This window comes from Osmerus mordax, chromosome 3 (genome assembly GCF_038355195.1).
Source record: "Osmerus mordax isolate fOsmMor3 chromosome 3, fOsmMor3.pri, whole genome shotgun sequence".
In the NCBI taxonomy this organism is placed as follows: domain Eukaryota; kingdom Metazoa; phylum Chordata; class Actinopteri; order Osmeriformes; family Osmeridae; genus Osmerus; species Osmerus mordax.
The window spans coordinates 19,865,228-19,997,089 of record NC_090052.1 but is presented as its reverse complement, the minus strand read 5'-3'; the positions used below and the strand labels follow the sequence as shown (position 1 = coordinate 19,997,089).

The 131,862-nt window shown below is 49.6% G+C and overlaps 7 protein-coding genes across 9 annotated transcripts; 4 read left to right on the top strand and 3 right to left on the bottom strand.

The window, feature by feature from the left end:
* Positions 1 to 8,081: 8,081 nt before the first annotated feature.
* On the top strand, positions 8,082 to 34,840 carry plekhh3 (pleckstrin homology, MyTH4 and FERM domain containing H3). 2 transcript variants are annotated; one of them, XM_067233714.1, is made up of 13 exons: positions 8,082 to 8,688; positions 14,262 to 14,317; positions 21,224 to 21,318; positions 24,249 to 24,431; positions 25,763 to 25,920; positions 28,530 to 28,653; positions 28,762 to 29,059; positions 30,723 to 30,930; positions 31,130 to 31,257; positions 31,821 to 31,941; positions 32,462 to 32,950; positions 33,059 to 33,250; positions 34,574 to 34,840. In XM_067233714.1, the coding sequence occupies exons 1-13, from the start codon at positions 8,551 to 8,553 to the stop codon at positions 34,736 to 34,738; spliced, it is 2,355 nt and encodes a 784-aa protein (XP_067089815.1). In that variant the 5' UTR covers positions 8,082 to 8,550; the 3' UTR covers positions 34,739 to 34,840. The 2 variants fall into 2 exon arrangements, with proteins under 2 accessions (XP_067089815.1, XP_067089814.1); XM_067233713.1 differs by having other exon boundaries at positions 31,130 to 31,266.
* Positions 34,841 to 37,264: 2,424 nt separating this feature from the next.
* Positions 37,265 to 42,825, bottom strand: tubg1 (tubulin, gamma 1). Its single transcript, XM_067232659.1, has 11 exons — positions 42,691 to 42,825; positions 42,432 to 42,544; positions 41,809 to 41,976; positions 41,521 to 41,589; positions 40,854 to 40,933; positions 40,457 to 40,583; positions 39,426 to 39,512; positions 39,018 to 39,167; positions 38,748 to 38,900; positions 38,467 to 38,628; positions 37,265 to 38,225 (listed from the first exon to the last, which is right to left on the bottom strand). Exons 1-11 carry the CDS (start codon positions 42,737 to 42,739, stop codon positions 38,019 to 38,021), a joined length of 1,365 nt encoding a protein of 454 aa, XP_067088760.1. The 5' UTR covers positions 42,740 to 42,825; the 3' UTR covers positions 37,265 to 38,018.
* A 464-nt stretch (positions 42,826 to 43,289) lies between these two features.
* Positions 43,290 to 48,919, top strand: retreg3 (reticulophagy regulator family member 3). The gene is made up of 10 exons (XM_067233245.1): positions 43,290 to 43,361; positions 43,637 to 43,917; positions 45,495 to 45,601; positions 45,816 to 45,846; positions 45,932 to 46,058; positions 46,494 to 46,578; positions 47,249 to 47,386; positions 47,724 to 47,803; positions 48,047 to 48,179; positions 48,291 to 48,919. Exons 2-10 carry the CDS (start codon positions 43,667 to 43,669, stop codon positions 48,848 to 48,850), a joined length of 1,512 nt encoding a protein of 503 aa, XP_067089346.1. The 5' UTR covers positions 43,290 to 43,361; positions 43,637 to 43,666; the 3' UTR covers positions 48,851 to 48,919.
* A 1,801-nt stretch (positions 48,920 to 50,720) lies between these two features.
* psmc3ip (PSMC3 interacting protein) lies at positions 50,721 to 52,541 on the top strand. Of its 2 annotated transcripts, none has more exons than XM_067233396.1 (8): positions 50,721 to 50,819; positions 51,034 to 51,134; positions 51,222 to 51,311; positions 51,469 to 51,580; positions 51,690 to 51,835; positions 51,950 to 52,003; positions 52,183 to 52,242; positions 52,370 to 52,541. In XM_067233396.1, the coding sequence occupies exons 1-8, from the start codon at positions 50,798 to 50,800 to the stop codon at positions 52,424 to 52,426; spliced, it is 642 nt and encodes a 213-aa protein (XP_067089497.1). In that variant the 5' UTR covers positions 50,721 to 50,797; the 3' UTR covers positions 52,427 to 52,541. The 2 variants fall into 2 exon arrangements, with proteins under 2 accessions (XP_067089497.1, XP_067089499.1); XM_067233398.1 differs by having other exon boundaries at positions 52,183 to 52,246; positions 52,374 to 52,541.
* A 1,859-nt stretch (positions 52,542 to 54,400) lies between these two features.
* mlx (MAX dimerization protein MLX) lies at positions 54,401 to 57,042 on the bottom strand. The gene is made up of 8 exons (XM_067232981.1): positions 56,999 to 57,042; positions 56,395 to 56,431; positions 56,125 to 56,211; positions 55,777 to 55,886; positions 55,582 to 55,678; positions 55,208 to 55,307; positions 54,828 to 55,029; positions 54,401 to 54,629 (listed from the first exon to the last, which is right to left on the bottom strand). Exons 1-8 carry the CDS (start codon positions 57,035 to 57,037, stop codon positions 54,573 to 54,575), a joined length of 729 nt encoding a protein of 242 aa, XP_067089082.1. The 5' UTR covers positions 57,038 to 57,042; the 3' UTR covers positions 54,401 to 54,572.
* Positions 57,043 to 58,130: 1,088 nt separating this feature from the next.
* fmnl1a (formin-like 1a) lies at positions 58,131 to 68,849 on the top strand. Its single transcript, XM_067232399.1, is given in 26 exon segments — positions 58,131 to 58,685; positions 60,640 to 60,723; positions 61,118 to 61,204; positions 61,364 to 61,437; positions 61,806 to 61,889; positions 61,983 to 62,126; positions 62,385 to 62,496; positions 62,848 to 62,924; positions 63,049 to 63,142; positions 63,545 to 63,619; positions 63,728 to 63,838; positions 63,940 to 64,089; positions 64,177 to 64,278; positions 64,376 to 64,759; positions 64,761 to 64,947; positions 65,286 to 65,407; positions 65,605 to 65,807; positions 66,072 to 66,306; positions 66,441 to 66,509; positions 66,595 to 66,675; positions 66,791 to 66,920; positions 67,066 to 67,229; positions 67,375 to 67,476; positions 67,660 to 67,758; positions 67,850 to 67,958; positions 68,374 to 68,849. Coding segments are annotated over 26 exon segments (3,312 nt in total). The 5' UTR covers positions 58,131 to 58,517; the 3' UTR covers positions 68,439 to 68,849.
* Positions 68,850 to 73,581: 4,732 nt separating this feature from the next.
* srcin1a (SRC kinase signaling inhibitor 1a) lies at positions 73,582 to 103,844 on the bottom strand. The gene is made up of 22 exons (XM_067232739.1): positions 103,475 to 103,844; positions 99,176 to 99,183; positions 98,472 to 98,498; positions 93,163 to 93,358; positions 91,623 to 91,915; positions 89,228 to 90,060; positions 88,963 to 89,070; positions 88,355 to 88,482; positions 87,493 to 87,513; positions 86,854 to 87,005; positions 84,841 to 85,016; positions 83,452 to 83,582; positions 82,806 to 82,950; positions 82,344 to 82,662; positions 81,980 to 82,235; positions 81,737 to 81,876; positions 81,464 to 81,613; positions 80,837 to 80,926; positions 79,615 to 80,625; positions 77,884 to 78,024; positions 77,535 to 77,548; positions 73,582 to 74,119 (listed from the first exon to the last, which is right to left on the bottom strand). The coding sequence occupies exons 1-22, from the start codon at positions 103,827 to 103,829 to the stop codon at positions 73,582 to 73,584; spliced, it is 5,232 nt and encodes a 1,743-aa protein (XP_067088840.1). The 5' UTR covers positions 103,830 to 103,844.
* Between the last annotated feature and the right edge of the window lie 28,018 nt (positions 103,845 to 131,862).

The following is a 131,862-nucleotide window of genomic DNA, read 5'->3' as shown; positions in this document are numbered from 1 at the left end:
ATCAGCCACTTCAAGAGGTTCTGGGGGAAATGAGCATTTTCTGTTTTGGCCACTTCAGACTGAAGGCAGAAGGGTCCCACACACCAGCAGCCTAGTCCACCTGTGGGACCCCCAGGGGAGAGGACCCCTTAGTAGGATCCCACCTGTAGCCCTCTCCTGCCTCACTGTTAGCTCAACTGCTACCTCCTGGACAGCTGGTACAACAAGATGAGCCTGCGCAAACAAGGGCAGCTTAGAGAGGATACCCCCAGGAAAACAAGCTAGCAAACACAGTGTTGTCAGCTGTATTGTATACCTTTCACCAATAACCTACTCTCTGTTCAAATTGGTTTCAAATAGAGTTGTTTTTCTGTACACATTTCCTGTAAACGTTTCCTGTGCTAGTCTGTGACAGTAAAGATGACTGTCCATTGAATGTTGACATTGATGATTGTATTTTTCCAACACATTATTTCTATATACTATACTACATACATTACAGTATATATATATATACTATATACTGAATTGAGGAAGCCCATTGTTCATGTTACAGAGAACTAATTTGAATAGGGTTAGGGTTCAGTTCTTCGTGTGAGTTCCAAACTTCCACGAGTTGTGATATGACTTCCTCACCAAGTCCTATAGATCACCTGACTTACTGAGAAGGCCATTCTTGGTGATGGGTTCTCTAAAATGAAAAGTTCCTCCTTCCATTGAATGAAAAGCTAACTTCTCCGGGTCCTCATCTCGTTCTACTGGACTGTGTTAAACGGGCCTGCCCCGACAAAAGGGAATGACCAATGACGGAGGAGAGGGAACCCTGTGTAGGCCACATGTTCCTTCCTCTTCTTCTTGCTTCCTCCATGTCATCATCCTGGTCCACACAAATAAACATACTGTATTCACATTCATTCATTACATCTGTGTATACTACGCTCAAACACTTGTAGCCCGGCACCCAGATACATATAGATGCACTGTAAAAAAAAAATATATATATTTATAAAAGACATACACATAGCACACACACTTGTATGAGGGGAACATTGGAGGCATGGGCCGATAGCTTCACAAAAGAAAGGAGCACCTGCACTGAGTTTAAATACCAACAGCTGTGGCCTGCTGGAGCAGCAGGGTGGTGAGGCGCTTCTGTTCCTAGTGTTTGCAACACACATACACACACACACACACACACACACGCACACACACACACAGACACACAGCCCCTGCCTGATCCTGTTTCCCCTGTGCAGTAGGCAAGCCACACATGTTTAGTTTGTCTGCCATGGTTGTTTGCCCATGGTCTTCTCTCTTTTGTTTCCATGTCTTTGCTTCTGTTTGATGTTGAATACTGACTACAGCCGTTGACAAAAAGAGGAAAGCCCAGAGTAAATAAAAACATATCTTGTAGCTGTTAAGAACTGTGAAGAACATTTTCCATTTTTGTTTGAACACTGAGTAGAGCTTTAAATGGGAGATGATAACAGACAATAAGAAGAAAGTATGCTTGCTCTCTCCTTGCACGGTCTATCCAAAATTAGGAAGGAACCCAAACATTGGTACAACTGACCCCCCCCCCCCCTTCACGCCATGTAACACGCACACACACATTGCCTTCACACACACTTGGAATAGCTGACTCGACATACAAACTCACACGCACACACACACACACACCTCTACCCCCCTGGAGTTGAGCTGCAGTGAAGTGCTTCTAACTGCTCTGCCTGTCCTCCTGAGGGAGGGAGGGAGGGAGGGAGGGAGGGAGGGAGGGAGGGAGGGAGGGAGGGAGGGAGGGAGGGAGGGAGGGAGGGAGGGAGGGAGGGAGGGAGGGAGGGAGGGAGGGAGGGAGGGAGGGAGAAGAGGTTTTTCTGGAGTAGCTGCTTTTCTCAGTGCTAGCTTACCAGAAAATGCTAAATATCCCTTGGCAAACCATAACTAGTTGTGCTTCTTAGCCAACACGGGGCAGATCTTTTTGAATGTAATACAAATTGTATACAGTTATCTGCCAATGATAACTGAGGCAACTGCTACGGTCAACCAATGAAAAATGAGATAATCGCAGAACTGATTTATAGGGACTCAGAGTTGGAAGTTGTTCTTATCATTCATGCAATGTCAGAGAACAGAATGAGTCTAAAAGCAAACGAATGGTGTGGTGTTAATATAGAGATAGACTGTGTGTGTGTGTGTGTGTGTGTGTGTGTGTTTGCATGTTTTGAGAGGTCAGTAATAAAACACTACCCCAAGCAGGGTTCACCCTTTGTGGTCAAGACTGTTGCTTTTGGAGGTCACAGTGCCTAGCAACAGATTGGATCTAGGCCCCAGAAGAACCTGAGAAAACACACACACACATCACACACATGCTCTCCATTCCTCTCTCGCTCTCCCACACACACACGCACACACACTAATTCTCTATCCTTCTTTCTCTCACACACACACACTCTCTCTCTCTCTCTCTCTCTCTCTCTCTCTCTCTCTCTCTCTCTCTCTGTCTCTCTCTCTCTCTCTCTTACACACAAATTCACACATGTATACTGCAAACATCAGACACACAGTTGGTGTGATCTACACATGATGTGCTTGTGTAAAGTACATACTGCACAGTATAATACTGTAATAATGTCTAATGTTGTCCCCTTTGCTGCATCTGCTCACAAAACACAAACACACATTCAAAGGCCTAGAGACAAACGCTATCATAAACACAACCGACTCTCATCCACATAGGTCTACCAGACCTAAATATGTTCATATTACTGCTAAGAACCCCTCTCTAAACACAGGCAAGATTGTTTCCACTGGTTCTGCAAAGCTGCTTGACATGTCAACAAATAATTTTAAGGTTTTTTATGGTGACCGCCAATCAAGACATTACTCCACAGGATACGCAAACAGACTCAAGCACAGAGGTTTAGCTTTTGTTCCTGCATGCAAGCCTCTGTGCATGCTCACATGCACATGCACTCAGACACACACAATCACAATCAGGTTTGCACAACTTTCACACATGCACACAGGTTGAAATGTTGGCAATGTATCACCAATTCTGTATTCCAAGTACTTTCACACAGTCAGGAAGTTAAAAATAGTTAAAGGACCCTGGCCCTCTGCCCGGCCTGCCTGAACTGTCGATAAGTTATCCTCTCTCCCAAACACTGAGCCGGTTACCCTGCATAAACTCTGCAGAGCCCTGCACTCCTAACATCAAGTTTTACCGTTACCCCAAAACTTTTTTTGCTGATTGCTGAGGGTTATCTTTGCAAACTGCAAGCAAGTTTGGTTTGGTTGATCATGCACGGAAGAGTAACAATGCAGAAACGTAATCTCCCAAACTTTCTAGTGCTGTTTTTCGGTTTGTTGGGGCAAACCTATGGAGAGAGCAGGCAAAGCAACTGTTTTTACCAGCAGGGTATGTGCATTCCAAAACCCTTATCATTCCTGGATTTCCTCTTTAACGTGCAAATACCAGGCAATATGAGGGCGTCTGGGCTCTGTCAAACTGCAATGTTTGTTTGGCCAACCAGTTGTTTTGTCTTGTGCCTTTCCCAGCCTCTCATCTGTGCTGTCCGCTTATCCCTTCTCCACCATCTCCTATCTGGCTGGTTTAGGTTCTGCAGGCCCGGGACTATGAAGACCTTCCTGTTCGTTGTTTGGCTTCAGATTCAAAGCTCCGATAACAGATCCTCAGCTTGTGTTTTCTCCCAGTTAGCATATCTCACCTTCATCTCGTTGAGAATAAAAATAGAAAAACCATGCAAAACTGTGTTATGTAATTGCGAACAGTGAAGATACAGTTGACTGGTGTTCCCTTTTACTTATGTTGAAATGTCATATGCAATCTAGAATACACACAATTGTAATAACTCTGACAGCATCATTGCAGAGGGGGAATGTCATAGTTATTAGTATTGCAATTCCATGAACTGTCAGCACAGCCTCCACATCCTTGTACATAGCTTCGTCTCAGAGCTAGCAGATGAGGTCAGATAGTTTATGTTCCTTGACAATCACTTGTGAGGTCCCGACCTTCCTGTGTTTTAGTGTTTGGAGAGTGAGGTTTCAGAATAGCCGGTCAGTTAGTGTACAGTCTGCCAGCCGGGACCTCACCTTCTGGGGGCATTTAACAGCAGCCTGGCAAAACAGCCGAATATCTCATTTGCTTACATCTAGTCCTAATAGTCTTACTCAACAAAACAATGAAACACTTCAGCAACGTAACACACAAGCAAACACTCCCTTTATCCTTAGGGCTAGATAGAGTGTTGGAATAGGTTGGTGTGGCAAACGGGTTCAGAGCTTGGTGTAATGGTGTGGCAGAACAGAATAGTGTGCGTTATTAATATAATCATGGAGTCAGGGAGGGAGTGGAGGGTTAACTGGGGTGAGAGGGTCAGAAGTTGAAGCTGAGAATGTTTTCCCCTGCCTGCCCTGTCCCTGACACCAGCCTCTCTGCCACATGGTTCTGAGGAACAGATGTGACCACAACCATGGTTAAAAACACCACCAGTCAGTGTCACTGATACCGGTACACACAGTCCTTATGGAAGGGGAGAATACGAAGAATCATAGGACCTACACCTGAACCTTCACCTTTAGCCTGATATCAAGTTTTATTTGACTGTTCTAAATGGGCCAAAAAAACATTGTGAATATCTAACACAAAAAAAACATCATCTAAAATGGTATAATGGATTTAATGATCTGTCTCCTGTCGAAAAGGTTCCTACCATTGTGAGGGTAGTGCTCAGTCACTCTGTCAGATATTAGACACTCACGATGTAGCTGGATGTTTCTCGGAGCTTCAGGTTAAGCACTGTGGGTGAAGGGCTCTGAGACAGTCCTATCCCATTACATGGACCACTGGCTGCCTAACAACAGTCCTATGTTCGCTAACACATACCCTGAAGCTCCTTCATACTTACAGAGAGTGATGTGGAGGGTGGAGGTGGGGAACCCGGCGGGTGGAGGGAGAGAGGGTTATGCCCATTGCTTTACTTAGGGAGGATGTCCTGTCTGAGACTAGGCTGTAAGGTCCGCAGGGTAAGCAGCTGTCCTAAATACTTATTTCAGAGAATTCAGGGGAACTCTAATCTTTGACCTGGGACTAGACCCATGAAGGGATATCTGTAGCTATCTAGGAACAGATGTCCTGCCTTACAATGTAAACCCCCTTTTTATAGCATGTCAAATAGAAGACACTCTCTTTTATGTCTTTACATGCATAGGTTATATTATATCGATAAATTATGTATATAAGATATATATCTCTCTCTATATATAGGATACAGTATGTTAACATTGCTCGGAACAAGACCACAACCCAAACATCAGAATATCAACTTCCTTAGCTGACTTTTAGATCTATATATACACCAAAGTTGATAATCAATCCAGTTCCCCCATATAGGAAGGAGCCCTCTGGTAGTGCAGGCTGTAAGAGGATCCTGTTGAGGTGAGCTGGTGCGTAGACCGACTGTTAACACAGGCCCTGCTCTGTCTCCTGTCAGCCTGACATGTGCGACCTGCGTCTATTCTACGTCTCCCTTGGAAACTCCATAACGCCAATGTCAACAAACGGACCGGAGAGAAAGAGGTGGCAGACAGGAAGTGGGCATGGTCATTCCAAAAGAAAGGTTCAGGAGTTTTTTATTTTTTATTAATACCCCTCCAGAGAGTAAGCAGAGAGGAAGAGCCAGAGAGAATATTTCTGTCTACTTGCAAACCATCCAGAGCCTTTCTTCAGAGGATAGCAGACAAGTAAGTCCAGGTAACACAAGTAACAAGTAACCAGGTAGCACCACGAAGCAGCAGCACCCCAACATCCCATCAGAGGCCCTGGATCCTTTTGTCATCTCTCCCCTCTAGCCAGGATAGGGGGGGGGGAAGCCTGGCTGCTCTGTGTTTGCACTGAGAGGCCCTACCAACCCCACACCCCCACTCCACCCCCCATCCCCTCCCAACCACCACCTTGATCCGAAGCCTCAGCCTGACACGCTGTATCAAGTTAGCCAGTGTGTGTGTGTGTGTGTGTGTGTGTGTGCGTGTGTGTGCCTGTGCGCCTGTGCACTAATACAGAATCATGTGTCAACTCCTGGAAACTGAAAGGGGGGAGGAAAGGGGCCATGTGAAGGAGAGGGAAAGTGGGGAAGAGCAAGACAGAGGGGGAGCAGGCTGGAAGAGGATAGAAGACTTAAACCATCGAGCTTGTTTGGGGAGAGATTATCAGTCTTGTGAGTATTTGGATTCTCTGGACGTTGCTCTTTCGTCAAACAATAAAAATCAGACAATCTTTGAAGCCCAATGACGAACGAGTACCATGATGATAACCGTCTGCTTTTTTTTGTCAAACTTCTGTTCTCGGAAACCAAATATGGATCAAGGGCTTTTCTCTCGTTCTCAGTTTTAATGTACTGGCGTGGGCTGAGTGAGTGAGTTCTAAAAATAAAACACATGCTCCTGCAGGTCTATGAAAGAAGGGCCTCCAGTGTATTGTTTTGGGTGATGGGGGAGGATGGGGAGGATCTGGCTCATTGGTGGATCCAAACAGGAAGGGGCTGGGCTGGGCCTTCAAGACAAGAAGGGAACTACATTTTACATTTTGTCATTTAGCAGACGCTCTTATCCAGGGCGACTCACAGTAAGTAAAGGGGCATTCCCCCGAGGCAAGTAGGGTGAAGTGCCTTGAAGTGCCTTTCCCTTACCGGGAATCAAACCGGCAACCTTCTGATTGGTAGCCCGATTCCCTAACCGCTCAGCCATCTGCTGAACCCTACTACAGTCACAGGGCTGTGGACACTCCTTTACAGACATGAACCACGCATAAGGCGACCACGCTACTGTAAACGCGAACGCCCACATCTGCACACGTCATGATTAAGCAAACAACATCCATTGTGTGTCTGACTGTAGTGGTTCTAGTACAGTTGTAGTCCCTCGCGTCTCCTCCTGGGGCAGTCGGTCTGGGTTCGGCTCAAAATGACCTGGGGGGCTGTGGGGTTGCTGATGCAAATTCCAGCGAAACAAGGACATCCAGGGACTCTCTATTGAGCTGTAGACACTGAGAGTTTATCTTCCGGAGCTTGCAGGCCTATACGGTTGAGTATGTGTGAAATTATGAGTGTGCGTGAGTGTGTGACAGGCCCTACTGTAAGCCCAAGCATGCGTTTGTGTACAGATTGTGTGCTGCTTATTCTAGTAGAGACTTTTAACATCAGACGAGAAAGGTAGGGAATGAACTAAGGCAAACACATGAAGCTCAGAAAGGAATGGGTTAACAATACTGGCTGACTGTGAATGCGTGGGGGTAGTTTGTACAGAGCATAGCAGGGGAAATGAAGGCATATTAAGGAGAAATGAGCGCGAGTGCCGAGGGGTCCAGAGAGATATCACGTGTCTGGATTTAGCACCATCTCCCCTGTCCCCTACCCCCGCACCTTTACAGAGTGTTCAGCAAAGGGGAAGAGGGGAAGGTGGGGGAGGAGAAGAGCATGTGCACGTGGGGGTGAGGGAAAAGAAGTTTATGTGTTAGTGAGAACTGAGTACAGACAGAATGACAGTGCAAGAAATAACCTGCATATATGCTTGGTGGTTCAGGGTTATATAGGAAAGAGGTGTTTGTCAGCAAAGAAATACGGTCATTTAATACTTCTGTGAGTGTGTTAGTGTGACAGATAATTTACTGATAATTCGATATTGCTTTCCACTCACCGTTTCGGTTTTCAACCACAACAGTGTAAGGTCTGAAACAAAGTAACACATGATTTGCTTGTACTCATATGGCAAGACAGTTTATAACACCTCTAAACGATTTTTCTTTACGATATGTGATTTAAATGTGCTCTTCGGTTTATCGAGCATTCACTGCAACGACGGGATAAAGTACCGTGTTCTTGGTTGCTTTGTAAATATTCATAATCGAACAAATAATTTTCTATTCTGTCAGCGAATGGGGCGTTTAGCCTTGCGTGACGTTCTTGGGCGTGTGCGCTTTCAGCCGGTTAGATCTCGCATTTGACATGAGGGGGCGGCGTGCCCCGCCCATTCAACACAGTCTGCACGCTTGACGCTTTTGTTACAACTGTAGTAGTCAGTTGAATTCGCCTGTGGATATAGCCTACTTCGATATGCGAAAAGAGCGACTTCTAGACTAACTTGAACAAGAATATCTACAGTCTTTCTTATTTCATATTTGCAATTTACTCTGCTTTTGGGATCATGTGCCAGCGTATCTTACCAAGAGAAAGTTTTTCTTGGGCTACCTAGTGTGCACAACTGCGCTTGCCAGGTGTCGGGAACAGGAGTCATCATTTGGACCTGAAGTTCTGGATACTTGCACGAACTTTTGGATAGATTGTGATTCAAAGGGTAGTTTGCTATTGGCTCCGAGTGAGCTCCATCCCTCTCCTGTCTGGAAGCCTATGGAGAGGAGAGCGTCCTGCATGGTCTTATCCTCACGCGACTTCGGGTTTGAGTCGTTTTACCATCTTACCCCCTGTGCCAGACAGTGTGAATGTTGACTTCACAACCAGGATAATAGAAAACGACCAACTTTCCCCAATTTGAATGCCTTTGCAAGGGTTTTGCTGGTTTTTGTGCTGCAGGCAGGGCTTTAACTTGCTCGGACGGGACTATGGGGAGAAAGAAGAGGAAGAATCTTTTGAATTGCGCAACAAAGACGACTTGACTTCCACCAATGGACGGGTAATAAGCTATTTAACTTCCCAATTTCTTTAAGATATCATGATTTGCAGAAAACATAATTTTTGTCCATGTCGAAGCAATATTTAATAGAGTTGTTGATGATTCATTATTGCATAATATTTTTTATTTGTGTCATGGGCGGCATGGGTATCATTCCCACCAGACACTTTCCCATATGTCTATGCAAAGTATAACCGTAGAATGAGTTCCATGATAAAACTAGTGATGTTCATGGAGAAAACATAGTCAGTAGGAGTAAGGCCTGAGCCTTAATAAGAGGTTGAGTCAGGTTAACTATATTTTGAAGTCACACTGTCTTGCTGACTTAGCAATTTCCTCTTCTCCATCTGTCGATCTTGAATGTGTCAGGTCACTCGTATTATTACAGAAATGCAGCGAATAAAGATCAAAGAGGTGTTTGAGGCCATTTAGGTATTTACCTATTGTAGGACAGCCTGCTCTAAGTCAGGGAAACGTTTAGCAATCCCACGGTATGATGCAAGCCCAGTGTTGTATTGAATAGAATCGATCCTGTGTGTTTGGCCATCGTCCACTCAATCGCAAACAAGACTGTACTGGCCTTGTCTTCTCTGTAACGTTAGTCATCTGATCAGGCACAGAGGGTTCAGCATTGTCCACACACTTCTGAAGGGGTCATTGTTGTTGTGATTTGAGGTAACCTCTTTGTAGGACCCAATGTACGTGTACTCAATGTGAAATTAACCTTACACTTATCAAAGTAGTCCTCTTAGCACAAATGTACAGAGCCCATAACTGGGTGGTAATTTTATATTATGACAACTCAGTTTTTCCACTGTATGTCAGTTAGAATTGGGTATTTAGGGCATTATTTTTGACAAGTAACCTTAGCCACAAAATTAAGATAACCTAATCTAAAACGCCTTCAGATTACACTGACATTAGATTAGAGGACCATGGTAGGCTCTGTCACACACAAGATCATAACTACATAAAAACAATACATAGTAAGCCTTTTTTATATAGAATACGCCTAACCCTTCTTTTTTTGGGAGTGGAATTGTACCAGGTACATTTCACTAAACGTCTTGTATAGGGACAGGCAAGTCAGGGCCTACATGCATACTAGACTGGCGGTAGGAGGAACATCTGGTGTTCAGGGCGATCCTGGGATGTGTCGGTGAACAGTGAAGTTGTTATTGTTGGCAAACACCCTAGTCTTCATCATTAGAGCATCTGTGTGGCAGTGGTGGCTAAACCCTTCCTCCCTCCTCCCCAGCCAAGCCCTCTATCTTAGGGAGTCAGGTGGCTGAGCGGTGAGGGAATCGGGCTAGTAATCAGAAGGTTGCCAGTTCGATCCTCGGCTGTGCAAAATGATGTTGTGTCCTTGGGCAAGGCACTTCACCCTACTTGCCTTGGGGAGAATGTCCCTGTACTTACTGTAAGTCGCTCTGGATAAGAGCGTTTGCTAAATGACTAAATGTAAATGTAAATCAATATAAGATTTTAATAGAATGCCTTAGCGGAGAAGGCTGGAATAAGCCACACAGCAACAGCTCCAGAAGCTGTCATCTGACCTCTGCATCTTACCTCGGCTCATTTTTCTCTTTTACCTTCCACTAATTGTCCTTTTTCAAGTATAAGTGCCTTCTTATGTTTTACTGTGTGCTAATTCCTCCATTGTAAAAGTGGCCTACTTCCCCCAGAAGACTGATGTAATAGACTTGTAATTGAATAATTGAGTTATTGACATGCCAAAGGTCATCGTGTGGTCACACCTTCCTTTAAAGACCCACTGTGTCTGCCTCTCCTAACGACGGCACGGGATGCCTGTTCCTGAGGATATTGATTATTGATTTCCTGCCTGCCACGAATCGTGTTTTCCTCCTGAACCGTGCAATTGATGTGTGCTGGATATCCTACTCCAGTCAATACTCCCATGCTGATCCCAATAATTTTAGGCTTTAGCTGACCCAGAATAAGCTGACAGCCTGGCAGCATTAGGGAATGCTGTTTTCCTCGCCCTCTGGGATTGACACTACAGTGTGTAGGGCTAGCTGTCCACTGTCAGTTGTGGTTTGGGGTCGGATTCTGAGATTAGGGAAGAGGGGGTTAGGGTTCTCGGGTGAGTCCTAGGGAATGCCCCGCAGGGAACTTCCACTGTTTACCCAGAGTCCTCTATTACGTCCACTGTTTGACAAGCCACACTCTCAGACAGGAGGTCAGGGCTCCTAGACCTCCTGTGTGTGTGTGTTTTGGACCGTCTTTCCTGAAACGTCCATTAAGTGTGCCCTACTCTTGCCAGGTATGACCGCAGTAACCCTCAAGCTTGGTGGAGTCTCCCCCCCAGACAAGGCCCGTCTAAAATCCTCACCACGATCTCCAACGTCGCTTTCCTTCCCCCTGCCAGAGAGGAGCTGTGATGCGTAGCGGTTGTAATAACCGAAGCCCTTGGTTAGACACTGTGCCCAGCCTGAGCCGTCTCTGAGGTCGGAACCATGAGTCAGTTCTGACGCTTGTACAGGCTTGGCTGTGGAAGCGCAGGCTGCCAGAGCTAGTTCAGAACCTTTCCCCGCATGTTTACCATCCTGATTCAAAGAAACGTCTCACCAACAGCTGCCCAAACAGCCAGGCTGAGCTGAATGCCTCCAGTGTTAGGACAGTGGGGCACAAATTTTGGGAGAGGACATCAGTCATTCTCTCTTTTCCATGTTTCCAGTGAAACTGCCTGTTGCAATTGTCAACTTGCGCTTGCAATCGGGCAAAGCGCCCGCCCCAAAGCTGCCAGTGTAGAGTGCCGCAACGCATCCTGTTACCGGGAACACACAGACACAGTCTTGGCATGTAGAAAGGGTGTCCCATTAGCTGGCAACTCCTCCTGCACCTTCAGAGATGTCACGGTTCCCTGGTTTATATTTGGTTTCCGTTGCCTCCCCGCCTCCTAGGCCCGCACATCTGATGTTCATGCCAGAATTGGCAGAGCCCTAGCGTTTCCTGCCGGTTACTCAGCCTCCCAGGAGAGCAGAGCGGAGGGGGGCGGAAGTGAGCCGTGGTGCTAACACATCCCGGCCTCTCTCTCCTTGTCGCCCAGTTCCAGTCTGGGTGATTCATTCCGTGCCTGTCTAGCGGGAACATAGATGTGCCACGACTCTGAACTGCACGTTATTCTTATTCCTTCACCCCCCGTTCTCTTTACGTCTCAACATTGGGAGGACATAGTGTAAAGAGTTTTTTTTTGCTTTACAGGACAAGCTAGCTTGACAAGACTCTGATGTCATCTCCTGTTGATGTAGTCAGATTTGACTTTGAGAAGACTAGGCTGTAGGCTCCAAATGTTCATAGTTGGTGTAGCCAAATGCTCTGTTCTTTTCCCCCAGACATTACAGCCTGTTCTAGTCCTGTATGTCTATTGGGGTGGGGTCAGTCTGTGGAACGATGACTTGCAGAGGCAGAACCACACTGCCTGGACTCAATTCACAAATCGCTTTATGACATCATTTGGCCATTCCTGCCAGACAAGTAACATTCACAGTATAACTCTCCCTTGGTTAAACATTAGCCATATCTCCTTATCCACACCTATTTTAACCTCTCCGGTGGCCTCTATGTCTGCATTTAAACACCCAGAAAAGTCCTAGGTCCTATACTGTAAATGTATAGTTAAAGTTAAGGCTTACAGGGTTTTCTTTTTCTTATATTTAAACATTGATAAATGCATGCTGCCTCTGTGCTCAGCCGGTCCTATACTTAGCCAGCCTAGTAGTAAAGTGTGGTGTAGGAACTGACTGAGGGGCCCAGTTCTGACCTGGATAGTGTTTCAGTTGGACCAGAACCCCAGGCTGAGCTGTGCAGGGTAGGGTCAGCCGCAGGGCCCCTTGGCTCAAGGCTGTGGTTCCCAGAAGCAACAACACAGGCCACAGAGGAACCCGGCCCAGGTCCAAGTGGAACACAGGCCAGGTCTGATGTCTGATGAGGTTTTCCAAGGTCAGGTCAGGGATCCTGGGGGCCCCCCTCCGCACGCTGTAAAAGGAAACCTCCTCTCTCCATCTTCTGCTGTACAGGGACGTCCCGTAATGAAAAGTTCAGTGTTCCCACTGAGGGGGGGGGGGGGGGGGGGGGGGGGGGCTGTGTAGTAGTCTGTTGACGCACCCACCCCCGTATCCTTAAGGAGTGTCTGAGAGACTGGGAGTAGTGTTACTCGGCACATTAATTCAATTGAAATGATCCAGACAGACAGAAACTGTTTCTCAGACACTGATTAGTCCGTGTTTAAATGGTGAATCTCCATTTCAAGTCAATTCTAGTACATGGACAAACTTAATCCGTATCTGTGGAACTGGCCCTTGTACGTTTTGATCCATGCCAAGCTGTTCCTTTCTCACACAACCGTTTGATTTCTGTGTACAGTTACACAACCATGTCTCACACGCTGCACGCCAGGCAGACAAAAAAAGTTGAATGTAAAATGTTCAGACAGCTCTCCAAGAAGAAGAAGAATATGTATGTAATATATGTACAAAGCCTAACCGGCCCCTCCAGGAGGAATACCTCTACTCTAATCATCCCTCCTGTAAAACAGGTCCAAGATTTAAGGCCTAGTCTGTGTGCAGCACTTCTGTCATTCTTTGTTTTCTCTGTTTGAGGCCTACTGCAAACTCTCCGACTACGGGGTCAGCAGCTGTGGTCATAATGTCACAGCTTGAAAGAGACACAGCTGCTGGTGTTTGCAATGACAATTTTCGTGTTAATAATAATAATAATACTCAACCAAATTGTGATACAACACTCCCCAAATATGTTTTGCGTATGAGCTTTAACAGCACAAACAAAGCACACTACAGTATCCCATTGGTGTATCAGTTAGGAAAGAGCAGGGCTATTTTTATATCCTTTTCGCTGAAATTAGGCTGCTGGATGTGAAGAAAGGGGTTTTGGGGTTAGCTAGGAGCGGCATGGTGTGTGTGTGTGAGCTCGGGGGGGGGGGTGAGGAAAGGGGGGCCACAAAAGAATCCTCTGTTCCTGTTAAATGAGCCTGTTTTGCATGCGATATTTCTCCCCGCTAACCCACCCTTGCAAGTGACAGGCAGGCAGGAGCAGAGGTACCATGACTGCCAGCCTCTGCTGCTGCTCTCCGAACTGTGGGAGGGCGCTGAGGGCACACCTTTGTGTCACGCACCCTTCTCGCCCACTCTGGGGATGTGTTGGAGATGATTCTACTAATGTAGGCTAGTTGTCGTCTTCTGCCATGGTCCACAGTGTTTCCCCTAGGGTTACAGCTTGTAGACCAATGGTTGCCAGACCATGTAGAGACAGAAATGACATGCCGTCGTGGAAATAAGAGAAATAACAGAAGGTCATTTAGTTTGTTTAATAAAAGAGCATGCTATAGACCTGTTTTAAAGGAAAGGTAACCTTTAAATGACTTATTTTGTGATATGGCGCTATATAAAAAAATAAAATAAAATTGAACAAAATTAACTTGACCTTCCAGGGGAGGACGGGGGGTGCCGTTGGGGAGGCGGGGCGCCCCCCTAATAGAATGGTAGGGGAAACACTGGTCCAGTCACTTAAATGGTGTTTCTTTGTGTCGACAGGGCCCTCACGAGGTGATTCACGCTCAGCCCGCGCGCACAAGCAATGGCACAAATGGGTGAGTACAAAAAAGAAATAGCTTTTAGGAAGTATGTGTTCCATGTTTTAAATCTGAAGTTCCCCCGAACTCTGTACCCGAGGCAGGCAATACCACAAGTTCAGATCCACCCCATCTTTCACTTCCTGATCCACATCACAGTAGTCTCATGGGTCTTTCTCACCACAAGACTCTGACCACATGCAGAAACGCACGTTTCACAGGCACACACCCATACACACTGCCAGTGTTTCCTGATTCTCAGGACGTGTGTCATCAAGGAGACACGGTGATTCTCTCCCTGCAGGAAGATAAGACACACACACTGCCTCACAGCCAGACGGAGGTCCATTAGCCACAGTTGTCCAGTAGTGGATGTGTGTGCGTGGGCGTTGGGATTTGATAGTGGACCTCGGGCTGGGGTCTCAGTTCCTAGCACAAAGCACATCCTTATCAGAATGTGTTTTATTTGCCATGTAAGTTCACACAAACAAGGAATTTACTGTGGCAGGAAGGTGCATACAATAAACATATACGGATCTGAAAAAAAAGTAGAATTTACAAAAGTCTAACTAATACTAAAGAACTAAATAATATGTAAGATATAACATCTAATATAAATATAAAAATAGGGTAACATGACAAGATATATCTCGTGCCCCCTCCCTCCCATAATCACAATCTCAACTCATTCCAAGCACAGACCTACGGGAAGGAAACATCTGGATTTATACAAGGAAACAAGTGAATGCCAGTGACGACTGCCTGACAAGAGCATGGTCCAAACAGGTGAAAGGAGTAGAGGCAGGGGGTGGAGAGGCTCCATGAAGCCTGCCGGCATAAAGGATGTACAGTCTGCTGAGAAGGAAGGACGTTGGACTGGGTGACTCAGTTTTAATTGAGGGAACACACCCTTGAGGCCATTATCCTAGGTGTGTGTGGGTGTCTGTGTCAGTCATTAGCAATCACCTCCACAGAAAGCAGAGGAACAGCCTTGGGGCTGTCGCGTGTGATTTATGGCTGGTTTTGTAGGGGATGTGTTAGGAGAATTAGGGAGTTACATATAAGAGAGTTAGATATAATAGAGATAAGAGATGCTACAGTAACCTACCAAAGATGTAGACTGACCTTTCCTATTGAAGGGCTCTGTCAAGGATTATGGAATGGTTTTGTACTGGCGTGTTTTTCTCTAAAACAAATGAATGAATTAACAAATTCACTACTGGGTTAAACCAGGTTTCCCAGAGCTATGTCTGCCTGCCACTCACATGCTGCTGTCTGAAGTCGCACCTTCCTGGTGTGAAAGTGATCATCCAACTCCCAGACAAGAGCCTCTTGCATGCACTTGTATCTTCCTTAGAGGCCAACCCCCCCCCCCCCCCCCCCCCCCCCCATCCCCTCTCCATCTCTCCACCCTCCTGGCCCCAACCCCATTTTCCTGTTTGAGTTAAGCTCTTGTCAGGAGTCACTGATTGTCTGCTATTCATTTACAAGCTTGGCAGGCAGCAGCCAGAGAGGTGAATGGCAGACGGCACGGCCCACAGGACAGGCAGACTACAGCGGATCCAGCCAGGACTTCCTCTTCTGTCTCTAAGGGTTCTTTTTGTAGTTCTCTCCGTTTTCTGCTTCTTCCTTGACAAACGTGACTTCCTGTTTGTCAAGAATATGGTGGGGGATTCACGACCACAAAAGACGTAAGGGTGTGTGCGTGCGCGTGCGTTGGTCTTTGTGTGCGTGTGTTTGTGATGAGTGTCCATCTGTTTATTTACTGCCAAGGCGCCTTGTATCAGCATTCTGTACTTATGACATTCCCCAAGTTAATAGTTGAACTGCAAGTGTCAAGATAATAAGATACTTGTATAGTAGCATTGCCTAATAGATAGGCCATTCTGCTCCTAACATTAATCTCCAGCTTATGCAGTCCCACACTCTCAAATTCCCCAAAAATGTGTACTTCCTGTCCTCTCTCTCCCCAGTGCCCCACTGAATACAAGGTTTTGCTCTCCCCTCTCTGCTTAGTTCAGAATTCCTTGGCAGTGGTCTTGAGTAAACAGCGTATTTTTAGCTGGGAGGTCATATAGGCCCACTCTTAATCACCACATTCCCATTTTCCCACCAGCCCGGTCTGCAGAGGCCCAGTGTGAGGCAGAGGCCCAGTTTGAGGCAGAGGCCCAGTGTGAGGCAAAGGCCCAGTGTGAGTCAGTGGGCCTCTGCCTCACAGAGGGCCTTTTGCTCTGTCAGGCAGAGGCCCAGTGTGAGGCAGAGGCCCAGTGTGAGGCAGAGGCCCAGTGTGAGTCAGTGGGCCTCTGCCTCACAGTGGGCCTTTTGCTCTGTAAGGCAGAGGCCCAGTGTGAGTCAGAGGCCCAGTGTGAGTCAGAGGCCCAGTGTGAGGCAGAGGCCCAGTGTGAGGCAGAGGCCCAGTGTGAGGCAGAGGCCCAGTGTGAGGCAGGTTGTCGGGACAGGAGAGTTGCACTTAAGTGAAAGACGTGCTCCTGCAGATGGATGGATCACATGGCGTCTGCAGTTAATGCATCCCTCATGTCTCAAGTCTCCCCAGAGACTCGTGTCTGTCCTACAAGCCTGTGTTGTGACAATTGCTCATGTGTTTGTTCAGATGTGTTATAAAGCTTGGGTATCTTGCCTTGCTGTAATTTTTGTATATGAGCCATGCAGAAAGCTGGGAGTCAGAGACCTCTTTTTGAGCTTTGTGTGATGCATTTTACAGACCGGCTTTTGACCCTCCAGATCACAAATCTCAACTCCCCGTGTCATTTCCTGTGCTGGTCAAAGAGAACTCTGGCTGTGAGGGGGAGGGAAGGAGGACCTGGCAACGCTGTCGATCCGTCATGAGGACACACTTTATACGCTGGAGTGTTTTTTCTTCACCGTTCAGTTTGAAGCACGGTCGTCCAAGCCCGAGAGCAAGGGCACCGACTGGTTTTCAGATTTTAATTAACGTCTCAGTACTTTTGACCCCGGACGGAAATCGATTGATCACACTGTAGGCCATACTGGCATCTGTCTGTCTGCGTCGTGCCTTTCTGTCTGTCCTGTGTCTGTCCTATCCTTAATGTCTGTCCTGTGTCTGTCCTATCCTTAATGTCTGTCCTGTGTGTCTGTCCTGTTGACTCAGTCTGTCTGCGTATTGTCTGTCTGTCAATAGCAGGTCAGTCTGTCAACATGGAGTATATGAATATACAGTGTTTGCCGGGCATAAATGTCATTTGTTAGATTGTCAGCCTTTTGTTTCCTTCCTGGTAGAGAGCTTATTACATTTCACATAATGTAATGTGACATAGTACACCACAGACTGTGTGGTGAAGGTGACAATCATCAGGGTGATATCATTCATCTAGGAGTTTTTATTGGTTCCTTTTTCTCTTCTGCTAAGTGAACATACACACACACACACACTATACAAGCTGTGGCCTGCAAGATGAACAAATCGACACACAAACAGAGATAAAGATATGTATTTTGAGATTCTGTATCAAGGTTATTTAAAATCTCCCACAGTCCTCATTTCCCCCATCACTGCCCTTACTTCAGTTTCTGGCCCAGCCCTTGCCTCTCGCTTTTTACCTCTCTCTCGTGTCATTTTTCCTCTATTTTTCTTTGTTAGGTTACCGTTTATGTGGAGCAAACAGATGGTTCTGTTTAGCAAGCTTGTGTTACACTGTGGTGAGACCGACTTAGAGAGGGAGAGAGAGCAAGAGATTGAAAGAGAGAGATTTAGGCAGAAGGAGACTAGTGACATCTGGGCTACAGAAGTTTTCCATGTGTTCTCTTTCACTTCCGTAAACAAAGCATCTCGAGGGTGTTTTCCCTCCATTGTCAGCCTTTGCTCCTAGAACTACACTTCGTATGAGACCAGCTTCTCGAAACATCGAAAACATGTGCCCCATGCCATGACCACAGTTTCAGGTTTCCTAAAACGTACGCAGTTTAATATCCAAAGAGACTGGATCTCGAAAAGGAAAAGGTGTTCGGGGTCTTGCCTGTTGCAGGGTCGGGGGGCAGCACTCGCTCTATACCCCCGGCTGTCTAATCCCCGTGTCAAATTGTTTCCTGCTCTCCACAGGAAGTCGGCACGCAAGGCCCCTCCGTCACGGCCTCTGCCGGGGCTTCTGGGAATGCGGGGGCAGGGGGATGGGGGGGCGCTGCTGGACAGCTGTGGAGACTCCAGAGCCTCATATGTCAGTGTGCCAACATGTGCCCCCAGCTGCAGGACAGAACCACCCCCCCCCCCCCCCCCCCCCGACCCCATGGGTTTCAAACAACAAGGTTCCAGACTAAGATCTCAAGCCCTTCTTAAGCGCCGAGGTTTACATGTTAAAACCTCCCGATTCGTGTAGGTACAGATCGGACGGGAAGAGCTAGACGTTGTCTGCTAGACTCTCGCCCTCCTGGAAATGTCTCTCCCAACGTTCTCCTGCTCATTGTGAGTGCCTCCCGGCCCGCGGGACATTTTGAACAGCGTTGGGACGGCTTCTTCAGTACAGCTTCGTCGACCGTCTTTTTCACACAGAGCATCCGAAACCCCCACAGACTGTCGCCCTGTAGCCAGCCCCAGTGGTTTCCATCGTGGTTTTGTCTGGGACGGAACTTTGATGTGGCGCAGCCTGCGCCTGTGTCTACAGTCGTTCACAATAGCAGATTGTGTGGTGGACACTAGACAGGGCCCAGGGACCCAGATGGCTCCACTGATTCTGCTTGGGGCCCATTGAGTCTGAAGGTCAGGGTTGTTTGGACAGAAAAGGGTCAATAGGAGGGCTGGGGACCGCAGTTACGGCCCTCCCTCCATTTTGTTTGGCCCCTCTCCCCTTTCGACCGTCGCTTTGAGCCTTCCTGCCTCTCTATGGTACTTCTGTAGCCTCTGTTCCTGCCTGTGCTAGCTGATGGTTTGGCTGCCGGCCATCATGTTTTTGAGTGCCTAATATGACAAGGCACAAAGCCTTACAGAACATTGTTCCGTGGGATTGTTGCTGTCCATACACAGTTCGGGATTTTTTTAAAACAATTTTTAAGGAAGTTGACTCATTTTAATTCCTAGGAGATGTCTGCTTCAGATCTTGTATGCTAGGCCCAGCCTCACACAGTGCTGCTTTAATTTAGGACAGGGCCAAAACAAACTTAGTTACTGGTTTGTATTGCTCTTGACAGTTTGGATGTTTGCCTCTTATAGACAATGGGACTGAATGATCCTAGGCTTTGACAGAAAGTCCCTCAACATGCCAGGTCTTACTATTCCCTCGCAGTGGTCTGCCTTTCTATAGATCACACCCCCCCCCCCCCAGCCCTGACTGTGGTTGGGAGGATGGCTCGATATAGGCTATGGCTGTCTGCATGGAGCACTGTTTCTGCTACAGGGGTTATTAACAGGCCCCCAAAAAGAGACGCAAGCACATTTCTTGGTGTATTTTGATGCCTTTTAAGAGGGATGCGTAGCTGCATGGGGGTCAGGGGTCAGTGGAGCGCAGGCGGTGCTGGGGGAATGCTGCTGTGGCTCTAGGGCGTAGCGAGAGACCGGTGAACCCGACCGGAGATCCAGTTTCTGACCCTCTCTTTCTCACTCCAGCTCTCTGATGACGCTGTGTACACTCATGCACACAGACTTCCAAACACGCTCACTCACACACACACACGGACAAACACACAACCACAGCCCGGTATAGAGTTTCCTTGTGTGTCTGGGCTTTAGCTTAAATTAGAGACTGATGCAAATCCACAGGGATCTGCTACCGTCGAGCTACTTTGCACGCACACACACTTACATAAACATGCATTCGCACTCATGCAGGTGTTGGCAAACTGACATATGGTTCAGCTAACTGAACTGCAGAAAAGAAAAGAGTATGCTGAGCTGCGTCACGCAATCCTGAAGAAGAATCACTGTTTAAATTGAGACTCACTGATTGATCCCGCCTTCCGTAAAGAGGAGCTATTCTGGACTATCTGATCAATACTAGCATTAATCAAGCCATAGAGTGGGTAACTTGAGGCGGAACAGTACTATGATGGGTACAAGTACTTTCCTGACCACTGGTGCTGTTTTACAGCAGGGCAACGGAAGGGTTTGTCAACCATACCTTGCATGCTTGTTAGCCTGGAAAGCAGAGAAAATAAACTAGTAATTAGATAAATACATGAGCAGAGATAAACTTTATAAACAATGTAATGGGGTGGAAATGGGCCCTGGCCTGAGATAACAAGTCATCCAAATCATTGCCTGACCAGATGTCTGCAGGCCTCTTGTTCACAAGGATTGCATGTCGTGGCTGTCTTTACCGTGGCGCTTCAGAAAGAGAGGAGGAAAGGAGATGAAAAAAGAGGAAGTGAGCAAGAGATGCTATCAAGTGTAATTTGCAGAAGTTGCTTTTGTTTGTTTTTTTATGTTCTGACATTGTGACCTGGTGAACTCAGTATTTCCCTGACTGGTGTGAGCTGGCTGTCTGTGACTCGGCGTCTCTCTGTCACGTTTATTTTCAGTCGCACGCTCAGCCCGCCGGCCAAACCGATAAAAAAGAGATGAGCTGTCCACAGTGGCGCGGTATGTGACGGTGTGCAGCTGGGGTGGGAGGGGGAGAGGGGGGGAGGGGGAGAGAGAGGGGGGGAGAGAGAGGGGGAGAGAGAGGGGGGGAGAGAGGGAGAAGCATGAGGAGGAGAGATATTCCCAGCACTTCAGTCTGTCTGTCTCTCTCCCCTCCCTCACCAAGGGTAACACGGGGACTCGTTTGCCTGATGTCACTCAAGAGGGTCTCTCAAACCTGTCTCAGAGCCAATGGGGTGTCACAAGGGGGCTAGAGGGTGGCTGGGAAGGGGGTATATTGTGGTGAGGAGAAGCTGGGTTATTTACATTCTCTACTCTGTCCCCCTCTCTCTCTCTCTCTCTCTCCCTCTCTCCCGCTGTCTCTCTCACACACACAGGCACAGTGTGTCAGAGCTTCCCGAAGAGATGAAGAGTCTGATTATAGAGAAGAGTAAGATGGGCTTGGATGAAGACCCAGAGCTGCTGGTTAAAGGTGGGTTTCAACTCTCTTTATCTCGTTTTTCATCATCCTTCCCTCTCTGACTCTGGGCGTCTGCCTGTAATGTTCAATGAGAGTGCACGACAACAGTGTCTGTCTTTGCCTGTTTGGATGAAGTGTGTGTTTGATGAAGTTTATAAGGAATCGTGCGACTTCATAACACTGTACTGCACCAAGTACTCCCTAGACCAACTCCTTATCTCCCAGCTCCTCGTTGCATGTAATAATGTCAATCAGCATTATTCTGAGTCTATTGCTTCTGAGGAATGATCTCATAGGTTATTCCTGTGCTATTTTCCTGCTACTGAAACAGTGCAGTAAAATGCCAGCCCTTGGATAAGTTACGTCCTGTTTGGGGATGGCGGCAGCCTGATCGGCTAATTCTGACAGCAGTTACCATGCACCCCTGGCTAGCGTGACGGAGAGGCTGGGGGCAGGGGGGGGGGCTTAGAGGGGGGTTATGGGGCACATTCCTTCCCAAACGGAGGACAGCTACTTCCCCTGGGCCCCTTGGGTTGGAGGGAGGAGGTGGTGACAATGGCGACTGGGCAGTTGTTGCTCACTCTGCATATCCCCCCCCCGCCCCCTCTCCAACCCCCCGCCCCCTGTCCAACCCCCCGCCCCCTCTCCAACCCCCCGCCCCCTCTCCACCCCCCCGCCCCCTCTCCAACCCCCCAGCCCGACCTTATCCACCACAACAAGGCCCTACCACTACTTGTGGTGTGCAGGGAGATGTTTTGAAAAGCCCCTCCATGAAGGATGTCCCCTGTGTGGTATGGGTTACTGTGAGACGTCCGGGGCTGACAGGGCCTCACCGCTCTGCCTGTCTGCCATGGAGTCAAATGGCTGAGCGGTGAGGGAGTCGGGCTAGTAATCTGAAGGTTGCCAGTTTGATTCCCGGTCATGCCAACTGACGTTGTGTCCTTGGGCAAGGCACTTCACCCTACTTGCCTCTGGGGAATGTCCCTGTACTTACTGTAAGTCGCTCTGGATAAGAGCGTCTGCTAAATGACTAAATGTAAATGTAAATGTCTAACACACCACCAGCACGGCAGAGAATTACACACATCAATGTTGACATTCATTCACTGCTGATTCGCCTTATTTTAACATGCTCAAGTAAATTGTTGGTGCCTGTGTAGTTTCTGTTAAATCCAGCCAAACTGGGTCTGAAGATGAATCACCCTTTAAATATTAAGACCTGATCAGAACCGTTGGAGATGGAGAGACTGCGGGAGAGACTGAGGGAGAGACTGAGGGAGAGACTGAGGGAGAGACTGAGGGAGAGACTTAAAGAGAGAGACTGAGAGAGAGAGAGTGAGAGAGAGACTGAGAGAGGTACCTACAGAACCCTCAGTGTTCGTTCTCCTCTGTGTTTGAGGGGGCAGGGCTTTGTGGGTCAGAGGTCAGAAACAAATGAAGGGCGAACCTTGGCCCCCAGGGGAGACATTAGCCGGCCAGAGAGATGGGATCCAGATGGACGTCCATGGGGGCGGAGGGGAGGGGGGGGCGGGCGGGCGGGGGGGGGGGGAGGAGGGGGGGCGGGAGGGGGAGTCCCTGCCTCCCCTGACTCGACTTTTGTTCCCCCCCTCCAACCCTCTAATGAGCCTGTGTCTTCAACTCACTGTTTGAAGCTCCTGAAAAGAACGGCCGCAGGATTTCCTGTGTAGGGGACGGTGTCAGGAGCTCTCTAACCCCCCCCCCTCCCCCCCTTAACTTAAAATCGAAACCATTTCCGTTTTCATGTTCCTTTTGATGTGGTGACACTGTATCTATCCCCCCCCCCCCCATGTGATCCAATGTGGAAGCCTCAATCGGGTGGTGTTTCTCGTGGGTTTAAGGCCGCCGCTAATATACCAGAGGCTGGCTGGGAGAGGAAACGTGTCATGAGACTGTCGACCTCCACGCTGCCCACATATGAAGCCCGCCAGCTTCTAATTCGGGGGAACGGAGGGAGTGGGCGTCGTGCATGTGAAGTTGCCTGGGAAGAACAGGAATGAGGAGGGAGGGGCGGGGGAGGTTGAATGCAAGGGGAAAGACTGAGAGAGCGGCCGAGGGGAAAACGAGGCCGAGCCGACAGGTGGCATGCAGCTTGCCAACCACAGAGGAAGCCGTGACGCGGTCTTGGCGTCAGAGCCTTTCTCAGAAGGTAACGAGCTCAATGTACTTTGCGTTAGCAGTCCCAGCACGCGCGTTCGCTTTCAAGTACCAGCGTGCACACACACACACACACACACCTGCCTCTCTGCATGTTTCCCTATCGCCCAGCTTGTGAAGAAGGCCCCAAATAACTTGATTTATGCTTTGTGAGGTTCAACGTTAGTATGGGGGGGGGGGAACATGGGCACACACAGTTGGCGATTGTGTAATCTGGTGTTTGGGGACAGTAGAAGCTGTTCTGCAGCTGAGGTGTGCAGGGACTGTAGGGACCCTGAACAGGTATCGCTCGGCTTCCCGCCCAGATACTCCTGAGCTCGTGGTCTCACTCTGACCCGAGTGTGACTGTTCAGCTCTCTCACTGCCGTCCTGCTACACCAGCGACCGTCTTCTGGGTTGGATCCTTCTCTCCCTTTCACTCTCCCTTCCTCCCTGTCCAGCCTTTCCAACAGCTGTAATTACCCCTTGATGTCTGCCATTAGCTGGCTGTATTTTAAACCTGCATCTCGCACTGTTGCATATTTCCCCCTCCTGGTGATTATGTTGAGCCCAACCTAATCACCCCTCACGTTCACCCCAACACGGCACAGTCTCTCAGACTGGCACAGTGACAAACCTGGGGTTGTATCGCTTCTGTTCTTACGATGTGGTAGTACTTCCCTGCTTCAGCGTAACACTGTCTGAGTGTTACATAAATGTACCAATCTTGTACCAAGTCATTGTGTGCATATCACTACCATGTAACGTGTGTGTGTGTGTGTGTGTAGGCTGGCTGTTCAGAGAAGTGCATGGTGGCTGGATCAAGCAGAGGCGCTACTGGTTCGTGCTGAGCCAGGACTCGCTAGACTACTACAGCAGCGCAGAGAAAGGAGCCCGCAGACTGGGCACCCTGGTACTGACAAACCTCTGCTCTGTCATCTGGCCCGACAAAAAGACCTACAAGGAAACTGGTGAGTGGCACACACACACACACACACACACACACACACACACACACACACACACTCACTCACTCACTCACTCACTCACTCACTCACACACTCCTCAGAGCCATTGTCATTGTTTAGACAAAACAAAGAAACCCACAATAGAACCGCTACATCAGGGATAATCTATACACTGTTCAATTAGGACATTTTCAAAACATTTCCAGCCTTGGGACCGTGTGTGTTTTTAGATGTAAAACGAGACTCTGTGGTGTCTTTTCACTTCCCGAGAGCACGGCGCTCCGTCTGACTTTGGGAAATCCCAGTTCTGCCTGCAGAATGTGAGCTCGTCTGAAACCCTCTGTTCTGAGTAATCAGCATGACCGTCTGGATTCCCCGGGAAAACAGAAATAGAGACAGGAGCAATGAGAGATGAGGGAAAATGGTTGTGTGGTAGGAGAAGCCACGACCTGTGGACCTACAGTCGAAGTTTCTGATTGACTCATATAGTCCCTTCGTTTTCGTAAAAAAAAAAGGGATTTTTCCCCCGCTGACTTCAGCCAACCACTTAATGAGGAAACACCCAAACAGCTCTTGATAGGTAAATCTGCTCAAGGGTTTTCCTGGGGAAAAGTTTCGTGTCCTCAAAGGTGGCTTTGTCGTGGCTTTCGATATGTTCGTGCCACTGCAGGCTGGAATGAAACTCGGCCTCTTCCCCTTTCTCTTCAGTTCTTATGTAAGATTAGTTCCTATTTAGTGGTCACATTCTCAGCCTTTTTCTTTTTGACACTCAGATTTCAGCGGTGAGATAAGCAGTGAATGACGTTAGATGGTTAGCTGTACATTGTATCGTCATGGCATGCCACCAATCATATTCCACATCGCTTCAGCCTTCATCTGACATTTGAACTTGACCAAATAACCTAAACAAAGGCAGCTGGTTATCCAGGAGATATAGAACGGCCTAGCCCCAGCCTCAGGGCAGCAGATACTCCAAGCTCATGCTGACCCTGGCTTTCCTCATTTCCCTTCAGTTTGGTTTACTCATAACTGTTCTCCTAGGAAACACACCTTGGGTATTTACTTTGTGGTGAGGTTTTTGGTTGACTTCTGTCGATGCGTAGAAGGACAAAGGAAGCGTGTTCCACCTGTGTAGTGTCCCAGGTCCACCCTCAGACAGTCTGAAAGTGAATGTGTGGAATAAACCAGTTAGCACTGCTTGAGTTACGACAGACTTCGATTACAGTCTGCAATGTGTTGACTTTTTGGTGTTAAAAAAAGCCTTCATTATTTTGCCTTGCGGAGAGTTCTCCATGAAAGCCATTGACAAGCCTGTGTGTGTGTGTGTGTCTCAGGGTACTGGAGCATCACCGTGTATGGGCGGAAGCACTGCTACCGACTCTACACCAAGCACTTCAACGAAGCCGTGCACTGGGCCTGTGCTGTTCAGAAGGTCATCGACACCAAAGCTCCCGTGGAAACCCCCACCCAGCTCCTGATCCGAGACATAGAGGTGAGACACGCACACACACACACACACACACACACACACACACACACACACACACACACACACACACACACACACACACACACACACACTGAGCCACAGCCAAACCACCTGTGACAAACTGTCACCAAACACAGCCAGCAGCAGCAACAACACCGATAATCCCTCCACTCTGTAGCCATAGCAACGACACAGGCACACAGGACTCCCGAGTCCAAAGTTTCCTCCAGCTAACAGCCCTGCCCTCTGCGATCGACCTCTTCTCCTTTCATCAGGCTGTGAGGGGGGCCATCCTCACCATACATCCAGACATCTGGGCTCAACTGCAAGGCCTGTCCTGGCCTGTTTAAATGACTAGACTTCAGATGATGTAGAGGGCCTCCCCTTTCAAGGCAGACTAGAAACACGTCTCACAAACCAACACGGCATTTTCAGAGCTATGTCTGAAGGATGAACACATTCTTCGCCATCATGTAAAGGGGGAACTTAAAAAAAAATCACTACTTTTATCTCCATTTAGGAATCCAGAAGATTAATGCACAAGTGTTTTATTTGTTTAAGTGTGTGAGTGTGTGTGTGTCCAAGGTTGTGGCTCACTGCATCACTTAATCTGTTAAGACTGATAGTGTAGTCACCCTGCATCTTTAGAAGTGTTTATAGTAGGTGTGTGTGTGTGTGTGAGAGAGATAGCGAGCTTTCACGTACCCACACACACTGCAGCACCCTCATGTTGGGTTGCAGGAAGTGCTTTCTGGGGCCGACACATGTCTCAAGAGAGGCCCATTTGTCAAGCGGGGTTTCGCTGGCAAGCGTAGCGTCTCACGAGCGGAGGGCGGACGGCCTTGCGGCGCTCTGGGGAGCGGGTCATCACGGGACAGGAGAGGAGAGGGCGAAGAGGCGGAGCCAGCGCCAGATAAACACTCCACCGCTCGGCCTCCTGGGCTGCTAATCTGGTGGCGACGGTCCGCTATGTCGCGTGCGAAAGTCTAATCTGGTACCCAGTTTAATCTGTCTGCCTCCGTCTGGGCCAAGAGGGGCCAAGAGGAGCGAGACCAGAGGAGCCCTTCCTCTCGCTCGCACGTTGCGTCACACATACGCACACACTTCCCCTCTCTCCCTCCCTCATACGCACGCCGATGAAGGAAGTGTGTTAGTGACTTCAGTTCAGTCGAGTTCCGGGGCTGGGAAGGATAAGCAATCTGCAGATTGTCCTGAAACGTTTCTGACAATAAACGAGGACACAATGATAACGCCAGGCGTTGGTCTCCAATCCTGTCTCTCTCAGCTCCGAAGGCCAGAGGACCGTCTTTTATAAGGGCACAAGAATGTAAACACAGATAGTGACAGTCAGGCAGTAATGGTCTTGCAACAGTCACGGAGAAAGGCGATTTACCTCTGCCAGCCCTGACCACTCAGAGCAGAAAGAGATCCTGTGCACTTCACACAAAGGCCAGCCGGCGCCCATGTAGAACAAGAACAGCGTAGGAAAGCGACAGGGATCCAGTAAATGAACAGACGAGCTCTTTGTGTGAGACAGAGTCTTATCTTTCAGCCACCAACGTGTGTCCCCGCCACAGACACAGGGAAGAAGGGGCCAGGGCCAGGCCGGGCTGCAGGGCCGGGCTGCAGGGCTGCAGGGCCGGGCTGCAGGGCTGCAGGGCCGGGCTGCAGGGCCGGGCTGCAGGGCCGGGCTGCAGGGCCGGGCTGCAGGGCCAGCCTTGGACCTTCAGGCTACATGATAGAATGAGGATCCAGGAATTGGGTAATTCCCGGATCTGTAAATGAAAAGTTAATTCCACCTTCCTGTGTCCACTGACCCTGAAAGTATACAAGGCCTATTACTAAGTGTAAACCTGCCACGTTTGTGTGTGTGTGTGTGTATATGCATGTCTCTATGTACGTAAGTATGTATGTGTTGCTGCATGCACAGATGTGTAACAGACTTGACGTCGGGCTCCACAGTGCGTGCCTGCAAAACATCTCACTCTCCCAGTTCAAACAGACAAGCAGATCTGTCATCAGTATGCCCAAAACACTTCAGTGGAATGTTTCAACTTTGCCCCACAAAGGAGGGATCGAGGGGGTGTGTGGGGGCGGGGGGGCTGTGTGTGTGTGTGTGTGTGGGGGGGGGGGTTGGCAGTAGGTTATCCTTTAGCCAGAGACACAGAACAGGGTCAACGTTACTAATGGTCAACAGGTGCAGAAAGCATGTAGTGGAAGCTGTCTGTACTCCTGTCGATGAGAAGAGCATGTGTGGAGAGATGCCGCCCCGAAAGCAGTACAGCGAAGCGCACACATGCACATAAACACCAACACAGATGCACACACACAAAATGTGGCAGGCATGCCGGTGCGGTTGGCCCGGGTTCATCGGTTGACCTTCTCAGGCTTTGAAAAGATACCCGTAGCTGTTCTCCGGTCAAACTGACCCCAGTCACCCCTTCTGCCAACACACACACACACACACACACAAACAGACGCATGCCCACAAGCACAGTCAACTCTTTGACCCTCGCACACCGTGCCTCGGGGTCGACTGGAGATCGATCATCCGAAAGGACAGGTTAGCTCACGTCCCCCCCTGACTCCCCTGCCTGCCTGTGTGTCCCCAGGAAAACAAGTTTAACCCCGAGGTGGTGGAGAACATCTACCAGCACAACCCCATCTTGAAGTACACCCAGAGCCCCCTGTACGCCCCCCTGCTGCCCTTCTCCTTCGGCAGCCTGGAGCACACCTGTAAGTACCACTCGCGCACACACAATGGCAAAAGACACTTTTGAACGCGGCACGCCCGAAGCTAGCCCGTTAGCTCTAACGCTAACCTCAACCCTCTCGATCCCACAGACCACAGTGGGAAGGGCTACGCCTCGGTGCGCGAGGAGGCCGTCAAGCTCTTCAACTGCCTGCAGCAGCTGGAGTCGGCCAGGGAGCCCGTCCCCATCATCCAGGGCGTGCTGCAGACCTGCCTGGACCTGCGGCCGCTGCGCGACGAGGTCTACTGCCAGCTGGTGAAGCAGACCAGCGGCACGCCCGCCCCGCAGACGCTCGCGCACCTGCGCTACTGGCAGCTCCTCACCTGCATGAGCTGCACCTTCCTGCCCGGCCCCGCCGTGCTCAAGTACCTGCGCTTCCACCTCAAGAGGTGAGAGAGCGGCCCGCAGCCGGATACAGCAGGGGGGTGCGCGCGTGTTGCGGTCGGGGTCCTCGTGGGCTGGTCCTGGAGAGGGAGCCACACGAAGGGAGGGGGGCTATGGGGGAGAATGAGGCACATACGTGGGCCCCGACCGGTGGCCGGGACACCTGGAGGTCCAGACAGGGTCCAGGCGCCAACCCCGCTAACCAGCAGTTACATATAGCAGTGTGATATTCTCTCACATTGTTATTGCATCGCTCTGCACGGATCCAGTGTTTTAGGGCTGGATTTGCGGATCGGAATTAGCCCCTCTGTTAGGCGCGCTAAGCTATGCTATATTAACAGCGCTAATCTTTTTCCCGCAGTTTCTCTGTACGGCAAGTCATAAAGCAAGCCCATACGATGCTATGCATATGTTGGTGCTGGGTATCCGGCCAAAGCTAATGGAACAGTAGTCATATATAGCATACTGAGGCATCCGCCACTCAGAGAGCGATCACGGTATCTTGCCGCTTGTTTGTATGCTGGTCATGGATAGCTCAGGAATACTGTTCATGCAGCAAGGGGCCAGACTAAAAACAAGACGGCGGGCTATGCAGACTGCTATAAGGAGACGGTCTCCTAGTCGCACTCTAACATCTCTGTCGGCTTCAGTCTACAGCTGGACAGTGCGGGGGCTAGGACAGGGGGCTAGGGCAGGGGCAGAGTGCCAAAAAGAGCCCCCTCTCCGTCCCTCACGGTGCCCTGAGACACCCCCAGGGAATGTCCCCAGTCCGGGGGGGGGGGGGGGGAGTGGGGGTGGGGGGGTGGAGCGGGGGCTGGGGGGAACAGACAGAAAGGAATCACACAGGCTCAGTGGAACATTCCTAATTATGTTTGAGAAGGACAAAACCCACCCTGTGGCTCGTAATGAGAGAGGGAGAGACAGGAGGGCGTGCGAGGGCCTCTTTCTCTCTGTCTGACTGGATGTCTGAGTCCCTCTCGTCCAGGCCTCTCTCTTCCCCTCGCTCTCTCCAGTTTGGGTTCTGTTTGTTTTGGGTCCAGCACAGCAGTAGGATTGGTTCCTTCCTCGGTGTTTAGGCCTTGTTTGTGCTGGGCCCAGCTCACGCCTTTCACAGCATTTACATTCTTGTAGGTGTTTGAGACGTTTGGCCCTGTTCTGAGTGTGCTACCCATTGCCTCATTCGTGCACACACACTTTCACGTGCGCACACATACACACACACACACTCCTGGGCTGGCCAGTCCATCGGGAGGAAGTGGTAGGTCACTGTGGTTCACGTGAGCGGAAACACCTTTTCCTGTTCAGAGCGCTGCCAAAGCCAAATATGTTTTCTCTCCCCTTTTCCTCCTCTTTGAAGGATTGAGAGACGCAGAGCCTTTTAAGTCCCTGAAAGCTAAAAGTGAGAACATTTGTCATTCCTCGCCTCATTGACTCCCTAGCATTACCAACCCAACGAAAATAAAGTGTTGAACTGAAAGAATGACATAAAGCCTATTATCACAACACTTTTAAAGTGCTCGGATCACTGTTGACATCGCTGACATACTTAGGTTTACCCTCCTAAGTAAACCACGGTTGGACTTAGTCCGAATGGGCTAATAAGCACGCACGTGTGCACCCACACACATCGGGTTCACCTCCGCCGCCCGCATCTCCTGTGTGTGTCAGGATCCAGAGCCAGAGTCCTGAGTCCGAGATGGACAACTACGCCTCGTTCATCGTGGAGGCCCTGGAGAAGACCCGGTGTCGGGAGCGCGTGCCGTCCTGGGAGGAGATCCAGGTGCTGATGGGGCGTCAGGAGATGCCGTGCGCGGTCCACTACCCCGGGCCTGGCTCCTGCCAGCTCTACATCAGCTCCCACACCACCGCCAGCGAGGTGAGCAGCCCTCCGCGCTCCCCCCCCCCCCCCTCCCCCGCGCGCCCATGTTGACATGGCGTTCCCTCAGCGGATGCCTTGATCCGGAGCGACGTACGGGTGTACTGCAGACAGATTCTGTGAACAGCCACGGGTTGTAGGGCACTTTGTGTACCTCCATCTGTGTGTCTAAGTAGCCGTGTGTGTGTGTGTGCTGCAGGTGGTGCGGAGGATGCAGGAGAAGTTAGGCCTGCAGGAGAGCAGCAACACGTTTTCCTTGTTTGAGCAGAACTCCCTCTGGGAGCGGCCCATAGCGGGAAGCACCATCATCGCCGACATCCTGACCAGGTTTGAAAAGTAAATATCCCTCTTTACTCGCAACACCGACCACATCCGAGACATAACGCCACCCCCCGACATACATATTTATTTGTTGACGTCATTGAAAGGAATCCACGCTCATACGTATAATTTTGTGGTCCGACCTCCTAGCTTAAAATAATCAAAGGCCTTGATAAGAGGTGCCCTTGTCAACCTCGTTAGTCAAACGCGGGCCACGCTGGGTAAATGGAGCACTGTCACCCTGTCTGTCTGCAGACACTGCAGCCGTTCAAGGTGAATGCTGATGTCATTTGCTTGCTTAGGGCCACGTCACTCAGCCAGATAAGGTCCTTCTCTGGAATGAAAGACATCAGTGTTGTTCTGAGAGGTGTGTGCGTGTTTGCCCGCCGCGGCCTGAGCGAGGGCGTAAACATGGTCGGTTGTTGTTAGTCACATCCGTCGACACTTCCAACTCCTGTCATGGCGGTCTAGAGACGTCCAAATGGCCGGTGGGGGGAGTTTTCTTACTCTTGTGTTTTAGGTGCGCGAGTCTTTATTCCGTTGTCCCCCCCTGTCTCTCTGCTCCCCAGCCTCTCAGCTAAAGAGCCGGACCAGGAGTCCCAGTGGAAACTCTGCTTCAAGCTCTACTGCCTGCTGGATGCTGACAGCATATCTGAGGACAGCATCGAGTACTTCTTCCTCTTTGAGCAGGTAACACTGCCCCACACACCTCACTAAATCCCCCCCCACCCCTAAAACACACACACACACATGCGCCATGCTTACACGAGTCGTTAGTGGATGTCGCTGTTATGATAATGAGCTATAATGGCGTGGCTTTGGTCAGGGAATCATTTCTCCTATTTCATTGGACTGTTAGCTTTTCCTTAACAGTCCACAACTGTAATAAAACAATACTTTTAAAGCGCGAGTTGGGCCATTGGCTGGGCAGCTGAGAGGACGAGGCGAGCCAGGCTGAGTTCATTAGAACATTCATCCTGAGGACACTTATAAAAATTTTATGGGCCTCAGTAAAACAGGGTGGGGTACAGCTATGATGGATGGGGGGAAGGCAAAACTGACACACTGTTCAATCTTCCCCTCCCTCCCTCCCTCCCTCGCTCTGTCTCCCTCCACCTCTCTGTTCCCCTCCCTCCCTCGCTCTGTCTCTCTCCACCTCTCTGTTTCTCCCCCTCCCTCCCTCCCTGTCTCCCTGTCTCTCCTGTCGCAGTGCCATGAGATGGTGGTGCGGGGTCAACTTCCCGCCTGCGAGGAGGACCTGCAGGCCTTGGCTGCTCTCAGGCTGCAGTCTGTCATCGGGGACTTCAGCACCCTCTCCCCCTGCCCGCCTCTGGACGAACTCTTCCCCGGCGACATGGTGGAGGCCCGGGTGCTCATGTCCCTCTCGGCCCCCCCGGCCCTCCCCCCCGGCCAGCCTCCGGCCCAGGGCTGCCCCCAGGCCCAGCGCTTCCCCGGAGGCCTCCTGGCGGGGGCGCTGTGGAGCCACACGGCCACCACGGCCCACAAGCAGAGGGTGGAGCAGGACCTGCGGCTGCGCAGCCGTCTGAAGGAGGAGGCTGCGGCCGTCATGAGCTCCGTGGTGGAGCGCTGGAAGGGCCTGGCGGGGTACAGCCGCGGGGACAGCATGGCCGCGTACCTCAACATCGCCCGCCAGTGGTCAGGGTTTGGATGCACTCTCTACGAGGTGGATTTCTACATCGTGAGTCCAGCTTCCTTTGTAAAGACCCTCCGTTCCCTGTTCCCTGTTTCCTCCTCTGGTACTAGACGGCAGGACTCATCAGACCCCCTCTGTGCTTTCTGTCTTCAGAGCTCGACCGGAAGCTTCTCTCAGAAGCTGTGGCTGGGCGTGGCCGCTACCTCGGTGTCTCTGTATAAGCAGGGCGAGGCTGAGGCCCTGGAGTCCTTCCCCTACGGTCAGATCTGCTCCTACGGCGTCTCCGACAGCAACACCTTCAAGATCACGGCCGGCGACCGCGACCTACTGTTTGAAACCACCAAGGTAGGCTCCCGCGCGCGCGCTCACGACACAGGCGCTTAGAGCACAGAGCGCGGTTGGAGTGAAGCCCGCCTTTCACTCGAGTTTCTCCACCCATGGGAAGGAAGTGTACAGTATCTCCAGCGTGGTTTGGGTTGGGTTTGTCGTTGGGGCTGCACCAGCGAGCTGTCACGCCGCTGAACGCCCTCGGGTTCTTATCAGCGGGAGCACCTTCTGCGCAGTCACTGAACCTGCTCACCATATCCCGCCCACAGCTCCCTGACCCACTTAAAACGGCAGGCCTGAAGTTTGATCTTGGAAAGGGAGCACACATACTGCCTCCCTCTGCAACCAGCCTTTACCGCTAAAAGCCTCACTTCCTGTTCGTAAATGTCAACTGGGGGTGAGTTTTATTACAGTGGTTGGACTAAAATATTAGCCAAAAACATTTCTCAGAAACCTGGGTATTAAACCAAAAAGCTGTTTCATTTCAGAGAACAAAGTGGGCCCTTCAGCTGGCAGATTTGCTTGCATCTTCCCACGCAGGACAAAGCGCTCTCTGTGTGATCTCTCATGGGGCACAAAAGTGGCTTTTAGTTAGTTATTGGTGCAGCAGAACAGGCAAATTGAAGGGCACCAAAAGAGGGCCCTGATTTTATGAAGTGAAGGGCTCCCATAGCTCTGCCATAACTGTGCAGGATGGGGTGCAGAGTCAGAGCAGGTTTGCAGAGGGGTGATTATGGTCAGACTAGGAGTTAAGGTTGAAGGCAAGGTTAGCAGCTGAATCTAGGTTTACAGCGGAAGTCTGCGACTGGTTGATGGGCTTGGGTTGAGGCTAGCGCCAGGCCCAAGGCATAGCCAGGTCTCACATCCTGGTAGGGGAATTATAACTGCAGGATATATGGTCACAGTGCTTTATTCGGTTACAGGATTGGATTAGCACTGTATGACTACATGGTACAAAAACCATGAACAAATATATCACAGAACACATCGCGAATGAAGACCGTTGGCAGCATTGGCATCAGAAAAGACACGAGCAAGTGTCCACGGTCCTGCTGTGCTCGCTTGAGTGATGAGAGTGTGTTTCTGGGGTATGAGCTGGTGCTTCACAGTGTGCCAAGGCACATCACGCACAAGCGTCCCTGGAGGATTGTGTTCCAGCAGCTGGGTGACATCATCCCTCCCTCCCCTCCCTGCTGTGACGGTGCCAGACACAGACACTGTGAGCGAGCCACTCCTCAGAACACTGTGCCACTAGACTGACCTTCCCATCTCTCTCTCTCTCTCTCTCTCTGTCTCTCTCTCTCTCTCTCTCTGTGTCCCCCCCCCTCCTGTCTGTTCCAGCTGACTGAGATCATGCAGCTGATGAATGCCTATTTCAGTGTCCTCCGTCGCCGGCGGGGGAAGGGCGACGACGTGGGCATCACCGAGGGCACAGAGGTCGCGTTCCGCCACCTCACGGCAACGCCGGCCCCCACGCTGGTGGAGCTGCCCTCACACCCCGTGTAAGGAGCCCCCGAGTCCGCTCCTGTCACCACACACAGCCCCCTGGAAGCCAAGCGCCCCCCCCCCCCTCCTGGCCCCCAGGACCCCGCACCTCCTCCACTGGGAGCAGCTCGGCAGCCAAAACAAAGACGGGGCTGTTTTCACTCCCCATCCGTGAAAACAAACCTCCCTTAGCGTTCCAAATGAAGGAGCAGGGAGAGGAGGGGAGGACTAGAGGGAAGGGGGGGGGGGGGGGCTGAGCCTGACTGTAAAGTGAGGCAAGAAACCACAGAAGCCAATTTGGTTCCCGATCCAACCCCCAGTCCGCCCCCCTCTCATCCTGTCACGCAAACCTCCGTTACCACCCTCCCAGCCATGTGAGACATGGATCCCAAACCCTCCACTGCCTGCTGCACAGACAGTGGCAGGAGGGGAGACGTCGTTGGCCGGACGCTGTGCGACCCCTAGAAAGGGGAGGCAAGGGAGGAGAGGGGAGAGCGCTCGCGGTGCCAGTCTCTCTACCGCACTCTCTCCCTCTCTCTCTCTTTCTCTCTGTGCTAGGTGTGCCTACATGTGCTCTGTTCTTATTCGAGGGTGATCCCTCATGCACTGCTGGAATAGTGACACACACACACACACACACACACACACACACACACACGAGGGTTGGTTTTCATAAGACCCCAGCCAGGCTTGCATTACCTGGAACTGTTGATGCAGCAAGGCGTGTGAACTTGAACTGGAAACAGATGTTGAGCTCTGTAAGTCACTTTGGCTGTCACGGCCACTGGGATGCCCTCCCCCCCGCCTCCCTCCCTCGCTCGCTCCCGCCCTCGCTCCCTTCCTCTGGGATTATCAGTAGCGTGTGATAGAGGATGGGATTTCTTGGAGGAGACCCTGAGGATCCGGGATAATGTCTGCGTCTGTGTTTTTTACCAAATGCTCTGATTTATTCCTGGTGGTGCTGCTTGTAATCCTCCACATGAAACTGCTTCTCGACTTTGGCTAACACTCGATTGGAACACTCTGCGTGTGTGAGTGTGTGTTTTATAGGGTTCTGATCCCAATCTATATCCATCATGACAAATGAGGTATTGTCCCCCAGTGCCCAGTCTTGGGGAGGTATTCAGTTTAGGAACTTGGAGAGCTGTTAAGTAGCCCCCCAACCCCCCAGTCAGTAATCTGTTATCAGTGATTGATACTCATTCACAGCCCAGTCTTCCCTTCCCCCTGCTGTTGGTGGACAACCAACACCGGTTTGACCATTGATGCTTTCTTAGTATTATTTATGTTTCAAGTACACCTCGTGAAATATTGTGTTTTTGTTGTGTTTTTTTTTATGTCAATTGAGGACCTAGCATATTTTTAAGGGTTGCTTTTAATGATCACGACTCACGACTGACAATGCCTCTGGTTTATTCATTGGGTATAAACTATTGTGGTCTAAGATGTGTGTATCTCACCCTGACTGCTACTGAACTACAGATGGCCTCTGTGTTCACTTCCCTGGTGTGTGACTTTAGAATTTCTTCAACAAGTGTTGCAAAGTCATGTGTTTGAGCATGGACCAAAGATAACATTTTGTTTTTATAAGCTTTTTATATAGAAATAAACAGACAACTCCTTCCTCCAGAACCTATTTTCTAGTTACATTCTTATTTTTCCCACCATGGTTTGAGTTGTAATTTGTCACAAATGCCAAAGTCTCTTAAAATATATGGAGCTTTTATTAATTGAATGATATGCCTCTGGGTTTAGTAAGAGAAGATGTGTTGGGTTAGGCCGAGCATGTCCCTTGACCAGTCTACCCCCTCCAGCCTCTATGCATTTTACCACAGCAAACTCCTCACTGTTCTTCTTGGGGAGGCAGCCAGGCACTGCCTCGTGTAGGCAGCCAGGCACTGCCTCGTGTAGGCAGCCATGCACTGCCTCGTGTAGGCAGCCAGGCACTGCCCCACAAGCAGGGGTCGACTGTCGCTTTTTCTACTGCAGCTGCAGGCAGCTCTGAGCTACATGCAACTATGAAATAGAAGAAATTCAACTACAGATGTTGCTTTGTTTTAAGCTTGTTTTACTCTGCATGGTACCTGTGTGTGTGTGTGTATAGTTAATTGCACTATTGTTTGTCAAACTAACTTGAATGTGCAATACAAATCTATAAATACTGTATGTAATTAATAAAAAAGGAGAACCATTGTACCATATTCTTTTGTTGGTGGCGTTATTGTTGACACACATCTACAGTGTGTTTGTTCCAGGCCAAGCAGTCTGCATGGCCACCAGAGAGGCCTTGCAGGGTGGTGATCTCTGGCCCCGGCCCCAAACGCTGCCTCAGTCTGCATGGCTTCTCAGGTTGAGTGTCTCTGCTTGCACGAGCGTGTCAAAGTGAACTACGTCCCCCGGGGGGGGGGGGGGGGGGGGGGTGAGCCTTACCGTTAGGATGTGCTGCTCCAGGTAAGGTAGGATGGGTTTCGACCCAGGCACAACTTGGATTATGACCATACTGGACATTGCTTTTGAGTGTTTAGCCGCCAGAGCCAAAGATTGTAGAAAAAAACAACTTTATTACTTTACACAGGTCCAGCCAACATGAAACGGTATATACATTTGGGTGCAATAGGAGAGGACTCTATAGATAAAATAATTCCGAAGGTAGACATACAGGCACTAGGTAGAGATGTTGAAATGAACAATTACACTAGTGAACAGAAGTAGTTTGTCCACAAAGGGGGGGGGGGGGGGTATGTCAAATGCACAGGAGGGACTTTGCTGAGTAAATGTTTACCCCTAAATACTGATAAGAGGCGTTTGGTGCGATATAAAATCAGTGATGGTCCAGCGAAGTATATACAGCAGCAACGGAAGGCTTATTCATCAGACTTGAGCCTAATCTGAAAGGCAGATTATCTGATGATGATTGGAGGATTGTGTGACTGCAACACTGCATACCACTTGTTTGTTGAGATACAGATGGAAGTTCAAGTCAGGACAGCCGGTTCATGACGTGTCCAGACTGCTGTTTGAAAAGTCACTTCCAAAGCACAACTCAAAACGCAGTGCACAGTTACAGTTTCAGAACAGAGCAAAACAAAGTGACCGAGTTCTCTTCCGTCATGTCAAAACAGTAATATGAGGAGAACGAGAGAGAAAAAGAGCAGACTATTCACTACTATTCCATAACCATCGGTGGGGGTCGGGGTAGAGGCACAGATGTAACCATCGGTGGGGGGGGGGGGGGGTGTGGCTGGCCCAGGGGAGAGCACACCGACTCAGCCCCGGTCCCTGCTGTGACGGCAGGGTGGGACTAGGGTCCCGCCGGCTCCTGGGTGCCCCAGGAGATGTAGTCTGGCCGCGTGGCCGCGCTGTACTCGTCGATCAGCTGCTGCACCACCTCGCGCGAGTTGTCCAGCTCGTCGAAGTTCTCCTTGAAGATGTCCTCCTTGCGGAACTGCTCCAGGAAGGCCTCGCGCTTGCGCAGCTTGTCGTACTGCTTGCACGTCCGCTCGAACAGCTGTGGACGAGGAGAGGGGACGGCGGCGTGAGCAGGCTCGGTTTGTCGTTGACCCATTCCCCTGCCGCTCATCATCTTTCTATGGGAAGTCACTTACCACCGTACTGACCACTCTGTTCAGACACATTCCTCCTCCTCCATCTATTTTCAGTCTGGTTACAGTGCGCAGAACATGCTATTCCCTAGGCGGTCTGCACAATACAAGGCGGTCTGAGTGAGGAGGTTTTGGAGCAGGACTTACGCAGGAGATGCTGGTGTGGTTGGCCATCATCAGGCCACTGACGCGGTGGGCTGAGGGGAGGTAAGGGGACTTCCTGGACAGAGCTACCTGGATGCTGGCCGGGCCCCAGGGGATGAAACTGGCGAGCTTGCGCTCCCGGATCCTCTGGAGACTCTTGTGGACCTGCGCTCAGTGTGTAAACAAGCACAATACCACAGCTTGTAAACAAACATGAGGAACCGGGTTGAACTTTGGAGGCTGGTGAAGCACGGTGTCTGTGTCTCTCTCTCTCTCTCTCTCACCTGCGTGGGGTCCACCTCTCCCTGGATGATGTTGAGGATGGCGATGTAGCAGTGGTTGGTCTGCCGGTCTCTGCCCGTGGACACCATGACATTCTTGGGCTGCAGTAGCCTCCTCATCACGTCCAGCACGGTGGTCTTCCTCACGCTGGCCACCTGCGAGCGTCAGGAGGAGAGGCAGCGGGGCACGCCCATTATCAGTCAGTCCACAACAGCTTGGGACAGACACGGCATGGAAGACTCGCGTTAAGGCCACTGGCCAAAACGACGTACCGATTGGTCCGTGGTGAGCGGGGTGTAGCCGGTCATGAGGAAGTGGAGGCGGGGCGTGGGGATGAGGGAGGCGATCAGGCCAATCAGGTCGTTGTTCATGTACCCTGGGTAGCGCAGGGTGGTTGTGCTGGCAGACATGATGGTGGATACCTGTCAGGGGAAGGCACCTTCCAGTTTTACCACGAGTGTTGAGGGGATACCGCCTTCCCGGCTGACAAAAACACACAATGTTTGCCTGTATTCCAAATGACAGGGTAGTGAGATTCAGTCTGACGGGAGTGACTTGTCCGACTAGTTTGTTAATCCTACACTGAACTTTCCCAACGTTCGACGGCAAACAAGACCTAGCGAGACCAATTAGGGAGGGGACCGCTCCAGGGGCCAACGGGACGGCTGTCAATCACTCACCAGCTGGTTGATCTGGGAGAAAGAGGGGTTCTGGATGTGCAGCCTGTCTGTGGCGATGCGATTCAGAGCTGTGTTATCCAGCACCACCTGACACACACACACACACACACAATACAAATCAAGGGAGAGAGGGTGTGAGAGGAAGGAAGATGCTAATCGAGGCAGACGTGAGAGGCCCACAGAGGGACATGGAGCACGGACGGACGAGCCACATAGCTGAGCAGGTTGACAGTGGGCTTTGATCAGACCAGGGCCCTCCAGGCCTGCTGGGCAGCTAGCTGGAGCACAGTGTGCTGCTGTGTCGGGACTGCACAGAGAGGCACCACTGTACACCCACAAACAGGGGCACCAATTCTTCCGCAAATTCTATTAGCTCTCTGGCTAACCCAATAAACCTAAGGGCCTTATGCAAGCTCATGGAGGAAGTTGATATTAGAGGGGAAACACTATTAGACTGTCAAGAGCATCTCCGACGAATACGAGCATCAATCCAAGACTGCAGATTGAATCACTCGGAGACGTAATGCCTCGACGCGGGTACTCACCGGCTGTTCCAGTATTAGCCTACCCAGCACAGCACTCAAAACGAGCTGTTCCAGCACAAATCGTTACCAAGTAAGAATGATCCACTGGCCTTGTGGCCTTAATAGGTGAGTTCTTGCCTCTCATCTAGGAGCTGGGGTTTCCAGGCAGGGAGCATGTTGGAGACCAGAGGAAAACGAATGGATTTATAATGAGTATTTAGAGAACTTGTTTTGAATCGGGTATGTAAGTAACAATTCAGAGGCCATAGAAACGTCCCTCTGTCTGACTGTCCCTCTCACGACAAGGGCACAAGAGGACATTTCTGTAAAAAAAAGAAAATATTTATATATATACACGACAGTTATATAACTGCATTTGATGTCCGGCTCTAATGTGATCTTCTTTTTCCAGGAATTCAATGTTTATCTACCTCTCCGCGTCACAGCAGGGCCAACATGATCTAGCTGCGAGTGTATGGGTGTACTGTATATCTGTCACACACGCACCACACAGTCGGCGTTCTGGGTGAGCCTCTTCAGGGTCAGAAGGGAGTTGTAGGGCTGCACAACCACGTCGCTCATCTCATCCTGGTTGGGGAACACAGAGTAGGTCTGCACCAGCTTCTTAGGATACCTAGGGATCAGAGAGAGAGAGAGAGAGAGAGGCGGAGAGAGAGAGAGGCGGAGAGGGAGAGAAAGAGAGGCGGAGAGGGAGAGAAAGAGAGAGAAAGAGAGGCGGAGAGGGAGAGAAAGAGAGAGAGAGAAAGAGAGAGAGAAAGAGGCAGAGAGGGAGAGAAAAAGTCACACCCCAGGCCAAAGAATAAGAGCAAACATACTGCTTGTTGATCTTAAACTAGCATTTCAAATTGATGTTCCGTGTGTGTGTGTAGTTCAATATTCACACCTGTCATTTAGCCTCTCCAAAAGGTAACTTCCAAGCCCGGAGCCAGTTCCCCCAGCAATGGAATGACACAGGACAAACCCCTATTACAACAGGGGGGGGGGGAAACCTGTTAATGTACAGTTTAATAGCTCCAGCTGGGTGCCACGTCATAAGTGTGTGAGCCAGCCCTTTTTTTCCCTCTTTTACAGCATGGAGGTGGGAGGGGAGCCCCACCCCACAAATAGGCCATCTCTCCCCTAGACAGGCTTGTAATACCTGCCCTCATCTCCAGGCCAGCTATTATCACCATACACCCTGCGTGCCACACCCGGCCTGCCACACCCTGCCCACACACAGTTCCGCCACCCCGCTTCTCTCCCCACACACACACTAAATAATAATGTAGGGTAATGACAAGAACAGGCAACAGAAATTGTATAGACCTCAGGCTGGAAACTTAACTGTTGTTTTAAGGAAAGCGACTGGCAGAAGGATTTTTTTGTCTAGAAATAACAAGTTCCTCATTCTATAATGAACGATAAAATACTTCCCACCACAGCAGAACTGCTGGGTATGTGCTACACACACACACACCCCAAATGGGTGTACTTGCAACACCACAACCCTCCCTCAAACCCCTACAACATGAAAGGACCAATCAGGGATTGAGAAGACAGAGTGGGCTTGCCTCCAAACTGTCACTGCCGTCGGCCTCTCGGTCGATGATATCAAATATTTCTTCATGGATTTTCTCACCCTGCAAAAGACCAATACTTAATTTGACATGCCACTGAAATTGTAGTTTATATTGTGTAATCTACAATCTACACTTTGCAAATGCAAAGACTTCCAACAACAAAAAAGCACTTCAAAGTGAAGGACAAACGAGTATGTCCTCTTTGTAATAATCATCTCCACTATTATGTGTTACATTACAAGTCATTTACATTAGGATCCGTGCTCATCATGAAGTCACCTGTGAGAAGCCGCTGGCCCAGTTGTTCCCGGCTCCTCCTCCATGCTCAGACAGGTAGATGTTCTCCGGGTTGTACAGGTTAGCATATGGAGAGTTGAGGATGGAGTGGATCACCCTGGGCTCCAGATCCAATAGCACAGCACGTGGGATGTAGTGTTCATCATCAGCCTATCAGTTGAATTAGGAGGTTAGGATGCATGTTTCTATAAGACGCAAACCCATAATGATTAGCGTAGTTCAAACGTTGAATGGTCCTTGAGATATGTGCCGCTGTTGTACGTAATACAACTGCGCCATCCGGTGGATTTGAATATAGTACAGTCGCCTACACTACCAGCACTTTCCCTAGAGGTGTGTACCATATTAGCTTTGGAAGACAGCTCAGATTGGTAGTTGCTACAGCACATTGTTTGTTGTTGTCACAACTATGCTAGCCTAGCCGATTCACTTAAATGTAATCGCTTGTTTGCAGCGACATATTTTCAATAGCACTAGTAGATTAGTAATTATAACTGGCTAGCTAGAGAGCGCTACCTCGTCCTCATTGACACTGCACAATTGCTGTGTGTGCACTGACTGAAATGTTCGGTTGTGGTTAGCAGTAGCTAACATTAGCTGTCTACCTGATAGAAGAAGACGTCTTTTCTGTCAGTGCCTTCAGTTGCAAATTCTTCCACAATCCCCTCCGGACTGATACCATGTTCTGCACATAGTTGCTTCCAAAACTCAAAACCAACTGCAAGAAAAAAGAACTCATTAAATAGCAAAATTAGAACTATAAAGCTAACAAGTTAGACACATAAGCAGTACAGTAGTAGCCAGTTAGCCAAACATAGCTGAGTAACGTAAACCAAAGCTAGCAGTAGCAAGACATGGCCTTACTTTGGTTTCCACATTGTCCAAGTTGAAGTGTTATAATTTCTCGTGGCATGTTGCCCTTTACACTGATCCTCCTCGAAATAGAAAGACGTAACTATCCACCCCTTCCCTGGTTTGCTTCCCGCTTGGTAACAACACAAATACTGCAGTACAGTCACCAACGACTAATGGCAAACCGGAAGCGTACCACGCGCGAACTGAGATTCGCATGTTTGGAGTTCCCAATTGCGCCAGATTTGTGCAGCGGCTTCTATAAAACTACCACTCGAATATTTATATCCTGTTGTCGTTCATGCGTATCTTAAAATAACGGTTAATTACTGAATAAATTAATGTTCTATTTTTAATGCAACTAGTATAGGCGTTTTTAAAATTTGAATTACATGGTGATGCTGTTTGTATGCTATGTTTAAGGGTGCACTCATATCGCATTAATTTACAACGTCGTTCTTACAACACGGACTGCCCCGTATCGACGCCGAGCAGACGTTGTGGTTTGATTCTTGAGCACCAGACGCCGGTCACATGACAACCAATTACCAGATTATACTAAAACGAGTCGACCTAGCCTTGTAGGAAAAATAGTATAACATTAGGTAGCCAGCTGTCTGAAGTGACGCCATATTGTCAACACACAGCACAATCATTTTCTTCAACCATGACCAAGTAGCCAAGTAGGTGTCAACTCATTTTATTTGACAAATAGTTAATAATTTGCTGAATGTAAGGGTTGTATCCTAACTGTAAGATTGATATGAGCTAAAAAGCAGACTTTGATAGCTTGGACATGATCATTGACATTGACTTGGCTCAACGATACCATGCACGGGTTCAACAACACTGCACAAGCTAGCTTGCTATTAGCAAGGAGCTGTTATTTGCATTGAGTCTAGCTCTCAAGACAGCTAGCTAGCTACTGTATATGACCGACAACCTATTATTTTTACAGGCTTCATTTTTATCAACGTGAGACGCTAAAATGGCGCACACAGGCGGTGCAGGAGATGGAACCAAGGGAGAATGTTCAGTAAAGCAGGGTTCGAGTAATACTGGATTGCGGAGTCGACCATATTCCAGCGAGAGAGATGGCCAGGTTCGGCTTGTCAAAGCCTCACTGCAAGAGAGGTTGGGGCCGTACGAGCCTGTGCTGACCTACCTGCAGTCCGTCCTGGTGTGGGAAAGACCATTTCAAAGCGTTTTACTGTTCGCAGTGGTCAACTTTGTGTTTTGGTGAGTTGTTGACTCTACTTTTGTATTATGTCAGAAATGTTTGTAGACCTGTTGGATAACGATTATAACTACCTTCCCCTTTTACATGCTACAGTCCTGATAACATTACTTTACCAAAGCCATTTGTAAAAGTCTTATTTATTGACGACCCTCACACCTCGCCAGTGCTGCAAGAACGCTACAGTAAAGCAGCATGTGTCTACCGCTGCTCATATAGATGCTTGGTATATAAACTTTTTAATTCTATGGAGATACAGTATTAATCTTCATCTTAGTAAAATGTAGGTCGTAATTGTTTGTTGAATAGGTTTACTAATCCCCATTTGCCAGAATACTTAATTGGACATGACAGCCCATGCATAATTCACAAACGATGAATGCCACCTATGACTGCAGCACATCAATGGGTTGTTCATAATAAACTATGCCAAAGACGGTGAAGCAAACATGCAGAATCATCGTTGACTGCCTTGCTTCAGCTAATTGATGATTATTTACAAGTGGCATAGACAGGGCAACACTCAGATTGCATGTTCCAATAAATTCCAGTTCATTAAACTCGGGATTATTATTGACTTTTGACAGGCAGGTCAATACTGTCCTGCACTTGCCATACAAACCGAATCATAATCTGCCTACTGGAACCTTCATCAAGTCTCCATAGCTCCCCACCATTTGTAAAAAGTGGGACAACCTTGTAAAATCCTTAAACCGACTTCTTAGTGACCATTTGTGTGTTGTGTTTGGCGGTGCAGTGGTTGACCTGAAGCCGGAGGGAGGGAGAGTGAGGGAGAGAGGGAGGGAGAGAGAGAGAGAGGGAGGGAGGGAGTTCGACAGGCCCGTTCACCCAGTTCAGGCATGCAGCCTTTATTCGATTAGTCCACTAAGCATTTCAGCCCCTCAGTTTTCTCTCCCCTTTACTTGTGCTTCAGTACACACACAGTAGAGAAGTATCTGCCAAAAGAGCCCCATGTGTCCCACGCATGTTGGACGGGGATTGCAGTAGTGGGAAGGTGCCTATCAAGTACCTGTCAAGTGCTTGTCAACAAATACAATTGTAGCTTGTCTAATCTGTAATGTAGTGATTAGACAGCAGACATGCATGGCTTTGTGTAGCTTTAGCCTAACAGTCTCTAACCATGTAAACCATAATCCTTGGGCATTAGGGCAACAATTAGCCGTTCAAAATAATCACAAACAAGCCTGCATCACCCTGGTCAAAATTCTTGTATGAGTTGTGAAATGAAAATGAAACTGATAAGTCTGTTGTTATCATAGTGCACACCTAACTACTACAAGACAAACACACTCAGTCCTTCACAGAGATAGAGAACGACACACAACTCAGGTTTTGTTTAGTTTTTCTGCCTAACTGCCAACTGCATAACCGTCCACAAAGGGTGTTCCTGACACCTAGACAATGGTGGACGACAGCTGTCTTTTTCATTGAATCCCGAGTGGCGGTTTGCCTTAACAAGTGGGCCACTATCTATCACCTGCTGCTAGCCTCTAAATCATCTTTTATGGAGTCATTTCATTTGAGGCGTCCTTTACAAACGGTGTCGTCTCTCTTCCAGGTTCTTTGCCCTGTCCTCACTGCGTGTGGTCTTCCTGCTGGCCTCGGGCCTGGTGGTGGCTGTCTGTGTGGATGTCTGGAGGAATAAGATCTGGCCTGAGATCCGAGGTGGTGTGAAAGAGTATTATAAGTGATTTAAGTACACTGTGTTATGTGGCCGAATATATCTAAAGCTTTGGCACATTATGCACTTTATAGTCTGTCTAGTAATGATTGCCGATCATTAAATTAACGACGCGAGATGGTGGATCTGGTTACTGCTGTAAGGTACTAACTATCTGCTGCCTCTTTGTCAAGCTAATCGTTTTCTTTTCTCCCACAGTCAAAAAACAAGATGAATCTGAAAACGAAAGGTATGTATTCAAAGGATTCCCATTCTCAATTCAGGCTGTGTTTCCAGAGGTTTGATGTAGTGGTTGTTGTTGTTGTTGTGTTCAGCTGGGGCCTGGTGCAGCCCGGGGTGGTCAGTGTCCCTGAGCTTTGCCATCACATGGCTGAGGTTTGGGTCTCCGGAATGGCTTTCGCTTCAAGCGTTGTGCTGTTCAAGCAACGCAACCCTGCAAAGGTGAGGCTCGGCGACCCCCGTGATCTCTGCACTCCTGTGTCCTGGCCTGCTTCGGTCCTCATTATCTGACGCCGCGGCATGTTCGACACACACACACATGCTCTACACATCAACACACACACATGCTCTACACATCAACACACACACATGCTCTACACATCAACACACACACATGCTCTACACATCAACACACACACACACATGCTCTACACATCAACACACACACATGCTCTACACATCAACACACACACATGCTCTACACATCAACACACACACACACACATGCTCTACACATCAACACACACACACATGCTCTACACATCAACACACACACACATGCTCTACACATCAATCGATGATCCCGTGTGTTTACGAGTACAGTGAAGGCTTTCCGTCTGATCTCTCTTTGTCTGCTTGGTCCTGTGTGGTGTTCAGTTCTGTTTCCTGACCTGCGCTGTCTTCTCCTGCCTGGCCTTTGTTGGCCGCTACATCCCCGGATTGGTGCTCTCTTACTCTGCCGGTGAGTACAGACCAGAGCCCTGCGCCACCTGTTCCTAACCCGAGCCCTACTCAGAGCTCCCATGCAGCAGGGAAACTCAGTCTGACTCCCCTTATTAAAAAATGCATAGGGTGGTTAAAACTAGATCTGTGGGGGCCCTGGTACCAGGGCCCAGTCTGTGAGGTGATTACAGTCTGGGAGGGAGGGTGAGCAAGCTAAGGAGGTCAGACAGCGAGAGAGAGACAGGGAGAGAGGGAAAGAGAGGGAAAGAGAAGAAAAGAGAGGGAGGGGGAGGGAGGGAGAGACGGAGAGAGACAGAGAGAGACAGACGGAGAGAGACGGAGAGAGAGAGAGAGACGGAGCAAGAGAAAGACGGTGAGAGAGAGCGCTGGCTAATCTCCTTACTTCTAGTCGGGCGAGTGAGCCAGGGACGGGGGCGCCCTGCCAGGTGTATTGACGTGACGTGCGCAGCAATCAACAGCAGCTCTTACAAGCCCCGAGCTGCCTCGCCTCTTTCTCTTCCTCTGCACCGAACGGTGTAGTCACGGCCGAGTTCAAACTGTATTCCCACACAATCAACAAACGCTGCTGTTCCCTACGCTATTATGACACGGGAGACTCGGGGTCAGTTGATTCCAGTGTTGAGGGGGTTCTGCTGTAGTGATGAGTTCCTCTCCCTGTCCGCCTGCAGTGCTGGCCGTGCTGCTGGCTCCCCTGGCAGCCTATCACAGGGTCGTGCAGCGTGTGTGTGTGAAGCTGGAGCCAGTCCTGCAGCGGCTGGACTTCAGCGTAAGCGGCTACATGATGTCAAAGCCCATCGACAATCAGTGTGGGTACAAACCTGGATGTCTGTGTGTCAATAAAGTTTTGTGTGTCGCTGTAGCCAGTCGTCTTCGAAAAAAAAAGAAGAAAAAAAAAGATTTTACTTTTCCCGTGCTCTTGAGGAAAGGTCTAGAGACCTGTGTATGTCTTTCCGGTTTGTTATTGTGCAGTGTAATCCTCCGTCGGATACCAAATGACCCTACATTCTGGCACTCTGGCATGTCAGCCTGGGAGCAGTGGCAACTTAATCTCCCCTTGCCCTGCCTGAGTGACTCATGGGAATAGCTGTGGTGGTGCCTCTGTGACACTTACCTCAAACTTGTCTGGGTGTGTTTGGTTTGCAGTCCTACGCAAGTCCATCCGCAGTGCAGCTTCAGGGGACGCCAGTGACAGCGAAGAGGAGCTGGCTGCCTTCTGCCCTACTGTAATTCACCTGCTTTATATTACACTCTGCCTACTCAAGAACTGTAGTCACTGTTTCGGAGGTTTCCTTTAACTGTTTGATTGAGTGATGGCTGTGAGTCTCGTAGTCCCCGAGCTTGTAAATAGGGAAAATGAGGGAAAAGTTTTTTAGATTGAAGTAGCGAGACATCTGAGTTGGAGTAAAATGGAGGATCGTGTAGAAATGAATACGTTTAAGCAGCTGTGTGTGTGCGGTCCTTTTCAGTTTGACGATGCTGCAGCGGCCAAAGAACTGGCGCTGACCGACTCTGAGCATTCGGACGCCGAGGTGTCCTACACAGACAACGGGACCTTCAACCTGTCCCGTGGCCAGACCCCGCTCACCGAGGGCTCCGAGGGTGAGACGCACACAAACACGGGGACCTTTCTCCCTGGAACGCCAACGTTTCACATGGCCCCTTGCTGGCTAGCGCGACATAAACACCCACTCTTAACTCTCTAATCCTCAGACCTGGACAGACACAGTGACGCAGAGGAGTCTTTTGCCCGAGATCTCCATGACTTCCCCTCGATCAACCCAGACGCCACCCTGATGGAGGATGACGACGACACCAGCATCGGCCTGCCCAGTCTGGGCCTGGCTGGTCCCCGAGGGGCCCTGCTGGATCTGGACGCCCATCTGGACTCCGACCAGGAGGACCTGGACGCCGAACTGTCCCTCAGCGGCCTGCCTCCCGCCTCCACCTTCGCAGACGACCTTGCTGGGGTCATAGCGAGCAACATGATCCAGGCAGCGCTGGCCGGGGCCTTGCAGCCCCGCCCTCCTGCTACTCGGCGCAGAGAGGGCCAGCCCAGAGCTGTGGCCCAGCGGGGCCACCGCAAGCAGTCCAGCTCTGAGCTGGACACGGACTGGGATGTGGAGGACTTTGAAATGCTGGATCAGTCTGAGCTGAACCAGATGGATCCGTTGGGGAGTGCAGGAGGAGGACGGGGAGGAGGGCAGGGTGGGGGTCAGCAGATGAACCAGGGGTCCAGCTTCTTGTCCAACCTACTGGGGAAGCCACAGTGAGCTGTGTGTGTGAGAGAGTAGCACCTTTACGTACGCGTGCGTGTGTGTGTGTGTGTGTGTGTGTGTGCGTGTGTGTGTGTGTGTGGTGGGGGGGGGAGAGAGAGAGAGAGATTCTAGAGTCTAGCAATCAGACTTCTGATTCAGTTGATATCACTGTGAAGTACTTCTAATTTCTTTTGTTTTTCTATGTGTACGGTCTGAGTCTTTCTTTGTAGCCACCTTCATCCTGAAAACCCTTTTTTTGTAGGCTGAGCAATATGAAATATTGTCAAAAAGTATTGTCCACCAGCATTCATGAAATGTATACATCACCTTGAATCATTTTTTTAATAGGATGCATAATTACTTACTTCACATCTAGTAAAGAAACATGACTTAATTCAAAGTTTCCAACTACAAACCCAGACCAGCATCATAAACCAGCATTACTGAAGTATTCACCAAATGTGTAATGACTACTCCCCTGTAAGTAATAAATGTACTTGGATGACCACTCACAAGAACAAAACCATAAATCTTCATCTCCCTTTTTCTGTCCGGCGGCCAAAACACACAGGGCTTTTGAATTTGGGACCAAACATAACATTCCTGTTGTTTAGTAGTGTAGGTGTTAAGCTAAAGTGTTCTAGCAATATCTGTGTAGTAGTTTAGGTGTGTTGTATGGTTGAGAAACACCATGGATTCAGCGGTGGGGTTTTGTAGACAAATGGGATATTCCCCAAAAGCTCCTTGGATGAACTCATTTGATTGATTTTCTGACAGAAACAGTCATTTTTCTTTTCCTCCACAGCTTGTCTCCTCATCTCTCCATGTGTTGGTTTGACTTGCTTCTCGCCCCGAGTGGCTTAGCCACCGACTCGATATGCTAACACCACTCAGACAATCTGTTGAAGTTTAGACATCGTTTATGAAATCATGCTGCATGTACCACATTTATAAAATGTTTTATGTTTATTATATAAATGTTTTATAAAATGTTTAGAAAACATCAGGAAGCCATGTTTACATTGATTGGTGAAAACAATGCTGGTATACAAAACTACTTGATAGCCTTCCTAAAAGTGCAAATATGTTCAAGATGAAATGTGCTTGTCTTTCACACTTAGTTTGCAGGATATTATTCGGTTCTTTGTGCAGGTTAAACTGAGTTTGCTGTGATGGGCAGACAAAATGCTCCTCTTTATTCTGATGTTATATTTTCATGAGAAAAGTGCTAATAGGAATCCTTTTTCATTCAACTGGTGACATTAGGGCTTGCTAAAATAGCTGTAACGAAGTGAAAGTTGACTTTTATTGAAAAGAAAAATTGCTCAATTACATTATTTGTGTTGTGTTGTATAGAGAATGTTGACTGTAGGAGATTTACTTACAAAAGGTAGAACTGCTGGTTACCCCTTTAAATGTAGTTGGCCCAAATAAACCAACAAGGCTATTATTTTGAAAGATTGAATTTGGATGGATTTTAAATAGTTTTCCTTGGATTGGAGTTTGTGTAAACAAGATGTCACTCCATGAACAGGGCCCGTTTCCTAGTATTCAATATAATGGCATATGACAGTAGAGTGTATTTTCCTCTGTAATTGGTTTTGATATGTTTTGATGTGCAAATCGTATTAAATAAACAGGTCTGATTGTATATTGTGTTTGAAATATTTTAATTGTGCCGTCGTTTTTAATTTGTTAATGGTTTTATTGTCCGTTCCTTTATTTTAAGAATGAAGGCAGATTGATTCGTCTCCCTTGACCTGTTTGCACAAATGTTGCGCAGAATGGAAGGTGTTGAACACAGACCTTTGTTTTGGTAATGACGTCAACAAAGCGTGTGCTTCACGTTGGCGCGCGGAAAGTACAAACCAATGGTACAAACAGCAAGTAGCTAGCTGTAAAAGCACATTCTTGGAGCTGAAAGTTACTCGTCCTTATTATACCCACTTATACACCAAAACAATGAGCAAAAAAGATAACGTAGGTATGTAAATGAAATTAAAGATGCCATCATCTACTACAAGACTGGTACAGTAATGGATCTAGCCAACTAACTAGATAGTATTGACACTAGATTAGTTGACACTACGATACCAATGACGTTGAAATCAGGTAGCCAGCTAGCTAGCTATCGTACACTGGAGATGGCAAATTACTGAATTGACAGGTATTTCTATTCAATTGTGTTTGTTACTCAGGTATGGCCCTCATTCTTGACTATTTAAATGAAAAGAATCGCCCGTACAGTGCCCAAGATGTATTCGGCAACTTGCAAAAGCAGCATGGACTAGGAAAGACGGTGCGTATATATCATGCCTGGTGTCACCATAGTAATTCGAAGCACAGGTTGCTTGATACAAAAATCACAAAATACTTCTCCTTATAGGCGGTGGTTAAAGCCATGGAACAGTTGGCTCAAGAGGGGAAAATCAAAGAGAAGATATATGGCAAGCAAAAGATCTATTTTGCAGATCAAGTGAGTCACTGATTGCGAGACAAGGGCGACAAGATACAATATTCATAAATGATCAAGTTGACCACAATACCCAAAGTATTTCTTTGTTGTCAATACTTGCATGCCATATCCCAATGTTTAATGACCATAGAGGTAACCTGTCACATTACACCTCCAGGCCCAGTTTACAGAGGTGAGTGAAGCAGACCTGAAAGCCATGGACACACGGGTATCTGAGCTCAGCACCAAAGTGCAGGCTGTCACTCAAGACTGCAGACAGCTAGAAACAGGTGGGCGGAGTTGGATCCGAACAAATACACACAGCAGTTCATACATTTACACAATATCCATGTTGATTCTATGTTTCTAATATATCACATTATTGTTTTGTGATCACAGAGCTCAAGCAGCTCAACAGCTCACTAACTACAGCAGATATGATGTCAGAGATCCAGCAACTCAAAGCTGAGTGCTCAGGGTACCACGAACGTCTGGAAAAAATCAAATCAGCCACGAATCACATCACTCCAGAAGAGAAGGAGAAGGTGGCACCATTCCTATTTGACAGAGTGACATTTATTTAATGTACCGTTTATTACAAGATGTAGGACTTTTTTATTTTTTTTATTCATGTTTTTATTTCATATATTTCTCCTCAGGTTTACAAAGACAGGAATATCTATGTGAAGGAATGGAAAAAGAGGAAGAGACTGGTGACATATTGTCTTACCTATTTAAGCATGTGTATCACTTAGAAGAAACACCGACTGATAAGACTTTGCATTCTCTGTGTCTTCTAACAGCAATGTGTTCTGGTTGAGAGGCAGGAAGATGTAAGGGATTTAAGGAACATGTATGTGATTCAACTTACCCTGCTCTTTGCCTCTGCCAGGCATCAGACATGATTTCTGCCATCTTAGAGGGGTACCCTAAGAGCAAGAAGCAGTTCCTGGCAAGTATTCAGACCACTCAGAAACAGACCAACATTTGCTGTCGTCTTAAAAGATATTTCTAGAATTTTCATCATGAGTATGTGTTTGTATGTCGTGTGTTTGGCATTAAGTTTTCTGTATTTTCAGGAAGAAGCTGGTGTGGAGACTGATGAGGACTGCAAGGTGGCTGTGCCAAGTACATGACAGAATGTGGACGTGTTTCTAGTTGCTCCAGTTTCTTCAATGTTGCTCATTACAAAGTCATATTTATTTGGTGTTTTGATGGTGACACATCAGTGTATATATACCTTTTGTTTGTTTCCTGAAGATGTTTAGCAAAAGTATAATTTGGAATAAAGTTTCTATAAACATATCAGGGTTTTCGCGGGGTCTTAAAAATAGACTCTTGGTTGAGCCTTTCCTGGTTGGGAGAGGGGATCTGGACAGTCGGGGAGTGCGCTGCGGTTACAGGGATCTGGGCCCACTGATGTGTTTGGCACTACGCTCTGTGCTGGTTTTGAACCCACGTCGTTGTAGTGTAGGCCCTTGTTCTCAACCCACTACACCACGGGGTCCCCGTTCTATAAACTTGGAAATAACATATATTACTTAACAGATATCAGTTAAATGAATTATCAATTGGTCTGAGCGAGATTGGAACCAGGGGTACTGTGTTTGGCAGTAGACTCGATGGTACACATGCTTACCCACTGAGCCACAGAGGGTTCCTGCAGAGTTACTTTCTACAAGACAGTCTAATTGCCCTTATGACACTACTTAATGCCAAAGGACAGATCAAAGGACACAGGTCTTAAATTTGACTTACTGAAACCTGCAGGAACCCTGTAGATATACTTTGAACATTGTTTATTTTGCTATTCAAAATCATTCATACAAAAATAGCTCAATTTCTTTTATCCATGCATAGAACATAGTAACAACATTAGACCTGATTTATTCATACCATTATAATAATCACCACACAACGACAGAATCATCCCTTTTTAAAGACTTAAGTTCACAAATGGACCATTCACAGTTGTTAGGTTGGCCTACATGGTCCTATCAGGTTTGGTACAAAGTATCTTGAGCACAGATCAAATTATTATTTTTGTTACATTCTTCAATGTTTGAATTTGTTTTTTATATTATCCTATTGAAAACTACAACCTGAAATTGTAAAATGTATTTGCTAATGCAGATATAATGGCAATTTATCAAATTATGTTGTATTTGTGTTATGAAAAGAATGAAAAGTTGTAATTGAGGTCTATATTTAAAAATGTACAACATCGATAACAGCAATCACATTTGTGACAAACAAAACATTCAAATACTTAAAATTGTGTCCACTTTATAATTGAATTTGGACTGAGGTTGACGTTTTGGGTTAGCTATTACTATGATAGTTTGATACAGAAAGTAAATATCAAAAGTTCTAATCAATGTCAAAGGCACTTTCATTAAGGAGACCTGAATCTGGACTACACTCCACGTAACAAAAACTTGCACATTTTAGATTTAAACTTCAGCAGTCAGCAAAGATGGCTTATTCCTGAAAATGTCTTTAAAAATTATTCAGCTTTGTTGTCTAAAATATGAACTCTTGTAACCCAAAAGGGAACTAAAGGCTAACAAAATATGGGAACAGTTTAGCACATTTTAAATATTAAAAGCACAAAGTAAAAATATGTTTTATACAAAAGGACTTGTCTTCTATGCAGCTCTAACACCTGCACATAGTAGTTTACACACAAGACAACACATTCCACACATGAACCTTAGAGTATTATGGACAAGAACAAATGCAACTTTGAACTGCATCCAAGCCATAGTCTGGAGAAACCAATTACAAATAAAACATGGATCTGGACCAAAGACTTGCGCTCATAATGAACACTGAAAATGCACATCTAATATGTGTTCCACATGGCCAGACTTACCCATTCAGATTTCTGTCAATTATTACAGAGATATACAATTTCTATTGATTCACATACTTAACAGAAAATTGCTTAGTCACAAACAATAATAATGATTTTCCTTGTGCGAGAACACCAGTCTAACAAACCCACAAACCTTAGATGAGTAAAGATGAGGTATGGGCCTTCCACAGAACAGACCATTCATAGACTAAATGCATGACATCACAGGACAAGAGCTGCCGATCTCTGCTTCAATAGAGTTGACAGTGACTTAAATATGTGAATATTATAGAGAAGCTTACAAGGGAGAAGTGAAGCTGATGCTACAGGTTTCTCTTTCCCACACCCTGAGGGACCAGAGCTGGGCTCTGCCCTTGGCCCAGTCTCTGACAACATCCCAGTCCTGAAGCTGTGCTGTGTCGGCTTCAGTACAACTGTCCATTGAGCTGTCGAAGCACTCCCACCACAAAGTCTCTCAGAATCTGGTCAAGGACAGAACACAAACATGGATCCAAATCAGCACACCTTACGACACTATTACTGTCCATTCATATCAATGCTGGCTCTGCAGAAGTACAACTCCAACACGAGCAATGACCACCAACTAAATGCACAGTTAGGGGAAAAAATGCTTTCTTAACCGTGAGCATTTCGCCGCGTGAGTGCTGTGTGCGCGTTACCTGGGGTTTGCAGTACTCCTCGATCCAGCTGAAGGTGCAGGCGGAGAGCTCCTGGAAGCTGCTCACAGACACAGAGCTGCTGAACGACTGGAACAGCGAGTCCATGATGCTCTGGAAGATGCTGAACTTGATCTGGTCCGACACCTGCTCTTCACCCTGCTGGGGGTTGTTCTGGTGAGCTTTCACTATGTGCTCATAGTTCCTGCAACACACCCGGATCTTCAAGCAACATCTACCACACCACTCTATCACAGAACAATTGCAACGAATGTACTATAATCTTACGATATACTTACATTGTGAATATAGTGTCGTAAATATGGTGAGGAAATGGTCTATGACTATTAAAACAGGGCAGAGACCAGTGTCACACGTCTTACGTTTTCATGATCTTCAGCGCCATCACTTCCTTCCTCAGCGTGGACACTTCCTCCTCCTGCTTCTTCTTCTCCTTGTGCAGAAACTGTATGTAGTCAATCGCTGCAGGGAACGCAGAACCACAGTCAGGGATTTCTTGCCCCTTCAAAAACATTACAGCCAAAGGGTGGTGCCCACTCTGAGTAAATCATTTCCACTTCTCCTTGGCATTAAAAGTCTTGACATGTCAAAAGTCTAATGGCGTTTTCTCGGATATTGATTAAGCCCTTTAAAACCCATATCTGTGTGGCATCTCCTGGATGACCTTACAATACAGGAAAAGAAGAAAAAAAAGCAGTGGTTTTCAGAGGGATCTGTATGTTGGAGATCGCCTTACTTTTTTGCAGCACCGTGGCCTTGCTGATCTTTTGTGTCCCTAAGTCAGATTGCTGCTGGCAGGTAGGCACTATTGACTGGAGATCATCGTACCCTTTCTGGGAGTCAAAAACAGAAATTTAGGGCAGGTTATAACCAACGAAATCACAAAGGAACACCCCCTTCTTGTGTCTAGTCCATCTCTGTCAAGCCCAACCTTGATGGCGTCCCTGCGTTTCTGCTCCGCCTGTGTGTGTGCCTGCCTGCGCCGGTCTTTATACGACTCCTTAAATGTGGTCTCGTGTCTGTAGTCACTGTCTTCATCATCTGATAAGAGAGGGAGAGGGTGAAGGAGGGAGATATGGTGTTAAGTCTGAGCTGCAAAGATGGTCTCATCTTTACACTAAACATCTTATCGCTGTGGTAGCATGACAATGAGCAAATGGAACTGGGTTACCTGGAAAGGCATGGATGTGACAGTACAATAAAGCTTTTTGAAGGGTATAGACTAGCCAATGTTTAAAAACAGCCCGAACAATCATTTTGAATTCTAGTGTTATGATACCTGTATTTGGCACAGAGGAGGCACTTGTTGAACCAATGCTGTTTGCCCTGGAAACCAGAGAACCTTTTCTTGCATTCTCTAAGAAATCTAAAAAAAGGAAAATTTGAGGAGACATAATTATGACTGTGTCATACGCATTTTACCTTTCTGGAATAGTTGGGTAATCATCACCACATACGATCCCTAAACACACACATTGTATCAGGATTTGATGACAGCACGCACGTGTAAACAAAAAGAACTGCGTTAAAACTAAGGTTGGCCACTTACTGTGTTCAAATCCGTTGTCACTGAAAGCCCCGTCCGTCTGGTCAGCCATAACAGGGAAAGTAACAGCCAAAGTTGTAAAGATGAGAGAGGATACAAGAGTGGAAAGGATGAGGGGTTGGGTTCACATGAGATTAATAGAAGGAAGTCTATGCACTTGTCTACAATGTGCGCATACAATGTGGAGTCAACTACGAGTCAGACTTGCTGGACTTGCTTTTTGTTGATAACAATATGGGCGGGGGCAGACTTGGGACATCAATGATGTCAATGCTTCCCCCTCCACCTATGGTCTTCTGGCACTAATGATCTGGACCAACTACACCTAACACATTACTTAACGAAAGTGTCTTGGCTTCAGCCCTCAATAAACTTGGAGTAAAGACGTTCACCAGCGATCAAATTGGATCATAACAACACGATACTATGTGGTTAGCATGACTAGCTAACGAGCGCAGTCAGCTAGCATTATAGCTAATTAAACGGGGGATTACATTTGATATCCAAGTGTCACATAACACTCTTGTTGCTGGAATCGTATTTTATGTTCAAATTCATTGCTTTTGTAGCAATCAAAACTATTTCAGCTCAATAACTGTCTGCTCACTTTGTTCCAGTGATCCTCTGGCGACGTAGGATCCGTCATCTTGGAAAATGTAAACGGAGTTGGGCGGAAACAGTTATAGTTCTGAGCATAAAGAAAATGACGCCCTCTGCTGCAGCAATATGTTGTTGACACATTTATATGTTTGTTTGGCTTTGTGGTTTGTTAAGCGAGAATAACTTTTAACAGCTTTACCATGCTTCTGTTTGGCAACAAATTAATTGACACGATGACATTACTCATCAGGTAAAACATTGCAACAATCATTCTCAACTATTCAAGGAGGTTAGTCTCCACAGTGTGGCGCTCCTGTGTATTTTAAAGATAGTTGTGTCTGCCTCATCTCAAGCACAATACTGCACAGTACACAGACTATGGAAAAAATGGACATCTATAATTTTCAACTACCTATGCCCTTACTTTTTCAATCATTTCATGATTATTATGCGACATCTTGTCCACAGATAAAGTAGTGACCAGTAGATTTACCTGTTTTACCTGTTCTTTTTGCCTTTCATGAATATTCCAACACACCCTTACAGGGCTGCCAACTTTGCAAAAAAAACTTGGAGTGAGATTTGGTGGGGCCAACCAAAATGTTGCTGAGTGCAAAGCAACCTCCGAGCGTCTATGTTGCTTCACTCAGTGGCCTGCGCCTCGTCCATTACTGTTCACAACGTTAGCAGAACTATTTGGTTGACGTTGCCTTCTCAAGAAATACAAGTCTTGGATGCTTTAAAAGATAGTCTTGTCAATGCCTCATCTCAAGCACAAACCTGCACAGAGGGCTATACACAGACTAATAGTGAATATAGACTTTTCTCAACTGTCTATACAAATGTTGTTGTTTTTTAATCTAGCTAACCATTCAAGTATCACTATGAGCATCTACCTGTTCTACGTGTTCTACTCATTGCCTTTTATACATAATGCCACCCGACTTTTAACAGGCCACTTGAGTAATCCCAGTCTCTGAATATTCTGCCCTTCTGTCTTTTCCGCCCTTAGCTGTTGTTTCAAACTCACACACAGGAAGTTACTCTTCTGCTTTTCTGTATGTGGTTTTGTCTGTTAAACAGAGAGTGCATTTCAAGCTCCCCTCTCCTTCCTCTCACACCCCTGCACAGAAGTTAAGGCAAGGACACCTAAGGCGGCAAATAGTAAAGAACAGTGTGCTGAATCAGAGAGATTATCTTCATGTTCGGACTCTTTTCTTCAGGAGCAACAAGTAACAAGTGAACGGTAATGAAAATCACAGAGTCAAGGAGGACATTGAGAGGAGACTAAAGATGCTTCTTCATCTGGCCTCGTCTCAAGTACAAGACTGTTGCAGTGGGATCTGAAGGACTTGATTTGGTTGATTGTTGACAGAAAATAGCGGATGGACTATCATATCAGTGTGAATCATCTTTTTTGGTTTGTAGACACTTGTGTTTTGGAGTACATTGTATTTTATTTTTATTTTTGGGGGGGTTGGTGAGCTTCTTGTGTGTTCCTCCTGGATTACCTGTGGAATTTAGTGATGGGGAACGCAGCCGGGGGCATGGATCAGACCGAGGCCTGCAGGACGTCTGTGGCAGGATTAAGTTTGAGCTCCCCATCCCCGACCCTCCAGAGGAAGCAGCCTGCTGCCCCCAAACTGCCCATGCCCTCAGAGGAGGAGCTAGAGGAACGCTTCAATGTGGTGCTGGTGAGTCATAGTACAGGAGAGTGAATACACATATACTGTGTATACACAATACTAACATATCATACAAGCCCTACGTACACCTCGTGTTTAAAATACTTCCGACTGCCATGACAAACCATACACACACATACACCATGCTGTATGGGGGGTCAGATGGCTGATCGGTTAAGGAGTCAGGCTATTAATCAGAAGGTTGCCGGTTCGATTCCGGCTGTGAAAAATGACGTTGTGTCCTTGGGCAAGGCACTTCACCCTACTTGCCTCGGGGAGAATGTCCCTGTACTTACTGTAAGTCTCTCTGGATAAGAGCGTCTGCTAAATGACTAAATGTAATGTAATGCTGTGGTTCCATTCAGAAGCTCGCATTTCTCTTCGGTGTGAGGTAATTGTTCAAAAACCTCCCTACTCAGTCTTTTGTTGAGCCTAAGGAAACAGCACAGCCATCGATAAGGGGAAGCACAGAGTAACCATGATTACATGATCCTGGATTGGGCAACCCTTCTGTCATGAGAGCAGGAAAACACATGTTTCACCACACTTTCACATAGGACATAATGCATGGTGGGGGATAAGACTACATTTGAATGGAAACTCTTAATAGATGGAATGGAATGACTTGAGCACTCAGCAGTCCTATTTACAATAGAGACTATTTCGTAAAGTGAAATGCAAAATAGAAAAGGTAGAGGTGTAAACTAGCTAGATTATGGCTTTTTAGAACAGTATTTTTTGTTGAATGAAAAAGTTAACTCACAGAATCATTATACCAGTTTTATAACTGGAAAATACGAAATGACTGACGTCTGTGAATTTAGCATGACACAGGAAAAAACTAAGTACATTTATATAAAAGGTGTATGACTGACGGCTAATATATGAAGTCTGCGTAGTTTTCTGACTAACAGTACCAGGCAGCCTGCTCTGCCAGTATGACCTCACTTTTCTTTTACCAAAGGAAACTTATTCTGGTGTTCAAATGCACTTTATCTTATCGTGACACCTGGTTTTTCGTCAGGAAGAGCTGGTTGATCGTGTGTCATTTCAAAGTATAGGGACTGAGAAGTGTAATAATCTACCAGGAACAACAGTTGAAACCGAAAAACAGTCTTCCTCTTGGTTTCTGAATTGCGTTTCTAAATTGAGAAATGCGCCTACAGTGTCATGTGATGCAGTGCGTGCACACATTGATACAGCATACATAGTATGCTTGAGTGAGCTAGTGAGAAAAAACCCCCATCGAAAACAGTTACCTTCTCTAGCCACACCCCAAGGGCTGAACATATGCCCCCGGTTCAGTTAAAGCACACTTCAACCGCATTTTCAACTCGTAAAGAGGAAACCACAAACTTCTCTCCAGAACATTCTGCATATCAAAACCCCACCCATAAGACTCCACCGAAACAAAGCTAAAGTGACAAACTGTGTAACGTTCGGATGTAACCTCATTGACCACATTTAACACAACAACATATTTTCTGCTTACTGCAGAAAATCAACTACAATTTAAACAATAGAAGTTTGATGTGATAATAGTATTGTTTGGAACATTATACTGGTCCATCACCATGTCTCTCTCTAACTGTACAGCTCAGGTAGCACTAAATGAGAACAGTATTGTATCCCTTGGCTACCATCCAAACAAGTAAACAGTGAGTCATCTTTGTACTCCATTTGGTTTACTGGTTTACTCCAGTAAACCATTTTCCGGTTTTCTCTTCACATTTATACGTGTAGCACGAACAGGAAGGAGTTTGCATGGTGTGCATAAGTGAGCAGGGTGGATATCTGCCTGACAGGCCAAAAGTCAAAACATAGTCACTGAGAGGCTGTCATGCCTGCTACAGGCTTTCTGGATTGTATGAGTGTACACAAATGCAGGTCACATGCCACAAACATTTTGGTCTCTGTCCCATTTCCTAAACCTCATTTGTGTTGTGCACCTCGTCCCTTTCAGGGTGACATGAACTTGCCTCCAGACAAGCTGCAGCTGTTGAGTCTTTATGACAATGACAAGAAGTGGGAGCTGGTCTGTGATCAGGTAAGAGGCCTACCCGTCCCACATTATTTACATGAGTTGAGACTCCATCACACACTAGGTCTGAAATCAACTACGTCCCATTACAGTACTGAACTGAAGAGTAAGTACTGGGCTTACAGCCTTAAGCCAAAGGCAAACTGTTACTGTATTATGGCAAAGTGCAGGAAGGTCAGGCAGTGATGTAACTGTCTCTGACAGCTCTGCTGCACTGCTGGGTTCATCGGCCACGGCGCGTTGCAATGGGGTTACCGTGGCAACGGGCAGTTCAAAGCCGGCGTGTTATACACACCTGCTGTGGCCATGTTTATCCTCCCTCGCCCTCGCACACACCATCTTTTACATCCTGTCGTTCTCTCGCTCTCTTCTTCTGCCCTGCTCCGGTCTGTTCCACCAGGAGCGTTTCCAGGTGAAGAACCCTCCCTCTGCCTACCTGACGAAGATACGAAGCGTCTACCAGGACCAGGGCGGATTGGCTCGCAGGGTGGGGAAACCGTTTAAGCCCCCTCCTCTCCCTCCCCTCTCACCTGTTACCATTCTCACCTAGATTTGACACAAATGAAAACATCCAGTCGTACAAAACCACAGGGTGTGGAAGCGTTTAATGTAACAATGTTACTCCCCCCCCCCCCCCCCGGTCTAGAACAAGAAGAAGGTCCAGGAGTCCACCCAGGTCCTGAGAGAGCTGGAGATCTCCCTAAGGACCAATCACATCGGGTGAGTAGCCTCCACAGAGAAAACAGGACTACTCTACTGTCCCTTCATCCTCTGAGGCCTCCTCTCTGACTCCTGAAGACAAAAGTCTAACTCTCTGTCTGTCTGTCTGTCTGTCTGTCTGTCTGTCTGTCTGTCTGTCTGTCTGTCTCTCTGTCTGTCTGTCTGTCTGTCTGTCTCTCTCTCTCTCTCTCTCTCTCTCTCTCTCTCTCTCTCTCTCTCTCTCTCTCTCTCTCTCTCTCTCTCTCTCTCTCTCTCACACTCTCTCTCTCTCTCTCTCTCTCTCTCTCTCTCTCTCTCTCTCTCTCTCTCTCTCTCTCTCTCTCTCTCTCACACTCTCTCTCACTCTCTCTCACTCCCTCTCCATGTAGGTGGGCTCAGGAGTTCCTCAACGAGGAGAACAAGGGCTTGGATGTTCTGGTGGACTACCTGTCCCACTCTCACTGTGATGCCTCGTGAGTAGCCTGTCCATGTAGCGACACCTACCTTACCACAGTCCTCTCACATGTGACCACCTGTGACCATGCAGTTCTGTGTGTGTTTCACAGGCTTGACATGGAAGCTGTGGAGAATGGAGGTACGCTGACAGAGAGAGTGAAGCCTGCTGAGCGATCTTTGGAGGACCTGAATAAGGGTTCCAGTAGCTCCCACCCTCACAGCATGAGCAGAGCAGCACGGGCCCTGACTGTGAGGTGAGGGCTTCCTGACACAGCGTTCTGATCCGTTCATGACCCAGGGACAGTCCGTGGAACAGGGTGGGGGGAGGTGTGACGTGTGATCACGGCCCGGTGGTCTAGTCCCCTCCTTTCGAGTCATTTTCCCGAGTGGCTGAACAGTCATTTGAAACGGTTTTGATTTACCTGCTATATTATATAAAACAATACGTCATTCATATGATCTTCTATTTCCTTTGTTTCCCATGTCCTTGTGATCTCATTCTGTCCTCACAGAATAAGCACACTGGCCAACAGTAGAAGGGTTCAGAAAATGTTTCGTATGACCAGCCAGAGGGAGGATGTGCATGTTTGCATCATGTGTCTACGAGCCATCATGAACTACCAGGTCAGACCAGCATGACAACTATCCTAGTGTGCCACACTGAGACTGACAAGCCCAGACCCTCCACCACACCCTCCACCACACCCTCCATGACACCCTCCACCACACCCTCCCCAGCTCATTGTGTCTGACGATGGAAAGAGGAATACTCACACTGCAGTGTTCCGTGAGCGGTTTGTTTCTGTGGGACAGCCTTGATGATCTAGCTAGCTATATTTTACGTAACTGCGTCTTTGATACGTTGCGCAATCATTGAACCCCAAGGAAGTGGAGTGGGGTTATTTCCAGCGCACAGGTTTTCGTTTCCTGTTTGATGCTCTGCTGTGATGTCACAGTTTCTCTATTTTCCTACAGTCTGGCTTTAACCTGGTGATGACACATCCACACTGTGTCAATGAGATTACTCTGAGTCTAAACAATAAGAATCCCAGGTAAGATCAACAGTGGCAATCAGAGTGTGTGTGTGTGTGTGTGTGTGTGTACGTGTGCGTATGTGTGCATGTGTTTGTGTGAGTGCGTGCGTGAGTGTGATCCCTAACTCCTACCTCTATGCAGGACCAGAGCCCTGGTGCTGGAGTTGTTGGCGGCCATCTGTCTCGTCAGAGGAGGCCACGACATCATCCTGTCTGCTTTTGACAACTTCAAAGAGGTGAAGGGGTCCTCGCTGTAGAGTACACACTTAGCTGACTCTCACCCACCCGTCTGGGCTTTTTGAGGACTAGTCACCTCACTACCCCTCCACTCAGTCACCCACTCATCTGGGCTATTTGAGGACTAGTCACCCCACTACCCCTCCACTCAGTCCACGGATGACTCTCCGCCTTAGTCACCGCTGCAGACTAAACCCAAAGCCCGCATTCAGAACTCACACACACTGAAGTTACAGACTGTGCGCAACTCAAGGCTTCTTCAAATATATTTTTACATTGATAGTCGACTGACTCACATGTGCAGTAAGAATAGCCTAATTCATCATCATTAATCCCAACTTGTGGACATAATGGGTATGCCAGTTTATGACACCATCTCACTGCCAGTACCGCCCCCATAGGTCAACAGTGAAAAGAACCGCTTTGAGAAGCTCATAGAGTACTTCAGCAATGACGACTCCAACATTGACTTCATGGTGAGTGCACAGTATTCTGCAGCATTTCACGCTATCACCAGCTATGGTCACGTGAACAAACACAACGGAGAGACGCTCTTGTTTGAACGCGACCGCGTCTCTCTTCAGGTGGCCTGCATGCAGTTCATAAACATCGTGGTCCATTCAGTGGAGAACATGAACTTCCGTGTCCACCTCCAGTACGAGTTCACTCAGCATGGCCTGGACAAGTACCTGGAGGTGAGCTTCCGCCATTCCCTGATCACGGTTCAGATCTCTCTCGATCCTAAATCCCCATTAGACTATCATGTAACACGTGTGTGTGTGTGTGTATATGTTAGTCTCTCAAGCTGACAGAGAGTGAGAAACTGCAGGTGCAGATTCAGGCCTACCTAGATAACATATTTGACGTGGGGGCAATGCTGGAGGATGCTGAGAACCGTGGCAGGGTCCTGGACCATGTGGAAGACGTGCAGGAACACAATGCTCAGGTAAGAGATGGGACACAGATCACCAAGACCTTCCACCACAGAGGCGAAACTGGAAACTCAGAGTTGGGCTTTTGTGCTGTGCTTCAGTTGAGTTCCAGGCTCCAGGAGATCGAGGGTGAGACTACAGAGAGGATATCTTCTCTGGAGACCAAGCTCATGCAAGCCACCAAGGAGACAGAGATCCTCAAGGTACTGTTGATGGACATGTGATTCAGGCATTGTGTGGGTCGAACGAAATGAATGTTTGTGACATTTTGTACGTGTATATGTGTGTGTGTGTGTTCAGGAGAGCCTGCGGGAATCCTGTTCCCAGGTCAGTGCCCTGCAACAGAGGGAGAGGGAGAGAGAGATGGAACGCGACCGGGAGAGGGACCGGGACCGCCTGACCCAGTCTTCCTCGGAGCTGGAACAGAAGGTGAAGGAGCTGCAGGACCAGGGTCTGATCCGCCTGGGACGCACTCCTGCTGGGTCTCTGGACATCCAGGTGGTGCCTGTCACCGTGGTGGAGTACCTCCCTGCCCCGACCCCTGCCCTTCAACCCGCTCCTAGCTCCGGCGCTGAGCCTCAGCCGGCATCAGATGTTCCGGATTCCGCAACCCACTCCTCCACCGCCCCTCCCCCTCCTCCACCGTCCCCTGCTTCAGGATCCGGGGGTGCCCCTCCACCGCCTCCCCCCCCCCCCTCCCCCTCCAGGCGCCGGTGGCGCCCCTCCTCCTCCGCCTCCTCCTCCGCCTCCTCCACCTGGTTGTGGGCCTCCTCCAACCCCTCCTCCACCTGGTTGTGGACCTCCTCCACCTCCTCCTCCTCCTGGCGGTGGCCCCCCACCTCCCCCTGGAGCGCCATCCGCTGCCCCGGCAGGTAAGCTCAATGCGTCTCTCACACTCTCTCTCTCTGCCTGTGAGGGGAGAAGGTAGCGGGGAGGGGACAAAAAGATGGGGAGAGAACGTACGACAGAACACACAGCGGCACACAATGACAGGGGTCGTAACACTCTCTCTGTCTTTCTGTGTCTCTGTGTCTCTGTGTCTCTGTGTCTCTGTGTCTCTGTGTCTCTGTGTCTCTCTCTCTCTCTCTCTCTCTCTCTCTCTCTCTCTCTCTCTCTCTCTCTCTCTCTCTCTCTGTCTACCACCTCTTAATGTGTCCTCTGCTCGAAGATGTGGTGAGTTGACCTCTTCTCTGTTCTTGTCTCTGAGCAGTTAAGAGCAGGAAGCCCATACAGACCAAGTTCCGGATGCCTCTGCTCAACTGGCAGGCCCTAAAGCCCAACCAGGTTTCAGGCACCGTCTTCAACGAGCTGAACGACGAGCAGGTGTTAGGGGTAAGGCACGGTCTCCATACAGGGTCCGATGGTATGAAGCCTGTCCTCTCTCACCCTCATTTACCATCACCCTAACTATTCATGTTTACAGTAAACACCAGGATTCCCTGTCTAGTACATCTTGATCTATGTTTCCTTTCTCTATCTCCGCTATCCATCTCGGCGCTCTCCTGACTGTTCTGATTTGCAATGTTCAGGAGCTGAACATGGACATGTTCGAGGAGCAGTTTAAGACCAAGGCCCAGGGCCCTCCGGCAGACCTGTCCACGCTCAAGGTGAAGGTGGCCCAGAAGGCTCCCACTAAAGTGTCCCTGATGGATTCCAACAAGGCCAAGAACCTGGCCATCACGCTGAGAAAGGGCGGCCTCAGCCCCCAGGACATCTGCATCGCTATAGAAACGTACGGACCGCCGTAAAACTCGATGCTAGCTACAGTACCGCTGGGATCTCTGTCAGTTTATGATTTAAAATCCTCCATTCGTGTTATGCGGTGTTTTTCTCTAGCATCCACTTCTCTGTGATTTTCCCACCTTTATTCACAAACATCTCTCTCTTCTTATGGTCTCTCTCTATGTTGCTCTCTCTGACTTTCATTCTCTCTTGGTCACTCTCCTTTCTCTCTCTCTCTCTCTTTATTTATCACTCTTACCGTCTCTCTCGTCAGGTATGACGAGCAGGCGCTGGCGTTGGACTTCCTGGAGCTGTTGGAGCGCTTTGTGCCGTCCGACTATGAGCTCAAGCTACTGCAGAACTATGAGAAGGAGGGCCGGCCCCTGGAGGAGCTGTCAGAGGAGGACCGCTTCATGATTCGCTTTGGCAAGATCCCTCGCCTCAGCCAGCGAATCAGCACCCTCACATTCATGGGCAACTTCCCAGAGACAGTCAAACGCTTGCAGCCGGTCCGTCTTCTCACTGAAATCCCTTGTAGTTTCCTGTTCATAATGTAGTTGACTCTCTCGTTTCTTAAATTGATTTCCTACTGTGGTTTAGCCTTTTTTTTTTTTTTTTTTACAAAATTCTCTTTTTCCAACAGCAACTGAACGCAATCATCTCTGCTTCCATGTCCCTTAAGTCTTCAACGCAGCTGAAGAAAATGTTAGAGGTGAGTGGAGGACAACTCAGTTGGGGGAGTAAAGATGTTAGAACTGCATGTGTGTGATGCAGCCTTCTCCTCCTCTCTCCTCCAGATCATCTTAGCCTTCGGAAACTACATGAACAGCAGCAAGAGAGGAGCTGCCTGTGGATTTCGCCTGCAGAGTCTGGACCTTGTAAGTATCTCTCTCTCCTTGGAAATTTGAGGGGAAACATTTTCCCTCTGGTCAAAGGAATCTATTCACTGTTTATCTGGGTTGGCTCTCTTTCTAAAGATGCTTTTTTTCTCAGCTGTTGGAAACCAAGTCTACCGACCGCTCCCAAACACTGCTGCACTTCATAAACAACATTGTCCTAGAGAAATACCCAGAACTGATCTCCTTCCACACTGAGCTGCACTTTGTCGACAAGGCTGGCCTAGGTATACACACACACATGCATGCATGCATGCACACATACGCACACACGCACGTACTATACACACACAGACACAGGGTATACAGTTGGGGGGACATTTTAAAGTAAGTGAGCCTCATTAGGTGTCCTTGTGTGGTTTTTTGTCCCAGTGTCTCTGGATAGCATTTTACAGGACATCCGTAACCTGGAGAGAGGGATGGAGGTGACAAAGAAGGAGTTCCTTGTCCAAGACGACAACACTGTACTGAAGGGCTTCCTCAAGGCCAACAATGAGCTCATGGATGCTTTACTCAAAGACAGCAAGACAGCACAGGTTCTAATTTAAACGACGACTGATTCCGAAATGATTGTCGTAATTCCACACTTTTGCCGTTTCGCGCTATACAGATGTGTCACAGCCGCTCTGTTTCTGACGCTTCAGTTTCTCTCCCCTGTGGGCCTCCTCTGGCTGCCACTAGGAGGCGTACGGCTCTGTGGTGGAGTACTTTGGAGAGAACCCCAAGACCACTCAGCCTGCCATGTTCTTCCCTGTCTTTGTCCGCTTCATAAAGGCCTACAAGGTAAAATCCTGCCTCGGTTAAGTTACAGCATATTTGATCTGCGCCTGTACATATCTTTATAGCTCTATAGCTGTATGTTCATAACTGGTGTGTGTGTGTGTGTGTGTGTGTGCACTTACTCGTCTATGTATATGTGTGTATGTGTGTGGCTGGGTGTTTGATCGTGTGTGTGTGTTTAAACAGCAAGCGGAGAAGGACAATGAGCAGAGGAAGAAGGCGGCGAGTAAGAGCAGCGAGGAAGGTCCCGTCTCTCCCCCCCCTAGCAAAGCATCGCCACAAAAGGTAAGGGACGCCCCCGAGAAACCCTTCACACGCCTCTAACGCTCCCTGCCCTGAACCCCTATCCCAACTGGCTGTGCCATGTGACACCCAGCAATCCCCCATGGCGCCCCAGATGGACTTCCTGGCGGAGCTGAAGAAGAGGCAGGTGAAGCCGCAGGTACGAGAGGGGAAGGATGGAGCCCTGGAGGACATCATAACAGGTAGCTATGCTGGACCCACTGGAGTGACAGGTACTCTAGATATGTAAAGAGAGAACCTCTAGCCCCTGGTGACAGGTACTCTAGATATGTAAAGAGACAAACTCCAATCCCTGGTGAGAGGTACTCTAGATGTGTAAAGAGAGAAACTCTAGTCCCCGGTGACAGGTACTCTAGATATGTAAAGAGACAAACTCCAATCCCTGGTGAGAGGTACTCTAGATGTGTAAAGAGAGAAACTCTAGTCCCCGGTGACAGGTACTCTAGATATGTAAAGAGACAAACTCCAATCCCTGGTGAGAGGTACTCTAGATATGTAAAGAGAGAAACTCTAGCCCCTGGTGAGAGGCACTCTATATCTGTAGGGAGAAGGAGTAGATCCCTATAATGAGTACCGTGTGTGCTTTGTGTGTCCCAGACCTGAGGAATCAACCGTTCAGACGGACCGATGGACGAAGGCCAGCCCATCGGCAAGACACCTGAGGCGCACCTTCTCCCAGACTCAGGCGACTGGATCGCACCTGCAATTACTCACTCAATCACATCAACGAACGAGCACACGCAACACAAACACAGTTATGTACATACGATATATCAAATCACATTTGAATAACAATAGGGATTTAGCCTTGTTCCCTCTGTAACACATTGAAAAGCCTGCCTGGATTTTAGTTGTAAATAGAAATGCCTTGCTATGCTAATACCTTAGTATATGTAACATAACATTACTGATTCTATTTGTCTTTCTAAATACGTGTACTGTTTTGTATTTAAAAAATATGTTCCGTTTTGGATTGTTGCTTTACTAAAATATTATTAATTACATCAATGAAAGAAGATTTTATTTTGGTTGCATGTCCACAAGTTCATGGTTATTAAACGTTACGCCCTTAGTACTGTCCTTGATACCGATACCTCATTTCCCACTATAAAAGGTAAAGTGTAGTAACAGTGAAGGCCCAGGCATCACAATTGTACAAGAGAGCTGCACTTTATTAGACACACAACCACAGCAAGTATATACAAAGGAGGCAGATATACTGCCAGTCTTCTCACAAGAAAAAAAAGCACATTTCTCACAGAATATCATGGCATCCACACTAATAATTTAGTATCTCCAGTATCAGTAGGCCTTTATATTTATATATATTTATATGTCTTTATATATATAATCTATTTTCTGCATTGTTCATTCTGTATATAACACTTCTCTACAAATGGGAGAATCACTCTGTGGAAAGAGTGCACCAGTATTGTTCGGTTTTCTGGTGAAGGTGCAGTGCGGTCAAGCATTCTGGATCATTCTCAAAACACCAATCACCCCTTGCCATTATCATCATCGTCACCACAACCATCTTCACTTTACAGATCACAGTAAGACTGAACATGCCCTTGTCACAGATATACCGACAAAAAACTCATATTCTCTACGGTTGTAAACCTTGTGATGCATCTTTTCTCTAAACTTTTCTCTCTTTCTTTCACTCGTTTTTTTTAGGAAAACATAGACAATAATTTTTTTCAACTGCACCGTGCGATTGCTTGAGACTATACATGCATTGTTTTTAAATATACCTTTGTTGCCATCGTCTTTTTATCCCCTAAAACATTTTTTTGGACATAACATATTGTTGAACTCTATAGGAATGACTCGGCCTATTTACAAGTTGATTCGTTTTTCTTTTTTGATGCCAAGATTACACCAGAACATCCACACATCCAAGTAAAAATCTCATATACACACTACAGAACATAGGTCAAAACATAGTCTCTTTCAGTGTAGAAAAAGGATTGTGTTTCCCAACAGACAATGTTAATAAGAAACTAACCCCAGGGATGCAGGATGGTAGGTTAGACGTGTCTAGAATCACCATGCCTACTTGAGGGTACTCTATCATGCTAGTCCTTTCCTACAGCCTTTTCACAGTCGAGCATTTAAACCAAACTCAGTAAATCACCTCAGCCGAGCTCAGATTACAACAAGTAAACCAAGGTTACTTATCGCTTAAATTCAGTGTTCACCCTGTATGCTGCCTATTTCTGTATCTATCTCTGTGTCTGTCTGTCTCTATCTTTCTCCCTCACCTCCCCGATTAGTAACAGCACTGACATGAGATGAATTTCCTAAAACGCTAGGATGAAGAGAGAAAAAGAAGAGAATTAACTGTGCATTGTGAAGCGACAAAACCAAACTGTGTGCTCTCTAAAGATGAGCACTGATGAACAGGTCTAGGAGCAGCTTCCTTCACCTGGACACCTCGGAGTGCTGAGGCCAAGGAGCTGAACCTTTTCCTCACACCTGAACAGTAACACTGGCCAAGAGGCCAACAACAGACAACAAAGCACAATTCAAGCTCACACAACTCTTCAAAGCAAATTCAATAAAAGTACCAATAAAAATATCTCAGAATTGAAAATGAGCACCAGTGTATAATTACATAGGCTGTCATCTATATAGATACATATTTTCAAACCAATATAAAAATGTTTTGTTTATGAATAAATAATCTGCTGATGTGATATCCAGTACTTCTCTAAAAATGAAAAGCTGTACAAAATGGTTACCCATATAAAAACCAAAGAGATGATGACCTAAATTTTACATTTACAATTTCATATAATCATTAAATCTAGGCCTATATATATCACACTTTTCTTCACAATTATAGTAATATCATACACAAACATCTTACCGAAGATATATTTATATATGTATAATTATTTTACTTCTTGTTTCAAGTTTGCTTGAATTATTTTTCCGATTGCCAGTGTTTTCCACATCCCCTCCAAACACAACTTCTCATCAGCATCTCCAGACCGACCTCGACCCCCCTGGTCTGGGGCTTTCATCAGACCTTGCAGGGGGAAAAGCAGAGAAGCATGACAACCCTCTTCCCTATGGCTGGCCAGACTCACATCTAATGCTGGGGGTTATGGATTGCAATGTGGAGCAGCATGAGTAAGCAAATGTCTTTCATTTGGCTTCATTTGATATAAAAACAAACAAGCTTAAGCCGAGCATAGCTTGAGTCCAGCCAGTGTTGAGGCTTCAGGGCCTCAGGAACGTGAGCTACTGCCCGCGCTGGCTGTCAGAGCCCAGGATGTGTGCGTATTGCAACGTCTCGACTGCAGTCCAACACAACCTGCCAGTCAGGCCTCTCTAAGTCTCTGTTTCTATTTCCACAATCCAGCCAATTTGTGCCCTATCCGTTCCTTCTGATCCAAAGTGATATTCTGTCATAGCTGCTGATGTGATTAGTGCCGTAGTCACACGAAACCTGCCTCATCCCCAACTCCACCATTGCACACACACACACACACACACACAAAGTGACAAGTCACACACGCCGTCAGACAAGAACAATTCTCTTTGGTGGCTCTGACAGCAACAACATTTCAGGAGGTCCAAGAAAATCCATCCAGCAGCACATACTGTGGCATGGCCTCTGAGAAATGGCAGGATCGACGCTGTTTCACATTTGTAATAAAGACCCACACTGTCACCACAGAGGCCTAGCAGAAGGTACGCGATCAGCCCACGTCCCTCTACGAACAACGCACTGTAAGACAAGGAGTGAACATGTTGACTTACTTCAAAAGCTCCTACCTGCTGAAAACCATGTTCTGTCATCATTCAACTATTTTATCCTTGGATAGTCAGTGGATTATATTTTGAAAAACTTACGAAATGGATCCCAAACCAATCTTCTCTGCTCAAGCTGCCTGCACTTGACATTAGCTCCAGTGGATTAGCTGATGTTTTCCTCTCAATGCCACAACGAATCGATTTCGCACACTCATCTGACGAGCAACTGTAGATTCACTATGTCTCTGGTTTCTCGTCTGTGACTTCCGGCATCCTTTCTAACACGTCACTGAAGAGACAGTGAGAGCTTCACAATAGTTACTGCTGGGAGATTATTAGCAAGCAGACTGACATTCCAGCAAGTGCATTATCCATATAACACCAGTAAGCACTTAGCCCGTTCTTCTACTCTAACAATTGAGACTGGGCATAGGTGAAAGCAGTTTCATCTTCGACAATAACGACATAACAGAAACTCTTTCTTTATCGTAAGATACAATATGTGCTATATTATTAATTACATCTTTTGTGTTGATTTTCCTCACAATTAACATGGTCCCTATTTGTGAAGGATATTGTGCCTATTCTATTGTGCCTTTTAATGTTGGTCCCTGTGCTATTCCATTCTAATCCCACACGTACCAGACAGAGTGCTGTGTGTTCTCCAGTCAGGACAAAGCTAAAAGCAATCTAAAACCAGACTTTACAAAACGTTGTCCAGCTGCCGTATGTGAGAGACTGTGCACTGATGCGAGCGTTTGTGTCGTGTGTGCGTGTTGTTTTTGTGACTCCAATCATCGTGCAGAGGTTATGGTAGGACATAACATAATCTGAGGATACATCCTGATTGTCATATTCACAGTTCATTCACTAAACATGTTTACTCATTCTACATTCTTTAATGAGCCATCTTCTAGAGTTTCTAGTTCTTTTTTTTTTTACATACAGTATGGTGCCTCTAAAAGCAGTATCTAACAAATATATCTTGTGTTATCATAACACTGTGCCTATAATATTGAGAATATTGATATAGCCAAACACTCATCAAAAGGAAATTAGAGACTTATTTATGTACAGACGTGGAGTGTTTGTTAAAATCATCTCTCTGGTCTTGTTTGTGTTGACTGTATTCCATAAGACCAGTCTTCCATTGCCATTGTGCTAACAGTTAGGACCATAGATCGACCGGGTGAGATGGGAACCGGACATGTAGAAAAATGTCACATTGAAAAGACAGTAAGACGGAGGAAAGAGAAGCTGCAATAAGATGAGGAATTTACGGGGCAGGGAACAAGGGCTGTTTCAACCATGTAAACCCTTCACACAGTGTCTACAAACAGAGACGATAATAGCACCAGTTTAGAGTTTCACGTAGGGGAGGTGCCAGAGACCTGGAGACGGAGAAACGTGTAGAAACCGCCCTAGAAGAGAAACCACCGTGTTGTTTCGTTTCTTAACAGCTTCACATTCAGCCCAGGTGACACATACACGACAGTGTTGGTACTCTTACACATGACTACTGTACTGTTGATTATTGCAGCTCTACTCTGTATCTAAAACATTAGTCACAGTCAAGTTATTACATTTACTCCACAAACATTCCATCGAGTGGGATTTGGCAAATGGTAGGATGGGCTGGGGGTTGCATTGGACCAGCACAGTCTCTCTCTCTCTCCCCCAAAAACAGGCTGTTGGAGGGGGTGGAGGTCCATCTGCGAGCTACCCACTTGGGGAACTGGCAGTACACTCCCTGTGTGGGCGAGGCTCGGAGGAACCACAGAACAGACCAGGAGCGGAGTGAACTGAGCCGTGACGTCTTCTCCCTTCCTGTTACAGCACAGGAGATCTGTCCAATCTGGTCGCTGAAGCGAAACTACAAGCTGCTGAGACATACTAAGTTGAAAAGGAAAGCCCAGCGAGACTAGCTTTGCTGCAAGGGTGTAGAACCCAGTGTGCTTGTTGTGGCCTTCCCTCCTGAGGCTTGGGGGTTGCCTTGAGTGTGTTCCTCTTCTGCCACCCCCTCCGCCCTCCTCCTCCTCCTCACTGGGAGCCGCTGGGGGACAGGTTCTTGGGCAGTGTCTTGCTGCTGCGCTCCTTGTAGCTGGTGATGCCGCTGGAGCACTGCAGGCCGCGGCCGCCACTCTTCAGGCCCAGGGAGGAGAGGCTGAGGGAGGTCAGGGGGGTGGGGGAGGAGGGGGACAAGGACAGGGTGGGGGAGGTGGGGGAGGTGGAGGAGGTGGAGGAGGTGGCCGTGGACGACGAGGAGGGGCGCCCGTTGGGCAGGGGCAGCGGGGTGGAGGAGGTGCGGTTCTCACGGAGGAGGCGGTGGTGTCGGAAGGTGGAGGAGAGGAGCAGGGCCTCGGCACTCAGGCCGGAGGCTGACAGGCTGGAGGCTGACAGGCTGGCCAGCAGGGCCTTGGCCTGGTTGGAGGAGGCCGTCAGGGAGGATAGCGCCCCCTCCTGGGGATACTTCCTCAGGCCCGGGGCAAACACTGCCGAGTTGGAGGGCAGGCGGCCAGAGAAACTGGCAGCCCTGGTGTTAGACAAGAGAGGCTCCACACTGCCATAGCCACTGTCGCTTCGCCAGGCCTAAGGGAAGGGCCATGGACAGGCAGGGGGCAAGGGCAGGGAGGGGAGAAGGAGCGGGAGGATCATGGAGAAATGGAGCATATTGGAGCAAAATGGAGCATATTGGAAAAAAAAAAAAGAAGAGAAATTAAATAGAGTATAGTCTTAGAGTCTCTACTGTCGTGGTGGGCTGAGGACCCTACAACACTGTCGCATCCCAAACACACACGCACACACACACATAGCAAAGAAGCAGAAATTTTGCAACATGAATTTCTGTAAGACACAGAGAGTCTTGAAGAGGGATATTTGGTGGGGGTTCAGTAAGGGGAGAGGGGGGGGGGTACTCAGGGAGTAGAGGGTGAAAGGGGGGGGGTGCAGGTCTGTAGTCAGATGGTGCTGAGGAGAAGGAGGCTGAAGGCATGGGCAGGTCTCTCACTGCTGCAGGGTCACGGGCGCAGGTGGAGGGGCAAGTCAGGTGGCGCAGGGTGACAGGGACCGGTGAGGTGGCACCCCAGGAACAGGTGTGGGGGGGGGGGGAGACACAGGCGGGTGAGGGTGAGGAGACGAGACGTGGGGGTGAGGGAGGGGTGAGATGAGGACAAGAGACAAACACAGGAGACCGTTAATCAGGTTAGTGTGCGATGCTAGTCAAGAGTGCCATCTACACAGCATGAGCACATCTACAGCAACGTTTGCAACATGGTAGTCACACAGTTACGAGTGAAAATGAGGCACAAGCTGAAATATAATGCTGGGGTCCATTCTGTTTCGGCAGTTCTTTTAATGAACATTGAAGTCATTAAAAAATGCCAAAACATTCCAATGAACGGCATCAAATACCACACAAGGTGTGATGCTGGAGCAAACCGTTAGATGGCGCCGTCCCAGCGTCATGAGAATGTACAAAGTATATTTCCTGTCACTTTCCTCCCTTTCATTTACGGAGGACTACAGGCAGGTGGCACAGGAAGTGACACGGCCCGGGCAGGAGGCGGGCAGAGCCATACGCTTCAGAGCCCCACTGGCAGACTGAGCGTGTGCGAGGACTGTGTACCCCTGTGATCATCCCTACATCAGAGTCATTGGCTGGTGACACCTGTCTCTGTGTTGGAGCGTGTGTGCGGGTGATGAGGAGGGGAGACCAGGCACAGCTGGGATGTACCCCTCCTCCCTCTATTCCGTACGGGCACCGTGATTGGGCCTGGACAGGAAAAAACTCCTGAAGGGAAATTCAACCAGGAATAGAGAGTATCTTTCAAGCAATTCATCAAGAGTTACAAAAGGAGGACACGGTGCATGAGAGAACTTTCTGGGGCTGGAAAGTTTTTCGGCGGAGGGCATTTGTGAAGGGATTGTGGGTTTTGTGCTGTGTGATTGGAGAGCAGGTGCGTGTTGGTCTGGTGTGGCCTGGCTTGGCCTGATTTGTGGGTTTGTGTTGCTAGAAGGCTGCCGGTGCTCTGGTGCCTGTAGTTGTTTCTCCAGGGAGGGGAGCTGTTCCTTCTGCCTCAGGAAGCCCTCTCAAGCCTGGCCGACACATTTATTCCGGTCTGTTAGTGCAGCAAAACAGCCTCCCTTCATCCTTGGAACCTTAAATCTGGCTGACCAACCCAAAAAAAGGAAGCACTACCCAAGAGCCTTTAACTCCCCCCCCCCCCCCCCACCCCCCACCCCACATACACAGCTCTCCCCCAACCTTAAATGTGCTGCTTTAAAGCCACAAGATATAACAGGCTGAAAATGGGAAATGGAAATAGTGTTTCTGCGATATGAAAGGGATTCACATTGTCATGCCTCCCTTGATCCGTGCCAAAAGCAAACGGCAGTGCAATAGTGGCTTTGAACTGTCTGTTCCTATCCAGCCCAGTGATTTGAAGGATCCTCATGGCTGGAATTGGATGACGCCTTCCGGTAACGCTTCCTAACAACGAGGCCATGGGAGCACAGGTTGGTCAGCTGCCTTGGCTCGCCTCACACCCACACACCCGGCGCAACCAGAGATAATACTCCCACAGGCTGGATCACACCAACACGGACGCAACAAAGATGTGCTGTCTTCATGCCTCAATCCTCCATGGAGGATTGAGGCTGAGGAATTCAAAGACTGGAGAAAACAAAAAGGGTGGATAGTAACACAGATGCCAGATACAGGGTCAGAGGTCAGGGGTCATCTCTGGATTCTTTGGAAAGCAATTAGCATTAGCAATTAGGGGCCAACATGGAGCCACATCTGACACAGTCTTATACTATCAGTACCAAATCTTGTTTATACTACCACTACTTTTGGCAGAGTTGACAAGAATGGCTCTTTCTGTTGGAGAGTTTTATTTCCATTCAGAAGTGTCCTTAGTGGCTTTAGTCTTTTGGTTCTGGTTATTGTTGACAGCGTCCGAGGCTCAATGGTAACATAATGGATGGCCCGGTGCCCATGCTGAGAGAGGATTTGTTTTGACTGCCTTCCATCCTTTTGACGAGGGGATAATGTTTTCACAAACACACAGCCTCCTTTCACTGTGACTTTTGACAACAATTGGCGGACAAAGCACGCACGCTGAGAGCAATTGTCCTTATACCGAAATAATGGGATTAATTTTCCTCCCAGTAGGCAAGCGAGACAGACCCACTCCTCCATGACAGCTCTTGGACCAAGGGAGGAGGGGGGTGGAAAGAAAGGGTGAGAGGTGATAGAATACAAGACAGAGATATAGGGAGAAGGGGGAGAGACGCAGGGAGAAGGGGGAGAGAGACAGGAATTGAAGAAGGGGAAGGATTGAGGAAGAAGGAGACTGAGTAGGAAGAGAGGAGCTGAGTGAGTGAGAGAGAGAGAGACAGAGAGACATAGAGACAGAGAGAGAGAGAGGGGGGCGACTGCTGCTGCTGCTGCTGACCTCCTTATATTGGATAACCGGTGATTGGTTTGATACTGCTGTGCGCTGATTAGCCACAGCCTAGACTGAGACACGGCCCGCTGAAGAGATTCCTCCGTGGCTTCACCACTCTCCCTCCCTCTTACATTCTCCCGCCTCCATCCCTCCATGCTCTGGCCTGTCTCTCTCTCTCTCTAAAATTCCTGTCAAGCTCTTCAGGGTGGAGTGCAGTGGGTTTAGAGGCACTTCAGTGCTCCAGCTTTTCTTTAATAACATTGACGTTGGAGCTTTTTCCACTGCCTCGACTCGCGCTCTCGCTAGAGAGGAGACATGTCTCTCGGGCTGGGCTCAGGAGCGACACGCCTCAGCGCTTTCATTTCCCTCTTGTGACTGGTCTGGGATTCCTGACATGACCCCCAGCCTCTTCTCCTTCAGGCTCCGCTCTAAAGCCTAGAGGAGTCAGGTGGCTGAGCGGTTAGGGAATCGGGCTAGTAGTCAGAAGGTTGCTGGTTCAATCCCCGGCTCTGTCAAATGACGTTGTGTCCTTGGGCAAGGCACTTCACCCTACTTGCCTCGGGGGAATGTCCCTGTAGTTACTGTAAGTCGCTCTGGATAAGAGCGTCTGCTAAATGACTAAATGTAAATGTAAAACACCACGGCACGCCACTTTGGCCCACCTTCACTCAGAAGAGACAACAGCTCAGACCAGATGGCTCACCGGGGAGACGACACAGAGGACAGCGCCAAATCTGTGGGTTTCCTCGGTTCGACCTGCCTGTCTGTCTGTTTCTGGGCTGGTCCGAGGCAGAGGGTGTCGTCGTGGGGGTGTGAGAGGTGAAAGGTTGGAGCATTGAGGGCCTAGGTTTGGGGTAGGTGGGTGATGAGGAGGAGGGTGTGGAGACTGTACCTGCTGCTGGGCCTGACTCTTGAGGAAGTCTTCTCTCTTGCCACTCTTGGTCTTCTCTGTGCTGTTCTGCTGCAGGTGCTTTAGCCTGGAGGCAGCCGAGGAGTGGAGGACTTTACCCACACCAGAGGAGCCGTTCCCTGCCTGCAGGAGGGGGTGGGGGAGAGGAGAGGAGGGCGGTGGACAAACGGGGCACGAGGGAGGGCGAGATGAAAAGAGACAAGGGGAGGGGAGGGAGCAGATTGAGAAGCGAGTCCGATTTACGTTTCAGAGTTTATCTATTTAAACAGAGATTGTCTCAGTGGGACCCATGGCTGTAGCAAAGCAGGCCAGTGTCTCTCGGCTGCTGAAGGGAAAGAAGAACAGGGCTTACAGCTGATATAACTGTAACACGCACACCCCACCAATCCCCGTTTCCTAGCGACAGAACGGGGCCACAGCAAGACAAACAGGAGGATTTAGAGATGGGAAATTGAAATTCAGTCCAGAAGCACAGGTCAACCAGGGGCTCAGTCACAATGAGCTTTTCCCCCTGAGCTTCTAACTCCAATATTGTCGCGCTGAAGGCCTCCTACCCTACCTTTACTCACCACACCTTCAAATGAGGAGAAATTGTGTTCAGGGACACACATTTGGTTTATAAACCAGATAGATCATGGGCTGTACATTTTGATTCAACAGTAAGTTGGGTTAAGGGATGCATTTTGCTGTACGGGTCGTTTTCAATTCCCTTTTAAACTATTACTGTACAAATCCACGTCCGTTCTAGGGTGCAGAAGTCATTGGAGTAATGAGAGTCTGACATGAGCGGTTACAGTGGGCATGCTGATGAAACTATGTGTGAAGAAACTGCAATCTCATGTCAGGCTCCAGGGAGGCCTTCTCCTCTCTCCTCGCTACTGGGGAAACACGGAGTGACAGCATGACTGTTGAGCATGGCTTGAGAGGGAGTTTATACACACACACAAACACACACAGCTTTCATTCTTACTCCCTGTTCACTGTTTATAATCAAAGAATTATCGCCAAAGTTCCATCATGTTTCAATTTCAGATGTTAAACAAAGGTGGTGCATTAACCTCTCTCTCCCAGCATGCCTTGGGATTTTATCTGGCAATATGATAATGTAATACCCTGCCAAAGATAATGAGAGCGTGGACAATCCGACTCCAAACATTAACCGAATCGATATATTTTCCGGAACCTGAGCAAAATCGATACTAATTGATGATGCAAGTGATGGGCAATTGATTTCAGAGGGGAGAGCGGCGCTGAACACAAAACGGAGACGAGATGGAGACACACAGAGAAGACAAAACAAAGGGAAGGCAGAAAGAGAGACACAGCGACAGGATAAATGATAGTTTATTGTCGGAGGAGGGACCTGCCCTTGTTTACAGGGTAGAAACAGCAGATGGCAAGTCAAATCAATAAGAAAACAGTTAAAGCAGCCCTTCCTAGCAAGACAGCGGACCGATCATTAATCACAGCAAAGAGGAGGAGGCGGGGCGGAGGGGTGCTCCTTTCAAACTCAACGTGGTTTTCGAATGAATTTAATAGAACGTAATCAGTTGCCGAGTTATAAAGGAGCACACAAGATTGTTAGAGATAAGGGTGCAGCTGGAAGTAATATCCCACGAGGAAGCCCAGAGAAGGGGGGAAGAGAGAGGGAAAGAGAGCGCACGTGCCGTCCAAGAGACTCCATGCTTCCAAACAGAGGAGAAGGTTCTGGACCTTGGCTGTGGCGGGAGCGAACGAAGAGGGCTTGGGTGGGACGGGAGGCTTCCGATGTTCTGAGGCTGGAGCGCTGGGGGTCTGGCCTGGGGCGGAGTCCTCTCCCTGCGGGGCGTCTGAGGAGGGGTTCTGGGGGTGGAGGAGCTGGGTGCTGGGGTAGCCGCTGATCTCCAGCAGGGTGATCTCCAGCTCCCTGATGGTCTCCTCCAGGCTGTCCAGCCTCCGGTAGGTGCTGCTGCGGATGTCCTCTCCCCGGGCCCTCTGGCTTGCTCTGGCCAGGCCCGCCTCCGTACCTGCTGACCCATTAGACCTTAATGGAGCAGCTGCTGGGCTCTGCTGGGATTGGTCTATTAGGGTTTCCACGGCTACTCTGCTGGGGCTGAGAGTTAGGGCCCTCCCTCCCGTATCCATCCCTCTCCTCAACGCCTCCCCCAGAGATTCCTGCTGGTCGGGGGGGAGGCAGAGTCTGGGGTTAGGGGGGCTGGAGACACGGCTCAGGCCGCTGGGGCAAGACCCTGCCCTGGGTTTGGGCACTGGCCTGGGTGTTTCCAGCAGAGTGTGGAGCTGACTGTAAGCCTCCCTGACAGTCACCGCTTCCCTGAAGAGCACCAGGATAGGACTCTCACTGAGGCTGACATCCAGGTTCTCCTCGGCCTTCCTTTCCTCTAATGGAAGAGTCAGCGTCCTCAGAGCCTCTCCCACAACCCTGCCAAGGCCCTGGGCTTCAGAAGGGGACATGGCCCTCACGTCCAGCTCAGTCAGCACCAGGGACAGCTCCTCTCTCTTCTCCCCGACTTCCTCAAAGGATTCCTGGATCTTCAGCTCCCGGAGGGGGGCCGCCTTTCGGGGCTGTCCCACAGGAACCCTCTCCTGGGAAGGCTGGGTCTGGGAGACCATGTGGGGACCAGTCTCTCCTGGAGTGTGGCTCACTGGGGAGGGGCCCTGTGTTTGGTCTCTGACAGAACCCTCAGAGGCAGGGGTTGGAACTGACGAGCACTCAGTCAGCACAATCTGGGGGACAGGAGAGAGGGCCGTTCGAGGCAGGGCCACAGTCTGTGCCTGCAACACAGGTAGAAAGCCCGGTGTTCAAATCAAGACGTCAACACTTTCAAACAATGACGCAACTCCTGGACAGCTCCCGAACGGACGCATTAGACAAACAAAACATGTGGATTGTGAAGCAGGTCCTACAGTCTGAGGAGAGTAAAGGTGGGTGTTTTACCTGAGTGTCTGGTGCCAGAGGGCCTCCTCTGGGCCCTGATCCGCCCTGCTCCCACCGGAGAACAGAGCAGTCCAGCGAAGCTCTGGACAACTGACACACACAACGTAGAGTTTGACAGCTGGACACGCTCACCCACACGCTCACACGCGCACACGCACGCACTACACACCATGCTCCGTGTTCCAAACCATGGAGACGTCAAAGAACTCAACTGCCGGGAGGGTGGCTCTTAAAATCATAGGGGAACACTAAGTCCATCTGAAGTCACTAGAACGAAGTGTGTGATAGGCCGAGCGGAGCTTCCCAAACACTTCCTGGTGGCCCGTAGGTGTCCGTCTGCCCAGGCTGGGCTGATCTGTGACGGCTGACTGGTGGAGTGTGTGATTGAGCAGTGGGATCTTTGCGCTCGCCCACTGAGGAGGACAGGGACCTGGGTGACATATGGTACAGGCTGCCTTAGCCTGACCTGAACACCAATCTGTCAGTGGTAATGAGGCCCACAGTGGCCCTGTGTGTGTATGTGTGTGTGTGTCTGTATTCATCCAATGTTCGAGTAATATTGAGGATCTTGACAAACGGTATTTCTTTGTCAATTTGTTGCTGGTGTGACCAGTGTCCATTCAGTACCTCCAGTTCAGCAGCAATTCTCTCCTCCTCGGTCTCCTCCTTGTCCCCGGTTGCCAGGTTGGGTGGGGTGGATGCAGGGCGGGGGTTCTCCGACACGGCCCTTCGCAGCTTCACGTGGGGCTTCTGGGCCTCGCCGTCCTCGGACTCCATCTTCCGTCACACAAAAACAAGTTAGAAGGCGTGTTTGTCCACTCCGAGCACAGAGAGGATCCAACTACGTGTGTTTATCTGTATGCAATGTTTGTGTGTGTGTGGCCATCTCCTTCTGCCCACCTTTATACTCTTCCCAGGGATGAGGGTCTCTCCGCTGCGGGTGGTCAGCCCAGGGGATGATGGGAAGCTGCGTCGGGGTGGCGGCGGGGGAGGAGACTTGGAGGGCTTCTCCGTGCGATAGCGCCCCACCGTCAGCTCATCTGTGAGGGAGCAGAACATCAACACGGGAGAACCAACACAGCAGCGCACCACACCTAAATCTACCAAGCTTTCTCTCAGCGTGCCTGTCGGGTGTGGTCTTACCAGAGCCACGCCTGGAGCCGGGCTCCTTCCCGGACAGCTTGGCGTGCTGGGGCTTGATGGACCTGTGCTCCAGGGTCCCGCCATGGGGCGTCTGAGAGGGCGTGTTGGAGGAGGGCTTGATCTGCTTGGCAGCAAAGTCCAGGTCAGGGATGGCCTTCATCAGCTCTGCCTGGGTCTCCTCCAGCAGCCGGTTGATGTCCTGAGCGCTGTACTGGGTCAAACTGGCCCGCTTCTCCTCCCAGTCTCGTTCCGCAGCCTGGTGGAGGATGAACGTGGATGTGTTCAGAGACATGCTTCAGGCATGGGCTGGCGTCACGTACAGGCCAATGAGATGAAGATGGAGGGTCAAAAGTAGGATCCCTACCAGTCGGACCTCCACAGACACGGCCTTGTCTGAGGCAGCCCGGTTCGCCAGCTCCTCCAGGGCTCTGCCCTTGTGGGGGACAGGCGGGTGGTGGTCCCTGTGGTGGCTGGAGGGGTTACCGTGGCTGTGACCGGAGTGAGGGCTCCAGTTGGACAGGCTGCTGAGGCCCCCTACCCCTCCTCCTACCCCCAGGTCGTTGATGCCGAGAGGGGGGCTGGTGGGCAGGTCAAAGTCGTTGCTCTTGCGGAAGTCTTCGTTGTGCTTGGAGAACGGGCTGGAGACGTTGTCCTGCTTCTTCCACACCCCCTCGTTGACTTGCCTGTCGGTGAACACACAGGCACGCACACACCCACGCACACACACGCACACACACACACACACACACAGGACGATCAGATGTGGGTTCATCGGGGCGGCTGTCGGGATTTGGCGCACGCTGCTTGTGCTTGGCGTGCACCGTACCTGCGCATGGTTAGAGTGTCTGTGACGGTCTTGCAGCGTTTCAGCAGGGCGTCCAGTCTGTGGGGCTCCTCCTTCAGGAACTTGACAGCCTCCACCTCCACGCGGAGCACCACACGCATCTTACTCTGCAGGCCGGGGAACTGGTCTGCGCAGGACACACAGACAAACAGAACCGTCAATCACCAACAATCAGGAAAACCCCTCCCTCCCTCCCAATTTCTTTTTTAAACATTGTCCACTCCATCCAAATGTCACATCTTTCACAGTCAACGTGTTTTTCAAATCACCCACATTGATAGAGGCGATGTCCTCACCGGAATTGTTTTGCCAAAGTGCGAAACATCATTCCAAACTAGATTCAATCAGTCTGAAGAGTGTCATAGCTACTAGGCTGAGAGTGATGCAGTGCTCCACTGACTATCTGCGACTGACAGACACGTAATCACAGCCTGAGTCACTGATTAGTGATTCAAAAGTGTCTATCAGAGTGTGGGTGTGAAGATGTGTGTGCGTGTAGAGGTGTGCATGTGTGAGAATGTGCGTGTAGACGTGTGTGTGTGTGTGTGTGTGTGTGTGTGTGTGTGTGTGTGAAGATGTGAGTGTGTGTGTGTATGTGTGTGTGTGAGTGTGTGTGTGAGTGACTCACTCTTCAGCTCAGTGAGAGTCTCTCCCAGTCTCCTCAGCACAGAAGCCTTCTCCTCCAGCTCCTGCACCGTCACCAGCTTGTGGTTGACAGATGAATCCTTCTGGATCTCCTCCACAGACTTCTCCAGGTCACTGTGAGGGCACAGGCAGACTGATTTTACATTTGTCTGTTTCACTTATCCATTTAGAAGAGGTTCAAGGATTAGAAGCGCATGATAAAAGTACTTTGGTGGTCGGCATTAAAGGCAGAGTAGTTCATGTTTTTGTCATATTTTCTCAAATAAACTTCACATCCTGATTTCAATCAACAAATATAACGCTGCTCCCCATTGTCCATGCTGTTCTGCTGAAATCAACATGAGATGATCCAGCAACACTGGGTCGACACACAGAATCATTTAAGATGTCAGCCTCATGTAGCCTCATTGTTTGCTCATTCAATATTGTCGTCTCTGTGTGTGTCTGTGGCTGTGTGTGTGAGGAGATGAGGAGTGATCGAGAACTGTTTCCTGCCGCTGTACAACCAGTTAGCCGACTAGCACTCACAGCAAAGAAGAACGCTCGCCTGATTAGGATTGTCATCGTTTACAGACAGTATATTTCCACAATGAGAGTGATATGTACCCAAGGAGGATCATGTATCAGAAGTGTATAGTTGTACAGTATTTCAGTGGTCAGATTCAAGGAACATTCAGTATTTAGTCAGATCACAGAGTAACTGTATCTTGGCTAACAGGTGCAACAATGAAACTGACTTCAAACTAACACCACTAACAGCACTGTTGTTTACTCTGATACATTTCCGAGGAGACCATTTTATTTGCGGCTGATAGAAAAGTGCAGTACACAAGAAAGTGATTGAAAGAGAGAGACAGACACAGACACGCACACACACTCGCTCTTTCTCTCTCACGCTGATGGAGCTATATCACTAATGAATATCTAACTTAATGACGTAAAACAGGAATTAGCCTCTAGCCATGTGGCTAATTAAACTTATGTGAATTATTAAATGGCATAAAGTGGCTTTTAGCAACACTTAATAATGACCATTGATTAAGTGTGCTGATATAATGAAGCAGATCATTTATGCAGAGTGTTCACTCAATAATGTTCCAGACCCAAACCAGGCTGGATTCTGCCCGTGCGCCTGAAGACATTGGCGACATTTCCTTCTGTATCTCTTACTTTTCTACAGTTTAAGACCGTGAAATGTCCTGTATCAAACATTTAAGAAAGAGGGTCTTCTGTTCTGTAATATTCCCAGATGTAAAGTTTCAGTTAAACTGTCAGAGACTGCCATAGCTGTCCATGTGTGTATGTATGTGTGTGTGCTCCACCTGTCGATGTGTCTGTGTGTGTGTGTTGATGTGTGTGTGTGTGTACTGACTGGAGCTGCTGGATGATAAGCTCCTCCTCGTTGAGGTACTTGAGTCTCTCCTCCTCCACTAGGAGGCGCTGTCTCTGCAGGGGGTCTTCCTGCTTCCTCAACGCATCGCTCACACGCACGCTTAGCTCCGCCTCCGTGCGTTTGACCAGCGTCCGCACCGAGTCCTGGTTCTGAAGCTACACGCACACACACGCACGCACACACGCACACACACACGCATTCACACACACATCATTATTGATAGGATGGGCATTGTGTTTACTGATGACTATAATCAGACTGTAGTTAGGTTTTCCTTGGCACTTGTAAACTAATAATATACAATTGTGCTATATTTGAGTTGGGCTTCTTGTCTTCGGAGAAAAATTGCTTGTAGGTGCCGCAAAGCAATTTCAGATGGATGACATTCCAAAACGACTGAATATGCATGGGGCAATAATCTCCTCAGAATGGTCTGCACTGGCCTTCACATCATCCTTGTCATGCTGTGGCCTTGCCTGGGTAGTGATGGCTGTCTGTGTGTGCGCTGACCTGTCCTTGGCTGCAAGTGTATGTTGTACCTTGATCTGAATGGCTCTATCCTTGAAAGCACTGTGTGTGTGTGTTTCTGCGTGTGTATGCGTGTGTGTGTCCTGATGTGCAAGCATTTTACTATTGAGCCATCCTGTCTCTCCTGCTAACAGAATGTGATTTCTGTAGCCGCTGATGATGGTTCCTATCATGGAGGTGGTGCGCTAGTGTGTGTGTGTGTGCGTGTGTGTGTGTGCGTGCGTGTGAGTGCACGCACGCCTGCGTGCCTACTGAACACGCCGACATGTGAGTAAGACCATGTCCCTTCACACACACAACCATCAGTCCCCTGGTCGGTGAATTACACTGGATCACACAGGCATCACATGCATGAATGTAGACGGACGACACGATGACACAGGCTATGTAATACATCCACGCTCCCCCGGTTGAAAACACATGCTTAGCAGGGAAACTGAATAATGGATTGCTTTTATGGTGCAGGGGACAAAAGGAAAGGATATGGCCGTCATGATCGGCGCTGGCTAGTCCTTGTTAGGCAAACAGAAGTGAGCTATTAGAAAGTCATTAATTCGGTTTCAGATGCAGCATGCTAAGTAACAACACTGACAGTCCGACAGACAGCGTTGGATTTTTGTGTTGCCATTCTCTTGCTATCCCTCCCTGGCTTTGCGTAATTCATGAGCACAATCCATTATTCAAGCCTGCAGCCGTCTCCCTGGGTAACAAGGAAGGTCAGAGGGTAGGGGTCATGCTTGGGCACGCACACAGGTACTGGCCAGGGCTATCGCTGCCCTGGACGCAGGCTCACTCAGCTGCCGTACCTTTCGTCAGCGCAGGGATTTGGAGCCCTTGACCCTACAATCATCCCCCCTCTCTTCTCCTCCTCTCCAAACCACCCTGCTCCCGGTCCCGCTTCTCTCTCCTGACATTGCGAGGAGGTTAATCTCTCTCGGTTGCCCGAAAGCGTTTCAGTTGACTCTCTCTTTCCTTCCATTCTGTAACCGTGGTTATGGCAGGGAGTCCGACGATAGATCTCCTCCTTTTATGTCTTCACCTTTGATTTGGCCTTCTTTCATGTGATGTCACAGCTGTCTTTTCGGCGGTATCCCCTAGCAACCAAGGACCACTCCTTGAAATGTTTACTACAAACACAGTCACTTCTTTTATCTCCTACACCTGCCTGATCTTCGGTGCATACTTCGACCTCAATGTGTCAACCAGACATCTTATTTAAAGTATGTGTGTGTTCTGCCTAGGCATGGTGTGGCAACAAAATGCATCACCTATAAACAGATTCTCCCAGAATGGAGACACACTGGAACAGCGAACCGTACGACGACAGACAGAATCAGGTTTGACACAGATTCAATAGGGTTCGTACGAGTCTCCCGGGAGACTCGTGTGAATGCGGCATGCGTCGGAGCCAGGCAGATGCGCGGGGGCGTGCAGCAGCAGCGAGTCCAGGAGAGCACGTCTCACCTGCAGGTTGCGCAGCTGCGACAGCTGTTTGCGCAGGTCGGTAGCGTTCTGCTGCAGGTCGTGCAGGTGGAGCTGCATCTGTAGCCGGCTGGCCGGGCTGCCGTTGGCGGGCGGGGGCGGCATCAGGGCCAGCGGGGCCGAGGGAGTCTGAGCTGCCAGAGAGCAGAGCCGAGGTTAGACAGGAAGTGACACGTACACACGCAGACAACCATTTCTTGAAGCCACTGGGAACACGTGTGGGCATGCTATTAGTGGTCGAACAGATTGCAACATCCAGCTTCTTCCAGTGGACACACAAACACACACTCAAAATAAGCTGTGCTGGACAGGTGTAGGATGTCAGTTCAGGTTGCAGACTGATAGAATAAATTCAATCATAGGGAGAATAACCACCAGACAGGACCAGAGACAAGAAGGGTCAGAGCTAGACAGGATGGGGCGGGATCTGCTCTCTGGGTAGCCAACCAGGGGGCACACAAGAGGATAGACACGCCCCACTAGTCATACAGGGGTTGTGACATCACCACAGACAACCACATAGGGGCTGAGAGTCTGGAGATAAAGAAGATAGACGGCAGAGAGAAAGAGAGAGAAAGAGATAGAAAGAGAGTGAGGGAGCGACAGGGAGGGAGAAACTACCTTTCCGCTTCAGTCGGCCAGCTGAAATATAGAAGCAGTGAGCCAGTTACCAAACATAACTGAAGGAGAGAGAGAGAGAGACAGAGAGAGAGAGAGAGACAGAGAGAGAGAGAGAGACAGAGAAAGAGAGAGAGAGAGACACAGAGAGAGAGAGAGAGAGAGAGAGAGAGAGAGAGAGAGAGAGAGACAGACAGACAGACAGACAGAGAGAGAGAGACAAATAGAGAGAAACAAGTGTGAGGAAAAAAGATAGATCAGAGATAAGAGAGTTGGAAAATCAAGAGAAATCTTCAAAGTTCACACTGATTCTGATGGTCAAATGGAGACCCCTGCAAGCTACTTATATCGACTACTGTTGAGGAACGGCTCATTTGAGGGCTCTGCAGGCAAAGGCGTGATCTCAGGGCCAGTAAAGGCTTCAAAGGCTGCTGGGTCCTCGCTCTGAGCTTCTGAAGACCTGGCCATCCAAACATCTCGTCAGACTCAATTATGCCAAACATGTTTAGAGGCTAAAGAGCAGCGAAGACAGCAGACAGATGTGAGGAGAGAGAGAATGTGAAACGGAAGGAATAGACAGCGACTCAAAGAGAGATATTGGAGAGAAAAGTGGGATTTTGAAAGTAGAGGGTTCGGCACGGTATCTAGGTCACAGGCTGAAGGGGACAGCCCTCTCTCCATGCTAATGACACGACGAACCTCACCTGATTTTACTGCGGATTACAGAACTGTGCTAAGCCCAAGAGAAAGACGAATAACTAAGGTTAACAAACTGGTGCTAGGCACCGAGGCAGGCCTACAGGTCGTCCAGGGCAGGAGGCACATAAACAGAAACAGCCCTGAACCCTCAGAACACAGTACTCACTTCCTGTGGCGGAGCCGTCGCTGGCGGATTCGGTCTTCTCGCTGGAAGAGAAAGGGAAGGGCCGTGAGAACTCCGCCCCTTGGTCCGGAGGGCAGCCCGCCATCATGCAGAGGCGCAGCAGACCGCATCTGAGGATCAACGGCCACAGGGCAAGGACATTACGGTGCTAATGCCAACACCTGTACTAGGTACTAGGTACTTGTGGACTACGCTGCAAAGGGCTGTCTATTAGTGTGCTGATAGGGCCACTATGCAACTGTAGAGTACGCGAAAGTAGAAGATGCCGACTTGAATAGAGTTTGTGTACCGTGTCTGGATAAAAAATGACACGTGTGTATTAAAGCCTATTCTGTGTGTGTCTGTCTGTATGTGTGTGTGTGTGTCTGTGTGTGTGTCTGTGTGTGTCTGTGTGTCTGTCTGTGTGTGTCTGTCTGTGTGTGTCTGTCTGTGTGTGTGTGTGTGTCTGTCTGTGTGTGTGTGTGTGTCTGTCTGCCTGTCTGCCTGTCTCTCTGTCTCTCTGTCTCTCTGTCTCTGTCTCTGTCTCTCTCTCTCTCTCTGACTCTCTGTCTGTCTGCCTGTCTGCCTGTCTGTCTGTCTGTAGGTCTTACGTGCTGTCGCTGTCGGGTGCTCTGGTCAGTACACTCTGTACCAGGCCAGTCAGGCTGGCTATCTGCTTCTCCATGGCCTCCATCCTGTCCAGACGCTCCATACGTGTCCTGAGATCAACGCGCACACACACACACACACACACACACAGGGAAATGATCCACCGGGCCGGACAATCTACTTACCACAATTGTAGTAGGAGCCGACAGGCATACAAAAACAAGCAAGCATGAAGCATGCCATGAGTCAGACCCAGCCCCCGCTGACCTGGCGTCCGACTCCTGGCCTGGCACGGTGGAGCTGAACCCAGGCGTGCTCCTGCCTCCCTCGGCCCCCGGCCCGGCCGTCAGACACAGCGGCTCCGAGCCGGAGCTGGGCCTGGACTTGGGGCTCTCCACAAACACGGAGGAGGAGGCCGAGTCCTTGCGGAAGGCCTGCCTGACCGGGGAGGCCCTGCTGGGGGAGCTGGAGTAGTCCCTGTCCCTCAGCTGCATGTCTGGGATCTTCTGCGGGGAGGAGGGCGGCATGCGGAAGCCCATGCCCAGGGTGGCCGAGGAGTAGGTGTCCGAGTAGAGCTGCCCCCCGGGCTTGTACAGGGCGTCCTCTAGCTCCCCCTGCAGGGCGGCGGCGGAGTAGGTGCTGAGCGAGCGCACGGAGCCTCTGCGGTAGAGGCCCCCGGACACGGGGAAGGCGAAGGGGTCCCCGATGGCGGCCAGCGACTGCGTGGAGGCGATGCTCAGGCGGCCCTCGTGGACCAGGCTGTAAGGGTCGGCGTACAGCCCCTCGTTCTTCATCAGCATCATGTTCTTCCCGGAGCCCTCGTCGTCGGGCTTGACGTCGCGGCGCTCCAGGATGGCGCTGGGCGAGGGCGAGAGGCCGGCGTTGGGGCCCCCGCCGTGGCCCCCCGATGGGTGGTGGGGGTGCTGGGGCTGCTGTTGGTGCTGGGGGTGCCCCGGCCCGGCAAATGAGGGTGGGCGCCCCCCGCTGTAGGAGAGGCGCGAGCGGGACGGGGAGCCCGAGGGGGGCGAGGCGGTCGAGGAGGGGAGGGTGTTCAGGCGGCGGGTGGGGGAAGAGTCACGGGACGAGTACACCATCTCCCTCTGAAAGAAAAAAAAACACAAAAGGAGAGGGGGTTACCATGGCGACGAGACCCACTCGGTCGTGGCGCGTCGGTCTGATAAGGAAATGATAGAAGATCACACGGGCCCCGCACAGACGGAGACAGCCGGGCGGCGTTAATGATGCCGTGTGTCGTCTCTGCGTCTCCTGCCATACCCACAGGCTGCGGCATGGCGCATGCAGCAAAAGAGCTCAAAGCGAGCGTCCCCGGCTCCACATCGCACAACACAAGCGTGGTGGAGTATCGACCCACGCGAACCTCAGAAGGTGCCTCGGAGCAAATTAGATGTAATCGTCATTGATTATTCCTGCACTTTGTGAAGAGGAAGGGAGAGAGGGAGGGAGATGACAAGGTGGAGACAGAAAGAGAGTCCAGTCTTCTTGTCCCCCTCTCCCCTGCTTCCTTCCCCATCAGTCTGTGAGACAGCTGGCCTTACCCGGCCTGACAGGAGCCACCAGCAAAACACTGGATTACAACTTACTGCTATTCAGCCCCTCCCTACGTCTGCATTCTTCCATTTCTACTCTTTTGGAGAGAAGCAGGAGAATGCAAAAGACTAGCTCCATATGCTCCAGCATTCGAATTTCCATTTCACCAGACATTGTTGTTATTGACCTTGTCTTTCATTGGGAAAGGTGGTGGTGGTTTCATATATAACTATCGGATTTCATGTCTACGTGATGTCTTTGTGTCTCGCGCTCTCAATTTTCACTTCCCTTCAAGCCATCTGTCCTCTGTGTATCACTCCCCTACAGCTCTGCTTCCCCTCGTCTTCTCACTTCTACCTGCAGAATCATGTGATGGACAGAACAGTGTTGCTCACACACACGTACGCACGCACGACTTCCACCCTCGACACACACCAGTTCACACACATTCAGCCCCCAAACCCTAGTTTGCATAGTTCAAACAATTTAAACCCACGAACACACACACACGAGCAGTCCAATGTCAAGACTGGTTAGCATGCAGGGCAGCCAGTGTGCAGTGTGCAGTAACAAAACAGAGAAACGGGTCTGTAATTCCCCCACAGAGTTAAAGAACAAAGAAAAGCCAGCTAACTTTAATGTTGTTCAAAGGGACGTGTCAGGCTCCTTGAAATCAAGCTTTGTGATTTCACTTCCTCTGACTCAGTTCGTCTGGGGATTTTCTCGCTGAATCAAAGCACTTTGGGGATGGGAGAACGGGTGGATGCACTTACGTAAATACACATGAGCTTGCAAACACACACACACACGCAAAAACACACACACACACACAGTTTGTCTCTCACTCTGCAATTACTTGCATGGGTAATGTCTGGCTCATACTCAGCGTCGGATGAACATTACAGATGGTGAGAGTAAAAAAAAACACAAAAAAGCATCATCCGCATTTCTTGATCTCCACCCAAGCGGACATGATGAAGGGTGTCAAAACAAGCTCACGTGACTGAAGACAGCTGCTCTTCACATGGCCCCCACCTAACCCTCCTGCCCCCCTTCTTATCCTCCCCCACTCCCGCCTCCCCCCCGCACGCCCCTCCCTCCCCCGGCTCCTCACCCTCAGGTCTCCATTGGCCAGGTGGGCGGCGGGATAGGAGGCGTAGATGGGCTCCTTGCGGTAGATCTTGATGATGCTGCGGTCCTGGATGTCGCGCACGTCCTCCAGCTCGTAGAAGACGTTGCGGGCCTCGTCCTTGATCAGGATGGCCGTGTTGGGGGACTTGAGCATGCCCGCCGTCAGCTTCTGGGGGAACATGTGCACGATGAGGGCGTGCAGGGTGTCCAGGCTGGTCAACTCGTGCGTGATGTGGACGCGGCGGGTCTCGTCGCCAAACTGCAGGAACAGCACGCCTGGAGGAGGGGGGAGAGGAGGAGGGGGAGGAGGAGGGGGAAGGAAGAGGAGGGGGAGAGGAAGAGGAGGAGGGGGAGGGGGAGAGGAAGAGGGGGAGAGGGAGAGGAAGAGGAGGAGAGGAAGAGGAGGAGAGGAAGAGGAGGAAGAGGAGGAGGGGGAGAGGAATAGGGGGAGAGGGAGAGGAAGAGGAGGAGAGGAAGATGAGGAGAGGAAGAGGAGGAAGAGGAGAGGAAGAGGAAGAGGAGGAGGAGAGGAGAGGAGGAAGGGGGGGAGAGGAAGAGGGGTAGGAGGAGGGGGAGAGGAAGAGGGGGAGGGGGAGAGGAAGAGGAGGAAGAGGAGGAGGGGGGAGGAAGAGGAGGAGGGGGAGGGGGAGAGGAAGAGGAGGAGGGGGGGAGGTAGAGGAGGAGGGGGGAGGAAGTGGATGAGGGGGGGAGGAGGAGGAGGAGGGGGGAGGAAGGGGAGGAGGAATAAGGAAGGCGGAGGAGGAGGAGAGGAGGAGAGGGAGGAGGTAAAAAAAACAAGTGGGTATAAATAGGGGGCATTTAGGTTGTAGCAAGAAGATGGATGAGCAGAGAGAGAGAGAGAGAGAGAGAGAGAGAGAGAGAGAGAGAGAGAGAGAGAGAGAGAGAGAGAGAGAGAGAGAGAGAGAGAAGGAGGATTGATGAAAGACTTATATGACGAATAAAAACATTGGAACGAGAAGCCGGATCGTCAGATGAAATGATGGCGATGCAGAGTGAGAGAGTGAATACAGAGAGAGACTGATAGAGAGACAACGTAAGGGACAGACGGCTTATTGCCTTGCCTGAACTACTCTTTCGGATGACTCATAAGTCACTGTCAGGCTGGTTTATGCCCAGGCTGTTTGTCCCTGCATGCTTACTTGGCACAACCCCACAGCCCGCTGTTTATGAGCCTGAGCTGGCCCCACACTAAACCTGTCCACAGCACTAACCGTCTCCACACTCCAGCCAATCACGACCCTAGTGTGCATGCTCAAGCTTTCCTAACATGGTGCACATTTACACAGAGAGTCCACTTGTTAAACTTGTACTTCAACATTGTAACAGTAGGCTACCTACCGGCGTCTCCCCTGTGATTCACAGGTAGTCGGTCACCGGCAGAATATCAAGTTCAAGTGTGTAATGACCAACTGACTACTATCTCAATCCTGACTCTCTTCCAGGATGATAGGATACGTGTGTGGCGCCCGTGGCGAGCTAGGTGTGGCGTGCGGTGTTCTGACCTGGGGAGCGCAGCTTATTCTGGCTGGCGGAGCGGGACAGCGGTAGGCTCTGGCGGAAGCGGTTCATGCGGTTGAACCCCAGCGGGATGTCGGCCTCAGACATGGTCTCCAGAGACTCCGCCGACGCAAACGACAGCTTCGCTGCCTGGTCCGCGAGCCCCGACTGGGTGGACTGGGAGTGGCGCGGGCTACGGCTCTGCGGTGGAAAGAGAAGGAGGCGGTTAGCGCGTAGGGGAGAGGGAAAGGAGAGGAGCGGAGAGGGAAGGGCGGAGAGAATGAGTTGGACAGAGTACAGGGTGAGAGAGGGAGTGGAGGAGACAGCAAATAACGGCAAGACAAGTAGTCAGACACAACAAGATTAACCTTATTGAAACGGTTCACCAGCATAGCCAAACCGACATTAGCAATGTCACGCAGTCTGGGAAGAGAGAGAGGGGGGGGGGGGGGGTGGCTGGGCAACAAGATTGATGGAATGCAATCTATATTCACCAAGTAATTTCAGGTACACAGTAGTTTATAACCTCCTGTAGTGGGAGAACAAAGCAAGGATGCAGACGGGTTAGAAACAGTTTGGGGACGGTACCTGGAACCTGGAAGGGCCTGGTCTATATCAGGACTGGCAGCTTGCGTACAGCTCTCAGCCTGTACCTGCCATATCCCTCTGCAGGAGCTGCTGATCCCTGCTGGGGCTCCAGCCAGCCTTAAATGAGTACTAGTGGGATGCAGGAATCTTATGCAAACCCAGCGCTGCCACAGAGGGCTTGTTCTACTGGCTTCAAGCCAGACTTGTTATACTTGCTTTCCTGCTGTTCATGCTGCAGGGTTGGGGCTGGATCTTGCTTGGACTAAGGCTGGGGCTAGAACTGGGGCTAAGGCTGGGGCTAGAGCTGGGGCTAAGGCTGGGGCTAGAACTGGGGCTAAGGCTGGGGCTAGAGCTGGGGCTAAGGCTGGGGCTAAGGCTGGGGCTAGAACTGGGGCTAGAGCTGGGGCTAGAGCTGGGGCTAAGGCTGGGGCTAGAGCTGGGGCTAGAGCTGGGGCTAAGGCTGGGGCTAAGGCAGGGGCTAAGGCTGGGGCTATAGCTGGGGCTAGGGCTGGGGCTAGAGCTGGGGCTAGAGCTGGGGCTAGAGCTGGGGCTAAAGCTGGGGCTAGAGCTGGGGCTAAGGCTGGGGCTAGAGCTGAGGCTGGTGTGTTCAGTGAACACGCTCCCCTATCCCCACTGCAGCCTCTCCTCCAGCTCTGAGAACACCTTAATGAGCTCCCAGAATGCCGTGTGGTGACTGTGAGCGTGGCAGAGGCAGACACATGGTCGCTCCAGAGCGCAGCCTACCCCACTCCCCTTTCCTCTGCTCTCACCAAGAGCAAAACAACTCTCCTCTGTAGTAGTTGACTCTCGGTGGTTTCCTGTCTGCCTCTACCTAATAAGATTCCAGCGTGTTGGTCTCAGTGTCTCATTAATCGTGTCGTTAGCGAACGAACGCCTCAGCATGAGGCCCACAGAAGCATCACACCATGCCACACAGTTCTCAATGACTCTGCATGGGTTCATTCACAACAGACGTGCGTGTCTCCGTGCACACACACACACACACACACACTAACAAGTGCGCGCACACACATGGACATAGTAGCGTTTTGTGGGCAAAAAGGTGGTGGTGGTGCTGATGGATTACCCCCTTCTGTGTTGTCTAATGGGGTCATTTTTCTAAGCAATGACCACACAGAACAACATGGCCCAGTGCTCCTATAGCGTTGTCTTCTACACCAGAGCACCGAACACACACTGTGCACACACACACACGCACACCCTCCAACATAGTGTGCTCACAAAACAGGGTGAATCTTAAAAGGCTGCATACTGGTCCAAAGCTCGTCTCAGCACGGCTAATCAACAGTATTCTTGTTTCATCACTGAAACACACTCTGATCAAAACAGGACCCAAGTGTATTAGACATCAGCCTGGAGCCTGAAGTGTATGCTCGTTCAGCTGTGGCTTTGTTGCTTTGTATTTGGTTAAGACCAAAGAATTCCCCAGTTCACAATGTGGGAGTCTTGATTTTGAAACTTTGAATATTATCAAGGGCCGTGACTGAAATATGTACCATTGAAAGCTGTAATATTCAAGATGTTGACGAGGATTTGAGTACATTGTTGACGTTTATCTCGACATTATGTTCGAGAACTTAAAGATAAAAGATGGAGTGTTTTAATCCCCTCAGGGTGACAGATGATGGAGGGCAGCCAGGAAAACACACCATCTGGTGGAGGATGAGCACTTTCTCCACAGGGACGGACAAGTTGTGCCTTCTCCTCCTCCTCCTCCTCATCTCCTCCTCCTATTCTGCACCTCTTCCTCCTCACCCCCCCCCCCCCCCCCGCCTTCTCCCTGCGCCCTGTCTGCCTAAACTGTCACGGCAGACTTTTTCAATAGCACTCAGTTACAAAGAGAAGCCTACATGGTAATTACACTGTGTTGGAAGAGACGAACAAGCAGAAAACAGGATGATCTTCCAAGGAACAGGGCTGAATAGAAAGGAGGAAATGGCCCGGTCGAACTACCTGGGGCGGTGAACTCCATTAAATCCTATACTGTGCCTCTCTTCCTTTCTCCTTCTCTTTCTCTCCCCTTTGCCTCTTTCTCCTTACCACACACACACACACACACACACACACATTAACACACACATTAACACACACTCAGAGCTCCTGGGGGTTAAGGTCAGAGTAATGGCTGTTGTTTAAGTGCCTGTGTACGAGGTTAATGGTTCAGGGGCAGGCCAGAGAGACAAGAGGGAGGGAGCAGGATTGCGTAACAGTCAAACACGGTCTCTCCTTCTACTCTCCCTTCTCTTCATTAGACCTCATTTACCATGGCGGTAAGTGATACGGCTCTCCACTGGGTCTTGGTGAGTTGGGGAGAGTGTTAGTAACAAAGATGTGGGAGATCCTTCCTATCTGCTCCAGTGAGTATTATCTCCTCAGGAGGCCATTCAGTGAGGGAGAGATAATAATTGTATGATATCACACTTCTCTCGCTGCTTATTTCTCCCCCCCCCCCCCCCCCCCCCTCGGCTCTCCAACTGTCAGCCTTCTCTCCTCTGCGCTCCTTCCTCTCCTCGAGCCTGTCTCTCCGTGCCTGTTTCATTTCTTTCCTCCTCCTCTTCCTCCTTTCCCGCTTCGTTGATTGGGCCTCTCAGAGCGTCTCTGTTTTTCGTCGTTCTCAAGATGAGCTTCTCATTCAGGCTGTCTGGGCCTCTTGTCGTCAACACGTCTGATTCTGGACCAACCTCTCCTGACGCGGCTCCCTCTCCACACGGCTGCCCGGGTTTCCACAGTCCTGCTCTCCAGGACTTTCTCTCTCTCTGTCTCTCTCGCTCTCTCTTTCTCTGTCTCTCTCGCTCTCTTTCTCTCTCTCTCTCTCTTCTTGTCTCTCTCTGTCCCACCTCTCTCTCTTTCCCTCTCTCTGTGTGTGCCACCTCTCTCGCTCTCGATCCCCATCTCTCTCTTTTTGTGCTACCTGTCTCTTTCTCTGTCTCTCTCTCTCTGTCTGTACTACATTGTGCTATGGCATATAAACAGGGAGAAGACGCTCGCCAAAGAGTACAAGTAACCGAGTTGAACTGGTTAAACTCTCTCCTCGTTATACATACTGCGCCGGTGTTCGATGACACCGTTTGCCTCGGCTTTCAAGAAAAGACCAAACACCCCCACGAATCCAATCCATTTCTCACCTCCCTCCCTCTGTCTCTCACTTGCGTTTCCTCTCCTCCTCGCTCTCCTCAGCGAGGCCCCTCCCTTTGTCTGACGGGCACAATCTCAGCCCCGCTCCCTCGGCTTGGTCCAGCCCTGCTTCTATAGAACACTTGGACTCATCAATGCATGGATGAAATTGGTCGGCCAAATTTCTGTGGACTGTTCGCTGATGCAATCACCTCGCTCAATAGGAGAGGGGAGAAAATGGCGATCTGTCCCGGGGAGAGGGAATGATGGCTGGCTCCACTTGCAGCCTTCTGTGCGGAGGAGAGGGAAGGAGCCAAGAGCCAACATCCCTCATTCCCATCGTCTCCTCCATCAGCAGTTTCTGACTTTCATGGTGATTCTGCAGAACTCAGAGTTCCAAATAACAATAGCCTGGCTTTTAACGCGCTCATATTCAGATCCGTATTTAGAAACTGGGACGTAATTTAGTGAGAGAATGCTGCAGGAGGTGTGCATATTCAACAGGCACTTGATCCGAAGCGCGGAAACAAATATTATCTCGGCGACGGAGAAAAACTATTACATAACAGTACTTCCTGAGAACAATTTAATGAGTGTCTAATTTAAGCTGGTAGGCACTCCAGGAAAACACACAGTCCCACATTCGCTTTTATTGGGCGCTGCATGACAGAGTGAGGAGGTGTGGCTATATGTAGCTGCTATGTCTTCGCTGTTTCCATGTTGCCACTATCGACAGCAGAGGATTAGATATGGGTAAGGGATCGGGATATTGATACTGACGGATGTTTTATCCTGTCCAGATCCTGAGCTTCAGGTTAGATTAAACCCTAGATAACCTCCGGGGGGCCTCTCACAAACATAAATCCTGACTTTGTATGGACACGGGCTCAGGAACCCAGACAGCATCCATTATATGTATGTGTCTCCAAGGGCCCTGTTCACACACTGTAAAGCAGGCATGTCAGCTCATATACGCTCTCAACATGTCACGCATATAAACTCAATAGATGCCTCTGTGGCGGGCATGTCTGACTACCCTTCTTCCCATCCGAAGCACAAGACAGAGCTCTAACTCCTTCCAAACCAGGGTCAAACACGTGTCACCGCAGCGCCCACGCTTTAAAACGTATCTACCCTAAGACCTTCTCAACAGTGTCAGAGCCATATTTGATCAATGCTTTCGCAAACATGCCTGCAATGTCTACTTTATGTCTCAGTTGGTCTGAGGGATTCTTCAGCAAGGTCACATGGATGCTAGCCATTGGCACTAGCTGACTGAGGTAGCGTTAATCCTGGGAGAATCGTTTCCTGCTGATTAAATGGAGCTTGAACGGTCCAAACTGCTGCCACCCTCGTGAGAATTCAGACATGCCAACTGAGCTGTGCCAACAGTGCATGAGGCACAGGGAGGCAGTAACCAGGGAGATGATGGTGCCTGCAAAGCTGGAGGAGTAACCCAGACACACACACAATACACACACACGCACACAATACACAGGCACTGACACAAAGACGAAACAACATAGTACATCCAGTATACATGTATAGGAAAATACTCTTTGACAGAGGCACCTTCACTTACAGCACTGACCTTAAAGCTCCAGTAGTTAGGTTGTTGCTGCGAAAAGACAGGAAAAAGAAGAGCATTAGACCTTTTTTATCAATACAAGAACTGCCAAACAACTTCCTGACATGAAACACAGCCTGCAGGGGAATGCCATGATGTCTGAGAAAGAGAAGGACGGTGAAGGGAGAGGAAAGGAGAGGGAGAAAGAGAAGGACGGTGAAGGGAGAGGAAAGGAGAGGGAGAAAGAGAAGGATGGTGAAGGGAGAGGAAAGGAGAGGGAGAAAGAGGCCAGCAAACCACGGGCCCTTGACACTGCATCAGATACTCATCCTACTGTGACCGTTTCCCTGCCTAGAATACACATTTTACAATTTGCATGTTACGCAGCGCGTGTTCATTGTACTTTTACCTAAGGAGGTGTGTGTGTGTTTGTGTGCGTGCCTGCCCGCCCGCGTGTGTGCGTGTGTGTGCGTGCGTGTGTGTGCGTGTGTGTTTTATAGGTGTGGAGTTACAACCCTAAGCCAGCACGACGTAGCTGCTGGCTGTGACTCATGACAGGAGAAAATGAAAGGAGTGAAATGGAATTAAACAGGCCGTGCTGTCGTTCATTCAGATGTTGGCCTGTCTCCCAGACCCTCTCGATCATATCCTGACACAAAGTCACTCGCTCCCTCTTTTCCATTTCATCCCTATCTCTCCACCTGGCTCGCTTTCTCCCTGTTCTTTACCTCGTCCTCTCATCGTCATGACTACACTTTCTCTCCCCGCCCCCTCTTCTCTTCTTTGGGCTGTGTCAAGTGACATGTGAAATTGTGTTCCCACGGTGGACAACGCCCCAGGATGAGAGTTTTTCATTTAAGCATAATTACCCCAAAGTGAAAACCAGGCCAAGTCTCCAACAGCCAGGAAATACCTCACAATGACATGGAAATTAAATGGGGAGAGTTCATACATTTTAATTCTACTCCCGCTTCCCATTATAGTTCACATTCCTAGCCGCTAGCAGTTTTAACTTCCTTTGTGGAGATGGCCTCTGTCCCTGAAGAAAGTAAGACAGGTAAGTTTACTTTTTGACTTATGGAAGTAGCTTGTCTTTCACTTTGTGGGTTTCTTTTTCATATCACATCACGTCATTTACTTCCTTAACACAGGTGTCAAAACATAATAATTACTCAACGTATTGTGACCATTGTGAATGTGACCAGCCTAATCTGTTTCCTGCCAGTCTGTCTGAGGTAGTGCTCCCCCGCCCTACAAACACAGTGATATATGTCCCCACCGGCCTGGCTAGGCCAGCTCACAGGTACACGGTTACACAAACACTTGCTCCAAACCTCTCCATTGTAGATCAATGGAGATGCATATTTCATGATCCGCGCTGCACCGAGGGATGACCTGCGGAGAGTAATGGTCCTGGACACGCCCTCAGCACTGGAGCAGTATAAACAGGCCCAAACCCGATTTCGGGTATTAAACCAGAGCCTGGGGGCCCTCCCCCCTCCACCCACCCTCAGCTTCTCTCTGTATGGATGGACGGGGCAAGACGCTAGACTAGTGTGTGAACGGTCCCGGAGGGCCTGGTTTAGCTGACACCGTGTAAAAACACTGAACGAGTCAGAACCAAATCTAGAGCCAAAAGCCAAACTCCCTGGTTTTCGGAGGCCCCCCAAAAAACGTGTCCTTTCGAACTCATTTGTCGTCTTCAAAGTACCTAAATGTCGACGCGAAAAGCACAACGTTACAAACATAAGCCGGTCCTTTGATGTGACACTGAGTCTGCGAGACTGAACTTTTAGTTAAGTCCTTTCTCTGAACTGCTTGGTTGTCTGGGGGTTTTAGCCGTCTTGCCTACCCTGCCTCTACGCTGGGACCTAAAACTTTGTGTCAGACAGGGCGGGATAGTATGTGTGTGTGTGTGTGTGGGGGGTGTGTGTGTCCATGTGGAAACTAGGTCAGCGGTGGGGGCCTGGGTCTTGGGTCTTTGGAGTAGAGAAGGCTGGGCAGGACAGACTCTACCTGTTCACATGTCAGTCCTCCTTCAGACGAGTCTCGGTTGAAGCGTAGCTTTGACAACTCTGAGTCTGACAAGGGCCCAGGGCAGCATCGCATCACTACAAATACCTGGCGTGCTCATGTTAAGCTTGTTCGGATTTTCCTTCGAACATGAAGGATGTAGAAGGTTTGTTTGGCCCTGACAAACTGTTGGGGTTACATATACGTGTGTCTGTTCGGTTGGCTACAACAACAAGACTGCAGTCCTAAGGTCAAAGCAAACGCGTTCATTTTTCACCTCTTCGGCTCATGTTGTTTCAACTGCAGTCCTATTGAGGGCCATTGAGATTGGACTTTGTTGTGCAAATACTGCTAAGACCCTGTGATGACACAGGTCAGTGATTTGGCAAGCAAAGACACCGTGCTGCATACGAGAGTAAAGAGGGCCTCATGACTCATCGTACAACCCGGTCAGCTTCCATTTCAACAACAGTTTACACACAGCCCCAATCAAGCCTATCATATGTCCTGTCTTTCTACAGTAGATTTCACAGGCTGTCCCTTCTACCTCTGGTGGCTTCTATGCCGCCATCGAGCCAGTCTGTTGCGGCACCAGCTCTTGCCAGGACATTCAGCAAATGTATACGCATAACACAGGCTCTCCCGCGAGCCTCAACAGCTTCTCCTCACTGTTAACAAAGCCTGCTGCTGAATAACACATGCAGCCCCGTCGCAGGAAGCACAGCTACCCATGTGTTGGAGCGTTCGGAGTAAAGGTGGGGGCCAGGGGGGCTAAATGGACGCTCTGTCTGACAAAACTGCCCGAAACCCGCGAAACACACAGGGGGCGCACACGCGCACACACACGCGCACACACACCGCTGGGCCGCTGGGTTCAGGTGGAAGGACAGAGCTTCTCAGCCGGAGAGCCGCTCCGCCTGACCTGCATGCAAAGCAGGCAGCGCTCGCTCCCACCGACAGCACCTCCTCCATCCCCCTCGCTCCCGCTCACGTCGGCAGTCTTTCAGCTAGTCACTCTCTCACGCGCTCTCCTTTCCTTCGTCGTGCCAGTCTGCCTGTCATTCCTTCCTCTGACACACCATCTGGACACACACACACACACACCAGTAATACTGCCTGCAGACGTCAGCACTGAGTCTTGCCTAGCCAGGCTTACATCTGAACATATGTAACCTGTCACCACAGAAACAAGACACAACAAATACAAGCAGCATGCAGGAGATATATCCCTCAACAAGCACAAAGGAAACAGACCAAGTCCCCCCAGCCCCCCAGTTCCCTACCCCCAGACCCCCAGCTCCCCAGCTCCCCAGCTCCCCAGCTCCCTACCCCCAGACCCCCAGCTCCCCAGCTCCCTACCCCCAGCTCCCCAGCTCCCTACCCGCAGCCCTCTCTCACCTGCAGGGCAACAGTGCCTGTGCTCCAGTCCAGCCACACCAGGCTGTCCGTCAGGTTCAGAGAATCCTCATAGCACTATGCCGTCTCTCCCTGCCTCCCTGCCTCCCTCCCTCCGGCTCTCCCTCTCTCTCTCTCTCTCTCTCTCTCTCTCTCTCTCTCTCTCTCTCTCTCTCTCTCTCTCTCTCTCTCTCTCTCTCTCTGTCCCTCCCTCTCACTCTCCAGCACATGCGGCGGAAACTCTTTTATTTAATTCATTACAACACCAGCCGATTAACTCCTTCGCAGATAGGCGGCTGGCTGCTGCTGTCGCTGGATAATTGACTGGCGAGCCGTTCAGAGTGGCTCCGCGTCTCTCTGCCTCGCTCCCTCCCTCCCTCCCCTCGCCCTCCCCCCCTCCCCCCCGGTCCCTGGCCGTGTTCCAGCCCAGACGAGTCTCTCACCGCGTCCGTGCACAGATCTGCACGGACAGACAGCCGATGACGAGGAATTTCCTCCCCTTGCTGCCCCCTCTCTCTCTCTCTCTCTCTCTCTCTCTCTCTCTCTCTCTCTCTCTCTCTCTCTCTCTCTCTCTCTCTCTCTCTCTCTCTCTCTCTCTCCCCCCTGTTTGAAGACGGTGCCCAGTGGCGTTTTAAGGATTTGGAGCGTTTCTCCTCTCACCCTTCCTTCTCTGTGTCCCTTCTGTTGCTCTCTCTCTCTCTCTCTCTCTCTCTCTCTCTCTCTCTCTCTCTCTCTCTCTCTCTTCTCTCTCTCTCTCTCTCTCTCTCTCTCTCTCTCTCTCTCTCTCTCTCTCACTCTCTCTCTCTCTCTCTCTCTCTCTCTCTTTCTCTTTCTCTCTCACAATTCCTTGTTTCTCTGTTCCTCCCTCTCCCTAGCCTGACCTTTGCAATGTGATATCAGCTTCTTCCATATATGGGAGAGGTTGCCGTGGCAACCGTGGACTCCACCTGCCACCCTCCCACCACCTTCCCCTTCTCTGTCTATCTCTCTCTCTCACTATCCCTTTCATTCTCTCTCTCTCTCTTCCTCTTCCCTCTCTCGATGTTCTTTTCTTCGGTATGATTGCTGTGGAGTAGCCTCTCACCACACAGAGGCAATCACACACGCTCACAGACACACAAACACGCCTTCACTGGCGTACACATATGTACACTGCACACACATAGAGTGCACACACACCACTAGAACGATGGTGAGAAGGAGGAGGAGAAAAGGAACAGGAAAGAAAGACAGTTTGGGTTCACAGAAGAAGTAAAATGCTGGAAATGAATGTAAGAGATTGTGAGAGACACAATGACAGACAAAATGAAATGTTTTAATGGTTTTAAAAGTGTTCCATGGAGCAAACGTCCATTTAATATGTCAGGTTGTATTTAATGCGATAAAGTGTGTTTGCATGTGTTAACATTTGTGTGTGTGTGTGTGTGCTTGGGTGTGTGTCTGTGTTTGCGGTTACGCAATCCATGAATGGGCAAGCCTTTGCCCTCGATCAGGATGTCTGCCGGCAGGCTTGCCAAACTTCCAGCTCAAACAAAGAGCCTCTGGATCAGATGGTCGAATAATGACGAAGAATCGGGAGGACAAGGTTTTGTGCGTGTGTGTGTGCGTGCGCGCGGCACCCACCTGTTCCCGAGCGGCTCTGTCGGGCGTCCCCCTCGCGCTGGCATGGGAGGGCGAGGGGGAGGGCGGGTTGTGGTGGGGGCTGTGGTGCTGTCCGTGGTGCTGGCCGTGGTGCGGGTGCTGCAGCTGCTGCTGCTGCTGCTGGTACTTGGTCTTCAGGTGATCCATGAAGGCGTCCCTCTTGCGCTCCATGTCCGCCTTGTGCAGGCTGGTCAGGGCCTCCAGGCTCTGGGCGGCGATCACCGTGTGCCGGTGCTCCGACGTGTGCACCAGGCCCACGTTGGAGAAGCGCCGCGTGCCGTTCCCCAGCGTGCGGTACTCCCGGGGGTACTCCAGGTCATCCGTCGAGATCATGTGACCGCCGCCCCGCTCGGGATCTGGACGGAGGGGGATGGAGAGAGGAGAGGAGGAGAGAGGAGAGGAGGAGAGAGGAGAGGGAGGGAGGGTAGGTGGCAGGTCAGGAGAGGGTCCCCACACAGACAAGCATGCAGACACAGATGCGTACATGCATGCCCAAACGTACAGCCACACAGAGATGTCCACAGACAGATGCAGAGAGAGAGAGAGAAAGAAAGAAAAAGAAAGAGGGTTGGATGGAATGTTAGACTATTTGCCACAAATAAGGAGGATAGAAAACTAGTTCCCTGTAGGATCATTGATCTCAAGTTTAGAGGGGGGGGGGGGGGGGGGGGTAAGTAAAACGCTTCTGCAATAGATCAAAAGAAAATAATTGTGCACCATTTTCTCTGTAGGATATTCAATTTCTTTATGCCTGTTTGTCATCTGAAGAGCCTTTCATTTCTTTGTGATGACACAGTGAGAAGAGAACCAACTGTGAAATCAGGAAGGTGGGAAGCAAGGTGGCACACTCCAAAAATACTCCTGTCCTCGTCTCGCATCCCCCCTGCCCACCTCCGCTCTCCCACCCCCTCAGTAGCCCTTCTCCATCTATCTAAACACCTACAACATCCATCTCCATCTATCTGTACCTTCACCTGTCTCCTCCCCTTCCCTCTGCATGTTCAAACCTTTGGGTTATTGATGACGGTGGTCAGTCCTGAGGAAGCACGTGTCTGACGATCCTTAAAGTCGGTTATCGACAACACCCCCCTCCCCCTCCCCTCCCTCCCAGTCCACACAGAATACACCGCCCCCGCCAAATAAGGGGGGCACATGGGGATGGAACAGTGACAAACGCAACAGGTGACAGTGAAGATCGATGAGTTTGAAGCGTGAGAACAGGGGTGCCATTTGACGCGCTCAGTTACCTTGCTTTGGAAAACAGGCCCCAGGGTTGGCTAGAAGAAAAATATGCCCACTGTTAATCTGTGTCTGCGCGTAAATGCCCACATAACACACACACACACAAGCACACACCATACATTACTTTATATGGAAACACTTTCTATGAATCACTTGTGTGTAATGTATCATGACTGTATTATAAATGTATTCATAAGACCTTTTAGGTGCAGTTATGAATACTAATACTTGATCAAATGCATTGAATAATACATTGTATGACTGAGTGCAATATGAATCTATGCAAAGAAGGCTATATTGAGTTGTAGGTTTGACATTAACAATCTGTACTGAGACAAAACTGGAAATTCTGTTGAAATCTAACTAAACACAGGTACAAAAGAATCAATTGAAAAGAAGGTCGAGAAAAAAAAACAGTTGAAATTGAAGCGTAGAAGAGGCTGTGAAAAGTGAATCTCAAGAGGGCTGAATGAAGTGGACCATCTGCACATTAAATGCTCATCAGGATCAATCTAATTGAGCTGACGGACATGGAGGGAGCAGTAAAGGTTGCCAGGTTTGCGCATGTAAACCCCCTTGAGGTCCATTTCTAGCGCAGATCTTGTAAGAAGAGGGTGTGGAGGTCATCAGGGCTGCTGTAGAGTATGTAACAGACCCAAACTGACCTCTGTACAGATCTGTATTCGCTGTGGACAGTCTCCTCCCATTACGCCTCTCTACACCAATTCTCTAAACAAAGACCCTGAGAAATGGCTCTGATAGGTCGCCTGAATACTGAGCTGACATGTCCTGTGTTCTGAAGGGCTGATAGAACGGGGTTGAGGTTTAATGGAGTGACTTCCTGATTTAATGGCATTAGCATTGAGCTCCAAGGCCTTGCTGCTTGAAGTCCGTTTCACCCTCAGCCTCAAAGCAGCTCAACCTTTCAGCCTGGTTTACACTTCATTAGACCGGAGCTAGTTGGTACTTGATTCAGAGGCCCCATTAGAATGCCTGGCCAAGTAGGTCTCCATGGGGGGGTGTTGTCACTGTGCCTGAGCATCATCCAAAACTGGATTAAGCTCATCCTTGCCTGGAGATACAAGGCTCTCAAGCGCTGGAGGGTCTGGATGACATCCACACCACCACTGTCATCCCTCACTCACTCACCACTCACTCACTCAATATTTCTGATTGATTGGTCATTTGTCAATGGATGGGATGACAAGAAAAGCCTACAGCAGTACAATGAGCAATTCATGTGAACAAACAAGAACCAATAATTCCCTGCTCCATGTTGGACATTCTGTCGAACTTCTACTGCATCTTATACTGTAAGTACTTTATAAATAGGTTCACACTGCTTATTATAAGCGCATGGGCTGTGTGGCCTTGTGGATGATTACAGAAAAAAGCTTTTCACTTTCTTCATCCAGACAGGTTGTTCATGTTTATTTTTTCACAGGCAATATATTTTCACAAAAGCTGCCAGACAATAACCCTGACAAGGAAAACAATCCTTGCTAAACCCACACACCAGCAACTTGTTAAACCTAAATAAAGGACCCATCACAGCTGCTGAAAACCTCATCACGAGGGTACACTGCCAGACGCAGGCGTCGCCTGCGGCTGGGACGCAGGAAGCAAACTCACCACATAAGCTCTCACCCCAGGAGAACACCAAAGAGGACAGATTGATAGAGGCCCTGCAGGCTGATCAATCTCTGGCCTACGACATCCCTGGTGCATATCTGTACAGCGGATGGACATAAACAGGCATCCTTCCGCTGAAAAACACACAGCGCCCTCCAAAGTGGTGAGCAGAGGACCATCGGCGAATACCTAAAGCTCACATAGCCTGCCGTCCAGAAAAAAAGCCGTAAACTTTCTGAACGACTCGAACTCTGTTGAGATCCTTGGGCTCGGCTACTCGTACAGTCGAGGCATGTCCCTCCCCCACACACACACGGCCATCCACCACACACACACGCCCGGGACTCCCCCCCTCCCCACAGGAGGCTCCCGTGTTCAGACGCCCGGCGGCGCTGCTGCCGTCTCCAGCCGGCTGGCCGGCTCCTGGACCACCAAGCATGGCTTCACCAGGGACAGACGGTCCGTGGAGCCTGTAAGGAGCATATGCGGCCACTGTGGGGGGGGGGGGGGAGCGTGGGAGCTAAAGATGGGCCTGAGGGAGAGGCATCGCAGATGGACGTGGAGGAGGAAGGAAACGGAATGTGGAAAAAGCGGAGACGGGGAGAGGGGGGGGGGGGGGGGTGAGGTTCTGCGGGCTCTCCTGGGGAGGTTGGCTACTGATCCCTCAGAAGGGGTCAAGGTCAATTGTATTAGTCTGTCTTGCCTGCTGCCTGTCTGTCTCTCACTCTGCTTGACTGTCTATCTGTCTGTCATTCTGCTTGGCTGTCTGTCTGTCTATCTGTCTGTCATTCTGCCTGTCTGTCTGTCTGGCTATCTGTCTGTCATTCTGCCTGTCTGTCTGTCTATCTGTCTGTCATTCTGCCTGCTGCTTGTCTGTCGGTCGTATTGCTGCCTGTCTGTCTTACTGCTGTCTGTCCCTCTGTCTGTATGCAGATGGGGGGGAGGGGGGGGTCTTCTCTCAGCAGGCTAACTGAGCCTGGTGATAAGACGTCCCAGCGGCCAGGCTCATTTCCTGCAGGCTGTCCCGTCAGCGCTCCGCTGAGACAATCCTGGTGACGGCTCAGGGCAGACGACAGGCCTGGATACAGACCAGGGAGGAGCAGTGTAGGAGCAAGACAAAAACAGCCAACTGCAGGTCAGACACTTCCGTTTAACAGCAAGGGGAGGAGGAAGGGGGAGAGGAAGGGAGCCAATCACAGGCAGAACGGTTGGTGGCCATTACTGCAGCCTCACCAGGGGAATAGTTGAAGGAGACACACGGAATGAATTAGGAGGCGAGCAGGGTGAGATGAAGTCCACCAATCAGAGTAGCAGGTCATAACAGAACAGCCTGTTGGGAATGTGTTAACTGCAGGTTAGCATAAATCAGGCCTTAAGGTGACAGCCTCCAGCTTCTGTTTGTCTCCTGCGCGGGCAAGAGAAAGGGGGGTTCGGGTATGGGGGAGGCCTGCCTGTTGGGTTAGCAAAGTGAATTTATGCAGGATGTAGAGTCTCTCTATGGTACAGATAACACCAGCACAAGTAGCTTCCCTGCTGTATAATTACAAAGGCTCCAGTGGGAGCCATCAAGCTGCTGGGAAACAGCACTCATTCTGCTTTCTATTACAACTGACAGTAAGAACAGGAAATGCATTGCACCAGGGCCGTATTCAGAGACACAAACACACGTTTACATGGCTCAGACAGCGCCTACGCACGCGCATACACGCTCCCCTCTGCCTTCCCCTCCGTTGAGGTCAGTGTTAAGTGCTAAGCCGTAGTGCTGGTCTGGGAGATGAGAGGCAGAGCTGGGGTGAGGCTGACGGCTCTGTCGAGGCAGGGGCCTTCTCGCTCCAGTGCAGTGTCAGCTGAGCGGCCCAGTGTGTCAGCGATGGACGGGATAACAGGCTAAGAGTGACTCTCCCCCCGGCCTCACAACACTCCCGCCAGTCAGACGGGGCCAATCTGCCGCTCCCCCGAAGGCGAAGCGAGCGCCTCTTTAATTAAACCAGAACACACCCCATCATTCTCCCTCCCCACCACACACACACACACACACAAACACACACACATCCCTGACAAACTCCTTGTATTATACTGACGGGAGGAGGGGAATTATCTGGAAGAACTCAAATTAGAATCGCAGCAGTGGTGCGGAGCAGATGAAGCACCTGTTGGATACGCGACGGTCTGTGCTCTGACAACACAGCCAGCTCCCTAGATGGTCCCCCGAACGTCTGTTCCTGTTGAAATGGGTTGAGTTCTCAACTGTGACGGGAAAAGCACGAGGTAGTTCAGATCCGTACAAGTGTTGTGAGGGCTGGGCGGACTGCACGACTGTCACGTGGAAAGGTGCTTGCCCGTATGTGTGCGTGTCTGCATGTTTGAGTGTGAGAGGCGAAAGGCATCCTCTTATCGTCTCAGTAACACCTGGAGACAGAGGATCTTAATTAATATCTGTTGGTGATGTGGGTCAATTACTGAGCACTGTTTAAAAGGTGAGAACACGCCGGCAAAACACCACCTAGAACATCAATACTCCCTTTTATCAAAGGGAAAAATAAATGAATGTGTAAAATATGTATTTAAAAGTCGTGAACAATGGATGGGTGATGGAAGTGTCTGGTATGTACATGTACCGGTGTATCCGGTAGAGATGGTACCCCGTGTCTGCCTGGCTCACGCCATGAGGTCTCTCCCTCAAAGAAGCTCCATCTGCTGCAGTAGGATGTCTGTTCCTCTGAGCTCCACAGGGGGCGACACTGAGTTCCAGGCGCAAACGCGCGCGCACACACACACACACGCACACACACACACACACTGAGGAATGAGGAGGTGTGTGCACGTTCACTCGAAGACGATGTGGCAGCAGACTTGCTCAATGAATCATCCACACGTAAAGTTCTCACTTCCAGTACTACTGAGGAGACAGTCAGTACGCGTCGGAGATGGGTTGCGTCCTCACGAGCGCCTCTTTGTGAATTTGTCGTGTGTAAGGAAGGCGGCTGCCGCTGGATGGAAGTGACTGATGGCTTCCGAATGTCGAGGGAGACAAACAGAGGAAGGGTGAGAGAATGGAAATGGAGGATGACAAAGAGAGAGAGATAGAACATTGGGGAAGCTAACGTTCTAGTAGGAGGGCTTGTTCTAGCAGCGTGACGCCAGGGTAGGGCACTCTGGTGACACGGTTGGCGTGCTGCCACCTGGTTCAGCAGCCAGACACAGACGGCTGGCTGGAAAGAGGGCGCACAGGACACACAGGGCGGCGAAGGGGAGGGGAGGGGAGGGGAGGGAGGAGGGAGAGATGAACCGATAGATTTGTTTCTTATTGTGAACTTGAAGCGGGCAATATGGGCTAGCTTGTTAATGGTTTTTGATGTGATGCCGGTGGGTTGTGTGTGTGTGTGTGTGTGTGTGTGTGTGTGTGTGTGTGTGTGTGTGTGTGTGTGTGTGTGGATGAGTAAGTGTCTGTAAACGTGTGTGTCTGTAAAGTTGTGTGTGTGTGTACATGTGTGTGTGTATTCAGAGTTATCCCTTTGGATATAATGATGGAACATAACATCGGTGGGAGACTGAAAGCCACAGCAGGACTTAACAGCAACACAGGCATGTCTCTGCTCAGGGATAAACACATTTATGTATTCTGACCACACTAAACATCAATATGGTCCAAACAACAAAACGAGAGAAATTGAAAAAAGAACAGAGAAATAACGACAGAGAGGGAAAAAGAGATGACATAAGTAAGGGAATAAAAAGGAGGATGTGAAACCAAAAAGACTGTTAGAGAACTAGAGAGAGAGAGAGAGAGAGAGAGAGAGAGAGAGAGAGAGAGAGAGAGAGAGAGAGAGAGAGAGAGAGAGAGAGAGAGAGAGAGAGAGAGAGAGAGAGAGAGAGAGGGAGAGAGAGAGAGATACAGTGGATCAACAGAGAGATGAGAGATAAAGAGAGACAGGCTGATGAGGGAAATTAGGGTTGAAGGGGGAGGCATCATGCGTTTACACAAACAATCGCAAGATATGGGTAAACTCAGACCCAATCGGAATCAGCTAGCTGTGTAGCCTCAGCACAAATACACACAGACACACACACACACACACACGCACACAGCATGAATATGCCACCAAATCACTCACACAGTGCAGTCTCACTGTCGCATAACACCGCACAATACCGCTACATCCAGCATATGCACAGTATCAACTTGAAGGTCACCAAGCAAGGGTTGTAGTTCCTCCCCTGACAGACAGGCGGAGCTACTGCATGTAGTTACCTCCACTACAGACGAACAGAGGAAATGACAAAGCTCAATGTTCATAGAGATGCAGCTGTCAAGGAGACAAGAATGTCATTCCTTCCTGAAGTCTCCCTATTGTCTTACCGGGTCACATACACACCCACATCCATGCACTGCGTGTCACATTTCAGCCTTTCGTAAGGGGTTTCATCTGCAGATTTGTGTATGAGCAGTCAGACTAAACAGAGTGTTTTTTTTCTGAAGGAGCTGGAATGCCAAAGTCAATCAAGTACCATAAGTGAAGGATTTAAGGAGCCCTCCATCTTGGGGCTTATGTGAAGTGTATGTGCATGTTCATGAGAGGAGACTGATCTTCATAAGAGTTAGGGAGTGCAGCCAGGCAAAGAGGGGGCCTTTTCACACTATACTGTCTCCTCACTGGTGTAAAGAAGGTGAAATAGAACACAGGAAGAGTTCTGTGCCTGCGTGTGTGTGTGTGCGTTTCTGTATGTGTGTTAGTGTGTGCGTGGGTGTGTGTGTGTGTGTGTGTATGTGTGTGTGTGTGTGTGTGAATCCACGTGTCTGTGAGATGCATGGATCCATTAGGAGAAAGGTCAGAACTGACAGTGCGGCGTCTGTGAAATGCCTGATTCTCTCCTTCACAGCGCCAGGCTGATTTTACAGCAGCCCACCATGAGCACGGAGCCATGGCGGGGGTCGGCTCGACGCCTCTACAGCTGCATGGCACAGCGCAGACTTCCAACTGGGATCCAAAAGCCGTTTTACAGTACTCCCTGATGGCACAATCATCACCTTCACCATTCTCCATCCTACCCGTGAAACGTTACAAATTTGAGATGCCAAGAGGCTGTTAAATATGACAACCACACGGTGAAGCAGCCTGACTGAAGGCAGGACAACTGCAGGCTGGCGGCTTGTCTCCTGTGGTAAATTGGTTTGGAAGTAGACAGTGGCGGAAGTGTTTTCCCGGAATGGATTCTAGCTTTGGCGTTCTTACGGGTGTGTCGACAGAGATGGTAACTTCCATTCAATTTGTGGATCGCCTCCAGTTGTTGCGCAAGCAAACGGCCAAGCCCTAGATGGCCTCTGTTAAAGCAAAACAGCCAAACATCTCTGCCTGGGACAGCGTCATGCATCGTATTCCTCTCCTCTGCCGTGCAATTTGGACCCAATTTGGACTTGTTTTAAGAAACAAGGCTGTCTGCAGCAACAGAGAAATATAATGTATAATAATATCCAGCCAGCTTTCACCCTGTCAGCCACCATCACTTGTCATTTGAAATGCAGCTCCACTGTTTCTGCCACACTAATTACCTCATGTGCCAGGCCTTGTTGGTAATTAAACAGTGTGCATAAATCATGCAGAAAATATGATTATTACCATGGCATTTGATTTGGGTAAGGTGGGACTGGCACAGTCATACTGGAGGTTTCCTCAATGTTGATCTAATAATGTGTAATGCAGAGTAAATCTGCTATTGAGGAAGGGACTCATTAAAGGGATCCCAGGCAGAGGGTGAGGCCTGTTTACTTGTCATAGAAGGGGAATTACCTGGCTGAATAGAGGATCAGATGGCTGAGTGGTGAGGGAGTCGGGCTAGTAATCTGAAGGTTGCCAGTTCGATTCCCGGCCGTGCAAAATGACGTTGTGTCCATGGGCAAGGCACTTCACCCCACTTGCTTCGGGGGGAATGTCCCTGTACTTACTGTAAATCGCTCTGGATAAGAGCGTCTGCTAAATGACTAAATGTAAATGTGAATACACACCCTGCAGTTTGGCACAGGCTCAGCCTGTGGAAAACACACATCCACACATCACAGGCGCACACACGCGCAACAATTTCTGTAGACACAGGCAAACACAACACACCCTCTTATATTGGATCATGTCTGCAGTCTAACATCGTAGGCTAGCCAGCACTGTCCATGCCAATAAGAGTAAACACAATTGTGGATTTTTTGTCAGCTTCGTAGGAGTAAGGGAGAGAGGAACAGAGTGTAAATGATCTAATATACATACTTTCTATGCATCTCACGTTCCCATTTCCCCTTTTAATCAGTGAGAGAACAGGATTGAGGCTCAGGGACCGGGGCAGAGATAGTGTGAGAGCAAAGGGAGTCTAGAAGTAGGCTGAACATCTAACTATAGAGACTTTCACTGGGGGCTACTGAGAGAGGAGAGAGAGGTGGGAGGTGAGGTACCGCACTCATCCAGTAGGTATGCCTGTGTGCACGACATATGTGCGTGCGTGTATCAAGTGTGTGTGTGTCAAGTGTATGTGCATGTGTGTCAGGTTGGTGTGTGCGTGTGCATGTGTATAAAGTGTGTGTGTGCGTTTCAGGTGTATGTCCGTGTGCATGTGTGTGTATCAAGTGTATATGTCAGGTGTTTATGTCTGTCAAGTGTGTGTCAGGTGTGTGTGTGTGACTTGAGGTGCAGGCTCATCTGGTTCCCAGTCACGTAATGATTAGCACTTCAAACTGCACGGGAACAGCTGGGCCCATGGGTGGGAATATGGGGAGAAGGAGGGTGCAGGGCAAAGAGAGAACGAGCTCAAGGGGAAGAGAAGATAGACTGGGGTGTGTGGCAATGGGAAGGAGAGGAAGGAGAGAGGGAAATTAGATGGAAATGTGATATATTGTTGCGACTCGCCGTTTCGCTGTAAACTGACAAATCACAGGTTGGTACGATGCAGGTTCTGTTGAAATTGATTAGTTCTTCTTTCTAGCTCTATGTTGTGAAGAAGACACACACACACACAAATGCACACACTTAATACACACGCAGAGCTGATTCTGTCTCTAATCACACTCAATTGTGCTTGCAATTCTGAAAAAAGGAATCGCTGGAATTGAAATGTTCGCCAGAACTTTTTTTAATTAAAAAAGGTATAAAAACAAAAAATGAAAAAAGGGAGAAATCAAATAACCTATCAGCCTTAAGAGGACTTAAAAAGCACTTTGCTCTGCATACGGTGTCTCCTAGGCAACAAGTCACCTGTTCTACCATCTGCAGTTATCCTCCCCTGGCCTCCCAGTCACACATGACACACACACACACCCACACACACACACATGATATTAAAACATGCATAAAGTGAGACACACACACATGCAGTGACAGACACTTCAGCAGGGGAGCAGATTTCAGCAGGCAGACTGAACATGTGTCATCCCTGTCATGTGATGCAACTACTATCATGTGTCACAAGCCAACATGCTGCTTGTCAGCTGCTGTCGGTGGGATTAAGCCTCGGAGGGAGACAGACAGAGATAGGAGAGAAAGGTAAAGCTTTGGGAGAAGCCGAGGTTACATCTCTGATGCGTCTGGATTACCGACTTGGCTCAGCGCAGATGATGCTCTCACAGAACCAGGAAGACAACCGCAAACCACAGACACGTCAACTTATTCCACGCAAACTGAGACGGAGAGAGGCGATGGAGAGGAATGGTTGTGGACAAAAGTGGAGGGATGCATTTCTAATCTGTCTGTAATTGCCTCCACTAACAGTCCCAGGGGAAACTGAATGATCTGTGATGCTTGGTGTGGGACTGCGGAACAGCTGCCCCATCCCCAGCTTCATATCTCTCCTCCTCCTCCCCTGCTTCTTTACAGCATGAAACTGCTCCTCTTCCTCCGCATCGCTCCCTCCCTCCCTCCATCTTCCCCTCCGCCCCTCCCTCCCTCCATCTCCCCCTTCCTCTCCCTCCCTCCTTCCTCAGTGACATGTATTTTTGTGGGCAAAATATTCTCTGCCTGTCTGGAAAAGGAAGTTTATAGAGGAACTAGCTGAACTACAAAAATTGGTTGCTGTTTGATAGTCCTTCCACCCCCTAGCCCCCCCCCAACCCACCCAAATAAACACACACAGTGCTGCATGAGCTTGGTCGCTAATGGATGGCTGCAATCGTAGCTACACCACTCTGCATGTATGTGTGTGTGTGTGTGTGTGTGTGTGTGTGTGTGTGTGCGTGAAAGTCTGTGTTTAGTTTGTTCCGTTCATTGATCGGGGGCACATTGATCTTGGCACACACACACACATAGTGGTGTATTACAACATTACCCTTGCCTGCTGGACTGCATGGCAAAGTGTTAAGATTTCCTTCTGCCATCTCTCTCTGTCTGTCTGTCTCTCTGTCTGTCTGTCTGTCTGTCTGTCTGTCTGTCTGTCTGTCTGTCTCTCTGTCTGTCTCTCTGTCTGTCTGTCTGTCTGTCTTGCTTCCCACAGGGGTGAGTTCTGTGTACAGGCCACGGATGTGTGGGAGGAGTAGGAGGCGGGGCAACCCGACAGACGGACGTGTGGGTTTCCATGGTGATGTACAATACTTGGGGAAGGGGAAAAAAGTCAGTTGGCATGGCAATGAGTGATGACGAGTTTGACATTCATAAGCTGATGATTCAAACACCACTCGACTCAAGTTCTGCAAATATTAGTGCCAATAAAGAACACATAACACAACGCTATAATATATCAAACAAATGGTGTATATAACATGAAATAAATAAACGAAAATTACACAACCTTGAGGCCTATGCCCAGCAATGATGACATTGTAATGCTCGGCGGTATGTGCACTATTGCAGTGACTCCTGAGAAAATAACAACTTTCAGGAAGACGAATTCTTCACTCCAAATCCCATGAATGCTTCAGAGACTTCTTAAATTACGCCTAATGCCACGGGGCGACGGTGAAACATGGAAGCTTAAACTGTGCCGTCACCACTGCGGGCGCTACATTTGATCTATCAGCCCGTTCCCAGCAGTGCAGAATAGGTTTGCGCCGACCCTGTGGGAGAGGTGACCACAGCCCAGGGCAGAGGCTTACAGCTGCAGCCGGACGGATTAGGGGAGGCTGCCTCTCTGGCCCGCTGCCTTGCCGCTTTCCTCCTCAAAACTGCACCCGCCACAATCAATCAGGCAGCGAAGAGAGCCTTGTTTTCATTCCATGACCATGTGATTACTTTTAATTCCCACAACCACATACACAACCACACACACACACACTCACACACACACTTTTCAGGGATGCTGTCAGGCAAGCATATTTCTTATCAGTAAATCAAAATACAGAAACACTGTATGGTCGCATACTGTTAGCTTTGAAGGGAAGATGACATCGTATAATGTTGCTGCTCAGATGGTTCAATTTGCTCCTTCTCCCCTCCCTTGCTCCTTCCTTCCCTCCTTCCCTTTCTTCTTCCCTCTCTCCTCTCCTCCCTTGCTCCTTCCTTCCCTCCTTCCCTTTCTTCTTCCCTCTCTCCTCTCCTCCCTTGCTCCTTCCTTCCCTCCTTCCCTTTCTTCTTCCCTCTCTCCTCCCCTCCCTGGATCCTTCCTTCACTCCTTCCCTTTCTTCTTCCCTCTCTCCTCCCCTCCCTGGATCCTCTCCAGAGGAGCTAGCCTAGTGGGATTAGCGTTGAATGGCATGGCCTTTGAAGCAGACGGGCTAACATTTCCAGTCTGTAACATTTCCCCCCCAAAATGTGACATTTCCTGATGATTCCTCCTGGAGATCGGACTTGCTATCGAGAGCCTTCGGGAAGCCAGGCTAGCTGTACCACCTAGAGAAGAGTCGGTCTCTGGGGAAAATAATCATTTTCTACTGGCTCTTTGCGTCCGGGGAACACCACCATGTTTTTCTGGCTCTCTATGAGGGGCACAGCTATGTTCCACTGACTCTGTCAGGTTGAACTGGGACTCTACTGACGTATTACACTGCATGATTAAGACACCTAATGACAGCAGATGCTCAAGCTGGGTTCTAACATTGGGAGACAGCGGAAATGGCTACCGGCTGACTCACAAGGGCGTTTGGTATCACTCCCTATCCGTCGCTCGCTATTCTGACGTTCCTCTCTCGTTGCTCTCTGCCCGGTCCCTCTCCCTGCCGGCATGCCTCCCACTGTCAGGGACTGAGGCTGTAATTCCACACAATCCAGAATGTTCCGCCTCAGAGGCCCAGAGCTGCAGACAGCAGAACCCGGGAGCTTATCCAGCTAGTCCAGCAGAGCGCTGAGTCACAACCGGCTGAGAGACGGTGAAGGAAACCAATTTGAAAGCGAGAAAAAGATAGAAAGAAGTTGGAGAGCCCAGGAATGGCAGAAAGGGGTGTAAGTGAACGAGCACAACAATTGATCCTTCAAACTTGAAAGTAGGTGAGCTGGAGAAAGAAATGGGCCAGGAGAAGGAGGGGTCGGGAGACTGGAGGGAAACGACAGGAGGAATAATATGAAAAAAGATGGAGAGAAAAGTGGCGTGGAACCACACATTAGTGTTGAGGGCCCGGATGAGTGATGAGAGCAGAGTCGACCGGAGAGAGGTAGAGGGCGGGGAGGAGAGAGGGGCGTGGAAGGTGTCCTGAACATCCATTCGTCACATAGAGGCTCGTTCATTAGTGGCCCTGAGTGGGCGTCTGGTTATAAATATCATTGGGATGCTCTGGTAGACAGTTGGAGGTCTAGGACATGACAACAGCACGTCTGTCTCAAAGAGGGGCCCCTGGGGAGAGGGGTCCCCACACCCCCAACGGCACACACGCATATTTAACTCCTACAGCTGGGCCAGATTCCTCTGGCGAGCTCATTATCCTCCCTCCTATTGCTCTCCTTGCCTTTGTCCTGTCTGGTCTGCTGTCAAACTCGTGTCTTCCCGACTCATCGCCTTCCACCTGACGCACGCACCGACCCCTGTTTCTATCCACCGTGCTTGTCCTTTCGAAAGCAATCCCTTTTTCCGCCCCTTGCTTTCTCAGACTTGCCGTGTTGCTACGCCGTCCCTCCTCTCCGCTCCTCGGCGAGGCTGTGGGGGGCGGGGTTCTGTCGCCACCTCTGACGACTTTCTGCGTCTCCTCTGATTGGTTCACTGTGTTCACTCAAAACTGTGGGTTGTTTCGTCTCCTCGCTCTCAAGTCTGTCACTCACTCTCTGCCGGTTCCCCTCCACCCCCCTGCATTTGCATACCCCGGAATCCAGATATTATATACATAGACAGGCAGGCAGGCAGGCAGGCAGACAGACAACATGCCTGCTCCCAACCTCCCACGCATGTTCTCCCCGTGCCCTCATACACTATATATGTTACGTGATCGCTCTCCTACCCATGTCCCTGGTCAGGACATGAGGCGAGCGCTTGGACTTAGCCGTCGGGGGCCACTGAGGTTACTGCCCACTGCTCCGGCCCACCCTGGGAGGAAGGACGGGATGGGAACAAAGCCTGGTGTGTGTGTGTGCACACGTGTGTGTGCTCTCCACCGCTCCCTGCACCTGTGTGTGTGTGTGTCTACCTCAACGTGAGATCAATAACGGATGGTTCTTCTTCCTCTCCGTGTCCCGCAGGCCACCTCCCACCTCGGTCAGACCCCTGGACCTCCAAGGCCTGTGAATCACTGGGCTGTAAAGCTGTCATGAGCCCAGAGGACAGGGGGGAGATGGCCATGGCGACATCTCAATTTGCACCTCCAAACACAAACCTACTCGGTGCAGCTTAAGAGCCTGTCACCTCGGCTGATGGTCCCTTCCAATCGACTAGTTCCCCATCACCTCCTTTCTGAACGCACACACACACACAAAATGAGTTGTGTAGTTGTGACGCCCATGTATTGTTACAATCCTTGATCTTTCCAAGCAATGGGCTCTTTATCCTCTCTGTATTCATTCATTTACCATAGGCCTTTACCCAAAGCAATGTACAGTACAGGGGGGATTTGAACCAAGGACCTCTTGGTCTGCAGTCAAATGTCCAACGACAGAGCTACACCCATTTGATCAGCATCTGTCTGTGTCTTTCTCTCTCTCTCCTTTATTCTCCTTTATGTCCAATCTTTTCTTTCATCTCTCCTTCTTTTGCCACATTCGTGATAAACAAATGATGCATGATGGCGAAAATGTTCCCACTGATAGGTGACCACACGGTGAAGCTGGCTTGCTACCGTGCTCGCTGTTTGGGGCTATTTTCAGTGTGCTGGATAGAGTTTCTCCAGACAGTAGAAAGCTAAACTAGCGGCTTCACACAGATGAGTCATTCTGTTGTTTTGCTTTTACATCCAAGAGATCGATTCATCGAAAAAGTGGAAGGGAGAACAGGGAGAGTGTGCAAGCACAAGCCTCGTCCCAGTACGCTCCCACACATCCACACCTTAGAAATAACTGTCTCTTTTTCCCACAGTCCCTGCCGTGTAAACAACATGAACACAACACACTGCACAGTGTTAAAGGAAATAAGAGGTGTGCTCATAGCACATTTGTGCGTTACTAGGATTAAGGATTAAAACATTTTAAGTATTAGGAAACCATGACATTGGTGTATGAAGCGGGTTAGGGTGTACACCTGTTTCCGAGATTGCTTGCGGAATCTCTTCAACAATATCCCTAAAAACATGGCAGGATATGGCTAAACTCTTGAGCTGCCTTCTCAGTACTTTCACCTTCATCTCAGCCCTGAGCAAAAACAAGAAGAACCATGGCCACCCACTCAAACTTTGCCTTCTCTCTCCACCTGTCTTTACACAGGAAGAGAGAGACAGACACCAGCTACTCGGGAGAGAGGAGCTGGTTATTTGGAGGCAGTTTGATGGGAAAGGCAGTGAGGTGTAGCATGCTCACTTCTTCCACTCCTTCTCTGTTCCTTCCCCCCTCCCCTTTAGATAAGTGTCTGTGTTGATGGGGAGTCGGGCACACCAAACGGACTCTACCGTTCATTAATTGTTCACAAAAAAAAACAACACACACACACACACCGGCCTGTTATGTTCTACTCAATGAGGAATTCAAACTAAAGGCATGCATAAATAATGGTGTAAGCTCAAGAGGTTAGCCTGACTAATTAACAGAAATATATTCTTTTCAAGAAGCAACAGAGAAGGGAAAGAGAAAGGAAGATGGGGCCAAATGTTAATTCGAGCATCACTGCACAAACCCGACACACTTTGACAGGGTACACACACACACACACACACATATATATACAACTCATTTGTGATTCCATGCACAGCAAGAGCTGGGGAACAGACAGGGGAAGGGAGGAGAAGGGGTTTACCTCCATTGAGTCAGAGCACGGGAGGCTAATGAAAACCAGAGCAGGTCTGAGCTTCTGTCATGACTTGGCCACCACATACACACACTCACATTCTCACACACACAGGAATGCAGTGTCAGTATAGTACCTTCGTAAGGATCTGAACCACTGACCAATTATTTCCATAACTACAGATTTCGAGGGCCAAACGGAGAAGATTCACAACCAGGCCAGCAGCTACTCAAGCCTGACTGCCTGACTGCCTTACTGCCTGACTGCCTGACTGCCTGACTGCCTGACTGTCTGAATGGCTGGATGGCCGTCTGCACAGATGTGACATAAGCCATCGGGGCTTACATACCAGACCATGGAGGAGGCAACAAAGAGCAGCCTAATAGACTGAGTTAATTATGAGCTATGACCCACCCTGCCTGCAGCACCTGTCCAGGTGATGTCGTCCAACTACCAGTTCCCTGGACACAGCACAGAGAGAGAGAGACCAAGAGAGAGAGAGAGAGACCAAGGGAGAGAGAGAGAGACCAAGAGAGAGACAGAGAGAGAGAGAGAGAGAGAGAGGGAGAGAGAGAGAGAGGGAGAGAGAGAGACACAGAGAGAGAAAGAGAAAGAGAGAGAGAGAGAGAGAGAGAGAGAGAGAGAGAGAGAGAGAGAGAGAGAGAGAGAGAGAGAGAGAGAGAGACCAGAAAAACTGCAAAAAGCTGCCATGGCCAAAGTGACATCTCCTTGGCAACAGGGGAAGAGAGCATGCGGGTCGAGGACACATAGTCAGCACACCCAAGGCATGTCAATGTCATCTCTCACACACTCACACACACACGCGAGGTGGCAAAAACATCACCAAACGACTGTGTGCTTATGACACATCTTTACAGATGCACAGCACTGCAGGTCAGTACGGATGATTTTCGATCAATATATCACAGACTTCAAAGACAGAAAAGGGAAATAAAATCATGAACCGATCAAGGTTTGTTAGGAATAAGGAGGACAATGGGTAAGGACAGACAGACAGACAGACAGACAGGCAGACGGGGGGGAGATCACTTAGTGCCCACCTGAGGGTTTCCCAGCATTATCCATCCGCACTCCTTTCAGCCATCCATCCCTCTCTCCTCTGGGTCATTCCATTATTCCACTCATCTCTTCCCTCAACCCTCTCTCTCCTGCATCTCAGACACTGACTGAGGCACCAGGAAGGAGGGAGTGAGTGAAGAGAGAGGGGAAGATTGAGACAGAGAGAGGAGGGGAGAGAGAGAGACAGAGAGAGAGAGAGAGAGAGAGAGAGAGAGAGAGAGAGAGAGAGAGAGAGAGAGAGAGAGAGAGAGAGAGAGACAGAGAGAGACAGAGAGAGACAGAGAGAGACAGAGCGAGAGAGAGAGAGAGAGAGAGAGAGAGAGAGAGAGAGAGAGAGAGAGAGAGAGAGAGAGAGCATGTGCCTGTGCCTGTGTGTGTGGAAACTCCAGTGGGTCGGCAGGATAGGTGAGGTTGCCAGTTTCTAACATTGTCCACTCTCCCTCCCCTCTGTCTGATTGTGTGTCCCTTGATGCCCGTCTCTCTCTGCTGCTCACCTCTCTCATGATGCACGTCTCACTGACTGAGCGAGCAGAACAGGGGAGGGACCGGATGAGACTGGAGCCCTCTGGAGGGGTTTCTAACCAAATCAAATCACATTTACTTTGTGTGGCCCTTTTTACAAGCAATGTCATAGAGGGCTTCACATTGTGCACATAGAACTGTACCTTAACCAACCTTAAGTCCTCAACAGCTTATGAACTGCCTGTGGCTATGTGTGTGTGTGTGTGTGTGTGTGTGTGTGTGTGTGTCTGTGCGTGTGTGTGTATGTGTGTGTGTGTGTGTGTGTGTGTGTGCATGCGAATGTGCGTGCATGGGTCCACAGTGTGTGTGTTCTCACAAGGCCTGCTTGTACTGTCAGGATGCCAGAGTTCCAGATTACTGACGCTCTGCTAACACGTCCCACCTCATCCATCTCTCCTGTCGCCTCGGCAACACCTCCGCTCCCTGCTTGCGCTACCCCTCCACTCCTCCTGCTCCGCGCCCTCCCCTCCTCTCTCCATCTGCCTCCACTTCTCCATCTTTGACTCTCTCTTTATATCTCCCAGTTTTAGGCATAGTTGCACTCTTCTGATTTTATGTGTAAACATAACTTCACTAGAAACAGCACAAGCACAATCTCCCCATATCTCCTCTACAAGTAATTCTCCAATAAAAGAGTGTGTGTGTGTGTGTGGTGTCGATGAACTTCAGCTTCTAGGGTCATTCTTTCCTCCCTCACACAGAGCCTTGGGAAGCAAGTTCATCCCACAGTTGGACAAGTAGAGGAGTGTGTGGTCATTTAAACCCCTAAGCTGGAGTGTTGCTGTTGAAGCATTGATCCCCACCCTACCTTACACACTGAACACACTAACCCCACCCTACCTTACACACTGAACACACTAACCCCACCCTACCTTACACACTGAACACACTAACCCCACCCTGCCTTACACACTGAACACACTAACTCCACCCTGCCTTACACACTGAACACACTAACTCCACCCTGCCTTACACACTGAACACACTAACTCCACCCTGCCTTACACACTGAACACACTAACCCCACCCTACCTTACACACTGAACACACTAACCCCACCCTGCCTTACACACTGAACACACTAACCCCACCCTGCCTAACACACTGAACACACTAACCCCACCCTGCCTAACACACTGAACACACTAACCCCACCCTACCGTACACACTGAACACACTAACCCCACCCTGCCTTACACACTGAACACACTAACCCCACCCTGCCTTACACACTGAACACACTAACCCCACCCTGCCTAACACACTGAACACACTAACCCCACCCTGCCTTACACACTGAACACACTAACCCCACCCTGCCTAACACACTGAACACACTAACCCCACCCTACCTTACACACTGAACACACTAACCCCACCCTGCCTTACACACTGAACACACTAACCCCACCCTACCTTACACACTGAACACACTAACCCCACCCTGCCTAACACAGACACACACCCACACACACCACCCGCACACACATTGATCCTTGAGAGAATCGTAATCGAGGCTGTCATCTCTACCATGGTGGACACAGCTCATAAACAGATGCAGCTTGTTAGCAGGAAGCGGAAAGAAGTCACATGCACAAAGACAAACATGCAAGAACAACAAACTGCTCGATCCCCCGGCGCTCCCGCATAACAACTCTCTACCCACCAAACAAATTAGCACCTACAAATATATACAGATTAGAAATTAATTGCTGACTGTGTCCCTTTTGACCTTTGAATTATTCTGGTGTGTGTACACTCAGCCAATTTAGTGTGACCGAATTAACCTCTCTGCATGTTTATTCAACTCTGCAAGAGATTGGCAGGGGAGCAAGATCTATAAAGCTGATGAACTGTGTTTTTCATGTTGGTGTGTATGTTTATTCGCGTGTGAAGTGATGTACCTTTTACTCCTGCATTCCTTAATTTATTCATTCATACCATGCCATTCATTGTCATAATTGACAATGAATACGCTGGGAGAACAAACAGGGCCTTTAAATCATTGAATTTCTGTCGCCTACTATCTCTGGAGCGCTTGTGTGTCCCTCACATGCCTCTTCCCCATGGTTCCTCCCATCTCTGGGCTTCTCCCTGTGGGACCATCTCGCCCTCACTTTCTTCATCTTTGGAGCGAGGCATCTGGAAACAGGCCCCGTCTCCGTCTCTCTCTATCACATTCAATCAGCATTCGGATAATTCACCTCCCCCTCTTCCTCCTTTCTTCCTCCCTCCCTCCCTCCCTCCACTCCCTCCCTTCCAACCCTCTCTCCAGGCTCTCCTTATCTCAGTCCTTATCACAGAATCACTTATCACTTCCCAGCATCCCCTTCCTGTATCTGTTTCCTTCTACCCCTCTCTAATTCTCTTCCACCTCTCTCTCATCGTCCTCTCGCACCCTCCAGCTCGTCGGTGCCCAGCCACTGTAAAAGATCCGTTTTTACGAGATAACCCCACACATAGCCGTCACTGCACGTGACGTGTGTGCCGAGGAGCCACGAGGTAACGGGGAGGGCGGATAGGAGAGGAGAGAAACGTTCGGCTGATGTACGGCTCTGTTCGCCCCAGAACAAACCCCCCAGCCATGGAGGATGAGATGAGATGATTATCAGCGAACCCTGGAGAAGACCTGGAGTGTTCACCCCGGCTTCCAGAACTACCGGAGCGGGACAGAACTGGCCTGCGGCGTGGTCGGTTTAGGAGCCCCTCGGGCTGGAAACGGAGAGGGAGCGGGAGAGCGAGGGGGGGGGGGAGAGGGTTCGCCATTAGAAGCTGAGCAGGGGAGTGCGAGAGAGCTGCCTGTCACGGCCGTGGGGAGAGCTAGTGAACACAGCGAGAAGGAAGGTCTGACTCCACGTCACTGGGCCCTCTCTGGGAGGCCTCTCGACAGGGAACACGCCGACCACACCTCTGCCTCAGGGCTCTAACCAGCAGGCAAGGTATTCACGTCTCTCCGCAGCTAAGAAAACTTCCAGGCACACACACACACTTAGATAACACTCTGACAGGCCAGCCTGCAGCACAGAGACAGGGTGAACTGGTCACACCTGCGGTGGCCAAGCCTACAATGACACTTGACATTTGAGGGCTTCACACATAGTCAGGAGCGAGACAGAAAGAGACAGAGAGAGAGAGAGACAGACAGAGAGAGACAGACAGACAGAGAGACAGAGAGAGAGATGCTGAGAGAACAGCACATCCTGACAGAGCTGTCCAGAGGACCCGAGGAGACTCGGGTAGAGTCACCTGTCACAGGGTGGCCTGCTGGGTCACACAGGGTCATGTTTCGGCCATCAGGGGGCGCACTAGGGTGGGCCCAGGCCATCCTAGATCACAGCAGATAAAGGAGACACAGAGATAATGCCTGCTGGGAAAAATGGACAAGGGCTAGGGCTGGGCGTGGAGAATAATCCAGATGAGTGAGTGTGCGTACGTGGGTGGTGTGCGTGCATTTGCGTTTGTGTGCAGGAGACAGAGAGATGGAGTGTGCGTGTCCGTGTTTGATGGAGAGACCTCTCCACTGGCTAGAATGAAAGTGCTGACTAAAGTGTTGCAGGCTAATCTCCCTGTAATGGGGAGGCTGGTCTTGCCAGATTGAGTCATTTAAGGACACTTGAGCATCGTTTAGTAAATCTTACTGACTGCCTTGCTAGAGGATGTGTGTGTCGCATGCTCTAGCTGACACAAGAGGGGGGTAGAGCGTGTGTGTGTGTGTGTGTGTGTGTGTGTGGGGGGGGGGGGGGGTAGGGGGGGGGCTACTCCCGGTAATGTTGATGTGTGAGTTTGCTTGGGTTTAATATGGGTCAGAACCAAGCACTGGCACTCTAACCAATTTAGTGGATATTCAGATAAACACACACAGTATACACCAGGCATTATTTCCCCAGGGCATGGTCCTTCTACTCACTGTGCCGTTAAACCTGGGTCAGCAATTCCCCCCCCCCTCTCTTCCGTTCCACCAATCACAGTTCAATCTCTTTTTTCCTTCATTATGTCCTCTTCTCACTCCTTGCCCTTCATCAAATCGCTCTCGGTTTCTCTCCCTCTCGTCCTTGCTCCCTCGCCCTCCCAGGAAGGGTTTGTTCAGTGGGTGGTGTACATTACTGCTGTAATCCAGTCATATGGTCTGTATTATAGCTCAGCTTCTGTGATGTGCAGTCCCTGAGGAAGCATCTCAGGGTTGAGTACAGCCAAACACAGAATAAATCATGTACACACTAGCACCAACCATGGCACACACACCACCATCTCTCTGGGTCTGTTTGGAGGGATCTGTATGTGTGTTCGTACAGTGTGTTTTGCGTGTGTGTGTGTGCATGTGTGTGTACAGTATATAAATGTGTGTGTGCATCTATGTGTGTGTGTGTGTGTGTGTGTACAAAATTGGTACTAAAGTGCTGCATGAATATTGGATGGAACCTGTCTGCAGGGCCTGCTCTCTGCTGCATTGGAAAAACAGCAGAGCCGGTTCTGGAGTCCCATCAACACAGCCGTGTGCCTCGTGGAGACGACGGGATGGAGGATGGAGGGAAGGAGAGAGGGAGCAGAGGAAGGCTGGAAGGGGGGAGGAAATGGGGAAGGTGAGAAGGAGTGATGAAGGCTTGCTGGGATGCCGGGATGTCGGACAACATCTGAACCAGCGGGCTCGTCTGGGACTCCCCCCCCCCCCCGCCGCCTAAGAGCCCCATAGCCATGCTCTCTACACACCGTACTTCGAGGCAAAGACATTTACATTTACATTTAGTCATTTAGCAGACGCTCTTATCCAGAGCGACTTACAGTAAGTACAGGGACATTCCCCCGAGGCAAGTAGGGTGAAGTGCCTTGCCCAAGGACACAACGTCAGTTGGCATGACCGGGAATCGAACTAGCAACCTTCGGATTACTAGCCCGATTCCCTCACCGCTCAGCCACCTGAAAGACATACCCCCTGTGCTACCAAACATACGGTAGTCCACACTGCACACATCCATAGATAGCTTCCATGGACAGCCCCACCAATGGACATGGCTGTAGTCACACAGTTATGGTCATGTCAGCAGTTTTCTGACCCTGTCTTGCCAAGGTTCAACTATCAATCCTACTGATGGCTGTCATGTCCCCTGGGGGAAGGAGCAGCCAGATGAAAGGACGGGTTGCCAGATGAAAGGACGGGTTGCCTTTAACCTTCAATAACCCCCCCCCCCCCCCCCCCAATAACGACTGCAGCACAGTTCCTAACACACACACACACTCCAACTATAGCATGCTCCTTCGTGCCATTCTATCATGACCTCAGACTGCCTCCTTCCATGCATGCGAACTTCAAGATAAATATACACTGAAACATTCGCACAAGCCATGAATAGATCCCTATATCCTCACCTTAGATTTAGTTTGGTCTACGATTCATAATTCTTTGTTTGGAGAAGGAGTCAAATTCAAATGTCCGTATTATCTTCTCAGAACTAGCCAGAGGTATTGCATTTACATTTAGTCATTTAGCAGACGCTCTTATCCAGAGCGACTTACAGTAAGTACAGGGACATTCCCCCGAGGCAAGTAGGGTGAAGTGCCTTGCCCAAGGACACAACGTCAGTTGGCATGACCGGGAATCGAACTGGCAACCTTCGGATTACTAGCCCGACTCCCTCACCGCTCAGCCACCTGACTCCCTACGTATTGAACGAAAGATCAGTCCAGGAACGCCCAAACGACCATTTAATGACGTCCAGCCGGCTCAGTGTTGGCCTCCAGCGTCCTTTATGTAACCTGACGAATTAGCATTCAGCTAATTCATCAAGCAGTGTTCACCCAGGGCTGGAGGAGAGGGGAGCTGACAGACCGGGAGCTAGCCCCAGCCTCTCACTGGGCTCTGTGGGATTGGGACAGCATGGCGTGTTATATCGATCCAGTATCAGCTGCACTGCACTGCTCCTTCACAGAATCCATCCCAGTCGCAGCACCCGTGTGTCACACAGCATTTTCATCCGTTAATTTGTGCCCTTCAGGATTCAGCTTGGTACATTCGGATCTCTCGGCCTTCACATCCAATACTGGACCAATACGTCTACCCGCGGCTATGACAGAGAGGAGAAAAGAGACTTGAGAAAAGAGAAACAGAACTCTTTGTGATAGGATGCTATGTGTGTATCTCTGTGTGTGTGTGTCCTTCTTTAGATCCCAACCACTGATCTACTCTCCTCTCCCATCGGTCTGCATGCTGCCCGTCATTCTCCTCGCAACACCAGGCAAACATTGTCTTACTTCAAGGGTATGTAGATGGCTTTGCATTTGCGTGTTCACGTCATTGTCCCAAGACGGTGTCTTGAGCACATGAGACGAGTTTTGAAGCTCAGTACAGATCAGACAGGAGGTTTCAGCATGGTTTCGTCTCAAGCCCGGAGCTGAACATCGTCTGCAGGACTTCAGATGTCCTTGAGAAAACGGTTTTCGGCAACTTCCTGTTTATCCTTCTTTTATGGAGAACGATCAGCGCGAGGGTTATACGTAGGAGCCCCCCAAAGCGACGACTAAAATAATTGCCTATTTAATTGGTTTCTACAGGAAACTGGGATATCAAAAAAGGGATTTCAACCACATTGGAAATATAGCCTGACCTGTAATGAGCTGCTTATCTGATGCTGACTACATGAGCATGAGACGGCAAATCAAACGTGGAGGCGGGAGTGTGAAAAAAAAAAAACATTCCAGTCATCTTCCACAGACAGGCGACCCAAACGCAAGCAGCACTGACAGCTCGCGGGGGAAGAGGATGCGAAGTGAGAGACAGAAGGAGACCAGACACATTCTTGTTGGCTCCATTTGATGTCCCAGAGCTCGTGTTGGAACGAACCAGGGTGGGCGGGGGCATAGATGGAGCCGGAGGTAGGAGTCAGAGCCGCGCGGGGGAACGGGGAGAAAAAGCCGCAGAGTCAACAACATCAGCATCAACACTAATGACGTCCTGGGCGATGCCGGGGAACGTACGGAGGATGTGGCCTGGTGAGACCTGGTGAGACAGGGCCCACTGGCTGCCTCTGTCCAAGCTGGAGATGGTGGAGCTGGAGGAGATGGACGAAGCCATGAACATTGGGTGAGTAGTCTGGTCTGTATGTCCATCTGGCACTAGGTTGTGTGTGCGTGTGTGTGTGTGCGGGTGTGTGTGTGTGTGTGTGACAGGCCATCTGGGAGGGATGTGTTTGGTCTGCTATGTGGGCTGGTGGAGTGGCAGGAAAGCTGCTGAAGCGATCCTGTACCCTGGCATCCTGTCTGTGGAAGTAACTGTTTCAAATCATCCCACATATCTTTTGAAAATAATCAAAGTTACAAATTGGAAAATGATATGATCTCTGTGCTCCGTGCTTTTCAATTTATCTACAAACATAAACCCATCTCAGATCAGGACTGCACAGTTTCCCCTGATGGCTTCCGCTGGTCAGTGTATCACACACTCTGTCTCTCACACACACACACCAATCCCTCAAAAGAGAATGTCCTGTTCTTTATGGGAACAGCTGAAACCCGTCTCCATCTTCATGTGCCGGTGCTCCCTCAGGATGTTCTCTTCCTCCCAGAGTTCCACCACCAGACCGAGCCCCTGCACACAGGACACACACACACAGCACACACACGCTATGTCCATGTGTCACACGTGTCACATCCTGATACACCTCTGTCCTCTAACACACACAGACACTCACCTCGTCTCCGAATAAACATCACATGCACCACCTGTTGGGTGCATCACTCCTGCCTCCCCCGCTCATCAGTTTTCCCTCAACAAAGCAAACAGTGGAGGGCGCCTAATCCTAGCCCTGCACCGGATGGGGGGGGGGGGGGGGGGGGGTAGCACTGTAAGCCAGACAGACAGTGAATGAATAAGAAGCACTAAAATCATCATCTGCCTTCAGCCTTCACACAACCTTGGAATGAAGGGAGTCGTTTGCACTGCTAATTCTCCAGGAAGACGGACGCAGAGTTAGGCAGAGTGGATTGATCCCGACGCTTTGAAGGCTGATGAAAGCAGCGCGAAGGAAGTCAGACAGACAGACACCTTCGAGAAGCATGTGGCTGACATGATCATCACCCCACCTCATGACTCACGTTTCTACTTCACAACCCCCATGCAGACCCCACAATACAAACAGTGACCCTGAAAATATAAACTGAATTAGCCATCGCTCTGCCTATGTGCCGAAACCTTCTGTCGGTGCCTCAGAACGCAACTCACGGTAATTAGCTGCTGCTCCGCCTGTTAATTACCCCATTCGGTTTCGAGAGAGGCCTGGGGCTGCAAGGTGTAAGAAGGATTGGGGGGGGGGGGCTTCTCAGTGTGTTTGTGTGTGTCTGTTTGTTTGTGTGTCTATCATAGTGTGGTCAGGCTCATAAAACACTGCATCCCTCCGGGTCTGCAGAAGCCCACAAAACCAAACAAGGCATTCTAGAAGGTCAATCTGGGGAGTTGTGGCCTGTCGCCACGTAGCGTGAGCCCGTGGCGACCTCCGTCTGAGCCCTGTGTCGCTCCACAGCACCTCCACGCTGAGACAACGACCGTGTCTGATCACAGCTGCCCTCTCCAGCCGGAACCCAGAACAGCGTGAGACTCTGCCTTTCATCTCTCACGTCCCCACAGCCCAATTGGCTCTGTGCGAGTAACTGCATGTGTTCATGTGTGTGTGCGTTTATCTGGAACAGGTACAATCCACTATCCATTCTTCAGGTCAGAGGTCTTTACGTTAGGTAATTGTACGTCAACGTCACGAGCGGAACAAATTCGAGGGCACGAAAAGAATGTTGTAAAAAACAGCTGCAAAACACACAAACAACGACAGAGACAAGAGAGAAACGCCCCGGGAAGATATGTCACAGATTAGGCGGAAGAGAGAGATGGAAAAGAGAGATACTGAAAGGCAATGTAGAAAGCTGGGAGAGGACCCTGAGATGTAACTGAGAGGCAATAACAAATAAAGGGAGCGACGAAGCGATGGAAAGAGACAGAAGCTGAGAAGGGATGTGGGAGGGCAGCCTCTCTCTCTCTCCTCCCCGACCCCGGTCATCGGGTGGCGGTGTCATCCAGAATCAGAGCGGTGCATGTGCCCTTGTCATCCCTCCACCATGCCTGAGACAGGCTGTCTGGTGACCCACATCAAGACCAGCAGTCGGGGCCATCACAACACAAACGAGACAGTGTACTTACAGAGCCCTGGGAAGACCCGAGTCCCACAGTCCCACACAGCAAACAGGCTGGATCCACAAGCTCTTGTGTGTGCCTGTGAGTAGCACTGTGCCGACACGGGAGGAGGATGTGTGAAAGTGTAAGGGAGGGAGGCAGGATCGCACACCCAGGGGGTGTGCCTAGGGTGTCCAATCCCGTCGCAGTGCCAAGGAAGGAGAGACTTTCTCCATCCTTTAACTCCGCCCACTTTTCATCACTTCTCACCCCTCTCTCTCTCTCTTTTTCTTTTTCTATCTCTCTTGCTCTCTCTCGCTCCCTCTCTCTTCCTTTCACTCTCTATCTCTCTGTCTTCTTTCTGCCCGGCTGAGTGGCAGTAATGGCAGCCCGTCCATCACGCAAAGCCTGACCTAGATTTACTCGGAGACTGAAGAGGCGAGAGAAAGGATCTCTCCCCTCCTTTACCCATGAGAGGACCAGCCGCCCCCCCTCTGGGCTAAACCCTCCACCCACACTCTCCACGAGGCGGATACATGCTCTGCTTCCTGCTACAGTAGTCCCTTCAGTGTTATCACGCGGGGAGGGGGAGCCCTGGAGAGCCTAGGTGATACAGTCAACACTGTCCATCTCATTAGGCCAATAATCAGTGAGCTCTGCTGACTGGTTCATGGGGAGCGACACAGAGGATGGTGTGCGCCGGCGAGAGCCGTGGAGAGCCCAACAAACCTGATGCCGGATCGAGAATGGTAATTTGGATGCTAATCATAGATTCCCCCGGGGGGGCCCCGCCTGCTCCGAGCGGCGTAACTACGGTTACCGCGGAAGGTGTAGAGGGGCGGAGATAGCCTGCGGAGGGAGGAGAGAGGAGAAGCAGGGAAGAGGGCATGGAGGAGAGGAGGCAGAGAGACGGATAGGGGAGAGAGAGAGAGAGAGAGAGAGAGAGAGAGAGAGAGAGAGAGAGAGAGAGAGAGAGAGAGAGAGAGAGAGAGAGATGGAGAGGAAGGGAGGAACCCTCTTGCCATCACATGGCCACTTAGCAGGGATGAGCCGTTCAGTCACGGTGAACTGACTGGATGCGGATATGGACGAGGCAGACAGGGAAGAGAGACAGAGGGAGGGAGGACAGGGCCGAATATTCCCAGGGTACAGACATGAGAAGATTAGAGCCGTGCATCCAGTCGAGCATTAGATGTCAGCATGAACTGAAAGCTCATATTTAATGTTGTTCAGGGTAAAGTGCAAAGTTTTGATTGCCCATCCTGTCTACCTCCTTTCTCTCTCGCTCTCTCTGTCTCTCCTTCTCCCTTTCCCCTCTCCATCACTCTCCTTTTCTCTCTCTCTCTCTCTCTGTCCTTCATTTGTCCTTGCGTGCCCAGACGAGCCGCCTCCCTCTGCAGTGAGCTTCAGTGTGTCTGTGGGAGGTAGCTCTGGGAGGTTCTGCGTGTGGGAGAAGAGTTAGTCTTTCTGCCTGTCTAT

Bases quoted from the DNA above. Each gene is read 5' to 3' on its own strand.
- plekhh3 (XM_067233713.1), top strand. From the start codon at position 8,551: ATGCCTTTGCAAGGGTTTTGCTGGTTTTTGTGCTGCAGGCAGGGCTTT. The intron at 29,060-30,722 runs GTGAGAGAGCGG...TGTGTGTGTCAG, and splicing joins CTGCGCTTCCACCTCAAGAG to GATCCAGAGCCAGAGTCCTG. The intron at 33,251-34,573 runs GTAGGCTCCCGC...TGTCTGTTCCAG, and splicing joins TACTGTTTGAAACCACCAAG to CTGACTGAGATCATGCAGCT.
- tubg1 (XM_067232659.1), bottom strand. From the start codon at position 42,739: ATGCCACGAGAAATTATAACACTTCAACTTGGACAATGTGGAAACCAA. The intron at 41,590-41,808 runs GTGACTTCATGA...GGTCTTTTGCAG, and splicing joins GGGCCAGCGGCTTCTCACAG to GGTGAGAAAATCCATGAAGA. The intron at 39,168-39,425 runs GTGAGTGATTGA...TTCCCCTGACAG, and splicing joins TCTCCCAGATCAACCAGCTG to GTATCCACCATCATGTCTGC.
- retreg3 (XM_067233245.1), top strand. From the start codon at position 43,667: ATGGCGCACACAGGCGGTGCAGGAGATGGAACCAAGGGAGAATGTTCA. The intron at 45,847-45,931 runs GTATGTATTCAA...TGTTGTGTTCAG, and splicing joins GATGAATCTGAAAACGAAAG to CTGGGGCCTGGTGCAGCCCG. The intron at 46,059-46,493 runs GTGAGGCTCGGC...TGTGGTGTTCAG, and splicing joins AGCAACGCAACCCTGCAAAG to TTCTGTTTCCTGACCTGCGC.
- psmc3ip (XM_067233396.1), top strand. From the start codon at position 50,798: ATGAGCAAAAAAGATAACGTAG. The intron at 51,312-51,468 runs GTGAGTCACTGA...TTACACCTCCAG, and splicing joins AGATCTATTTTGCAGATCAA to GCCCAGTTTACAGAGGTGAG. The intron at 52,004-52,182 runs GTGACATATTGT...TGCCTCTGCCAG, and splicing joins GGAAAAAGAGGAAGAGACTG to GCATCAGACATGATTTCTGC.
- mlx (XM_067232981.1), bottom strand. From the start codon at position 57,037: ATGACGGATCCTACGTCGCCAGAGGATCACTGGAACAAA. The intron at 56,212-56,394 runs GTAAGTGGCCAA...TCCTTTTTTTAG, and splicing joins TGACAACGGATTTGAACACA to ATTTCTTAGAGAATGCAAGA. The intron at 54,630-54,827 runs GTAACGCGCACA...GTCCTTGACCAG, and splicing joins AGGAGTACTGCAAACCCCAG to ATTCTGAGAGACTTTGTGGT.
- srcin1a (XM_067232739.1), bottom strand. From the start codon at position 103,829: ATGATCTCGACGGATGACCTGGAGTACCCCCGGGAGTACCGCACGCTG. The intron at 87,006-87,492 runs GTAGTTTCTCCC...GCTCTCTGGCAG, and splicing joins TGGCCGACTGAAGCGGAAAG to CTCAGACTCCCTCGGCCCCG. The intron at 81,877-81,979 runs GTAAGACCACAC...GCTCCCTCACAG, and splicing joins CGGCTCCAGGCGTGGCTCTG to ATGAGCTGACGGTGGGGCGC.